Here is a 135,377-nt window from a genome sequence, read left to right on the forward strand (position 1 = left end):
GATGGATCCGTGATTGATCCCCGTGCCTGAAACCCAGGAGATGGGGCATCGAGTCCTCGTAAGCCGCGCAGAGCGAGACGTCCAGCGGCGCATCGAGCTCTCTGGGAAAGCATCACCCAAGAGAAGAGGCTGGAGAGCAGCCTGGCTCCTGCTGCGCCCCAACCCCGAGCCCTTCCCGGGGGACCCCCGAGCCCCCCACGCCGGTCCACACGCTCGGAGGAGCGCCCGGCATGCGCACGCTGCTCGTGCGATCCCAAGCGCTGCTCCTCATCGGAATACCAGACTGAAAACCGCCCCGAGCCCCCGTCTGAGCGAGCCCTGCCTTCCCCCAACTCTTCCACCCCGGTTCCCAGTTATCGGAATAAATTTGCCGCTATCACCAGGTTTTCTTAAGGGCAGAGACGCATCTCCAGGGAGCACGTGGCTTATCCCCAGGGATAACCGCGCCTGGAGGGACCTCCTCACCTCCGCCACGACCTCCCCAGTGGTGTGAGCCCCGGAGTTGATGCTTGGTGCCGCACACAAACACTTTCCTTTCTCCCATGGTTTTTCCAGCAAGTTCTCAGCCGGTCCGAGCGCCACACGCCGGGCTCTGCACCCGGCCAGCTGGCACTGCCAAAGTCAAAACTCCCTTCGGCACAATTTTAAAGGGCAAAATTGCCCCCCCTGAGCTGCCGGGGAGGGAGAGGGTGCCGGCTGGCAGAGCCAGACTCCGGCGACGCCGGGTTTTTAACCAGCCGTGGGTTCTTCAGCCACTCCAACTCACCACCGCCTCGACCAGCCAAGCGGCACCAGGGTCCCCTCCCGGCCAAGGTGACGCAGAGCCCAGCGATGCCGCGGGTGCCGCAGGACACCCCACCCCGGGGACAGCCGCGGTCCCCAACCGCTTGCCTTCAGGCAAGACGGGTTGTTCCCCCCAAGGCTGAAAGCTCGCTCGCACGCCGGCGGGAAGCCCGCAGGTACCAGCTCCGCGGGGGCATTTATCACGATATTTAGACAACGCACGACAGCTCAGACCCCACCTACGGTTACGCAAACACACAGCCCCTCTCCGCCTCCGAACCGCCGCAAGATCGGTAAAAAAACCACTCATTGCTTTGCAGCCGCCAGCTTTGCGGAAGGTCCTCTCCCGCGGATGCCACCACGGACCGGGAGCACCCACGCCTGGAGCCCGATCCTGGCCATTCCCCGCCGCAGCCCCTAATTGCGCTGGTTTATCTCCTGCGGGACAGGGCGGTCTCGGTGACTGCACTGGTGAAAAAAAAAAGTCTGGCCAGTCAAAATAACTTGTCTACATTTTTTTTTTCTTTTTTTTTCTTCCCTGTCAGTGGAAACTCCTGCTACGGCACCATGTCTCAAGGTTACTGCTTGGGGTGGGGGAGGATTTCAGGTTTTACAACCGAAAAATTCCAGACAGAAACGCAGAAACGTTGCCAGATTTTTTACTAAACAGAAGTCCTTCGTCCAATTTATTTAACTTTTTTTTTTTTTTAAGCTTGATGCAGCCGGTTTTAAGCAAACCCCGTTTTTTCCGCCCCCAAAATTTTAACCGCTTTGATAGAAAACCGTCGCTGACGCCGTGAACATTTTCCATCCTCCATTTCTTTTTTTGAGGAAAACCAAACAAAACAAATCTGACCCCACATATTTTCCCCACCTGCATGACATGGGATGTGTTCCTGGGTACTTGTTTCTGCGGCGCCTAGCAGTTTTTCCCTGAAGCCTTCCAATAATTGGAAAGGAAAAATTCTCTTTTAAAAAAATAAATAAATAAATAAAAATGTTTCATCTTCAAAATAAGAAAAAAAAAAAAAAAGATGCTTTCCAAAGGGATGGAGAAAAGTCACATTGTTCCAAAAGGCACTTTCATTTAAAAAGGAAGATGAAAACTTTCAACCAGGGCTATTTATAACCGCCGCTTATATCCATCAATAACACCTTCCCCCCCGCAAGCTCCGCTGCATCCTCCCGGGCAGGTAACACGCTCCCGACAGCCCCCAGCACCCTGCCGCGGGGTGCAGGATCCGGCCTCGCAGGCGACACAAGTAATCCCCCCCATATTGCAGGAGGAGGAGGAGGAGGAGGAATCCCTTTGCTACCTTCCCCGTGGAGCCTACAAGAGGTGACCCCTTTGCAGCCCCGGGGTGGGCTCGGGTCGGGGACGTGGCCCCGCGGGGGGGCTCTGCCTCCCAAATCTCTTCACTATTCTTTTTTGGGCTGGGGGGGAAAAAAAAAAAAAAAGAAAGAAAAATGAAAAAAATTTGGGAGCCGCAGCTTTGTCCTGCCTCCTTCCCAAAAAAAGGCCGATGCGGCAGCAGTGCTGCAGCGGGAGGTCGCCTTTCCCTGTGGCACCCGGTCCCCCACCCGCTCCCCGAGCATCCCGGCTGGGGGGCGATGGGAGGCACCTCCTCCTGGAAGCGGTTTTGGGTTTGCGCCGGACGCTTGCTGGAAGCTGTTTGAAGTTCTGGAAAGAAAAACGATTCCTCCTCCTCTTCCTCCCTGCCCAGAAATAGGTCATTTAATTACCACCTTTCCAACCCCAAAACAACACTGACTCAAGGCAGGAGGTGGGAGCGCTTCAACCCCGCGCCGGCTCATGCCCAGCAGCAGCCCCAAGACGCCGCGGCACGGCTTTGACCTTGAGACGTTCGCGCCGGCAGGACCCGGGCGTCGGGGCAACGTCGGCGTGGACGGCAAGGACTCGGCCGCTCAGCGAAAGCAAGGAGGGTCGGCGACGCGGGTGCTGCTGAGCCCCTCCACGCACAGCCACCGGCCACGGCCGCGCGCCGGCTCCGGGAAAACCAACGGCTTAATTGCATGTTGTGAAATAATACGTGTCCTGCTCGGCACGGAGCGAAACGTGCGGCCCCGGCGCGGTCCGGTCCGGCTGCTTCGGGACGGGACACCGCGGTGGCTCCTGGGTGGTGGCCGGAGCCTGACACATCCCAGCGCGGGCATCATCCTGCCCTACCAGCTCGCCCTCACCGCGCGCACCGAGGCACCCGCCCCGGCACCGCTCCTGCCGATTCGGGCTTCGCTTTCGGCAGGCCAGGGAGCAGCGGCACCACCTGCGCATTCCCGCAGGGACTTAAAAGCCCCATGGGGCACCGCGGCGGCACCCGGCATCGGGAATGGGCCCCGGTGCCGGCATCGTGAATGGGCCCCGGTGCCGGCATCCCAGCGCTCAACCGCAGCCGGGACATCTGACTGCGACCGGACCCCTCCAGGTGACAGGGACCCCGGCAGCGAGGAGCTCCGACACCACGGCACGCACCTCGTCTCATCCATACCTACCGCCCCGCTTTTATATAGGGGAAGAGGCTCACCTATAGCTCGGGAGAGAGCGGCCGGGGAATTGGGGAGCAGGCGCTGCACCCCGCCAGCCTCGGCGCGAACCATGCGGAAACACACCGAGCTTCCCCAAAAACCTCTCCCCGCGCAGCTCAGAGGCCCCACTCCCCCCATCCTTTTAGCCAGCGTTTAAGAGAAAGCCAACGCGCAGCACACCCCCCCCAAAATAAATCCCTCCGAATTGATTTCCCGCGTATTTAACCAAGTCCTCGCTCCACGCGGGCTCTTTTTTTTTATATATATATTATTTTTTTAAAGGATCAAGCCCTTGTCCGTTTTTCAAGCGGCGGGGAGCTACAGCGGGGAGACCCCAGGAGCGAGGGAAAAGGAAAAATTATAGAAAAGCCACAAGGAAACCAAACTGGAGCGCGAGATGAAAAGCGACAGATCTGTGGAGGTAGAGCTGCTGGCAGGCAGACGGCTAGATCCATCTTGAAAGCAAAAGCAAACTGCTGCTCAAACAAGGCAGAGGGAAAAACCTAGAGGTCTTCCGGCACTGCCGAAGCTCCCATCAAACAAAATGATTAACAAATTTCAGCTTTTTATTGAAAGCGGCTCTAATTAGAGGGGAAAAAAAGGAAAGAGAAATTAAAATTAAAAAAAACCAACCCTGAGAGGGGCATGGGATGGTAAAGTAATAAATACCGTCTCGGGGAGGTGAGAGGCGGATGCATCCCGTAGTCCTGCCGAGCGAGCGCGGCCGGGGGCACCCAGCTCCCACCCTGCGGCGCCCGGCACGGCCGTGGGTTCCCACACCTCCCCTCCCTCCCCAACCTTCCTCCTCCTCCTCCTCCCTGCTCTGACTCACTTGCTTTTTGCTCACCGCGTCTGGCTCCGCGGCAGAGCCGTACCTTCCCGGGGGCAGGAGTGTCATCTGCGATAGAGTCACCTCTGAACTCCGGACGGCTCAGCCTCTAGGAACTGCCAAAATAGCTCTAAAAATACGAAAGAGTCCCCGGCCCGAGGAGCTCGCCCTCCGAACAGATGGGACGGCTACGGGGCGAGGCAGAGGGGATATTTTTAGCTCTGGTTGCAGATGGGGAAGTCCGGCACGGTGTCTGCACGGCAGCCCCCGTCGCTGCCCGCGCTAACTCGCCACGGCCCCGCTCCGGCCACCTCCGCGTGCGCTCCCAGGCGTTAACGGGATTTAACGGGATGCTGCCTGCTCACTTCCCAAGCCTCCGGCACCGCCTGGCCGTGGCCCGCTCGCACCGTCGCGGCTCTGGATGGCATCTCCACCGGCACCAGGCTGCCAGGGGCAGCCGGCGGGGCGGCAGCGGTCCGGTGAAGCGGGGACGACGCCGGCGACGCACGTGCCTTTCCCCTCCGTTCCCAAACGAGCCAGCAAAACGGCCGCGGCCCTGCAATCCCTCGCGGCGGGGGGGACGCCATGCGGCATCCCATGGCGGGTCTCTCCCGGCACGCTCCGAGCGATGCCGGCCTGACCCTGGGAAGCGCCCTGGCTTGGAAAAAAAGAGGGAAAAGCGATTTCTGCCCCTTACCACTGATGCTTTTTTAGGTTTAAATGACTCGCCCGGGGTCACAGTGGCAGAGCCCGTAACTGAGCCCTCCCCTTCTGGTCAAAGCCCTCCGGCTCCTTCGGGATGAGCCGGGCGGCATCACCCCCCCACCCTGGCTTTCATCCTTCCTCCGGGAGCGCGAGCCGGGGCCTGCACCAGGATCGACACCTCCCTGCCAGGCAGCTGCCGGCGGCGGCTCCCGGCACACGCCAGCACCGCGGCAGCTGGGTCCCGCTCCCGTACTTTTCGTCCGACACTTTCGGCTTTGTTCTCCTTCGCACAAAGCCGCCGTTACGCTGCCCTGGCAGCACGGAGGGACCTCGAAGTGGATGTGGTTTATGACCATATTTAGGCTCCTTTACGTTGCCAGAGTCGCAGTAAAGGGCTGCGGCACTAAATGAGAATCAGACCCCACTTGTTTCACTTGGCAGCCTGGGAAAAATCCACCCCGGGCGACTCCGGCACCGTCCGTGCCTCCACCCTGCCCGCTCGGGGACAGGATAAAATAGCAACAGCCCTTTCCAGCTCCACGGTTGCACTTCCCAAGCGGAGCTGAGAGCCCCACACCAGCGAGGAGGGGGGGAATTAAACACATTAAACACCACCCCCCCTCCCAAGAGCAACACCGAAGCGTGGGGAAGCAAAGGGACTTGCCCAAGGTCACCCGCTGACAAAGCCGGCACTTCCCAAGGTCCCCGGAGCCCCCCAGCAGGACCGAGCACATGCGGCGACGCCACCGCCCGGCACGAGGAGCGGCGGGGGGGGTGGGTTGGGACAGGAGTGGAAGCGCCGAGCCACCAGACGCGGGAGCTAATGCCCCTTCGACAGCAGCACAGTTAAATCCCCGCCGTGGCGGAGGCGACGGCGCTTTTCCACCGCGCTGGCAGCACCGGCGAAACCCGAGCGGCGGCCCCCGTCGCTTCGGGGACATCGGCCACCTGCTCCGAGCCGAGCGCAAGTGCGGATGCCTCAGCCTGGCAAAGCCACGACAACTGCAGGGGCTGAAGGGCAAGGTGGGGGGGGAGGAAAGGAGAAGCCATGAGGCCCATCCGGAGGTCCGTGACCTTCAGGAGCCGCCGGGCAGCAATCCCGAGGGCAGGGCAGGCAGCTCACTTTGAGCTCCCAAGGGACACGGCCAGTCCCAGCGCTCCCCAAGCCGGGGCCGGCAGCACCGAATCGGCCCAGGGAAGGAAAGAAAATACCCAGAATAAACCTTACCTACACCCAAAACGGGCAACCCCTCGCCTGGATGAGGGGACGCGGCTGCCGCAGCGTCCCCGTCGCGCCGAGGCCGGCACAGCCCCGTCCCCTGTCCTGGGACAGCGATTTAAGAGCACCCACCTCGGCGGAGCGACACCAGCCCGAAAATCCACGTGGGGCCACGCACTACGGGAGAAGAGGCTTTGGAGGGGCAGGATCGGGCCTTCCCCGGCTTGGGGGGGCACAGGCAGGGGTGCCGTGCCGAAGCGCTGCCCCGGGAGGAGGGTGCCGGGGGGATTTGCACCGGCGGTGAACCGGCGTCTGCCTCGCTGCCTGCAGGTGGGGGGGGGCAGGTCGCCGGCCAAAAATGCGTGGCAGGTCCCGAGAGCTGGGGAGGACGGGGGGGATGACACCCCAGCTCGCGGCCGTGGGGAGCCGTGGGGTGCCAGGGGGCTGCCGGGGCGCGGAGGGAAGAGCCGCCTGCGTGCGCACACGCGTGTGTCTCGTTGGGTGTGCGCAAGGTGGGGGGGGGGGGGGGAGAAAATAAATAAAAAAATAAAATCCAATAACAAAGCCAAGGGGGAAGGAGATAAGCTGCTGGCGGACGGGCGTTACGGATGCTAAACAGCACCCAGATGCCAGGACGCCCTGTCCACCGCATCCCTCCCCCGGCATCGCAGGGCCCCTCGCCGCCAAGCCGAGGGAAAAATCGCCCAGTGTCCCGGGGAGGCCGCGGTGGCGATACCGGGTGGGGGGTGTGGGTTTTGCCCCCCCCCCCCCCACCACGGCACCTCGCTCCGGCCGCTGTCAAATGGCAGCCGCGGCGCTGTGTCCCCAGTGCCACTGCCACCGGGGCCGGAGGAACAAACAATCACAGCTGTCAGCTCCGGTGCCGGCACCCGGCCAAGTCGTCGAAGCTCCAGGACTCGATTTATCTCCGGCTCTCCAAAAAAGCTGCTCTTGCCAATCAAACCACAGCCCCGCCACCGGCACCCCGAACCTCGCTGGCGGCACCCTCCCCCGGGGGTGCCCCCCACAGCACCCTTAGCATCACCCCAAGCCCCAGTGGGACCCCCCCAAAAGCTGTTGGGCCCCACATCTCCCTCCCTCCTCCAAGGCCGCTCTGGGGTGGCCACGGCCGGGCTCGGGGACTGTCACCAAGGGGTCCCACGGGGATTCAACCCCCGCCCCGCAGTGGGGTGAGCACCCCCCCACCCCATCAGCAGCACCCACCCGTGGGTGGGTGTCCCCCCCCCCCACGCCGCCCCTCTCACCTCTCCCCCGCAGCGCTCAGGCCGAGGCGACGCTTCTTCCCCTTCCTCCCTCTCCCTCCTTCACCTCTGCACCATTTTGGTGACGGTTTGTTTTGAAGCGGTGGAGGGGGGGGGGGGGGGGGAAGGATGTGCTCTCCGCCCCCCCCCCGCGCTGCGCGCCCCGCGCTCCGCCGCCCATCCCCGCCGCCTCGGGGCGGCACCGCGCAGCGCGGGGGGGGGGGGGTACCACAGGGCCCCCCCCTGAAACACACACAGACAGAGCTCATGGCGCGGGGGGGGGGGGGGGGCGTTCTCGGAAGTAACGCCAGAACGGGGGGGGGGGGAGGAAAATAAATAAAAAATAAAAAATCAGCATTCAACCCAACGCCAAAGCAAAGGAGCCATGGGAGGGAGGAAGGCGCGGGAGAAGGACGCGGACCCACCTCTAGCGCGGCGCGGAGCACAGCCGCCTCCCGGGGCTGCGGCGGAGCCGGCGGGGAGCGACCATCGCCGGGGCCGGCCCAGCCCAGCGTCAGGACGCGGCGCGGCGCAGGGCGCGGGCGGCGGCGCGGGCAGCCAATGGCCGCGGCGGCGCGGAGGAAGCGGAGCGGGGCCGGGGGCAGAGCCGGGGCCGCGGGGCGGGGGGGGCAGAACGAGGGGGGGGGGGGGGGGGCGGGGGAGGTGCCGCGCCCCACTCGCGGCGGTGCGCCCCCGCGGCGGCAGAGACGTGGGGGGCCCCGTGTGCGGTGGGGTGATGGGGGGGGGGGTGTCCCGAGCTCCCGTGGGGGGGGGACACGGGGCGCAGGGCAGTGGGGTCGGTGGGGTTCGAGTGTCGCCGTCCCGGCCCCGAACCCCGGGGTCGGTGTTGGTGTGTCTCCCCAAAAGCCGCGCTGGGGCACGTTAGTCACCCTGAACCCCGGGGTCGGTCTTGGTGCATCTCCCCAAAAGCCACACCGGGGCACATTAGTCGCCCCGAACCCCGGGGTCGGTGTTGGTGTGTCTCCCCAAAAGCCGCGCTGGGGCACATTGGTCGCCCCAAACCCCAGGGTCAGTCTTGGTGCATCTCCCCAAAAGCCACACCGGGGCACATTAGTCACCCTGAACCCTGGGGTCGGTCTTGGTGCATCTCCCCAAAAGCCACACCGGGGCACGTTAGTTGCCCCAAACCCCGGGGTCAGTCTTGGCGCGTCTCCCCAAAAGCCGCGCCGGCGCACATTAGTCACCCCGAACCCCGGGGTCGGTCTTGGTGTGTCTCCCCAAAAGCCACACCGGGGCACGTTAGTCACCCTGAACCCCAGGGTCGGTCTTGGTGCGTCTCCCCATAAGCCGCGCCAGGGCACATTGGTCGCCCCAAACCCCAGGGTCGGTCTTGGTGTGTCTCCCCAAAAGCCGCGCCGGGGCACATTAGTTGCCCCAAACCCCAGGGTCGGTCTTGGTGCGTCTCCCCAAAAGCTGCGCCGGGGCACATTAGTCACCCCGAACCCTGGGGTCGGTCTCGGTGCGTCTCCCCAAAAGCCGCACCGGGGCACGTTAGTCGCCCCAAACCCTGGGGTCGGTCTTGCTGCATCTCCCCAAAAGCCACGCTGGGGCATGTTAGTCACCCCTCGCCCCGGTGAAAGGGCCGGGTCTGCAGTAGGGGTGCCGGATCTGGCCCTCAGAAGTGGCAAAGGGTCCCGGTTCAGCGTCCAGCACCAGCACAGATCCCTCATGGGCACAACGTGGCCCGGTGTGCCCCGGTACGAGCCGCCTCACGCCACGGGGCCGCTCTCGCCTCCTGCATCTCCAAGGCGTGGGGCTCCCGCGGGATATCGGGGCGAAGCCAGCCCTTCCCCAGCCCTTCCCCGCAGCACCAAGTCCTTCAGGCCGGGAACATGTGGCCGAGTGCACACGCACCACCGGCACCGACCGGCCGCGGCAAAGGGCTTCCTGCGCTCCTTGGCTGCGGGGCCGCAATGCTCAGGCCCAGCTCCAAGCCGGGGCCTTGTGTTCCCTCTCCTCCAGCTCCTCCGGTAGCTTCAACCCGGATAAATTGCTCTGTGGTCACCCTCAAATCCAACCTGTTGAACAATGACTCCCACTGCAACACTCGCCCCGCGCCAGGACTGTTTGGGGCCATGGATTGGGGCAGGACTTGGATTTTTAGGGAGTTGGGGACCTGCTGCCGGCCCTGTCTTACCGCCTTGGCTGGTGCCGCGCACCCGCAGCGTCGGGGCAGCGCTGGCGGCGGGTGCCGGCGGCCTCGGGGCTGGGGATGCGGATGGGGCCGGTGGCTGGAAGGACGCGGACCTCCCACCTGCACCCCTGGGTCTGCACCGATGGGCATGGCAGGCGCTGGTTCTCCCGGCGGATGGGCTCTCCTGCCGCCGAGCGCTGGCCGGAGAAGTGCCGTATGGCACGGCTGGGGCTCGGCGTGGGCTCAGCGTGGGGCACCTTTCCTCTCCCAGGGACACACGTGGCACGGCGGGCCTGGGCGGGCTCCCACGTGCCACAGAAAGCAGCAAAAATAAAAATCAAGCTGGCGGGGGACTGCGCCCGGCGGAAGCAAGCTCGTGCCAGGGGTCAGAGCCTCCACCGGAGATGTTTCACGGGTCCCCCCGACCGGCGGACATGCAGCCCACCTTCCCATAGAGGCGGTGTGGAGCCGGCACGAGTCCGGCGTGGAGCCGGCATGAGTCTGGCAGGAGCCTGGTGCCCCGGAAGACGGGGACGCCGAGTGACGACTGTGTCACGCACAAGGCCGCTGTCCCAGTACAAGGGGGCTGGGGACTGGTGACAAGGATGTCCCAGCCCCGTTGGGTCGCATCCAGCTGGAGCACTGAGACTACGGGTGCTCCCAGCATCCCTGGAGCACAAAAACAGCCGCGGGAGAGTTGTTGGCGATGGGGGAGCAGAGCCAACCATTGCATTTTTACCAAGACCATGCCTGTGACCGGTGACCGTCACCCGTCTCACAGCGGCACGCGGTCCCCCTGCGCCGGCCTCCTGGCTCCCGCGCGGCACAAGGTGCTGCACAAACCCAAAAAACCCCAATTACCTCCCCAAAAGGCCTGGGGTGATTTGGGATTCTGGAGCTGGGGGTGTGCTCCCGTTGGCGCCGTTCATCACGGCCGGCTCTTCCTCGAGCCCCATCCCGGACCGGGAGCGCAGGAAGAGGTTCCCCGATGCCGGTGACTCAGCCGAGGGGGACGTTTTGCAACACGCCGGGCGTGGGAGGAGGCTCCCGGTGCGTGGAAAGTAGGCGGCGAATTATCCGAGGTGTGTGGTGAGCGCGCGGCTCGGAGAGGTTCGCGGGCGGGGAGCAAACGCTGCAGGGAAAGCCGGGGGGACGAGCGGACCTACAGCCCGGAGCTGGGGAAGGGGGTCCCGCTCCGGGGCTCCCCGGGAGACAGCGGATGCTCGGGGCCGGCGTGGCGGCACGACCGCAGCCGGCCGCTCCGGGATGGGTTTTCTCGGGGTCTGGTGCCTGCACCCCGCGCCGGAGCGTGGCCCCTGCACCCTTCCCCGCATTAATCTGGGACAAACCAAGCAAAGACACAAATCTCTCCGTTAGGGCGAGAGATAAGACGCACTCGACGGAGAGGCCGGATCCGACCCCGAGCATCACCGGTGGCACGGGCACCTCCGCCGTCGTCACCCCTCTGACTCAGTGACACAGTTTCCCGCTGGCTCCTTCCCCCATCACGATAACGTGTTTCTAGTGGACTTTTCAGTGTGTTTGGCTTTTGGGGGCTGTTTGTTGTCAGTTAGTTATTTTATTATATTTATTGTTAGAAATAGGGCTATTTTTAGCACCCTGTTGGTTTAGATAGAGATGGGATTAGTCATCTCACCAAGAGCTCTTTCCAGTCTCTCCTCAAGGATTCTCTGGGGTTTGTTTTCCAATCAACTGAGCTCATGTATCCAAAGAAATAAAAAATAAAAATAGTCATAATAACACGCAGCAGCCGAGCTCCGGTGCCTCTCCGTGAGCTACGGGGTGGAAACAAGGGAAGGATCCAACCCAGGATATTTATGAGACGAAGACGAGAACATTACTATGAACCTCAAAGTATTTTGGAAAGTCAGTTTGAGCTGGGTTTTTTTGGGTTGGTTTTGTTTTTTTTTTTTCTCTTGGGAACCAAATGCTGAGTAACTCCCTTCCCACACCAGGCTGATGGCTCCGTACAGCTGGTACGCAGCCTCTTGACAGTGGAAATTGCTTTCCCTTGCCCTATGCCAGCGGGTAGGAGGCAGGACTCCTGGGTCTTCCAAGATATGCAGCCACCTACACCCTCAGGCTATTAAAAAAAAAAAACCAAAAAAACCCACCCAAAAACCTAAAGTGGCAAAAACATTTGCTCCTTTCCTGCACGGAGCGCAGGGACGGCGGGAGAGGAGCCGGTTGAGGGCTGGTTTCGAAGCCAAGGGGCCGAGAGCAGCATCCCGTGCCGCGGAGCGGCATCTCTACCCTCCTCGCCGCCACTTTCGGTCTCTCTCTGCCGCCGTTCCTCCCTCCCAGCCGAGCGGGAGCAGAGCTCCCACGCTGGTTTTGGGGAGCCCAGTTTGGCTCTTAAAATGGTCGGAGTCAGATGCGGCGAGGAATCAATGTCCGCGGCTCATCTCATCGCTCGCTGGCGTGGAAGTGCCGCCGCCGGCTCGTCCCCCGGCAATGCCGGCGCCCTTGGGATGCCGGAGAGCTTAAAGCGAGGGAAGGGGATGTGGGTCTCCTGCCAGCCCCACGTCAGCTGGACCCTGACCCAGGGGGTGGGTGGCAATGCCCTCGACGGGGGCACAGCCCACCTTTGGGGACGGGGGGGACAAACACCGAGCGGGGAGAGGAGCCGGAGCCACGCAGCGAGATGCGCTCACCGGGTCACTCCAGGCTCTCCAGCCCCGAGCCGAGGGACAGCCCCGGTGACCCCCCGGGGTCCCTGCCAGCCCCTGCTCCCTGTGGCACCCACGACCCTCCCGCCCGCGGGGCGACGCGCCCAGGGCACGCTGCGGCGCAGAGGCTGGCACACTCACCGCACACCCGACCCGCGGGGAGGACGAGGGTGGCACACGTGCGGTGACGAGGCGGGGGGGCCGGGGGGGGGGCCATGCGAGCGGGGAGGAAGCGTCGCCTTCACGTGGCCTACCCCGGCCCCCCCACGCCACCCACCCCGGCACGGGCGCGCTGGAGGCGGATTATTTGCCCTCGCAGCTGGCGGAGGCCCCAGTGTTTGCTGGGGGGGGGGACACACACACACACACACGCGTCGCTGGGAGCGAAGCCGCCGGCGATGCTCCCAGGGGACCCTGCAAGGCTGGGTGGCGGGTCCCTCCTGTCCCGGCCGTGTACCCCCGCCGGCCCCACGGCCCCCCGCTCCCTACAAACGGGCCCTTCCTCCCTGCCCCCCCTTCCTCTCCAAGTCTAAATTCTCCCACAGCGTCCATTGACGTCCTGCCTGCGTCACCGTCTCCAGCACAACCAGACAGCACGTGGGAGAGGCAGGTTTAAAGCGGCAGGGCCCTGCGAGGGCTCCAGCTGCGCGCCCCAGCAGCGGGAGGGGGGCACAGGAGCCCTGCGGGTGGGGGGGCTGCCCCCCCAGACCCCGCTCTAACCCCCCCCCCCAAATTGCACCGAGGCCCTGGTGCAGCCGGGAGGGGTTTCCCGTTGTCACCCCAGGGTGAAGCCGAGGCGGGGGGGAGCAGCGTAGGTTGGGGTGAGATGAGGCGTCTCTCCCGTAGCAAGGCTTGCGCGGGAGCGTGAAAACATTTCGCTTCCAGGTCCGTGCCCACATCCTCCCTTCCTCCCCGCCGTTCTCCAAACCCACCCCAAATGTGGACCAGAAGCGCTGGCGGCCAGGGAAGGCAGCTTGCGTTAGACGTGCAAGCTCACCGACCCGGCTCCAAAAGCCAGAGCCAGACTCCCGGTGTTTTTTTCCCGGCTGCCCGGTCCCGGGCCACTCCTTGTGCCTTGACATCTGGGCTTTGCCTGTGCCCAAAGTAAGGTCTGGGTCCTCAGGGCTGCGAACAGCGTTTGCACGCAGGGAAAGCGCAAGAACCTCTGCGAGGGTGTGGGGCGCAGCGAGTTTGGCAAGGGCTCAGGCGTGGGGTGCAGCGAGTTTTGCAAGGGCTCAGGTGCCTTTCCTGAAGCTCGCTCATCGTTTCTACTCCTGGATATTGTCTTACAGCTGCAGCGCTGCAGGACCTCAACTTACCCGTGACTCAGGGCTTCGGGGTGCGTTGGGAGAGCAACCCCCCCAGCCCCGAACCAGCCCGGCTTCCTCTCTGTGTCCACACTGCAACCCTGGGGGCTATTTTTGTCCCTTCCCTTCTATTTATTGTGCCAAAGCCGTGTGCGGTTGGAGAACGCTGTGGTGTTTGCTTTATGATTGCTTCCTTCCCGCCCATAACCTTTTGCCTTAAAATGGGATTCGCCCTGATCCTGCACCCAAGGCCGGGAAGCCTGGGCAGCGTGCCACCGGCGCTGGCACCACAAGGCTCTTGGGGGACAGAGATTCCTGGCTCTGACCCTGATTTTGATGCAAAGCTGAGTGCAAATGTGCTGCCCTTCAGCTCCCCAGGCACTTTTCCCAGGGCACAAACTCACAGCCCCAAACCTCCTCCCCTCAGCCCCAAACCTCCCCCCCTCAGCCCCTGCTCGGTGCCGCCGGCAGCGCCCGCACCGCCGCGCTCGCAGCCAGACGCGGCTCTGCTTTCGAAGGCAGACAGATGGGTGAGTGGGAACCATCGCGGCGAGCCCTCAAACAGAAGCCACCAGGAGAGAGGGAGAAAAAAATTAAAAAAAAAGAAAAAAAAGCAAGTTGCAGAAGGCAGCCACCACCCTCAGCGTCCTGCCCGAAGTCCCACAGACCGTCTGCGGCCGAGAGAGGAACTGAGTCAGGGCCACCCCTTCGCGGGGGCCAGGCAGCGGCAGCCCTGCGCCAGCGTCCCCGAGGCCAGCACCGGACCCGCCGCAGGGACGGCTCATTCTCATCCTCTCCGACACCGCGCTCGGGGCGCCGAGGCAAAGGGAGGGTGACCCCCTCCTGAGCCGGGCTACCGGGGCTGGCCGGAGGCTTGGACCAGCCTGGAGATCACCGGGCCACTGGCCTTGATAAATCGGGGCGGGTAGGACCACACGGTTGTCCCAAAGCATCGGCCGAGCCTTGGCCCGGCCACCGGTCAGGGCCGTTTGCCAGCACCCCCAGCATGCCGCTGCCTTCACCCCTCTGCGGTATGGCGCGGCGTGGGATCTGGACGCCACGGCTTCGGCTCCCGGGGGTGACCGCCGGGGCCAAGCCCTGGTGGGATATGTCCAAAAGCTTCTGCAGGCAGCAAACCCGGCTGGGGCTCAGCTCAGCCCGTGCTGGCGGCAACTTCGCCAGTCTGCATGGGAGGTTTCCAACTGGGACAGCAGCAGTACCTGGGGCAGAGCGGGCACAGCGAGAGCATCCCCCGGCTCCCGCTGCTGGGGCTTTTATCAGCAAGGGAGACGTCTTTTAGCACCCCCGAGGGTTAAGCCCAGCACGCAGCTTATCAGCTAACCGAGGCTGTGAAAACTGTCTATCTGGGAAGAAAACCACTGCGGAGCATCTTGCAATTTCAAATTAACTAGATCTCTCCTTTTTCTTCCAAAGCAGAAATCTGCAGCTCTGCTCTCCCTTTTCTGGTGCACGCGGTGGCTGCAGCAGCCGGCGGGGTAGAGCTTCAGCAGGTTCCCCAAGCCGGTGCGTATCCTTCGTGTGTAGGAGTAGCTGCTGATTGGGAGCAGCCCAATCTCAAGGAACTCCCAAAAGTTACAAGCCTTAACGTCTTGCTGAATCAGAGCGCGAGATCCAGAGCAGCTCCATGCTCTGCAGCCTGGAGAAAGCAAAGATCTGGGTTTCTGCAGCCAGGGTCTTTTTGCTCTACATGACAACCTCCATTCCCCTCCTGCAACCCTCCTTGAGACGCTATCTGCAATTCCTGCACGCACGCCTGCCCCTAATGAAAGGGCCCAGCACCTTCCCCATCGCCCAGCCAGTTAAACCTGCACAAACTGAGCCCAGCGCACACAAAAAAACCTCTCCTGGGTGAGGTCCTTATCACCCGTGAGTCAAAGCAGCCTCCCAGCCGTGGGTCCGACCCATCTCAGCGCTGCCGAGCTGCGATGTGGATGGGAGGTGCCGCGGGGCTCTGCACGGCGGCTTCGGCTGCGTGCGACCGCGAAAAAAGGCTGGAGCCCTCCCAGCCGTGGCCCTCGGGAGCGTGACACCCTGCAAGGCAGCGGCCAGGCTGCCCTCGCCGCTGCTCACTTGATCCCATCTCCTCCCCGCCTAATCCGCGCTCCCCTCCCGGTATCCTCTGCTCCACTTTAATGCCAAACGTTGGCCGGCAGCCACTCGGCTCCAGAGGACGCCTTTTTTCCCGGTTATGCAACGCGTGGCTGAGCTGTTTGCCTTTCGCTGCGAGGGAGTTTTGGGAGGCTGAGCCGGGAACCCCGTCTGGGGAGCGGGCAGGTCCTGGGGTGCCCCAAATGGGGACCGAGAGGCAGTAACGCCCTGCCCCTGGCCGGGGCTGCTACCCATTCCTAATCCCTTCCCTTTCTCCTCTTTCCAGGCATCCCGGCGCTCCCACGGGGTCCAGCCCTGCTCCCTTTCCCCGGGGGCTCCTCCACACTGCAAGAAGAGCTTGCTGCAAGCTCGCGGCGCGCCCGGCGCAGCACCTCGCCTAACCCTGCCGTCTCACAGCCGGAATAATTAACGACACTCTGAGTGGCGGTTGCAGCCCCGTTTGGCATCTCCGTGCCCTGGGACCACTGGCACCAAGTCCCATTTTGCTTCTCCCCATGGGACAGAGAGGCATAAGCCCCCCTCAAAGGGACAGCATGGCACGGGTCCCTGCACCCCAAGGGGCCGAGCCCCCCCAGCAGCCCTCTCCCGCGAGCAGGGGCTCCAGCAGCACCTTCACCTTCCAGGTGATGGGCTTATCTGCTCCACCGCAGACCTGCTTTCATGCTGGAGAGCTTTGAAGATAAGCGAGGGCTTGGGAGAGCGGGTATTTAAGGCTCAGGCTGCCGCGTCTGGGCACGCTATTCCTCGGCTGCCATACGCGGCGGCATCCGAACCACGGGCTGGGTGGTCGACTGTGCCACCGGCTTATTTTTGGGGTAGAGCTGGGGTGCCTGCTGCCGGGGAGCGGAGTGGAGGAGAAGCCTCCAAGCTATGCCGGGGTACCCAAATGGATCCCTTCCCCACTGCAGCCTGGGACCCCCAGCCGAGGCTGCCGTACCCTTCCGAAACCCACCACCACATAAAAAGCTGCCAGAGAGCCTCGTCGGGGGAAGAAAACTTCCCCAAGCCCGGCTCCTTTGGAGGACAACCCGGCCACGCGCCGCCGGACCCTTGCTCCCGCAACCCAGCACCTCCCCGCGCCCGGCCGGTGCCCACCGAGTCGTCGGGGGGAAGGTTGGGACACAGAGGACATTGTGTTCCCTGCTCTCCCCTTAAATTATCCTGCCACATATAGTAGATCTCGGTGCTATTTTTAGGTCTTGCTTGTTTAATTATTGAGAAAGATTTTGAAGGATCTCTTGAAGGCGAGGAGACGAGCACCCGCGGGTGCTCACCAGATTTCTCCTCCCGCCGCTGGCGACGGAGGCTGCTCAGCCCTGAAGCACCGGGCAGAGAGCGGGGCCGTAACCGCCAACATCCCCTTTTGCCGCACAAATCCTCCGACACCATCGTTCGCCTGCGGGGATGGCCGTGGGGATGGGGAGAGCGGGGCTGGGCTTTGAAACCGGTGGGTGAGCAACCCCTCAGCCGTAACCCCAGCAATAACCGCACGAGGAAAGCGGCGCAGGGGCTGAAACCAGGGACAAAGCCGGTCCCCAGAACGACACTTTGCCGGCGCAAGGGACCATGTGCACGAGCCGTCGGAGCCGGGAAACGCTGGCTCCCAGCTAGCAAGAACCGGCGCGATCCCAGCGCCGGCTTCCACCAGGAATGGATGTGGCCCAGAATTCACCATTTTTATTTTTAACTAAAATGGTCACTTTTCTTGCTGAAAAATGACCTGATTCTCAGCTTGCCGAGTGGAATCGCAACGGCAGGAGATTTATTTTTTTTTTCAAACTGGTTCCTTTCATGGTTCCACTTACAAAAAGCCAAAGAGAGGATGGCCTTTATTTGAGATGAAAGGGTTATGGTCAACATGAAGTCTGCTGAGATTTCAGCAAAATAATACATAATGAAGTAAGAGCCAGATACTCAACTGGCATCAACTGCCGGGGCTTTATTAGCTTCAGTTTTGCAACACCTATTCCTACCTGGCCCAGGGACTTCAAGGAAAAGACTGATTTACCCCAGCTGCTGGGCGGGCTCAGCCAGCCGGGATTAACTTCCACCAGCTGAGGATATGGGCTGTTCAGGGTATCTGCGATCTGTCCGTGTTTCCCAAAGAAACAAGATCTATAGATAGATATCTAGATAGTCGTGTATTTGTCTGTTCATCCTCTCCCTCTCAACCATATTGGGTACAAAGGTAAAGATACTAATTTTAATAGTGCAGATACTAAGGTGCTACATAACGATCCTCTACGAGAAACCCCACGGTCGCCCCGGGGAAGGACGGCGGGGTGACCCCGACTCAGCCACGCCGGAGGGTGGGTGCCCCAAGGCGGGAGGCACCTTCGGAGCCAACCCCACAAACCCTCCTCCTTCACCTGCACCCGGCCCCCGGTCGTGCACCCGCTCTGCCTCTCCCCAGGGAGGTCACCCAGTGATGCCACGCTGCCAGGATGCTCCAAAAACCAGCCCAAACTAACTGCTGTAACTAAGGGCGGTGTGACGAAGCCGGGCTGGAGCGCTTGGGGTGAGCATCCCCAGGCAGAGCCGCTCCCGGCGCTGGAGCCGGGCTGAGCTGCTCCGGCAAGCGCAGGCGGGGGGGCGAGTTGTCAGCCCCTGCTCCTTAACACCCTGACAAGCTTATAACTATTTCATTTGTTACACTGTGAACCTTTTTAAATTAATGAACATAAGGTTGTCACGGTTGCTGTGGCGACGACACGTTGCCGGGGTAACGGCAGCGATGCAGAGCCTGCGGAGTGTAATCAGGGGTCAGGCTAACGATGGAGCCAGGATGCATGTGGAGGCTGCGGGAAGGGGCAGCCAGCCCCGGTGCTCCCACCAGCCCGCTGCCCCCCGCGCTCCTCTCCGACCCCCAAAACCAGCACCGAGGGATGGGAAAAACCCCACTGCAGCCCTTCCCCGCCACTGCCGCCCTGACCCCCGGGAGCAAAACTGCCTTGACGCCCTCCATGCCGGCACAGCCCAAGGATGCACGTGCTCCGAGCGAGCCCCACCCCATTAACAGGGCAGACGGCCGACTCGCAGACCCCATCCCACGGTCACACCGCCTCCCCTTTCCATCCTTCCCGTCCCCCGGGGGTCTGTCCGGGTCTCCGGCTCCCCACCCCACAGCGCGGGTCCGCCCAGACCAAGGGTGACCAAACAGATGTGGCCGTGGGGCAAAACTGTACCTCCAGGTCCCCTCCCAAAGGGACACGAGGACAAGGGGGTGGTTTGCAGGCGGTTTGGGAGCAGCTCGCCCTGCCTCGCTCTTCTCCGGGCACGGGCTGGGACGCTCCGTCCCACCGCCACAGCCCTACCGCGGCATCTCCCCACCCTGGGCGTTCGAAGGCTGCGCCTGATCCAGAGCGGCGGCGATTTCGCAGCCACAAAACTCTTTAAAGGCATTTATTTCCCCCGCCCGAGCAAGGCACTGGCAAAGGGCGGGGAGGGAGGGGGCAACTGAACACCTCTGCAAAAAAACTCACTGAAATTCGGGGCAGGAAAACGCCTTTGCGGGCTTCCAAGTCCAAGCAAAAGGACCTCTCGCCCCTCTCGCTCCCCAGGGTGCAGCTCGGCGGCCCCACGCACGCGGTGCTGCAGAGGTGCCGCCGTGCACGTGGCACCCACGTCCAGGGAGCTCACGCAGCGCGGACCCAGCTGGGTGCCAAGCCCACTGGGACGGCGGTGGCTCAGGGTCCGGCCGGCCCCGGGGAAGGCAAAGCCCTGCCGGGGTGCGGAGGGAGTCTCTCGGCCCCCACGGAATTCGGCAAAGCGATGGGGTGAAGCCTGAGCGGCTGGGACCACGGGAGTGGGGTGCAGGATGGGAACCGTCCCCTCCCCAGCGCAGGGTGCGGTGGCCGCCCTCCGCTCGGGGCGAGGCGGCCAGCCCTTCTCTGCGGCTGACATCTCCCCGAGACCAAAACCGGAGGGTGTGAGCGGGAGAAAAATGGGGTGGGGAAGGCAAGTTTCGGGGCTGGGGATTTCTCTGCCTCCTGGGAAAGGAGGTCTGGACTCATCCCAGGGCCATCAGCACGGAGGAGGGTGGCTCTGTCCCCAGCAGCCCTCACCGACCCCCCCCAAGGACCCTGCAGCATCGCAGGGCTGCGGATGCGCTTTTCCCCCAGCCCTTCCAGGGTACCAACGGCCCAACCTCTGTTGGCACCCAGAGACCCCGCTGAGCCCTACGGACAGGAAAACGGGTGGCTGGTATGAACCGCAAACACCAACTCCCTCTCCAGCCCTGACATGCACAATGTAAAGCAAAATATGTATGAGAAATATATTTTTTATGTGTATATATATAACATTTGTAGGGGTTTTTTATATAGATATATTCCAAAAACCTCCCCAAAACCAGCTGAAACCCATTTTCTTATCTAGCTTTTGAAGGCAACTTTGTGCTGGGCTGCTGGAAGGAGGAATGACCCATCGCGGGTGAGCACCGACATTCCACCCTTTGGGGCTTGTGATGCAGCTCGGAGCACGGCTGCCGAGGACGCACGCGTCCCCGAGCCCGACTCTTTGTGCTGAGGTTTCATAAGCGCACACGTGCACGATGCCGTACCGCAGAAGAGCTTTCAGAACCCTTCCAGCTCTACCGCCTGTCAGGGAAATGTCTAAATATTTCTGTTTTCCCCAAATACATTTTTCATCAGAATTGGAAAGGGGGAAAAAAATAAAAAAAACAAAATTATGAAAACACTGAAATCCATATTAGGGTTTGAACAAAAACAGTGTCTCATGATTAGGAGGGGGATGCACCCTCAGGCCCCCCCAGGGATGGATCCGCACGCGCCTCTCGGGGCTTTGCTGGGGTGTAGCGCACCATAACGCCCTGTTTCCATCCTATTGATGGGAGGTGGAGCACGTGGAGTCCCAGGGGGACGATCTGCCGTGCTATCTCCTGAGGATATCCACCGCCAGCGAAGAAACAGTGACCCGAGCGGAGCCCGGCTCTACTTGTGTCCCAGATAACGCTGTCACCCCACAGAAACCAGGCTTGTCCCGGCAAGCTCCGCAGAGAGGCCAAAGGGTGAAGGAGATATGTCAGAGCCTCCCTCCCGCTGTTAAAAGCGGGACTGTGACGCCCGGGAGGGACGAGTGTCCAGGAGACCTTCCCCGGCTCTGCTCTCCATCACTCGCAATCAGCCGCCGGGAGCTGTGGCAAAACCTCACAAGTGCAAATCAGGAGGAGGGGGGAAAAAAAGAAGTAAATTAAAAATGAAAAAAATAAAATAAACTTAAAAATTTTAAAAATCTCCATGAGCTGCAAGGGTGCTTGGGTTAACTTGGGACTTGTTTTCCAGCACATCGCCTTCGAGGCTGGATGGTTTGCAGTGGGGAACGGCACGGAAGCCGGTTTCCCCGCAGCCCGGTGTGACCGGAGCGGCTGGGGCTGAGCCCCATCGCTGCGAGGCCGCGGCGCGGCAGCACCCAAGGGCTGAGCATCGCTCTGGGTCGCTGCTCGTGGGGTCCCTCGCTCCCACTCCAGCCGTCCCGTCACCCAACGTTGCCACCTCTCCCAGGGGTTGGGGGGGCTCCGCGAGTCCCCTGACTGAGCTTGGCAAGGCGACCGACGCTTATCTTTCCAAGAGGGTCATTTCCAGAGGCCAAAATATGACCCGGCAGCTAAACTGCAGCTTCCCCTTCCAGCAGCACCAGAGTCAGCATCATGTGCCTCGGGTGATGCTGTGCTCCCTCCCTCCGCTTTCCTTTTTTATGTGCAAGAATTTAAAAAAAAAAAAAAAGACAAGGAAGGAAAGAAAACCACGAGGCGCCTGGCCTCGCTGAGCCCTGCAAATTCAAGCCAGGGCCAGCTTCAGAGAGGAAAAGACCAGCAAAATCTGCTCCAGCAGCAGTCAAGGCTAATTAAATAGCAAATGCATCCGTTCCCAAAGGATTCGGCACTTTCTAGCTGCAGCTGCCGCTGACCTGCGGCGCGACCTTGGGCTGCAGCCAACCGTTGTTACCTCTCTCACGGTGGCTCAGCACCCCAAAACCCGGGGAAAAGCTTGCTGCTGCGGGTACGCCGCTTGGCACGACCCTCTGCGTGCTCCCCTCGGCTCTGCCGGGGACCGCTGGGTGCCACGGGGCGCGTCCCGGGGGCTGCTCGTCCCCTGCCAGGCTCCCTTCCTGCTGGTTCCCCTGCCCTAAAGTCAAAGTCACTCGTGCAGAAAGCACCTCCCGGCTCCGAACATCTCCGGGCACGAGGGACTAATCCCGTTTTACAGATTAAGGCAGCATCTCGCCACGTGACGGCTTGGAAATAGCGCCCAAGTCCCTTCCCCGCTCCGACCCACGGCCATCCCGACTGCTCCCTCGCCGGGGGCCAGCACCCCCGTTTTATTGCGTTAGCCCTAATCCCAGCATTTCCTTCCTCCCATTCCCCAGGCGCAGCGCTCGGCTTCTCCTGTTCAAGCCCAGGGACGACCTGCCACCTCCCTCCCCACTCCCTCTTTCCCAGCACCCGGCCTCTCCCTGCCAGCGCCGGGCACCCGCTGCGCACCCACCTCCGCTCCCTAATCCCCCCTGATCCTCATTTCTGCCTCCGCGTTCGAAAGCCCTTATCGAGCTCCCTTGTCTGACTCGGGAGCAGAGATAACTCGCTATCTCCCACCCCAATCTCTTCCATAGTCTATTTTCTTCCTGCCCAGAGTTGATTTCCCTCACCTAATTGCCCGGAAAGCTCTTTTCCCTTCCTCTAATCAGTCTGGAGCAGACTTTCTCTAGATAATTGTGCCGAGACCTGATCACCCTTCTCATCTCCATCTCTCCAACACTCCCATTTCTTCACTAAACTCATCTGCTGGAGCTGCGTTCCTTGGTCTAATTATTTCAAGGCTCCGTTGGGTTACTTAATTGCTTGCTCGTCTGGTGCCCGTATCTGAAAGCTCCCAGAGCATCTGGGACGGGACTCAGGTCGGAGTTAGCCTGGTATAAGTGCGTTTTCAGCGAATAAACCTGCTCCAGGTGTGCGACGGTGCGAGCCCAGAGCAAAACCTGCTTTAAAAAAATAAATTCTCCCAAAAGAAAAACCTCGCTGCTTCCCTTGGTCAGAGGAGCAGCAGCCTGGAGATGCTTCGCTGCATCCCACGCCGCGTTGCACGGGGCTCACGCCAGCCACAGCCGACGATAAACCCACCTTTAGGCCAGGCGGCGAATTTACCCGTGCTAACGTCAAGCTGAAATAACCCGTTAAACCCAGCCCGGTGCCCCAGGTCCCCACAGCCCTTGGAGGATCCAGCTGGGACCGTTCTCCTCCCGTCCCATCCCTGCAGCCCCACGGCAGGAGCCGTCGGGGCGGTTGGTTTTACCGGCTCCGCTCCCCTAGTCTCGTTATCGCCCAGCCTCCTCCTCTTTCCCAGGCTAATTGATCCACTGTTTTGTTTTCTTATCAAATTGCTCTCGGCCTCTGATGCTCCTTTAATCAATTCGCAGCCCTGTCTGTACCCAGGACCGCTGGGAGACCTTTCCTCGCGGCCACCGCTGCATCTAATCACTCGGGGACTTTACCTAATTGGTGTAAAACCCGATTTCTCTCTCTAATCGCTCCGAGGCCCTGATTCACTTATCTAATCGCTCCAAAGCCCAGGCCTTGCACACCTCTTCTGCAGCTCCGGCATATCGTCCTCCGGAGGTTTTTCCGCCCCCCCCGCAGGTGCCTGGGCTCTCTTGACTCCCTAATCCCTCGGCTGCTTCATCTCTTTAACTAATCCAGCCGAGATTTGGCACCCGTGCTCGGCTGCTCCCCTAACCCACTGCCGGGAGGAGCAAACCCACCGCGGAGCGATTTTCTCCATCTTCCGCCCCCCCCGCGGCAAAGCGCAAACCTGCCGCGCTTGGGTTTTTGCCCGCTCCTCCCCTCCGCCTTGGGAAGGGCGACGCACGTCCCCAGCACCCGGTCCCCTCGGGGTGCGATGGCCACCCCGGTGACGAAGGCGCAGGTGTGTCTCGCAGCCCCCCCTCCACCCCACCCAAGGGTCACCCCCCTGCCAGAGGAATCTCCCCTCTCTGCCGGGACGGGGTGCGCCGGCTCAACCAGTTCCCACTCTGCTGCACCCACTGGGCTGGGCACGGGGAGGGGACAGTGATGGGACGGAGGCGATCGGCACCCCGCGGTTTGCCTCCTCGCGGGAAAGGGGGTTTGCACCGCCGCTCCCGTGGCGTCCGGCTGCATCGGCCCTTGTACCGAAAGGGACCCGATGTCGCCTTCGCCGGCCGGAGCCCTTTCTTTCCTCCTGGTGAGTCACGTCCGCTGATTCAAGCAAAAGATGTTGATGGGGGAAAACATTCACGAGCGCCAGCCTGGAAGGATCCCAAGGCTGAGGACAGGGTGGCAGGAACGGAGCAGAGGGGAGACTGATTTTTTTTCCCTCCCCGGAGTTTCAATGGAGAGCGAGTCCTGTCCCAGGGTGCCACTCGCCGAGCCCCGGAGCACACAGCCTGGTGGGACGGGCGGAGGGGCCAGGAGTGCCCAAATCCTCCCTCCCTGCTCCAGCAAGCCCTCACGCTCTCCCCTCAGACCTTCCCTGACCTCCCACCTGTTGCTCCGGTCCCCTCCGACCGGCGGTTTGAGCCCCGGAGCTCATTCTTTCCCCTGGAGCATCCGTGCTGAGCCAAACCTTCCCTTTCCCGTGGCCGGTGGGGCCACGGCCCCTGGTCCACGCTGGCTCAGCGGCACAAGGTCGCTCCTGCCTCGCCCTCGGCAGGAGCCGTGCGGGGTGACTCACGGCTGGCTCCCGTTTCTGCTCAGCCCCACGCGGGGAGTTTTTTGGGGTGGAAAGCACTGCCCCCCCCCCGCCCCATCCTGGGAGTCGGAGGCGGCTTCAAGTCCCAGCTCCGTCCTCTTACAGCTTCAGTTTTCCTTGGTCCGGAGGCTTGGGCTGATGCTGCACCCAGAGATGCTGTGATGGGAACCGTACGCCGAGGAGGGGATGGGGCCACGCAGGGCTGGGAGCAAAGGCAATGGGATCTGGGTCTCACCTGGTAGCTCCAGCAAGGATGCAAGAGAGCTGGGGCCCGATCCTTGCTCTCTGTCTCCATTTGGAAGAGGGAACAGGGCAGTGAATCTCTGTGCTTTGGGATTTTTCAGACCCTCATCAGAGCAAAGTGGTGTTTTCCGCACCCCCACAGCCCCCGAGGTTTTTATTCCCGCCCCGAGACGGCTCCAGGTGCCACCGAAGTCCCCCCTGCTCCCAGGGTGGGAAGATGCAGCGGGAGGCAGGCGGATACCCAGCCCCTTCCCGGGTCCCTGCCCTCCGCGCGGGGCCGGGAGCACGTTCCCAGAACCGAGCAGTGGGAATTTGGTGTGTTTATTTGCAATCCAGCGCTGACCCCGGGACTGGAAGGAGAATGAGTCAGCTTCCAGTTCAGGGCAGGATTCCTCATCAGGCCTCTCCTTTCAGTTAAAACAAGCGCCATTTGGAGATGCGGCAATTAAATCATTTAATTAAATTGGCACTTCTGACCAGCGACAGGCTGCAGCCTTTCCACACTGACACGCCTCGTGCAAAACGGGATGGAAAGCAACAGAGCCCCCAAACCATTGGCTTGCAGGAATAACTTGCAAGCACTGGGGTCTGCAGGCTCCGGGAGGACCAGGTCTCCGAGGAGCTCGGTTCTCCAGCCCCAAAGAGTTAACCGGCATCTCCGGTGCTGCTTTGGCTGCACAGAGCGGTTCCTGGCCCCCAGGGGCAAAGCCTTCACCCACCCCCTGATTGCTCTGCCCTGGGGATGCTGCGGGGCACACAGCTCCTGTTCTGATGGATGTCAGCCCTCGCACAGCTCCCCGGAGCTGCGGGAGGGAGCGAGGGACTCTGGGAGCATCGCCATCCTCCCCGAGCCCGCTCTCGGCCCCTCTCCCCTCCTCTGCCCTGGTCACCCCAGCCCCAACCCACCCCCCGGGAGCCTGGCTCCATCCCTCGCTGCCTGCGCAGGCGGCAGCCACCTCCGCCCCGCGCTGGAGACAAAGCTACAGGAGGTAGAAAGCAATTTAACCCTGCCTGCGTTAGGCCACGGTTTGGTGCACTGATATAAGAGGAACGACGCCTGTCCCGGATGGATACGGCTGCACCCACCCACGGCATCACCCGACGCAGCCCCTCCTGCGAGCTGGGCAGGGGGCTGCACAGCAGCAGCCACCCCCCCAAGGTTCCTGCTGGTGTGCTCCCTTTCTTCGGGACAAGAAGGAAGGGGATGAGCCCAGACACTCCCCGGGGCACCCCAGGGAACAGCCGGGCCGGTGAGGGTAACCCATCAGACCTTTAAGCCCCGTTTCTTTGCTCATCTCAGATCCGGGTCCCTCCCGCCGTGGCCCAGGGGTGCGAAGTAAGCGCCCGCCCCAGGCTCACCCAGGAGGGCAGCGGCTGAGCTGGGCGCGAACGTCACCCCATCAATCCCCCCCGTCCCAAAGCTCCCCATCCCCACTGGGTGCTGCTACCGGGATGGCAGCTTCGCCCTGCCGAGCCGAGCCCCGGCTCCTCGCCACGGAGCGCTGGTACCCGCGATGCTACAGCCTGGCATCTCTTCCCGAGGTTGCCAAAGCAACCGCAGAAACACAACAAACAGCAACAACACGCAGCAGACAGTCGGCAAACATTCCCCTCTTATTTTCTCCCCAGTTCGGTTTGTGCTTTTTTTCCCCCTCTCCCACGAGGAAGCTGCTACCATCGGAAGGGAACAACAATATTATTCCTAAGCGCACGAAGCCTGCGCCATCCCAGCGGGAGCCGTGTTGCAAAGCTCCCGGCACTGCCGGGAAGGTGGCTGCTTCTGGGGAGGAGCCCGGCAAACCCGTGCTGAACCCCGAGTCCGACACGGGCAGGCTGGAGCCGCTCACCTACCTCCTCGGTGCTGCAGGCGAGGTCTTTGTGCGCTGAGTAATCGGTGCTGTGTCGAAGCCAGGTTGGCCAAGTAAGGTGAATCCTTCCTCCTGGGCAGCCGCGCTGCTTTCCCGGGATCTTGGGATGTCCTGACCCCAGCGCTGGGATGCACCCGCTATGGCCCAGCCCCGCCGACTTTTACATCAGCCTCTATCCAACAGTGTGTTTTGGGGGGGGTCCGGGACTCAGCACCCTTTTGCGCAGGGCAGGGAGCACATCAGCATCCTCAGGGCTGAAGCAGGAGCAGGCAGAGGATGCAGACACAGCCGGGTGCTCCCATGGAGGGGCCCCGGGTGCACGGACACCCTGGGGCTCGCCGAGGCAGCGCCGCAGCCCGAAACCCCGCAGCCGCGTTAGCGAGGGATTAGCGGGCGCAGCGTGGGGCGCGGGCTTTCAAAACGGGATTAGCATCGCTGCGGCACGTGACGCCGGGGGAGAGCAGCTCTCCGGGAGCGCTGCCTTCGAGCCAGCCTGCCCAGCACCCAAGCACCCCCAGCACCCGCTCCACCGGGCCAGGCAGCCCCCGAGCTGGCGGCATCAGGACTCTCGGCAGCAGCTTTCTGAGCCCAATTTAACAACTTCTCATCTTTTTTGGGTTTGGGGGTTCACTGCAAACTTATTGGAGTAGGTAGAGGATGCTCCCAGGACGGGGAGCTCCCAGCCATGAACCTTCTTGCACTTCTCCATCCCGTCTCACCTCTCCCTCCCAAAATCTGGGATATCCCACACCCAGCAGCCCCTTTCCCACCCGGGAGCAGGGCAGCAGCCCCAGGGTGGGTCTGGTGGCACCTTTCCCCACTGATTACACTTGGCAGCTGCCTCCAATCTCCTTAACGCCTGCAAATGCCGAGTGCCACGGGCTGGAGGGGTTATATCCGATGCCCTGAGAGCCAGCCCGATTAGATTTGAAATACTTAACGCATATCCCGTACCCGGTGCCATTTTTTTCTCCCTCTCGCACACACATATATACACATGCATACACTTATATGCATACTGCTGTCAACCCTCTCTCATGCCCTTTTTTCCTCTTCTTTTTTTTTAAAATCCACCCATCTGGCAGCTCATTTATGCTCCTGGAGGCAATTATGGCAATAAGTAACGAGGGAGAGGGAACAGGGCTGGAGGAAGCGGGGCCGGTGTAGCTAAGGGGCTGCATGGCAACCAGGGACGTGGCATCTTCACCAGCACCCTCCGGCGCAGCGTGGCACAGCCGACAGCTTCTCTGCAGAGCCGGGGACACCGGATCGCGGCCGGGTGGGAGAGTGCGGACCTGGGAGGTCAGCAAGGGGCCTCACCGCAAGCACGATGCATGCGGCCATGCAGGGAGCGTATGTGGCCCCAGGCGCTGGACGGTGCATGGGTGCAAGGCGCTGCACAGGACCCATTGGAACTGGAGTAGGTGAAATTGAGCCAGGGGAGGTTCAGGCTGGATATTAGGAAAAATTTCTTTACCGGGAGAGTGGTGAAGCACTGGCAGAGGCTGCCCAGGGAGGTGGTAGAGTCACCATCCCTGGAGGTGTTCAAGGAACGTGTGGACGTGGCACTGCGGGACATGGTTTAGTGGGCATGGTGGGGTTGGGTTGGTGGTTGGACTTGATCTTACAGGTCTTTTCCAACCGTAGTGATTCTGTGAAACACGAGCCTCAGGGGGAGCCCAAATCTCTCCCTGTCTCCTCATCCCCAAATAACACCTTTCAGGATGGTTTTAGCAACAGGTTGGGGCAGGACCTGACTTTCCTCCCTGTCCCCTTTCAAGTTGGCTGTCCCAGCCTGGACAAGCACCACGCAGCCCCCAGCAAGCCCAGTGCCCCGGGGAAAGCCCACAGGGCAGAGGAGAGGCCGAGGCGTGCGAGGACAAGTCCCCTCCACCCGCATGCCTCAGTCTCACTAACGACGTCCCAGATTTGGACTGCGCACCCTGGGAGCGGCGCAACCGATCCGTCCCTCCAGCCGGGACCACACCACGTGTGTTTGCAGCGCGGTCACATCCAGAACCCCGCCACGGGAGGCTGTTGGTACCCGCGGTGCTACAGGGTGCCCAGAGCACCCACAGTGCGCGGCACCGCACAGCACCCATAGCCGGTGCCTGGGATCCCACCGGCCACGGCCACGCCGCTTTCTCCCAGCTTGCAATGACATCTAGTGGAGCTGCCTTGGGAGATCGCTCAGCCTGGGCCTCCTTCGGCATTGCCAGGGCCGGATTTTCCCCTCCAATCTCCTCTCCAAAATGCATGGGCAGGAGGCAAGAGCCGGCACCCGATTTCCGAGTCGTGGCCGGCCACCGCACCGCTTTCCCGGAGCCAAAAAATTCACCTTTTCCACGGCAGCACCGAGCCTCCTCCAGCCTGTGCCGAGACTGATAGAAGGTGCGTGCTTGACGAAGAGCTGGGGATTATTATCATTATGCAGAGCCTTTTCCATCAGCCTCCCCCTCCATCCCCAAAACATCATGAATAAATGGTTTCAGGGTGCCAAAGGCTGTTCCTGCAAAGCCAACGGCTGCTGTAGGAGGTGGCTGGTGGCAAACAAACCACATCGAGCCACAGGCAGAGAAGCACCAGTTCTTCTTCCTCTGAAGGCAAGGAAGAAAAAAAAAAAAATAGGGTAACCAGAAGATTAAAAAAATGTGGGAAGGGGTAACATGCACCAGCACCTCCCAGGGAGCGTGTCCCTGCTGCTGGTGCAGCACCCAACAGGTTAACCACAGCCCAGTCCTATTTTAAAACTGGAGGAGCGCTGTAGCTTGATCCCAATTCATTCCTTAAGAGATATAATCATAGTCTTTATGAGATGTAATCATAGTATTTATTTAAGAATTAAGTGTGTCTGAAAGTGGCCTAAATTCCCCGTGCAAGAGCTGAGTCGATGCCTCAGCGTCTGACTCAGCGCTGCATCGAGGGAGCCGCTTCCCGGCTAACGTGGCAACAATTCCCATCGCCGTAAGCCGAGGGGGCACCTTGCTTAGGGGACAGGGTGCCGTAGGGAATGCCAGAAGCCTGGAAGCACCCAGTAAGCGAGAGGAGGGGCAGGTGAGAACCACAGGGCTGGGTGAAGGAGAAACAATCATCCAGAGCAGTTCTGTATTTTCTTATAAGTATTTATTTAGAGTAAATGAGCAAAGGCAGCGCAGCTGGGATGCAGCACACAGACAGTGGAGGGGTAAGCGCTATTTGCAGCTTTTACATGACAGAAGGGAAAGAAAAGACACATAAAAACCTCACGAACAAACATCGCTTTCCAAAGACAAGACAGACGCCCTAGATGCCAAAATATCAGGGTACCGTTGAGCCGCCTCAAGGTGCAGTTACCCAAGCAGCGATGGAGACTCCCATTCAGGTCCCCCAAAAAAAAGCTCCTTTGAGCTGCCCCAAGGTGCTAAGGCAGGTACCGAAGGAGCGATGGAGACCCCCATTCAGGTCCCCCCAAAAAAGCTCCTTTGCGGAGCTGCTCCTGTGCCTGAAGGAGAGAGGGCTGGGAAGAGGCTTGGGACCATTACCAGCTCCTTTCCCATGACATGCAAGGGGCTGGGGAAGGAGCTTACCTGGAAGAGAAAGTGCTTTAAAAGCAGCCACGGCCAAACTCAGTCATTATGCCACGCTTTAAAACTAATTAAGCCGCAGAACAAATCAACAGGGGACAGAGCAGCCACCACCCTGGCTGAGACAGGGGCTTGGGGTTGCTCGCACCAGCTGCCAGGCATCGACGTGGTCCCTGCTCCGGTCCCCCGAGGCATCCCTGGGACAGCAGTGGCCCTGGGCCACCCTTCTCTATTTCTGTCCCCAGCCTGGCTGGCGAGCAGGCAGCGAAATTCATTTTTAAAAACCAAAATTCTCCTAGTGCACCTTGATTGACTAGAGAACAGCCCACGGGCGTCTTCACGAGTAGTTATTGCCTCTATAATCTCCCTCTCTCCCTACCCCCATATAAAGTCTAACTCGACATTTCCCCATCTTTAGTGGGAGGAAGAAAAAAAATATATTAAAATACTTTATTTAATCACTAAAAACATGTGTAGTGTCCAGAAATCTATAGTGTCCTTGAGCAGCCGGCTGTTAGCAACACAGGAACTGAACAGCCAAAATACCCACAAAAACTAGGTTTTAAAAGCTATGCGTGCTGCAAAAGCTGGGGCAGCCGCATCCTTCCTGCGGCGAGGGTCGGGTACCGGCTCACGCCCGCGCAAGCCGCAGGAGCGGGGGGCTCGCAGCCGGCCTCCAGCCAACTCCGATTTCGGGGTGCCGCCCAGGGCTGGGGCTGAGCTCTGAGCGCTGTTTGGCTGCGGATGCTCAAGCACGCTGCATCCGGGCAGGAAAGCTTCATTGCAAGCAGCAGCTTTCCCCCCACACCCCCCCCCCACAGGGACATGCTGCCCCAGGACCACCGACCCCGAGGTTTCTCTTTGGTAGGTTTGCATCGCGCCCCCCCGTAGCCCTCCCCATCCACCCGCCCCTGTTACTTCTTGAAGAACTTCTTGTTGAGGAGGAAAATGAGCAGGTTGACATTGACCTTGGCCTTATCGAACATCTTCATGACGGCTACGCCCTCGTATTGCAGCTGCAGCAGGTCCTGCGGGAGAGGTGACGGTCACCACCGCCAGCCCCACGCGTCCAGCCAGGGGAGGGGGCTGCCCCACCCTGGTACCCAGCCGCAGCACCGAACTGGGTTCGCATCGGGACACGCAGCGGGGAGATGCACGGTAAAGCTGTTCCCAGCTCGGGGCAGGGCCCCCCCATGGGCGCCAAGCCCCCCCAAAACCAGCCAGGTGTGGGGACACCATCCACCCCCTGCACCCCCAGGCTGCCCTGGCCTCGCTGGGGCAGCGGCAGCCCCAGGGTGGGCTCCCCACCTGGTAGTGCAGCTGGAACCGTTCCATGTCGATCCCCATGAATTTGGCTTTCACCTGGAACTTGCCCGATTCCTCGCAGGGGATGATGTCGAAAATCACATTCCTGAACCTGAAGGGAAGGAGCCGCTCGCTACCAAAAGGGGCTTCACGGCTTTAACGCAACCAAAGAGCAGGACACCCGCCCAGCGCAACCCCCTCGGCACACATGAGGACAGACCCACAGCCCAAAAACCCCCCTCCAAATCCCAACTCTCCCATGTTCTCCTGATAATACCCAAAACAACTCACCCCATCCTCGGGGGGACGATGGTGGGCCCACGCGCACCCTCCTCCCGGGCTATTTTCCTCTACCTGCCCCAGCTTTGCGCTGCAATAGCTCATCCCACGGACCAGGGGCTACGTACTGGCTAGGCGGCAAGTCCTCGATCTCCAGCAGCACCCCCTTCTCGAAGAGCCGGGCCGCCGTGTAGCGCAGCGACTGCAGCTTCTTGTTCTTCCCATTGACCCTTGAAGAGAAGGGAACACGTGCTCGGAGCTGGTCTCCAGCCACAGGTGACCCCTGGGATCCCCAACATCTCCGGGACTCCCAACATCCAGATAGCAATGAAAAAAAATATGTATATAGGTGTTTTTTTAAATTACTTTTTTTTTTTGTAAGGAAACGTACTTGTTGCTGGCTGCCAGGTTGTCGAGGCAGGTCTTGATGTACTGGTTGTAATAATCGATTTGCTCCTCATAAAACAAGGTCTTGGCGTTGAGGCCCTGCAGGGTCTGTCTCAGCTTCAGGAGCTCTCCTTTGCGGTGCTGCCGGTAACGCCTCTGATTGCGGATGTCCTGGAGGAAACGAAGCCGTACAAGAAAGCCGATATAACTCGTTCTGAGCTTTATCGAAGCACCGGAGCGGGATCTCAGGTGGGTTTAGAGAGGTGACCTCCCGACTCCGTCTCCCCCAGCACACCTTGGCCAACTCGTTGATGAGCTCCTGGTACTGATGGGCAGAGTCCACGAGCCCCAGGCTCTCCAAGCGCCGCAGGTTGCGAATGATCTTGCGCTTCTTCTCCTCCATGGACAGCTGGCTGTTAGCAGCCAGGGAGCGGTTGCGTTTCAGCTTGGCAGGGGTCTGGGCGTCCCGCAGCGCTCGCCTGTGCATGAGATGGTCGTGGGAGGCTTCCTAGGGGCGAGAAGGGGGTGAGCCTGGTGCACGGCTGGAATGGGATGCGAGATAGAGCAATCAAACCCCCCCTCACACACACACACTTTGAGATGAGTCTCCCCAGGCTCAAAACAAGTGCTTTCTCTGAAATACAGAGCCCAGCCGCTGCTGGAGCATAAAAGCAGTGGTCAAGCCTTCGAGAGGAGCAGGGCAGCTTTTCACTGAGGGCTTGTTTGCCGTTTCCCCAAGAAGTTTTTTAGCTCATCCCCAACAGCAGCTTCGCACATCCCACCTCGTGCTCTGAGGCCGCTGTCCACAGGATCTCCGGGAGGGAATCTCCTGGCTGGGACTGGATCACATCCACCAGCATCTGCTTGGTGCTAGAGACCAGAGGGAGAGGTCAGGCATCCGCTCTGGACCATCACCTTCCTCCACCAGAGCCGCACATTATTTAGTTGCCTCCCAAGGCTTTCTTGGCCCCCCTCGAGCATCCCAGCTGGCATCCCGGCAAGCTCCCCTGAAGCCCAGCTAGCCAGAAGCCCGCAGAGCCCATCCTCACCTCAGCAGCAAGCTCCTCGCGTCGCTCTCCTCGCCGCTGGCTGCCGGCACCAGCTTGTTGGTGAGGGTGAGGGAGATCTCCATTTTGCTGAGCTGGGAGAGCGCCTGCTCGGCACTGCTGTCCGCCGGGCTGGGAACAGTCTCCCCTGTGAGGGCAGAGAGAGCCCTAGTAGCCACGTGGGGCTCAGGAGGGCTGGTTTCCCCATGCCCAAAGCAATCCAGCTAGAGCTTCATGCAAGAAAAGCATCCCGATCTCCATCCTCCTCCTGCCAGGGTGGGCGGTGGGCCCCAGAGCTCTACCTACCAACAAGGGACTGGACCGTAGGAAGCTCATCAAGATCTTCCAGAAGCTCATGCAAGGGGTCTCCGTGGTGCGGCGCGATGGAGTCCTGGTGCTCGAGCAGGAGCTGGATGGGGCAAGGGAGGAAAGTCAGTGGCAGAAGAAACAGGGAGCGAAGGCCAGTCGGGAACGATGCAACGCCCTTTGTACCCGAGAGGGGACTGCAAAGTTATGAGGTTCAGGGAAGGACAAGCAGCAGACAACCTGCAGGATCTGGTGGTGGGATACAGAGGAGCGTGATGAAACGCAGCAGAAAGCCCAGGAGGTGGGAGCAGAAGAAACGGAGCCCGCTTGTTTGCGGATGCCTTTTATGCCTTACCTTGTGCGTGTTGATGAGCTCCCCCACTGTGATGTAGATGACCGGTTTGGCCACCGCCACCATCTCCGAGTACTCGTCCACGTTAAACCTCTCTTCTGGCTCGGGAACGCAGCAGGCAGCAGAGATGAACCTCCTGCAGAGAAGGACCTCTTCGGTCAGCCCCGAAAACCCTGCCACCGGCTCGCAGCCACCCTCTCACCCCGATGCCATCCTGGTGCCCACCTGAACTTGTTGTGGGTGTCCTCCAAGTACTGGTTCACCCCACAAAGATGCGCATTCTCCCCATCGAAGGCCTTGCGGGCAGCTGCGTGCTGCAGCACTTTGGCGATGGAGCCCAAGCTGCGGCGGTGGTCGGGATGCAGGGTCACCCCGGCTGAGATGTCCACGATGTCGAAGCCGTCAGGGGCCACCACCGCCGGGTTCATGAAGCGGTAGTAGAGCAGGTTCCCCACAATCTAGGGCACAAGACAGGCTGGGTGTTGGGGAGCACGTGGGCTGGTGCCCAAGGAGGCGATAGCTCCGCAGGGAAGGCTGTTTCCTGCTCGGTGGGACCCTCCCAGAGGGGACAGCAGCGCAGAGAAGAGCCCACCGTTGGCATTTCCTTAATGGCTCAAGGAAAATGTTGACTTCAAGGTGTTTTTAAGTCAAGAGGACTTGAGCTTCTATGGGGGGATACTGACCCTTCACACGCACACACGGTTGAACCCCACCAAGCCAACGCAGACCCCCCAACCTCAGGGTACCTTGTCGATCTCCTCCTCCGAGGCGTTGGGGAATTTCTCAGCCAAGGATGTCCTCAGGATTTTGGCCACGTAGCGCATTCCGTAGCTGAAGAGAGGGCAGGGAGAGATCCGTCAGCATGCAGGGCGGCACCAGGCTCAGCCACCCTGCCCCATCCCTACTACCCGTCACCAAGAAGCCCCCAGCCTTGGCACGATGGAGGAACCCATAGGAGAGGCTGGGGGCTGCAGCATCCCTGAGCTCCCTCCCCTCCCCTGCTGCCAGCCCAGACATCCCTGGAGGAAGCCTTCATCCTCCGAGACTACCGCAAAGCTCAGCTTCTTCCTCGCAGACACCTCAACGCCAGTAGTAAAGCACTCGGAAACGGAGCGGCAAGAAGAGCCAGCCCACCGGGGCACTGCTGGAGGAGCAGAAGCAGCAGCACCCGCTAATATTTGGATTTCCCCTTGTTGACAGTGCAGTGACTCAGTCCTGCGGCAGTTAAGGGGCTGGGAAGCCCCCCCGTCACCCAACCTCCCTTTCTAAGGCCTTGCTGAAGCTATCTTCAAGCTGACAGCGCTGCAGGGATGCGCATACAAACCATCGAGATACATACGGGATCTTGTCTACAGAAGAGGTGATGGCAGAGACGAACTTGTCCGTCATCGCGAGAAGGTTGCGGATAGAAATATCCAACCGCCTTTGGACCTCGGGGTGGCTGAGAGCCTGCTCAGGGCTGACCTCGTACGGGAGCTTGCTGTGGATGGAAGACAAGGTCCCCATCACCATCCCAGTGCCCGGCACCCTGTGGTCGGACTAAGCCTCCTTGCCCAGGGCCTGACCTTTTCTGCCCGCTCTGCGACTCGGTCTGGTTGATCCATGCCTTGTAGATGTCCACGGGGTTGGTGCGGATGCTGAGGGTCTTGTCCTGCAGGACCTCCCGCACCGGGCCACCCAGGATCTGCCGCAGGGCGTTCTGCCCGCGCCCGTTGCGGTAGAAGCTGACCACCAGCCGGATCACCGTGGCGTTCCCCGTCAGGATGTCATGGATGTGGTCCACCTTGGACCTGGGGAGAGAGACGGCATGGATGGGATGAAGGGGATGGACCGGTGTGTTTGTTCTCCAATGCAGGAGGCAGCAGCCAGAGGAGATAACTGCATCCAAGCTGATGCCCCTGGTCCTGCCTTTTCCCAGACCTGTCCCCAGATCGGGGCACCCAAGACCACTGACCTGATCTCCTCCTGCAGCGCTGCTTTGAAGAGCTGGAGCAGCAGGTAAGCCTCCCGTGGGTTGGACGCATAATTGTAAAGTGTAAAGATCACCGACTCCATGAACTTGGTGGACTTGTTCTGGGGCATCTGGAAGATCAGCCTGGCCAAGTACACAGGCTGGGTCTGCAAGGACGAGGAACACCAAGCTAACCCCAAGCGTTGTGGGGTGGCAGGGGGCCAGGGTCACCGCACTGCTCCCCGAGCTGTGGTGGCCACAGCAGCGCCCCACCAGCCCCACCTGCAGCAGGTAGAAGAGATGCTGGTAGGCCTCCAGCTTCTGCCGCTTCTCCTTGCTGAGCGACTTGAGCCCCTTCTGCTTGTCTATGGACATCATCTCCGAGAGCTGCTCCTTGTTCTTCTTGGTCAGCTTCTTGCAGTGGGAGACCACCTCCTGGAGCCGCGTGGGCAAGGAGAGAGAAGCGTTGGTGACTGCCAGCAAGCTCTGGCATTCAGCCTGGCTTCTGGAAAAGGGAGTCAGAGGCACCTCAATGCTCCCCCCAGCCTCTTCAACCACTTTAAAAGCAAAGCGGAGAGAAGCTCAAGCCGTGATGCCGAGGAGGGAAGGACCAGCTCTGCGCTGGCTGAACAGACTTGGGCACTGCGGCAGAGCCCCACGAGGTGGCCGAGGTTCTCCCCCCACCACCACGCTCCCCACCTGCAGCGTGATCCTGTTCTTGACCAGCAGCCCGATCTTGATGTCCATGAGGTCCAGGTCACTCTCCAGCTGCCGACTGGCGCGGATCCTCTTCACCACCTCCTCCTGCAGCCGCAGCACCTCCGACTCCTCCCAGAAGTCATGCTGGCTCTGCTCCAGCAAGTGGATGAAGCGCCGGACGATGCTCAGCGGCGGACTCCTGGCATGGACTGCAGCAAGGCACGGCGTCTCCGTGAATGCTTGCGGGGAAGACTGAGCAGCCGCCCCCACCGTGGACCCTCGGACCCCCAGCGTCTCGCCGAGACACCCCATCCTCCTCCCCAAAAAAGCATCCTCTTGCAACACCAGGACACAGGGCAAGACAGTGCGGCGCTCTGCAACACCTCCCCGGGAAACCTTCGGGAGCAGAGGGGCAGCAAGAACAGCCCCAGCGCTGCTCCAGCTGATGTCGAGGGGCCACCGAGCCTCTGCCACCCTCATGCTTGCCATGGGGACACTGGTGGCCAGCCTGCCACTGCCTCCCCACTGTGCAGGGGCAAGGAGGGAGGAGGCAGAGTCCTCTTCCCAATTAATTATAGCCACTTCAGAGCAGAGACGAGCAGGCACTTACCCAGCATCCTGTAATCCCCACGGGCCTTGTTAGCTCGCACAAAAGCCTGGATTTTAATTACAGCTTTAATCTGCCAAGACAAACAAGGGGGTGGGGGATGTTTCCCCACAGCATCCCTGAAAACACGCAGGGAGCGGAGGAGAGCTGGACAGGCAGCCGTCTGCCTGCTCCCACCGTTGGGAATCTGCCGATGACCGGGATGAGGGTCTCCACGACCCAGGAGGGATTTCAGGATTTCACCCTCCTTAGCGGTTGTTTCCCCTCCGCTTGCTGCATTTCACATGCTGCAGCACCTCCAGAGGCGCAGCTTCGCTTCCCGCAGCTGACACACCCCTTTCCCCCAAAATTTCCTTCCCCTCTGATGGGCATCTTGAAGTCCTTGTTGGGTTTTGATGGAACTGGAGTGGTTTTTCCTCTCCTTGCGCTTTACAGAGCCCGATAGTTTGGCTTCCAGACCCACCAGGCGCCTTTTCCTTCCCATCTCTCCCCGTGCAAGGATGCACCAATTTCTCCCTCCAGCTGCGCCGCAAGCACGCGGGGGCAGAGGTCCTACCGCACGCTCAGGATCGTCCCCTTCCATCCCCACAGACCGTGACACACTCCCAGGAGCCGTTTTACTCCCCATCCCACCACTCACATTCTGCCTGAAGTAGCGCAGCCTCTCCCGGTACTTTCTCCGAGCCTGCCACATCCTCACGCCCGCCTGGATCTGGGAGAGATGTTCAAGCAGTTGGATACTGGAAGGACTCGCTTGGCCAAAGCGGGCGGGTGGAAAGGGGGAAAACCATGGGAATTTTTGCAAGACATTCACCCCCAGCCCGAGCTCCCCCCATCCCCTCGCATGCCGCCCAGCCGTGCCCTGGTCCAGCTGCCGTATTCCCCCCCCAGCCGCCTCTTTACTTGGCGGGGGGGAAAATGCCACGCTCATTGCCGAGCAAGCAGGCAGCCATGCCCAACGTGGGAGCAAAAGGGTGAAGGAAGAGTCTTCCAAACCTTTATCGCAGCATCTGCGTTGGCTTGCAGGTAGCGCAGCCTTTCCAGGTAAGCCCTGCGCTGCTTGTACCCTCTCCAACAAGCCTGGGCATGAGAAAAGACAACCAGCTACTGAGATCTGCACAAGGTTGCTGCGACGTCCGGTGGGTTTTTCAGAGAGCACGCGATAAGGGAGGATAACGCAGCATGCGGAAACAGAGGAAACCAGCACCCAAAGCAGCTGCTGTGAGAAAAAGAAGCCCCGTACCATCCTCTGCAGTGCCCTGGGTGAGTCCTGGCTATTAAACGTACAGAGCAGCAAGCATCGGTGCTCCCCGGACCCGCCAGAGGATGCTGCGAGTAGCCACCCATGCTTTACATCCCGCCGCAGAGACAAGAGACTGATTCTGGCTACGTCACCTGGATCCTGATGGCAGCCGGCCACTGCTCCCGCAGGACGTGCCGTCGTGCCGCGAACTCCCGGCGGACAAGGAAGCCCCGCAGCCGAGCCTGCAGCCTCACCACAAAGGCGACGTTGGATGCCCACAGGCGCTCCCGGTCGTGCGCCGCGGTCACTCGGGTGACGACCGACTGCAGGGACACGATCCACCAGCTCAGCCCCAGCGATGCCGCCAGCGCCCACCGAGCCCCATCCTCCCCGTACCTGGATCTCCTCCCAGCACCCACCGAGCCCCATCCTCCCCGTACCTGGATCTCCTCCCAGCACCCACCGAGCCCCATCCTCCCCGTACCTGGATCTCCTCCCAGCACCCACCGAGCCCCATCCTCCCCGTACCTGGATCTCCTCCCGGCTCAGGTGCGTGGTGTTGAGGCCACCGTCGCGTGGGCGCTGCCAGCTGCCCTCGAAGGTCTGCAGGCTCAGGTAGTACTCGGCACCGTCCGTCAGCCTGTGCTGGATCCAGCACGGCTTTGCGCTCCCTGCACACCGAGGCAGAGAGGTGCTGTTGGGGGGTGCTGCCCCCCCCCAAATGGCTCGGGCACGGGAGCACCCCAGGCTCCTGGGGGAAGGAATTTTTTGCAGCCCCCAAGCTTTTACCTGTTTGTCTCTTGGTGGCCATCAGAGACGCAAGCTGCTCCTGGTACGCCACGGCGCAGGCGCTCACCACGCCGCACAGGGCCACGTCAGGGTTGCACAGCACCCGCAGGGTCTGCGCCGCCTTCCCCTCCTTGATGGCCTGGTTGATGGCGGCGGTGCCCAGAGCCACTGCGGGAGCAAAGGGGGCTCACGTGAGCCCCTTCTCCCCTCGGCCCCACAGCAGCCCCCCGCCCAGCGGGCCCCGCACCCAGCACCCGTGCTGGGGAGAGCACTCACTCCGCCTGGCTGCCACCGTGTCCTGGTTGGCCCTGCAGACCCCTTCCTGGATCTCTTCCCACCAAAGCACAGCTCCATCGTCCTCCGTGGCCTGCGAGACAGGGGGAGACGGGGGGGTTATGGAGCCTAGCGAGCTCGGTACCCCCCTCCGAGAGCTTCAGCCACGCTGGTCTTGCGCTACATCACCCCTCGAGCACCTTCTGCTTTGCAGGGTGCCGCGCTGCCGAGGGGGGATGCCGCGCTGCTGAGGGGGGATGCCACCCCACCTGGGCTTTCAGCCTCCGCGCCCGGGCCAGGACATCGTGGTAGCGCCGAGCGGTCGGGAGGGCGATGTCGGGCAGGGCGGCCGCCGGCAGCAGCAATGCCGCCAGCGTCTTCTCAGGGTCCGCCTGCACCAGAGCCTCGTTGATCAGCCGGACAGCAAGGACTCCTGCACAGGAGGGAAGGGACATGCAGTTCAGCCCCCCCTGCTCCGATGCTCCGGGTGCCCAGTGGAGTTGCAGCCCAGGCTAGTGCGAGCTTCTCTAGTGTCTTGTTAGGGCTGGGCTCTCAGCACCACCTCCCTCCTGGAAAGTTTGCAGAACCCCCTGCTCGACCAAACCCCACGCAGGCAGGACTTACGGTCGTTTTCATCTTGCACTGATGAATTGGTGTTGTTCACGCTATCCTGAATGTCATTCCAGCTCAGGAACTCAGCTCCCGCTTCCCTAGATTGGCCTTTCAGCTGCAGTAAGTCCTCAAAATACCTGCGGGAGAGACATGGGGCAATGCCTCGGTGCATTTTAAGCAGGAATGGCACCTGCCAGAGCCAGCTGCCTTGCTTTTCAAAGGGGAAAAGGTAAGGCACAGGGCAGGGAGGCTGGTGAAACAAGCCCACACAAAGCCCAGGCCCCCGGACCATCCCCTCCCAAGGGATTGCTCCACACCACCAACCCCAAACACAGAGACCATCTCCTTACCGCTGCGTATTTGCATCCTCAATGCCTGAGAGGCCCAGGGCAGGGCTGACCAGGCTGCTCCAGAGCCCATCAGGGTCCCCGGCATCCAAGGCTCGGTTAACCATGGCCACGGCCGAAAGCATCTCCACAGCCACGAACAGCTCCTCCTGCGCCAGCTCACCCTGCACAGGGCAGGCAGAGATGCTCACCGCCCGTAAGCCCATCCTCCAGCCCCAGCAGCCACCCCAGGCGTGCGGGAAGCACCCCCCCATCCTAGCAGAGGCACCGATCCCCCCATCGCCGATGGGACCCGGAACGCATCCCTGGAAAAGAGCTCACCCGTGGGTGCTGGCGCTGCAGCAGGGCCAGCTGGCGCTGGTACAGGGGGGCGGCGAGCGGGTACACGTTGGGCAGCTGCGCCGCAGGGTCCATCAGAGCTTCCAACGTTTCGGCCGGCATCCCTTGACGGATGGCCGCGTTGATCCGGCTGACGGCCCGCAGCACTGAGGGAGAGGCCAGGGCGAGCCGGCATGGGTGGGCTGCAGGAGGTGGCTGTGCCCCATCGCCCCTGGAGCACGTGGCCGAGCAGCCGGCAGGGCCACCGGCTCCAGGGGATGCATCGGGCAGCAAAACCTGCTGCAAGCACCGAGTCGGCCACTCACTGGCTCGCTCCTCCTCGCCCTTCTCGTTCGCCATGAGGATCCCTGCCTCCACCTCCTCCTGCTCCAGCAGGTCCACGTAGCCCAGCTCCTGCAGCGGGCGGAAAGAGGGGCTTCTGCTCTCCCACCACGTCCGGCTCGTGCTGACGGAGCAGCCGCGCTCAGACCCCTTGCAGAAAGCTGCTGATCTGCAGAGCGACCTCCCGCCCAGGGGGGAACCCCCCCACACCTCCTGGGGACCACTGCAGCCCTGGGGTGCCACCCCAGCACAGGGACCCCGCGCCCGTAAGCTCCTGCCAGCCCCTACCAGCGCCTTCTGCTCCCGGTCCATGCTGAGCTGCTCCAAGTAGCGGTCGAGGTTGTCCCGCTGGAGGCAGCGCAGGGCCAGGACAGGGTCCTGCAGCGCACGGTACAGCGCCGGCGCATCCTGTCTCTCCAGGGCATCGTCCACCTCCTCCAGAACTCCGTGCACTAGGAGAGACACCAGTTTACGCCCGGAGAAGGCGAGCGAGTAAATTACCCCGCAGCTCCGGGGAGCAAAAGAGAGCTACAGTTGAAGCCTGCATGCCAATAATTTTAATTTCTCCTTGGAAATGCACGCCCAGCCCTGCTCCCCGCCGGGTCTGAGGCTGGCCTGAGCAGACAGCTCCTTTCTGCTATGCCCACCACCCCGGGCAGCTCTCCCCTGCGGCCTGGGGTCCCCACGGTCCCACCGATAAGCTCTGGAGACCCCCCCCCGCTAAGGAGAGAAGCCACAGCTTTGCTCACCATTCACTTTGTTGATGTTCCCTTGGATTTCAGCCTGCGTCAGACACCGGTCGTAGATGTCCTCTCCCTCGGGGATCACCTGCAGGTACTGGAGAGGGACTCCCCGCCCTGAGCTTTCCACCCAAGCGCACCCCAACGGCACGCGCCGGGGGTCCCCTGCAGATGCCCGGGCTCGCGTCCCAACCCCAAACCCTGGGTCTACCCACCCCCAAAGAGGAATCATTTCCCCACCACGTTCCCCCCCATCTTCCGATCAGCCCAAGGGCTCCCAGGCTGTGTTTCACCCACCGAGCATGGGGACGGTCTCTGACCAAGAGGGACCCCTCCAGCGGGAAGCACCCACCAGCACATCAGCGAAGGGGCTTGCTCCTCTCCCAGTCCCCCCCCAGGACCCCCCTGTGCCCTCCTCACCCTGTTCCTGGCATTGCTGCCCTTCTCCAGCTTCGCTCGGTGGAGCACCTCCTGGTAGGCGCCCGCCAGCACCTCGCGCAGGTCGAGAAGCATGGCGCTGGGGTTGCGGAGGGCCGCCATCGTCTGCGCCGCCACCCCCCGATCCACCGCTTCGTTGATCGCCAGCACCGCGGCGTGGACTGGAGGCGAAGCGGGAAGGAGGCGGGTGAAACGGGGGCACGGAGGGCTGCGAGGGACCAACCGCTATACCCCTGCGTGGGACAAGCCGCGCCACGCGCGATGGTGGGAACCCGCCCCATCCCAAAGAGCAAGCTGCAGTCCTCAGCACCCGGGAGGTCTCGGTGTCTCTACGGCAAGCCCAGCTGCCGGCTGGGAACGGGCTGCGCCAGCCCTTCGCAGCCACGCACGGCTCTGAAGGAGAGCATCTCTCAGTTTGCTGGCCCCAGATTTGATGTTCGGGGGGCCGAGCCGAGATCCTGCAAGGGGCTGAGGCACAACACCGCTCCCCACTGCGGGCACCCGTTTACCTGCTGCTTCGTCCACCGAGAGCTCGTTGGCCAAAATGCCCCCGATCTTGCTGAAGGCGGGCAGCTGCAAGCCGTACTTCTCCAGCTCCCGCTTCATGTTGTTGATTTCCTCCTCTGGAGCAGAGCACATCACCGCGGTCCAGCACCGGAGCGGGGGACAGCCAGCAGAGCCCCCCGCTCCCCTGCCAAACCGGAGCGGTGCAGAAAACACCCGTGCTGGGGTAAACACCGCCAAGACAAACAGCACCGGAAAAGCTCGCCCGAGGTCTTCAATTCCCACATCCCTCCCACCGCGGCGCTCCGAGAGCGTTGTCGGCAAACCGCTCCCCTCGCCAGCCCCCAGCCCAGGTTCCCCCGCGCGGGGCCGTACCCGTGAAGTCCACTTTGCCATACAAGTCCTGGATCTGAGGGGCCAGCCCCAGCTTGAAGAGGTACAAGCTGAAAGACAAAGCAGACACGCACCATGACCGTGGAGTCACTCGCTTCTCCCTCCCGACGCTTCCGCAACAACCGAAGCCGTCACCCCAGCCCTGGGGGCGATGCCACCAAAGGGCTCCCAAGCACGAACCATGACAAGAGTTTTGGCCCCGGGGCCGGACCAGGGACACCCACCTGAGCGCGTGGATGCAGTAGACCACCCGGGGCATGTTCTTCTTGTCGTAGATGTCGGTGGTCTCCGGGTGGAAGATCTGCCGACAGCAAGAGACGGCTCAGGTGGAGATGCCACCGAGATAGTCCACGGGGAGGACAATGTCCAAGGGTGGGGGGACAGAGACAAAGTCCCCCCTGCGCCGCCAGCGCTCCCCGCAATGAGCCGAGCCGGCGGCACGCGGCTCCGGCACTGCTACAAAGGCAAAGGCCAGTGCATCCCTTGGCCCGGGGAGAGCGGAGGGGGGGACACATTACCGAGGGAAGCCCCACGTGGCTCATGGCGTCGCGCCAGTAGTTGATGTTATCCGTATGCCGAAAGTGAAGCCCGGCTGCCTGGAAGAGAGGAAGATGGGGTCAGGCTGAACCCCACCTTCTCCCATCCCTGGGGTCCCCCTCTCCCCCAAACCCACCCAGCCGGGGGATGAGGTTGAAGGCAGAGGCAAAGCCTGCGACCCCCCCGGGGCGGCTCAGGGACCCCGTTTGCAGCCCTGCTCTATTAAATTATCCCTTAACGATTGCGATCGGTATGTCCCCCCCTCACTTTGCACTCGCCCAGCAAGGGAAAGGTCCCTGCAAATTCTGGGGTACGCCCTAAGGAACGCGCACCCCCGGTGCCGCCGTCTTACCTCGTACCGCGTCTGCTCACGGTCGTAGATCTTCTTCAGAGGGACCACGGCGGGGGCAAAGCAGTGGCCCAGCTTGGCCAGGACGACCCCGTTGCGTAGGCTCTCCTCCAGCTCCGTGGGGGGGGGCAGCTCCTCGCTCAGGCAGGCCTCCATCCAGCTGGGAGGGCAGAGACGGGGCGTGTCACGGACCCCCGGGTACCCCCCCCAGTCCCCTCCGGACAGGAAAAGCAGCACCCAAAGCAGACACACACCCCCATCCCCATAAATCCCCCCCCCCACGGCAGGGAGGGGTCGGCCCCATCCCTTTGCCGCAGGGTTTAGCAGACGGGTGTTTCTCAGTTTGGGTGCAACGGCACGGCTGAGCGCCCCCCCAAAAAACAACCAACCCCCTTGAAGAGCTGAGAAGCACCAGGCGCAGGCAGGATTTTGCCGCGTTACGCCTCCCCCCACCCAGACCCCCTGCGCCTTATCCCCTCCCCACCACCCTTGCGCTCCTTCCCCTGCGCCCCCCCCGAATTTGAGCTCGCGGCAGAGGGGCCCCCCAGGTCCAGCCCCACCGCTTGGCTTCCTCCAAGTGACACAGGTACTGGTAGGCGACGTTCTGCCTCCTCCGCTCGTCCATCTCGTCGGCGGTGAGGCGCTCACCTGGGCGGCGAGAGGGGCGCGCTGTCAGACCCCACTATTCGGGTTGGGGGGGGACAATGGGGACGGGACTTTTTTTAAGCACCCGTCCCCACCCAAATTAAGATTTCGCAAAGGAAAGGCAGGTTTTGGGCACAGCAGCCTGCCCGCGCCTCCCACGGCACCGGCGTGGGTGACACCGCGCTGGGACGGGACGGTGACACCGGCCAAACCCTTCTGGCAATCAGAGGAAAGTTTCCAATTTCCCTTTTTCCTAAAGATTTTCCCTTTTTCCCCAAAGAAACGGTCGTGGTCGGCGCCCGGAGCCAGCACCCGGGAGGGAGCACGGCTGCAGGTCTGGGGTCCTCTGGTAGTGCTGGTGGCACCCATGGGTGCTGGGGGGCACCCACAGGACCCCCAGCAGAGGCGTTCCTCAAAATGTGTCCCCTCCAGCTTGTCCCCAGGAGCCTGGGGCCCGACACCCCCCTGCACCCCCAGACCTGCTGTACCCCCACATCCACCTGCAGCCCACATCCCCCCACACACCCCTGCAGCCCACATCCCCCCACACCCCACACCACTGCCTGCCCCCCCACATGCCCCTGCACCCCCAGACCTGCCTGCCCCCCCACATCCACCTGCACCCCACATCCCCCTGCAACCTACACCACTGCCTGCCCCCCACATCCCCCTGTACCCCCAGACCTGCTGTACCCCCACAGCCCCCTACACCCCACACCACTGCTTACCCCCTCACATCCACCTGCACCCCAACACCCTGCACCCCACATCTCCCTGCAACCTACACCACTGCCTGCCCCCCCACATGCCCCTGCACCCCCAGACCTGCTGTACCCCCACAGCCCCCTGCACCCCAACACCCTGCACCCCACACCACTGCCTGTCCCCCCACACCCCCCTGCACCCCCAGACCTGCTGTACCCCCACAGCCCCCTACACCCCACATCCCCCTGCACCCCCAGACCTGCCTGCCCCCCCACATCCACCTGCACCCCAACACCCTGCACCCCACATCCCACTGCACCCCCAGACCTGCCTGGACCCCCACATCCCCCCTCACCCCACACCACTGCCTGCCCCTGCACCCCCAGACCTGCTGTACCCCCACAGCCCCCCGCACCCCCAGACCTGCCTGCCCCCCCACATCCCCCTGCCCCCCCACATCCCCCCGCACCCCCAGACCTGCCTGCCCCCCCACATCCCCCTGCACCCCCACACCCCCCCGCACCCCCAGACCTGCCTGTGGCCCCCCCCGTCCCCGGGCACTCACAGCGCACCGGCCCCGTTCCCTCCATCGCTGCGGCCGCGGCGGCTCCACCCGCGATTTGAATCTCCCGCCGCCCCACGTGACGCCGCGCGAGGGCCGCCGGGAGCTGTAGTCCGGTACCGCCGGCGGGTGCGCGCGGGGGGGGGGGCGCGGGGGGGGCGCGGGGGGGGCCCATGGGTGCGGGGGGGGGCCATGGGTGCAGGGGGGGGCACACATGGGGTGCGGGGGGTGCCCCTGGGTGCGGGGGGAGCCCATGGGTGCGGGGAGGGCACACATCGGGGTGCGGGGGGGGCCCATGGGTGCGGGGGGGGGCACACATCAGGGTGCAGGGGGAGCCCATGGGTGCGAGGGGGGGCACATGGATGCGGGGGGGGCACACATCGGGGTGCGGGGGGGGCCCATGGGTGCGGGGGGGGGCACACATGGGGTGCAGGGGGGGCCCATGGGTGCGGGGGGAGCCCATGGGTGCGGGGTGGGGCACACATCAGGGTGCAGGGGGAGCCCATGGGTGCGGGGGGGGGCACATGGATGCGGGGGGGGCACACATCGGGGTGCGGGGGGGGCCCATGGGTGCAGGGGGGGGCACATGGGTGCGGGGGGGCACACATCGGGGTGCGGGGGGGGGCCCATGGGTGCAGGGGGGGGCAGATGGGTGCGGGGGGGCACACATCGGGGTGCAGGGGGAGCCCATGGGTGTGGGGGGGGGCACACGCTGGGGTGCAGGGGGGAGCCCATGGGTGCAGGAGGTGGGCACGCACCGGGGTGCGGGGGGTGGCACACATGGGGGTGCAGGGGGGGGCACATGGGTGCGGGGTGGGCACACATCGGGGTGTGGGGGGGGCCCATGGGTGCGGGGGGTGGCACACACCAGGGTGCGGAGGGAGCCCATGGGTGCAGGGGGGGCACACATCGGGGTGCGGGGGGGCCCATGGGTGTGGGGGGGGCACACATCGGGGTGCGGGGGGAGCCCATGGGTGCAGGGGGAGCCCATGGGTGCAGGACGTGGGCACGCACCGGGGTGCAGGGGGTGGCACACACCAGGGTGCGGGGGGAGCCCATGGGTGCAGGAGGTGGGCACGCACTGGGGTGCAAGGTGAGCCCAGGGGTGCGGGGGACATCCTGGGGTGCAGGGGATGGGTGCACCCAGGCACCAGCACAGCCACGGGGCACACCCCCCCGCGGGCCAGAGGCTCAGCCGACACAGGGACCTGCAGCACCCACGGGCCACGCCGGGGTCTGCCCACCCGGGCCGGGGCTGCTGGGGGACCCCGGGATGTGCCGGCCGACCCGGGGTGCCCTTCACCCTCACCGCACCGTGCCCGTACGTCGATCCGCTCCAAACCATGACCGTGGCCCCCCGTTAAACAAGACCACAGCGCCTGCCACGAGCTCGCCGGGACAGCGAGGGGCTGGTTGTGCCATCCATCACCCGGTTCACACCGGCGCTGCTGAACCAAGTTGCCATGGAACTGTACACCGCGCCGGTGACGGAGACGAAACCGGAGCCAGCCGGGCCATTGCGGGAACGTGCCTTCCCCAGGAGGAGACGTGGCTTTGTCCCACTTTCGTGCGTGCCACGCACGACCCTGACGTTTTCTTGGCGCTCGGAAGCTGTCAGTGCTCCAGCACCAGCCCCCGGGCACCGGCGTCCATCACTGGGGGGGCTCCGACCCCCTCCGGCCGCCTTTCCAGGCAGCCCAGCCCTGCGGGACTCGGAGGCCCTTCGGACACCCTCCGTCCCCATCCGGAGAGCGGTGGTTTGCAGCAGCGACGCGGCTGCAGGCGGTGGTGATGTCCCATCCCTCCCCTCCACGCTTTCAGCACCATTTGCACCCAAAGAGCAAACAGTAAGTGTGTGCAACCGGTTATTCCGCCTCCCAAAAAAACACCCCAGGAATGCCCACCCCGTGCTGTGGCGTCCCCCCCTCCTTCCCCAGCTTTTTTAACATTTTTTTTTTAAATAATATAAAATAATGCCGCTCGTTTCAAGAAATCCCAGGACCGTGCCGGCTCGGGCTGCCTGCTGCGTCTCTCTCTTGCAGGCGGGTCGCTCACCCTGCCCATGGCTTCGGAGGAGGCTGCTAACCCCGGGGTGCAGCCCGCGGCCCCCACGGTCAGGATGAAGAGCCGGAAAAAAGGGAAGGAGAAGCCGGAGGCTGGGGAAGATGCCCAGGAGGGAAGGGACGAGGCGGGAGGATGGGCGGCCGAGATCGAGGGGCTCACGCGAGCCGGGCACCGGGCACTGGCGCTGGGCGATGCGCGGGAGGCGGTGGGGTGCTTCAGGAAGGCGCTTCTCCTCTCCGGGGGCACGGCGAGCCCCCGGCTCCGCAGGGCTTGTGCCTTCAACCTGGGGGCTGCCTACGTGGAGACGGGGAAGCCCAAAAAGGGCCTTGAGTTCCTCCTCCAGTCCCAGCCCTCGGAGGGGGAGAGCGGAGAGCGCTTGGGGGACCTTTATTTCAGCATCGGAGCAGCTCACGAAGGGCTCCGGGACTTTCCGAAGGCTCTGGAGTATTTCGGCAAAGCCGTCGGCCACGACCGCGCGGCGCAGGCTGGCAGCCGAGCAGGGACCCGCGTGCAGATGGGCTGCTGCTACCTGGGGATGCGGGAGCCGGCGCGAGCTGCGCGTTGCTTCCTGGACGCGGCGCGGACCTACGCGGCGGCCGCGAGCCCCGAGGCTGCCGCGGTGGCTCTGAGCAGGGCGAGCGGCTCCATGCTGCAGAGCCGAGGGTTCAGGGCGGCGGAGATCGTGGGGGTCCTCACCCAGTGCCGCTCACTCTGCGAGAGCATCCCCGACCCAGCCCTGTGAGGTAACGCCGCGCCGCACCCTTTCCTCTCGGTGCCCTGGGGAGCAGCACCCGCACCCAGCTTTTCCTCTCTGCCCTGCAGGGAAACTCTACACCGACATTGGCCTCAGCTACTCCCAGCTCCGCATCTTCTCCCTGGCTGCCGAGAGCTTCGAGCGGGCCCTTGCCCTCTGCGGCGCCGAGCCGGACCGGCGCAGGGAGGCTGCGCTGCTGCAGAACTTGGGTGCTGCCCACAACGCCCTGCGCAGCTTCGGCACGGCCCTGGGCTGGCACCGGCGCGCGGCGGCACTGCACAGTAGGTCGCACCGGTATCTCTTGCTTTCGCCTTTGCCAGATGTGCCGGCTTGGGATGGAGCCCCGTGTTCCCAATTCCAGGCGCTCTAGGGAACCGGAGGGCGCAGGGGCAGTGCTTCGGTAACCTGGCGTATGCCTGCAGTCGGCTCGGGAACCACGAGGCTGCCGCAGAGAACTACCTGCACGCCTTGCAAGCCTTCCGGGACTCGGGTAAGGGGAGGTGCAGGCAAATCACCCCTGCGCTGGGGGCTCCGCAGCATCCGGACACCGAGCGGAGTTGAGCCAGGCGTGCGCCGGATCCAAAGGGCATCAGCGATGGTCCATCCCCGGGACCTCGGCTGCGACGTGCTGGGCCAGTACCGATGCTGCCCTTCGCCTGCCAGGGGACGTGCAGGGGCAGTGGCAAGCGTGCGAGGGGCTGGGAGCAGCCTGCTTCCACCTGGGAGACCCCCAGAAAGCCATCGGGCACTACAAGGAGGCCCTGACTTTGCTTTCCCGCTGCCAGGTAAGGCGTGCCGGGGAAAACCCCCGAGGCCGGACCCTCCCGTGCGTGACGGGGCGACTGCCCCAGCCCTGGGGGCGACCCACTCGGCCCAGCCGGCGCGGGCTCTCTCCTCCGCAGGACGCTCCCCGCGCTGCCCGCGAGCGGGTGGTGCACAAGCTCACCGACGCCATCCGGCACCAGCTCTGCCTCCACCGCCGCCTCTCCCGCGAGGGTGGCTGGGCGCCCGCCCCAGCCCCGGTGAGCATCACGCCGGGGGCGTGGGGGAGAGTGGGGTGCTGGGGGCTGACACCCCAGATGGGCGTTGGTGGAGAGAGGCACCGGGGTTTGGCGGGCAGAGGGACACGTGTGTGTAAACCCCAGGCCGTCCCTCCATCCGAGCAGGTCCCCGGCCAGCCGCGGTTTTGCTCCACGCCGCCCCACGCCAGCGGCACACGGCTCGGGGGGAGCGAGGCGTGAGTAGGAACGCTGCCGTCCTGTCTCTCCTCCCTCCGTGGATGAGTTCCCAGCATCACCCATGAGATAAAACTTCCCTTTTTCCATCCCAGATCCTTCAGGGGGAAAGCCCAGCCTGGGGACGAGCTGTACACGCCTGTGCCGGGAGCACATCCCGGGCGTCCAGGTAGGAAGGTGCAAACTAAAACCCAGACAACTTTCTTGAGCCACACCACCGATTTCTGCCGGAGCCAAGGCTTCGGCACGGTCTGCTACCGGACTCCTGCCTATTTGCCCTTCCTCCCCGGAGGAAGAGGAGCGGCCCCGACTGATGGCCCTACACTGGAGCCCTGCGATCCACGCGGCTGCCTGGACATCTCTGGGAAGGATGAGGATGGTCCCAGCGCAGCTCCAGAGTGTCGCAGTCAGCCCCACGCTAACAGGTGGGTGGGCGAGGGGGGGGCACCCCAATACAGTTCCTGGCACCCCAATACCCTTGCAGCAAATGTAATGCAGCGAGTGGCATCGCCCCAGCGGCTTCTCTCATGGTTCGAGGTGAGAATCCAGATATTTTAGAAGATCCTGGGGAGCGCGTCTGGGGTAATTCAGGCTGGGATTTGGGGAGGGTTCGGTAACGATGCGATAGGGGAGAGTTGGTCACACAGATCCTCTCCATCACCTCCACATGAACCGTCTCTGCTTTGCCCCCAGTAGCCTTAACACCACCCACCCGTGCCCGGCCCCGCCGCGCCATGGTGGCCTCCGGACGAGTAAGTACCAAACGCAGCCGGAGCTTCGCTTCCCCAGTGAGCCGAGGGCTGGGGGTCTCACGAGCCAAGGGCTGCGGGTCTCATGAGCTGAGGGCTGCGGGTCTCGAGCCGAGGGGCTGGGGGTCTCACGAGCCGAGGGGCTGGGGGTCTCACAAGCCGAGGGGCTGGGGGTCTCGAGCTGAGGGGCTGGGGGGTCTCATGAGCCGAGGGGCTGGGGGTCTCGAGCTAAGGGGCTGGGGGTCTCACGAGCCAAGGGGCTGGGGGTCTCGAGCTGAGGGGCTGTGGGTCTCACGAGCCAAGGGCTGGGGGTGTCACAAGCCGAGGGCTGGGGGTCTTGAGCCGAGGGCTGGGGGTCTCACGAGCTGAGGGGCTGTGGGTCTCGAGCTGAGGGCTGTGGGTCTCACGAGCCGAGGGGCTGTGGGTCTCATGAGCCAAGGGCTGTGGGTCTCGAGCTGAGGGGCTGTGGGTCTCATGAGCCGAGGGCTGTGGGTCTCGAGCTAAGGGGCTGGGGGTCTCACAAGCCGAGGGGCTGGGGGTCTCGAGCTGAGGGGCTGGGGGTCTCGAGCTAAGGGGCTGGGGGTCTCGAGCTGAGGGGCTGGGGGGTCTCATGAGCCGAGGGGCTGGGGGTCTCGAGCCAAGGGGCTGGGGGTCTCACGAGCCAAGGGGCTGGGGGTCTCGAGCTGAGGGGCTGGGGGTCTCATGAGCCGAGGGGCTGGGGGTCTCGAGCTGAGGGGCTGGGGGTCTCATGAGCCGAGGGGCTGGGGGTCTCGAGCTGAGGGGCTGGGGGTCTCATGAGCCGAGGGGCTGGGGGTCTCGAGCTAAGGGGCTGGGGGTCTCGAGCTGAGGGCTGTGGGTCTCACGAGCCGAGGGGCTGTGGGTCTCACGAGCCGAGGGCTGGGGGTCTCGAGCCGAGGGCTGGGGGTCTCACGAGCCAAGGGCTGCGGGTCTCATGAGCTGAGGGCTGCGGGTCTCGAGCCGAGGGGCTGGGGGTCTCACGAGCCGAGGGGCTGGGGGTCTCACAAGCCGAGGGGCTGGGGGTCTCGAGCTGAGGGGCTGGGGGTCTCGAGCTGAGGGGCTGGGGGGTCTCATGAGCCGAGGGGCTGGGGGTCTCGAGCTAAGGGGCTGGGGGTCTCGAGCTGAGGGGCTGGGGGTCTCACGAGCCGAGGGGCTGGGGGTCTTGAGCTAAGGGGCTGGGGGTCTCACGAGCCAAGGGGCTGGGGGTCTCGAGCTGAGGGGCTGTGGGTCTCACGAGCCAAGGGCTGGGGGTGTCACAAGCCGAGGGCTGGGGGTCTTGAGCCGAGGGCTGGGGGTCTCACGAGCTGAGGGGCTGTGGGTCTCGAGCTGAGGGCTGTGGGTCTCACGAGCCGAGGGGCTGTGGGTCTCATGAGCCAAGGGCTGTGGGTCTCGAGCTGAGGGGCTGTGGGTCTCATGAGCCGAGGGCTGTGGGTCTCGAGCTAAGGGGCTGGGGGTCTCACAAGCCGAGGGGCTGGGGGTCTCGAGCTGAGGGGCTGGGGGTCTCGAGCTAAGGGGCTGGGGGTCTCGAGCTGAGGGGCTGGGGGGTCTCATGAGCCGAGGGGCTGGGGGTCTCGAGCTAAGGGGCTGGGGGTCTCACGAGCCAAGGGGCTGGGGGTCTCGAGCTGAGGGGCTGGGGGTCTCGAGCTGAGGGGCTGGGGGTCTCATGAGCCGAGGGGCTGGGGGTCTCGAGCTAAGGGGCTGGGGTTCTCGAGCTGAGGGGCTGTGGGTCTCACGAGCCGAGGGCTGGGGGTCTCGAGCCGAGGGCTGGGGGTCTCACGAGCCGAGGGGCTGGGGGTCTCGAGCTGAGGGGCTGGGGGTCTCACGAGCCAAGGGCTGTGGGTCTCGAGCTGAGGGGCTGTGGGTCTCACGAGCCGAGGGCTGGGGGTCTCGAGCTGAGGGGCTGTGGGTCTCGAGCCGAGGGGCTGTGGGTCTCACGAGCCGAGGAGGGGCTGGGGGTCTCACAAGCCGAGGGGCTGGGGGTCTCGAGCTGAGGGGCTGGGGGTCTCGAGCTAAGGGGCTGGGGGTCTCGAGCTGAGGGGCTGGGGGGTCTCATGAGCCGAGGGGCTGGGGGTCTCGAGCTAAGGGGCTGGGGGTCTCACGAGCCAAGGGGCTGGGGGTCTCGAGCTGAGGGGCTGGGGGTCTCGAGCTGAGGGGCTGGGGGTCTCATGAGCCGAGGGGCTGGGGGTCTCGAGCTAAGGGGCTGGGGGTCTCGAGCCGAGGGCTGGGGGTCTCACGAGCCGAGGGGCTGGGGGTCTCGAGCTGAGGGGCTGGGGGTCTCACGAGCCAAGGGCTGTGGGTCTCGAGCTGAGGGGCTGTGGGTCTCACGAGCCGAGGGCTGGGGGTCTCGAGCTGAGGGGCTGTGGGTCTCGAGCCGAGGGGCTGTGGGTCTCACGAGCCGAGGAGGGGCTGGGGGTCTCACAAGCCGAGGGGCTGGGGGTCTCGAGCTGAGGGGCTGGGGGTCTCACGAGCCAAGGGCTGTGGGTCTCGAGCTGAGGGGCTGTGGGTCTCACGAGCCGAGGGCTGGGGGTCTCGAGCTGAGGGGCTGTGGGTCTCGAGCCGAGGGGCTGTGGGTCTCACGAGCCGAGGAGGGGCTGGGGGTCTCGAGCTGAGGGGCTGTGGGTCTCGAGCCGAGGGGCTGTGGGTCTCACGAGCCGAGGAGGGGCTGGGGGTCTCGAGCTGAGGGGCTGTGGGTCTCACGAGCCGAGGAGGGGCTGGGGGTCTCACAAGCTGAGGGGCTGTGGGTCTCGAGCCGAGGGCTGGGGGTGTAACGCTGTGTTTCACAGGGCATCATGACCCCCAAACCCTCCGGCCGAGGTCCCGGGAGCGGTAGGTGATGCACCGGAGGAGCGGGCAGGGGAGCGGATGGGTGTTCTGGGCTCCGGGGCGGCCTCCAAGGTGGGGGGGGGGGGCTCAGGGGTGGAGACCCCCCGCAGGGCTTGGGGGGGCCCCTTGCAACGGCCGCGTCCCCACACCCAAAATGAGGGGGGTTGGGGATTTTGGCACCTTGCAGCCGACCCCAAAGCCCGACCCCACAGAGGGGGACAGCAGATCTGAGGGTGACCTCACGCGCCCCCGTATGAAATCCCCCCCCCACCCCCCGCACGGGACCCCCCCACCCCGTAACGCCCCGGTGGCCTCGCCGCCTCCCAGCCCCGCCGGCTGCCGGGAGCCCCGCAGGGGGAGCAGAGCGCCGTCCCTCATCTGCAGCCTCGTGTGACGGCGGAGGACACCGGGGAGACGGCCGCGTCCCGCGGGGACTGGGGGGGGGCAGCGGGACCGGGCAGCGGGATGCGGCCCGGCCCGCGCGTCCCCCGGGGCAGGGCCGAGCTGCCGCTGGGAGCCCGCGGAGGGTGCTTGAGCCAACACGGTTTTGAATCCGGTCCTTTGCCGTCCTCCGTTCCGTGCTGCGGGCGGGGGCGGGGGCGGGGGGGTCCCGGGGGCTCCCAGGCCTCGGGGGGGCGGCGGGCTCCGAGCCCGGCGAACCGCTCCGCCCCGGGGCCGCGCCTGCGCCGTGCCGAGCGCCGAGCCGAGAGGAGCCGAGCAGAGCCGAGGAGAGCCGAGCAGAGCCGAGCGCCGAGCCGAGCGCCGAGAAGAGCCGAACGCCGAGCCGAACGCTGAGCGGAGCGCCGAGCCGAGCCGAGCGCCGAGCCGAGCCGAGCCGAGTCGAGCCGAGCAGAGCCGAGCGCCGAGCCGAACGCTGAGCGGAGCGCCGAGCCGAGCCGGGCCGAGCGCCGAGCCGAGCCCCGAGCCGAGCCGAGCCGAGCCGGGCCCGCCGCATGCCGAGCCCGCGGGCGCTGCTGGGGCTGGGGCTGCTGGTGGCGGCGGGGGCGCGGGCGGGCGGGCGCTGCCCGAGCCGGGGCTGGGACCGGAGCTGGGACCGGGACCGGTGCCGCCCCCACCGCGCCATGCACGGGCCCAGCGCGGGGCCCGGCCCGCGGGGGCTCCGCTTCCTCGGGTATGGCTGCGGAGGGGGCGTGCGGGGATGCGCTGGGGGGTGTGTGTGTGTGTAAAAGGGGGGGCCCGAAAATTGCAGGGGCGTCCGGAGCGTGGTCGAGGGTGTTTGGGGGTCCGCAGGGTGCGAGGGGGGTTCACAGGGTGGAGAAGTGGGGGGGGGGCTGAGGAGGGCACGGGGGGGGCTGCAGAGGGGTCGGGCGGGACATATGGGGGTGCAGAGGTACACGGGGGGGGGCTCAGCGTGGGGAGCTGGACCCTGTCCCCCCCACCCCGACACTCGCAAAGTCGGGGGGCTCCCAGCTGCCCCCCGGGCCGGTGCGGCGGAGCCGGGGTGCGGCCGGGTTTGGAGGCCCCCGGGGTGCCATCCTCCCTCCCCAGGCAGGAGGAGGCCCAGGCCATCGACCAGGAGCTCTTCACCGAGTACAAATTCAGCGTGGACCAGCTGATGGAGCTGGCGGGGCTGAGCTGCGCCACCGCCATCGCCAAGGTGGGCGCAGGAGAGGCAGGCGGGGGTCCTGGGGGGGGGTCCCGGCCCCATTTCCCCAGCGTAACCCTCCGCCTCCTGCCCCACACCAGGCCTACCCACCCAGCTCCTTCACCACGAGCCAGCCCGCCGTGCTGGTCGTGTGCGGGCCGGGGAACAACGGCGGCGACGGCTTGGTCTGCGCCCGACACCTGAAAATGTTTGTGAGTCTCTCGTGCAGGCGGCTGCGTCCTCCCCCCGGGGAGGGTGCCGGTCCCTTGCACCCCCATAGCCGCAAGCTTTGGGGTTCCCACTCCTCCGGCTGCTGCCGGTGCCAGAGCGCTGTTCAGGTCCCTCCTGCTCTTGCAGGGCTACGAGCCAACCGTGTATTACCCCAAGCGCCCCAACAAGCCCCTGTTTGAAGGTTTGACCACCCAGTGCCAGAAGATGGACATCCCCTTCCTCCCCGAGTTCCCGGCTGAGGTGAGGAGCAGCCCCCGGCTAGGGAGCAGCCGCCCTCGGAGCCGTGCCCAGGGCTGTTTTTCACCCGTTGCCTTCTCCACTGCAGGCTGCGCTCATCGATGAGCTCTACGGCCTGGTGGTGGACGCCATTTTTGGGTTCAGCTTCAAGGGAGCAGTGCGGGAGCCCTTCGGCAGCATCCTCAGCACCCTTGAACGCATCACAGTGCCCATCGCGAGCATCGACATCCCCTCGGGTGAGTAACAGCTGGACCTGCCAGATGAAGGTGCCGGGCCGGCATCTTCCCGGTTCCAGCCTGGCCTCGGGGCTTGTTGCAGGCTGGGACGTGGAGAAGGGGAAGGCGGACGGTCTCCAACCCGACATGCTTATCTCGCTCACGGCACCCAAGAAGGCGGCAATGCATTTCGCAGGCCGCTACCACTTCCTCGGGGGTAGGTTTGTGCCCGCCGCGCTCCAGGAGAAATACGCTTTAAACCTGCCACCGTACCCCGAGACAGACTGCGTCCTGCAGCTGACCTAGGGCTGGGGCTCAGCAGGGGCTTGGGGTGCCGGGCTAAACTTCGGCACAGCAAATCGGGGCCTAATTCTGCCAAAGCAGCAGCTCTCTGCTAGGAGGATGCTCAGCACCTCACTGAGCTCCAGTCCTACCCAGGTCTGCCAGCGGGATCGAAGTTCACTGCAGAACAAAGCCCCCAAGAGCTTGGGACCGAGGGGGCAGCTGCCAGGCGGGCTCTGTTTGGGGTTGCTACCTAATTTGAGTGCTTCTAGGATCTTGGGGTCTGCCACATATCTTGCACTTCAGGATAGTTTACTGCAATAAAGATTTATTCATGCCCTTGAAAAAATATTTCAATACTCTGTGGGGTCTGTCCCCTCGTGTCCCTCTGCGACAGACCCACGGCAAAGGGGTCCCTGCCCCAGGGCCTGGTGGGAACTGGCGTCAGCCCTGATGGGAGGAAGGCTCAGAGAGTGAAATAAAGCTGGATCCAGCTCCAGACCAACCAGTCCCAGCCCAGCGAACACTTACGCAGCTGGGCCACAGCACTGGGCTCCACCAGGAAGAGCCCAGAGGACCCTTGGGCACCCACCAGCACCAGCTGACGGGATGGGGACCCTCACAGCCAGATGATACTAGCAGCTGTGCAGCACAGCAGCCTTGGCCCTTGCTTACTCTGGCTCCCTCTTCCTCTTCTTCCTCTTCTTCCTGGGGCTGTGCCCAGCCTGGTCTGGCCCATCTGTGTCTTCTAGAGGTACCTCTCTCTCAGCCAGCTCTTCTTTGTCTTTCTTCTTCTCTGTCTCAACTGGCTCTTCTTTGTCCTCCTCCTGCTGCTTCTTCTTCCTCCTCTTTGCAGTCTTCCCCTCCTCTCCTGCCACCTCCTCTTCCCCGCTTGGCTCCTGGTTCTTCCTCTTCTTCTTCTTCTTCCTCTTCACGACCTTCCCTTCCTCTCCTGCCACCTCCTCTTCTCCACTTGGCTCCTGGCTCTGCAGCACCTCGGGATCGGTTCCGTCCCTGGACTGTTTCCTTTTTTTCTTCTTCCTTTTTTCCTGCCTCCCTGCTGGGGGGCTGCTCTCTGAGGGCTCGTGCTGCCGCTCCTTCTGTCGGTACGTGGCCAGGAAAGCTCGCTCCTGCTCCTCCAGGCGCGCCAGCTTGGCACTCATGGTCAGGCCGTGACGGGCACCCCTGCAACGATGGTGGGCAGCCGGGGTCCGGCACCTCCCTGGCAGGGAACGTGCCCCCCAGCCTCCCCGGAAGCCCCTGCCAGGAGCGGGGAGCCCAACCGCGCAGCCCCCACCAACCACTTACTTGTGTGCCGTGCGGCCCCCGCATGCTCGCATCAGCTCCTCGTCTGTCAGCCTGCAGGACAGACAGGACGTGTCACCCCCAGCATCGGCATGGAGGGGGAGCGCGGTCCGGACCAGGGCTCCCCCTCGCAGCCCTCGTCCCTCCCCATGGCCGCACTGTGGGGATGGGGCATGCACCGCTGCCCCAGCCTCACCTCCTGGCCGAAGAAAGGTCCAGCTTCTCCTCCTCCTCCTCGCTGCTCTCTGAGCCGGTGTGCAGCTTTGTGGACTCCTCCCCACGTGCTGTGAGCGTGGCTGACTGCAGTAGGGAGAGGCAAAGGGGCCGTGAGAAAGGGGGACAAGGAAAAGGGGGCCCTGGGGGCCACAGCAGCGATGGGCTGAAGAGGCTGCGCCGCAAAGGCGGGGTGCAGAATTCACAGCAGCCTTCACAGAGACGCCAGCTGCTCCCCGAGCCATGTCCCCAGGGCCGGTTACCTTCACGAAGCGGCCGTACAGCATGCTGCCGGTGCCGCAGGCCTTGCGGGGCTTCTTATTGCTGATCTTGACTCCCTGCTCGGAAAGCGTCTTCATGGAGATGCCATCCTGGGGGGAGAGAGACGCAAAGGGCTCGGAAGCGTTTTGCCCAAGGGGCTTTGCCCCCTCCAGCAGCACACCTCTGCCACTGCATTCCCCGTGCAAGGAGCTGCGCGCTGTTAAGGGCTGCGGGGACGCACAGCGGCAGTGCAAAGGCCACCAAATGGGACCCCAAAGCCCTCCCCTGCTTTTAACCCCACCCCGGCCCGACTGGGGTGCCCCCCGCCGCCCCCCAGCCCTCCTACCTGCCCGGCCTCCACGGCGATGTTGGCAGCCGCCTTGTTGAAGACGTGGTCCCACCAGTGGAAGGAGAACGGCTCCGCCGCATCGTGTCCCACCTGCGGGGTGCAGAGAAGCCACCGAAATGGCTGCAAACCGGCGGTGGCGCCCGGGCCCGACCCCCCGCGGGGCAGGGGGGTGTACTCACCCCCGTCGTGTCACACTTCACCTTCACCCGGATGGCCTCGGCGATGCCGTCCTCCCGCTTCCCCAGACCCTGCCCTGGGGACAAGGGCACCCGTCACTCGCCGCAGCGGCTCCCCCCGAGCCCCCGGCGGAGGCCACCGGGGGCTGGGGCTGCTGCGAGAGCCCAAGTGTGGGGGGGTGAGGCCGCGAGGCCGAGCGCTGCTCCTCCGGGCGAGGGGCTGGGGACAACCGGGGACCGAGGGACGGGCCGCGAGACCCGGGAGGGCCGGGGACGAGGGGGATCGGGGGCCTGGGGACGGCCGGGGACACCCAGGGAGGGCCAAGGGTCGGCGGGACACGCCGGGGACCGCGGAATGGGGGGATCCAGGCCGGCCCCCACCTCGCCGCCAGCCGTGCCGCCGCAGCTGGCTCTCCGCGAAGCGCATCCCGCGGCCCGGCGGCTCCGGTGCGCTCATGGCGGCGGAGTCCCGGAGGGTCGCGGGAGGGTCCCCTCAGCCGCCGCCACCCGGCAGGAAGCGCCGACTGCGCATGCGCACGCGGGCAGGCGGGGCGGAGCTTATGGCCGAGGACGGGAGAGCTGCGCAGGCGCACTGGGACGGCGGCGGAGCGGCCGGGAAGGGGGCTCTGCGCATGCGCGCGCGGTGTGGCCGGGAACGCGCGCGGCGCGGGGGTGCGGTTTGCGGGAGTGCGCGCGCGCGAGCGGAGGGCCACGGACACGGGGACACACGGACACACGGACACACGGACACGGGGACACACGGACACGGGGGCACACGGACACGGGGGCACACGGACACGGACACGGGGACACACGGACACGGGGGCACACGGACACACGGACACACGGACACGGGGACACACGGACACACGGACACGGGGGCACACGGACACACGGACACGGGGGCACACGGACACGGGGGCACACGGACACGGACACGGGGACACACGGACACGGGGACACACGGACACGGGGGCACACGGACACACGGACACGGGGACACACGGACACACGGACACGGGGGCACACGGACACGGGGACACACGGACACGGGGGCACGGGGGCACACGGACACGGACACGGGGACACATGGACACACGGGCACGGGGGGACACGGGGACACACGGACACGGGGGCACACGGACACATGGACACGGGGGCACACGGACACGGGGACACACGGGCACGGGGGCACACGGACAGGGGGACACACGGACACGGGGGCACGGGGACACACGGGCACGGGGACACGGGGACACACGGACACGGGGCACACGGGCACGGGGACACACGGGCACGGGGACACGGGGGCACACGGACACACGGACACGGGGACACACGGACACGGGGACACACAGACACACGGACACGGGGACACACGGACACGGGGGCACACGGACACACGGGCACGGGGACACACGTGCACGCCCATACAAACATGCGCCCACATACGCTGCCCTGCACACGCACCCATATACATACACGCCCACCTCCACGTGTGGACGCGCACCCACAGACGTGCACCCACGGTCACCCGCACGCGCGCGTGCACGCACACATAGACGTGCACGCACACGCACATACAGGTGTGCATGTGCACAGACACGTGTGTGCACGCACAGACACGTGTGGGCACGCGCACAGACACATATGAGCATGCACACGCACAGACACGTGTGTACACGCACAGACACGTGTGTGCACACGCACCCACCCATCCCCGCCAGCTGAGCCTTGCACGCACACCCACCACCCCCCCGTCACCTGGGTGTGCCACCCAGCTAGCCGTGCATTGCACACACGTGCGCACACGCACACACGTGGCATTTTACACGCCGGTGCCTGCGCACCGCACGTACCCGCACCCTGCGCGTTGCGTGCACGCCCGTTGCTGCCTGTGCGGTCACGCGGCACGTGTGCGGGCTGCTCGCCGCCTGCTTTGCACGCGTGCCGGTGTTGCCACGCGTGGGCCGGGGGCAGAGGGGGCTCTGCAGCCTCGGAGGGTGCGTACGCACGTGCACGCGTGTGCACGCAGGCGCCTGTGCCCAGCCAGCGAGCGCAGTGCAAACCCCGGCGCAGCGCTTGGCCCCGCAGCCGCGGGCTCTTCGCTTTTCTCCGGGGCTGTGCAGTGGGCAGGGGCCAGATCCTGAGCCGGTGCCGTGGGGACCCCTCTGCCCCCCGTTACGCACAGCCCTGGGGCCCCCATTCCCTGTGCATCCTGCAGCTGGGCCAGGCCAAGCCACGCTGCGTCCTTGTCCCTCCCAGCTCCGTCCCTTCGCCAGCTGCCACTCAAAGCTGTCACCAAGGCCAGCCTTATTGCCAGGCCAGTCTCGCTCTGAGACTCCCAGACGCCGGCAGCTGCCGGCACCCTGTTCTTGGGGATGCCTGCAGAGCTGGGGGCACCCCGCTCTGGCACCCCTCTCTCCAGGGGGTCTGGCCCGGGTGATGCCGCAGGGATGGCGACACGCACCCCTGGATCTCCCTTGGCTCCAGCAAAGCTGTGCTTCCCAAAGCGGGAGGAGGACACCTCTGGATCTCCCTTGGCTCCAGCAAAGCTGCGCTTCCCAAAGCGGGAGGAGGACACCCCTGGATCTCCCTTGGCTCCAGCAAAGCTGCGCTTCCCAAAGCGGGAGGAGGACACCCCTGGATCTCCCTTGGCTCCAGCAAAGCTGCGCTTCCCAAAGCGGGAGGAGGACGTGGTCCAGCGGGAAGGCAGCGTGGAGAGGGGTGTCCCCGTGCAAACGCCTCGGCCTCCCTGCGCGGCTGCTCACGCCGTGCTCCGGCTGGGCAGGAGCAGCGGCAGAGCTGCCCCGAACTCCTGCACGTCACTGCTCCGCCGGCACCGGCTGGGAGAGTCGGCGGGGACGATAGGCAGCCGGCCCTCAGGTGAGCAGGGGTGCGATGAGGTGCGTGACGGGGTGTGTGGCGTGCAAGGGGTGCAATGGGGTCTACAGGGCACGCGTGGGGTTTGCTGTGCAATGGGGTGCGTGATGGGGTGCACATGGGGCGTGTGGCATGCAAGGCGCGCAGTGGGGCACGTGATGGGGTATGTGGCATGCAAGGCGCGCAATGGGGTGCGTGACGGGGTGTGCACGGGGCATGCACAGGGCGCGTGGCATGCAAGGTGCACAATGGGGTGCGTGACGGGGTGCGCACGGGCGCGTGGCATGCAAGGTGCGCAATGGGGTGCACGTGGCGCGCATGCTATGCGACGGGGCGTGCCCGCAGACAGCAAAGGCAGCAACTCTGTACTTTGCGCTGCTGCAACCATCGCATGCAGCGGCAGCGTTTCGCCGGCGTGACTGACGGGGTCAAGGGACATCCACTCCCCTGCTCCAGCCCCACAAGCATCACTCCTGCATTTCCTTGCACTTTGCTTTCCGCCCCAGCCCCAGCATCCCGGCACCTACTGCCTTCCCCTCCCATGCCCCTTGATAAGAGCGCTGGGGGCTTATCTCCAGGGTCATGCCGAGCCGGGAGACCGCAGCAACCCAGAGTCTGCGGGACAGCAGCCTTGACTGCTCCATATTTCACTGCTATCTGCTCTGTCTGCTAGGATTAAAAAAAACAGCAATAACCTTCATGGAGGAGTCGTCTCATGGCCGCACCCCAGATGTGTCTCATGGGGCAGGGAAACTGAGGCAGCAAGGATGGGGATATTCCCACCAGGACACCCAGGAAAACACCAGCAGGGCAGGACCGAACATCCCAGCACCGCAAAAGCTGCCAAAAGCAGACACCCTTCCCGGAGCGGCGTGGGAGGCTTCTCCTCCGTCCCTGGCAGACGGGGCTGGAGCAGTCCACTGGCAGCCCGGGCTCCCGCACAGATCGGGGCTGAGCTGGGGCTCAGACCCAGCGCTGGCACTGGGCGGGGGGGGATATTGGGCACAACCACTGCCCTTTATGTCACCACTGCCAGCAGCGGCCAAGGGCTGCGAAGCCCCTCTGGCACCCTGGTTCCTCTCCCGGTGCACATTAGAAACCCACGGGGTTTCGCGGGTGACACAGCCCCCCACGCACCCATGGGTGCAAGCACAGGGGCATCAGCCAGACCCAACCTAACCCCACACGGGGCCATATAGAGGCACACGCAGACCCAGAGGGAAGGGCAGGTGCCCAAACACCCCCCCTCTCCCTTTCTCTCTCCTCAGGGCAGCTCCAGCGAGGTTCTCCGACGACCCTTCGCCGCCCGCACGTCCTTCAGCCCTGGGGCAGGCTGGAAGACTTGCGATTTTGTTGTTTCCAATGTCAAGGGGAGCAAACAACAAATCCCAGTCTCCGTCCTGCCCTGGGCACAGGCTCCACACCGGTGGGCACTGCCGGCTCCAGCACAGCCCACCCTGCAAGCTGCACCCACGTGCAAACCCCGGCAAAACGTGGCCAGGACTGGGCAGACAGCTGCAGGGAACAAGGTATCAACTTGTTGGAGAAATTAAAAATAAACCAAGTCAGAGCAATGTGAATACGGACCCAAATGTGACATGGCCACGTCCTGCTGGCAGGCAGCCGAGCGAGCTGGCGATGTCCCAACCACTCTCTAAATCACGGTTTTCTGCCCTGAAATGCTGCAGAATTGAGCAGAGAGGCCAAGGAGCATCATCCAGCTGGCTCTACTGCTAACCCTTCCTTACGGCTCCCATGGCTGCACAAAGAAGATGCTGCAGCAGTTCAATATACATATATATGTGTGCGTGTGTATGTATATATACACACATATATTTTTTTTCCAAGCCATCCCACTCCCTGACCTCTTAATCCTGGGAGATTTCCCTGCTGACCCCCTCTTGCAGCACATTCAGAAGTTATTAACTTGAACAGAATCAAGTTTGAACTTGCACCCCCATTATCAGGGCTGTGGCCGCAGGAAACGGCCCGTGTTGCGGCCAGGGACCTTAGTAATAAAAACCAGTTTCTTGAAAGAAATGTAGATGTTCATTTCCTGCAATATTTCCCTCCTCCACATTTAAGAGGTTTGATCTCAAGGTTGAAAGTGTCACATTTGGTTATTGGGGGAAAAGGCTGCGGTTCTCCTCCAGGGAGAAGGGAATAAAGTGAAATAAGTCCTTGACAGCAGAAATCTCTCCAAATCAATCAGCCAGATTCGCCACTACCTGCTGAGGAAATTGCTCCTTCCATTATATTTTAAAGGAATTAATTCTATTTATCAGAGAAAAATGAGAGGAAACAGTCAGCAAGGAACACCTCTGGGCAATTCCTTGGGGAAGGGGAGATACAACAGCGAGAAAGTGCAATTGTTCCTTTGAAAGAGGGCTTTTGAACAGCACGTTACTGAGGATTAGGGAAAGCTCTCTGGAGGGGACTAAGGTTTCACTGAAAACCTCCCTTCTCACCAGCCTTCAAAGCCGCCTTTTCCTCCCAAGCCTGGGCCGACCAAAGGCGAGGGCGCACTGGGTTGCAGGCGAGCGCTGGCCGCAGAAGACCCGAATCCCTCTGTAGATACCCAGGGCTGGAGTGGCCGCATCCATCCATCGCACCTCCAGGCTCCTCCGAGCACAGCGTCCCACCGCGCAGCCCCTTCTTCCTGCCAGCGATGCTGGGGAAGCCACAAGCCCTTCCCTCCCAGCTTTTCTCCCCCATTTTGAGAAGGGGGGAACGCTGCTGCTCCCACTACCCTGCCAGAGCCGAGGCCAGAGACTCCCCGGGCAGGCGTAGGGCAGAGCTCCGAACTCAGCACTTGGTCCCTGTGCGTGGGCACAGGCGGATCACGATGCTTTGCTGCTCCCCGAGGAATAAGGAGGACCAGAGCATCGGTTGTAACAGCTGCAGGGAAGAGCCTGCAAAGGCCGATAAAGAGACAGTGCTCAGCACAACCTTGGGGGAAATACCAACCCCTCAGCCCTCTCGGGAGTTAAAAGCTGCACCAGCGGAGAGCATTTCCCTGAGCAGGGGAAAGTGACTGCTCCCCTCTGTGCTGCTTCAGCGCCAAAACCAGAGCCAGGAGTCCATCCGGCTGCTCCACACAAGGATGGCAAAGCCCCTCCGGAGCAGCAAGGAGGGTGGCGGCTTTGCCAAATTGCCTGGGGGAAGCTGGAGAGCTGGTAGATGAACATCAGATGCAAACAGAGGCTGCAAGCTGAGATAGCAGGCTGCCCTGTTATCTTTATTTTAGCACCTTGGCTGGTGGGCTGGCAGCAGGTGAGGAATGATCTCAAACTGACATAAGAGCGGATGCTGCGACATGGCGAGACAGGAGAAATATGTTTTCCTGCTTAAATGAGCAGAGAGATACTGAGGACTGAATGGCCTGCGAAGACTCAGCATTTCCCCCTCCTGCTTCTCCCCCAGATAGATGACGATCATTATCCTTCTACGGGACGCATCAGAGAATGGCTTCCACGCACTTCCACGGTCCAGAGCCCTCACTGGAAAAAGCAGGACCTCAGCTTAAGAAAAAAAAAAATAATCCTCGCAAGAACTTCTACAAGCAGCACATTAATTCTCCTCAATAATTCGCAGCAGTCTGCCTACGCTGCCAGCAGGATCCCTCCACCACGCAGGTATTTCCAGCCAGCTTTGCTCGCAGGCTCAGCCTCCGCGCGGCTCAGCTCCAGCCTCACCTCAGCAATGCTGAAGCATCACCGACTCTGCTCCACCTTGCCGGTCCAAGCCGAAACAGCGATGGCAGCCTCACAGGAGCCCTCCATCGCGTCGGGTTCACGGCTTTGGACCCCCCCACCGCCCCTCCAAGTCCCTCCTATGTCAGAAGCAGAGGGACAGGCCAGAAGGTTCTGTCCTGCCAGCAAGGAGCACACCAGCTCCCCTCGCACGCACGCAGATCCCTTGCGTTGGTGTGATTTACACCATGCCAGCACGCGAGGAGGGAGCTGGAAGGGCTGTGGCCGGCCAGAAACAACAGGGTTTGGGACTAGTTTTGCTTTTCAAAGAGGTTCAACGGCAGAGCACGACCTCATCGCAAAGATGGGGGTACGTCTCTGCTTCCCGCGGCCCAGCAGCACCACCTCTCCTTCCAGCTGCCTTCTCTGCTCCCTCTCGCTTACCCGGTTACCCCATCCTCCCACAAGCGCATTCTTTGCAAGAGCTGGCTTGCATGGGGACAGAGCCTTTGCAGAGATAAACAGACCTTAGCGCAGGCAAAGGACATCCGCCAAACCTAAGAGATCACCAAGGACCGTACAGGCCTTTTTATAAGCCGATTTTTAGCTTCAAAGGGGACAATTAGCAACATTAGGAAAGAGCTCCGACCCTGCCAGTGCGATCAGGAACTCCAGTACCCATCCTCACACAACTCTTTGCAAATTCTTTTTGCGTTTGAGGAGAGGCTGCAAAAAGAAATCCACATGTACGTGCACAGCCTCCAAGAGAAAAGATTAAAGCAAGGCTTTCCGAATCCTCATCTGAAAAAAAGCCCAGTCTCGTTGTGATGCACATACACAAAGGCAGGAGCATGCACTCCTCCATGCACTCCCATGTTTTCTCAGGCAACCACTGCTCCACCTACGCTCTCCACCACCACAGAGTATTGATAGATCCCATCTCAAACTCACAAGCAAGCTGGGTGCAGCAGGTTTTACAGGTATACAAGAAAGCAACTCTGGGGTTCCTCCTATTCCCTCTCGCTACCCAATCTCCCCTACCAAAAGAAACTTTAAAGAAAAAAAACCAACAAACCCAAACCAGAATACTAACGCCCAGCTAACAGCAAGCACTGTGCTTGCTACAGAAAAGCAGGGGTAAAATCCACTGGGCAGAGCGCAGCCCGGGTTCCCCTGGGCGCTGGCACCATCCAGCCGCGAGCAAACGCCTCTGGGGTCAGCGGAAGAACCCGCTGGCTTCTCACGTACTGCGGATCTGGTCATCAAATACAGCAAGCAGCCGTTAGCTCATCCTACACATAAACTTGAGAGTCCCTCGTTCAAAGGAAGCTTCCAAACGGGCATGTTGAGGGCCAGATTTGGGGCAGGCCTTCAGCAGCATTTCTTAAATGTCAAAAAGGGGTCCTGCCCCAAGAGGGAAGGGAGCGCGGGCTGGTGGGGAGGCTGCAGGCCACCCCACACTTACCTGCAAGAGGTAAGCATGGGGGACAAGACAGATTAATCGCAAGTAACTAGGGGAACTCAATCAGCTTAAATGTGGCAATCAAGGAAGATACATGGAGTGCAGGGAGACAGATGGTTGTGCGCATTTATTTTTCTTTGATAAAAATGGTATGCAAATTACACAGCCATGGAGGCTCTTGGGAAAATATCACCCTGCTGGTCCTCGGGGAGTTTCTTGGAGAGTCGTAACATTCAAACACACCAAAATGGAGGGGGGGCGGGAATGGAGGATGGATCTAAACTGGGAAGAACATGAACTTCAACATTTTCCAGTGAAGCGAAAGATCGTTAACTTACTCTTCCATTTCCTTTTTTTGTTTTTTACACTTTCAGGAATGAGCCTACTGAGCACAAGAGTCAACAAACCCCTGACACCGCTGCGCAAGAACTAAACTGCTTGGGCAGAAACACACCTTTCGAAGACGTTCTTCTGCACGGCACTTTCAACTCAAGTTCAAGAACAGCACGCCTGATCCCTGAAGGCATCCAGGCCCCTTTACACCATCCCAAGAGCGTAAAGAGGCCATACTTCAAATGTAGTTTTCATGCACATTAACCCTCTACCAGGAGATCAGAGGCACCTGTGTGCAAGGGACACAGGCTCAGTTCATCCAATGGAACATTAAGACAAACGACATCAGAAATTTCCAGGTCATTTCAATTTTTCTTTTGATCCGTTCCCAATTAGATGCTGGGAGAAATAACCAAAACCCAAACTTGGCTCAAGTTTTAAATATTTGCCTGAAAGGAGGGCTGGGGGAGGGAATCATGTACAGTTAAAATCAAGCTACTCAAAACACAATCATTCAGGTAAGTAACTAGAAGTATCGCCTCTACCATCTAGAGAGAGAGAGAAGAGTGTCTGAGACAGAGGGCATATTTAGGAAAAAATACACATCTGAAGTCTCTGTGGCCACGATGAGAACTGGAATCCACATACAAGCCAGTTAAAGAGCATTTCAACATGAAATCTTAACTTAGTAGGAAGGTCAGGGGTTAAGCTGTATCTTTTTGTTTTAAATACATGGACAGCTGTCAGATATGAAAATGATGGTGGGCTTTCCTGAAAGATCCCCCTGTGCATGTGTATGGATGCATGTGCTGACGTCTGTGGGGCAGCATGACAAGAGTTTAGGAAGGCTGGGAGCCCAGCAGTCTCTCAATAGCTGCATTGATGTCTCCACCAGTGGCAATAAGCGCCTGGAGGTTGGCCTCACGATTAATGAAGCCCATGGCGTTCAGCTGCTCCAGCTGCTGTTGGAATCGCACTTCAGGACTCTGCGCCTACGGAGGGAAAGGACAAAGACCTCAGGGTCAGACAGCAGAGATCAACATCCAATACGGGCAGGGCCAGCAACGTCGGCTGAGCAGGGACCCTGAGCTCGGCTTCAGGCGTACTGAAATACTCCAGGCTCGTGAAGCAATGGTACCCACCTCCCCACATCGCCACGGGCTTTGGCTCAGCAGCCACGCTGCACACAGTCCAAGTTCTGTACCTACAGTGAGAGCAGCGCTGGGAGGAGGATCCCTGGCACTCTTAGCTTCAAACCTGTGCAAAGGGTTACTACGCCCCAAAGAACTAGCCAGCCTGAGACACCAAACTTAGCATAAAGCACCACAGCCAAGAGAAACCTGTTGGGGACCACATCCCCAGAGCGAGGTGGGATCAGGACAACCTCTAGCTCACCCTGGAGGTGCCTCTCCCCAGAACCGTATCAGAATGCAGCTGGGCATTACATACTTGAGAGCTTCCTCCGGCCAGCAGCTGGATCATCTGCTGCATGAGCTGCTGTTGGGGGTTACCACCCCCAGCTGGAGAGGCACTGGCCGGCGTCGAAGCGGAGGGAACGGGGTTCTCCGGGATTGTGCTTCCTCCTGTGGAGGACGGGGGCATTCGAGGCATGCCGAAGGAGCCGAGGCTGCAGAGGAAGGGAGGGCGCGCTCAGAGGCAAGCTGGCACTTATGGGTGTCCCCCGAGAGCTGGGCAGCACAGTAACCAGCAGGCTCTGCCAGGCTGGCCCTCGCTGAGGCCCATGCTACAGGACAGCTTTGTAAATTAAACCGGCTGCGTTTGCATCCTGGTCACACGTGGTGCTGGCAGCAAGCAATCCTAACAGAGGCGAAGGCCTGAAAGGAACTGCAGAGACTGAACATGACCCACGCTGCCAGAGAGAAGGCCTGAGAGCTGCCGGCAGACCAGTCTGCCCCAACGTACCCATCCAACCCTGTGGCTGTGCATCTCATACTGTCCTCCAGAGATAAAATTCTTGAGTTCGGCTGATACCGAAGATATATTCTGTCTGATACTGCAGACAAAAGACAGGGGAGGGACCAAGTGGTTTCCAAACCTTTTGTCCAAAAGGAAAGGGTCAAGGACTTCCCGTGTGAAGTACACACAAGCAGAAAGTGCTAATTAGCTGGAGCTCAGAGAGGCCTGCAGGCACACACACACAAGTCTCCATGACAGAGTGCCCTAAGCAGATCTCCTCGGTGAATCAACAGCTAGTCTGCCTGCTGGTATCAAGCACGTCAGCTCTGCCTGCAGAAGCCCACTCTAAAGTGCTTTTTACCTTGGCACTAGTCCTGGGGCCTCCGTTTGCAGCGTCTGGAGTCCCTGCTGGATCTGGAGGAGGGCCTGCATGGCGCGGGGGTTGGTGAGAATGGAGAGGGAGTCTGGGTTCTGCATCTGGGGAAAAAAAGGCAAAAAGACACAGCGGTACCAAACAGCGAGAGCTTCGGCAGCCGGAGACCCACCAGCTTTAAATCTGAACAACAATCAGCACAGAGCTGTGCCTCTCGCCCTGCAGCCAGAGCGAACCTGCGAGTCTGGTTCCTCCTTCAAGTCTCCAGACTGCAGGGCTCATCTGCAGAGATACTCATAGAGTTGAGATCAAATTTCCTAAATGAACTAGGTGAATCAGATCAGAACTGGGGGCACATACCGTTGGAATTAAAGTGATTTTATTTGATTTACCTGAGTGAGCCAGCTGCTCTAGCACAATTAGCTGTTTTAATTTCTGTAAACTCATTACAGTGAGAGACCGTCCACACAGGGCTTTTGTGTAGCTTAACTAGTCTAATTTGAAGTCCACCTTTAGGTAATTTAGACGACTTAATGTAGATTGCCTTGTCTAAGCAAGCTCTTCCTTTCTCTCTCCCCTCTGCAAACCCCTTTCTTTCACAGCCCAAGCCACCCAAGCCCACATCCTTCCTAGTCCACTTGACTAAGCAGCCGAGATACTCCCTTTCCTACAGAGGATGGAGAAGCTCTGGAGCCCGGGGGCTGAGAGCAGCACAGGGCCAGACAGGGGCCTTTACCTGCTGCAGGAAGACAGGGAGCTGAAGGCGGAGCTGTTCTTGAAGCTGTGGATTCCCAGCAAAGAGGGGGACATTTACCATGATCTAGCAAGAGACAGCACACGTAGGTAGGGTCAGAGGGTTGCTGCCACTGGCTGTTAATCCCTACGTAACTAAGCCATGAAGAACAAGTCAGTCATGCCCCTGACTCCCTCCCTGGGCTTTCAACGTGTTCCCCTGATAACGGACAGATACTGAAACAGGACAGCTCAATTCCTGGCAGCAGTGTTGAACAGGGGCCACTCGGCCATGAGCAAAGAGAAGGGCCATTCCCATGTCCCTTTGAAAGCCACCTTTTTTGTCAGGGGCTCTGCTAAGACACAGGGTTCAGTACTGTGACTGCCTTCAAGCTATGGAGAAATACAACAAAACCGTCTATATTCACTCAGCTCTCCGGTTTCTGCAAGAGGAACCACTCCAACTACAGAAGCAGACTGGTCTCACAAGCACTGTGCTCACGGCCTGCCTGATAATAGAAGACAACTGCAACACTTTTACCTGTGCTGCAAAGTCCGGGTTCTGGGCAAGAGTTTGCATCATGCTCCGCATATAAGGGGCAGAGATCATGTTCTGCATCAGCTGAGGGTTTTCAGAAATCTGCTGCAGGAGTCCTTGCATCTCTGGGCTGTTAAACATGCCTGCAAGGGGAAAGGGAAGTGAAGACAAAGGAAAACCCCTTACAAGCCTGAGCACTGCTGCAATGCCTGAAATACAACATGACATACAACAGCAATGTCTTCACTTCACCCCCTGGCCAACAGTGAATATCGCTGCGGACAGCCATGGCAGTGCTTTGCTTGCCGCTCTCCCACGCTCTCGAGGGCTGCAGGGACATCAGAGTTCCCAAAGTAACCCTCTGACAGGCACACAAGAAATAACCCATTTGTGCTTGCAACTGGGCTAGAGTCATTCATCTGGAGAGCAGCCATGGACAGGCACTCAAATGCCAGAGGGAACCGCCCTCCAAGGAAGCCTGGGTGACCTGTTCAGTCAGTAGCACCCTCTGGCTCCAATCTCACTTACGTACCAGCCCCAATGCTAGCAGCATTCAGCCCAAAGGGGTTGGATACAGTCGGTGTGCTTTGGGTGGTTGCCGAGCCCGTGCTCCCTTCGCTGCTGGGCGCCTGGCTCTGGGAAGCAGGGGGCGTGGGGCTCCAGGGGTTCGGTAATGGCTCTCTGTTCTCCGTCCGCAAAGGCTGAGAGCTTGAGCTATCAGAATTCCCCGTCAAGGAAGAGAAAGGATTGTTGCCAAACTAGGAAAAAAGAAAAAAGAAACAGCCGTAATCAGTTAGCCCCAGCAGAGAATGTCGGACTAACCCCACCACTATGCAAGCTAGGGAACAGTCGATCATATTCATCCAGGTCCAGAATTTGCTAAACACATGCCATAATTTGCCTCCTGAGAAATCTGTAATCCACAACACACCTCGCTCAGAAAAAGACCAGGCTCAAGAAGTGGCCACAGCCCTAGATTTGGCTCCCAAATGCAGAGCTTCAAAACATCCATGTAAAATCAGCACCCGGACATACCAGTAGGTAATGCTAGACTGGAGTATGTCTGCACAGCCTTTTGCAGACAGACCTGCGCTCACTCCTCCTGTGCTTCAAGCCAGCTGGATCTCAGCCAGCTCCAATCCAAAGGCGTCAGGCTTGAGCTAATAAAGCAAGCCAGGCTGAAAGCAGAGGGCTGCGCTAACGAAGCTATGGGGCCTTCACATCGGCGATAGCTGGCATCCAGCCTGCCTGGAGACCAAAGGAGAGAGGGCAGGTCTCTGCTCAGATACACCAAACCATGTAATAAAAGCAGATGACAGGCACTGCACAACGTTCTCCTGCTAGTGGCTGCATTCTTCATCTAGAGCGGGAGGGGATGAACAGCCATGCTTTGGGAAGGTTGCCCCCTTAGCACGGGGGCCAGGGAAAGACCCCCGTCCCATGCTCAGCACACTATACCCCACTCACAGGAACACAGCCAATACCTGCTCCCTGGCTGCACTAAACATAGGCTCCTGGATGTCCGTGTACATCCGGCGCAGGGCGTTGTATCCTCCCGGAATGCTCTCGAGGTTACTCAAAGCACGGTCCTGGTTCCGCATCATCTCCTGCATCATGGCAGGGTTACGAGCCAATTCCATTGTCTGGGAGAAGGAGGAAAATGTGGAAAGCTCAGGCCCATGGCACCATGGAAGACCGGAGTGAATCAAGAGACTGGTTAGCAGCCCAGTGGTATTCTACTGATCTACCAGCCAAGCACTGAAAGAGTTAAATCTCAGCTCCCAGAAGACAGAGTATAATTAAACCCGTTTCACAGCCAGAGAGCAGAGAGATCATTTATCCAAGCAAAAAGAGCCGAGGGATCCTGGCTCCTCCCATCCTTGCTCAGCTCTCTTCCTTCTCAACCTCAATTCAGCTGGATGAGATTGTTTTGTTTCTAAGCAGTATCAGGACATCCAAACATTTAACACCCATATGTTCCTACTCAAAGTAGATGGACCACATTCAAAAACTGAGAAGGTGGAAGAGATTGGATCCTTCCCATTTCAAGAAAACCAAGAAATTCACCCTCTCCAGGCTTGTGATGGGTCTCCCCTGCACAAGGAACATCCAGATCTCATTTGAGGAGCTGCTTAAGTACGGATCATTCACAATGTAGTCCTGCAGCTCTGGAATTCCATGTATGGCCACCACAGTTGAAAGAAAGATAACCGAGAAGCAGAGAGAAACTAGGCTCACTCAGCAACAACCCAGAAAGACCTCCTGACAAGTCTTCCTGGAGGAACAGCAGAATCCTGTCAAGGGCTATTTAACACTCAGGCTCTCACTCATCCCCTACACTTCCCTTCCGATGAACCTTTGGTCTTCCATTTAGCCAGTCCTCCGGGACACGGATCCTCTCTGTTCTGGGACCGTACAGAAAATCAAGACCTCTAGGATCCCAGCCTACAACTAGTGCTCTCTGCTGATACAGGTAGTAAAATATTGACTGTACAGCTCTGTAGTCTATACTTAATCTATCAAGAGAAATAGAGAGAAACAAAAAGCTCTTGCAGTAGCGTCACTTCTCTATGACTGCTTTTACTCCCATTCCTGAATCAGAACACAGTAACCTTGTATGCAACACGCTAGGATGACCCCAGCATCCTTTTTTGCCCAACCCACGATAAATTCAATAGCTCTGAAAGGGAGATAAGAGTTGCAAGTGTGGGGGTTGAGTAACCAGTATTCACATAACTCAAGACCACCATCTGTTTGCAGGGAGCTTACAGCAGGAAGGAAGATATCTCTAAAATCACTGATCTGGCATTCACACACTCCCTTTGGAGAGCAGACGCTGAAGCTGGTCCACAAAGATGCTCTTGAACACGTGTTAAACAGGCCCTGGCGTGCTGACTCACCTGCCTCATGAGCTCTGGGTTATTCAGCATGTGGCTTATCTCTGGATTTCGCTCCATGAGCTGCTGCATCTGGGGATTGGCCATGATCATCTGTCTCATGAGGTCAGGGTTAGACATCATGTTCTGCACCAAGGGATTCTCCATGATCTGAGAAAGCATCTCTGGGTTGGACATCAGCTGCCGCTGCATCTGCTGCTGGAGCTCCATGAAGTTGGCAGAGCCCATCCCAAGGTTGCCCAGCCCAGTGATGCCGCCAAAGCCAGCTGGAGAGGGAACAACACATGGGGAGAGAGGCGTGAGTCAGTAACTGTCGGCAGCTGCAAAAAGAGGACAAGCACATCAGCTGAACTGCACCCACACTAATCTAGGGGTATCCTATATTCCTACGGCAGCCAGCTCTGAGGGAGGACACCCCCTACACATGCTTCACTAAGGGCTTTGGCATCATCCTGAGCAGGGAAACCGAGGTATGCCGGCGGAAGCAACTCATGCAAAGCCTACAGCAAGCAGAGACAACTACAGGCGTCAAGAACCCCAACTCCTTGGTCTAAGCCTAGGAAATTCTTCTTTCGCGTCACACCTTTTCACAGCCATCACTTACACAGGATGGACGTAGCGCTATTAGGGCCTCCATCCCCCGGACCTCCCATGGTCCCTGACCCGCTGCTCCGTCTGCTGCCGCTCCCTGTGTCAGAAACGGCACTGCTGGATGTGGAAGGCTGAGATGGGGCAGCAGGAGAAGAAGGGGTTGCAGCGGGGGCAGAAGCAGCATTGGGGGCAGAAGCAGCAGATGTTGAATCTTGGACCCTGCAAAGAAACAAAAGAAGGCATTAAACTCCTGAGATTCAGGAACGGCGAGCAGACTCTTCTGTGGGGGACACAGGACGGCGCACCCCAAACTGACTGAGCCTCCCTTCGCGCTTGTTGCCCCCACAGCAGCCAGCCCTGGCTGCTCGCATTCCCGCCTGCAAGGATGCACAGCTGTGCTCCCAGATGCCTTCCATCTGCTGGAATCTGCCTCCCATCCTGATGCATAACAGCCCCTGACATTTTATCCTGGCCCACATGAAGTGGTTTGACTGGTCTTACACCAAGTTGTATCTAGCTCTTCCTTGAATCACACTGAACTATTTACCTCAGCTATATCCTTGAGCAATGAGTTTGCTCCAAACAGGAAAATCCTCCTGCTGCTCCCACAGAAACCACAGGAGGTTACAGCAGGGCTAGTGCATGGGGTAAACAAGAATCTGCTTTTCTGCAAATCCTCCCGTGCACTGACTATTCCTATCGGTGCTCCTGAGGGAAAAAATAAGTATCAGCATTACGCTACAGATAGGGAAACTGAGGCACGAGGCAGCTAGCATCTGTCCCATGAAGCTACAGAACGTTTCTGGCCAGCTTGGCTATGAATTCACATCTCTGCCGCTGGCTGTATCTTGTGTGCAAGGCTTCTCCGTCCAGCACAAGCTGACTAGAGCCTCTTTTAATACACACATGCAGATACTGTGCCATAAGCTACAGCGTAGCAGATGCTGGACATCAGCTTTATTGAGTAAACCAACCCAAGCTAGTACCTTGTAATTACAGTTCCTACTCAGGATTTTTATAGGAATTTGAAAGAGAACATTTAAAGATTCTCTGAAGCATCTGCTGTCATGACAGTGAGCCCTGGACTAGTGCTGAAGAGCTTTCAGATGAAATTAGACCACAAAATTCACTTTACTCGCCTATTTACTGTGCTATTATGCCACAGACAAGTAAATAGGAACAACGATTTCTTCATATATTTTTTTCCAAACCAAGAATGATCCCTTTCTCTAACTCCCTTTCCTTTTTAACTCTTACTCTAGGACTTTAGAAATCAAACCTGAGGGACCCTAACCGCTTTCCAGACTCACCTGACTGCTGCTGAAAACCAGCGGCCACTGAGGCAGAGAGTGGGGAAACAAAGCAAATAGGAAGCTGAACAAAAAAGGAAGGAGGAAGCTGGAGAAAGGTCACTTGGTTTCTCTCAGCACAGGAAGAGGCTGTAATGTCTTCAGTAAGCACTTATCTAGGACTATTAGCGGGGAAAAAAATGAGCAACCCAGGACAGCTCTCTCGTTTATCCTTTGAAATGGTTCACAAGTACCACAGTTTGCTGTGGAGACAGTGGTAAACAGCAGCCTATCAGGCTACCTGGAGGTGCAGAATCCAGAGAGAGGCCTCCTGCAGAAGCTGACAATACACATGCTTGTCTTTGTAAAAAAGAGGGAAGGGAAAAAAAAAAGGCACTAATCTTGACTAAGCCAGTAAGGCAGCTCTCCCAGGGGACAGCAGAACTGCACAAGGAGATGCAACCCCATTAGTTCACCGGGAGCCTGATCAGACTGCAGCAGGGAGCCCACGAAATGGTTGCAAAGGGGGTTTCGAGATCGACAAGACGCAGCTGTGCCTGAAGTACAGCTACTGTTCCCAAGACCCTTCTGCGCCCACCACTCCACCGGGTAGCACTAGGAAAAGCCTAACCCCGCAGCACCTTGCGCTCAATCCTGCATCCCTTTCTCAGGCAGAGCTACATGGTACAGACGGACGCAAGCGAGCCATGTCCAAAGTGGGAGCTGCCATGGGGTGTGCCCACAGTACTGTACTTCAGCCAACAACCACACCGCTGCATGCGGAGAGTAAGTCCGAGCCCCTGCGCTTTCCCACTGAGGTGGAGCACCCACCCGTCCGCGCCTGCCCGTGCAGACATGCCTACAGGTACCACACAGAAACACTGTTCTGCCCTACAGATAGTGCTCTGCACGCGCGGCGTGCCTCCCATGGCACCTGAGAGAGCGCGAGCGCAGGCTTAGAACAGAGTATACGATAGGAAGTGAAAGAAAAGCGATGTATTAGTTTCAACTTCAAGGTGAATTCACGGCGAAAGTAATTTCTATTAACAGCAACTTATCTTTGTGAGAACTAGTATCAAGTTCCAATAGGTTCTTTCAATATTACTAAATTATAAAGGCTCAAAATACGCAAAGCCACATACATGAGTAGTGTCAAAGAAGAGTCAACCCCCTCAAGTACTTGCCACAAACTTACACAGCTGTGTAACCAAGGGAGAAGACAGGCCGAGTGATAAACCCCACAGCGGCATGGCAAAGCCGTGGCAGGGAGAGAGCCTGGGAGAGTTCTGACGGATCACCGCAGCCAGACTCGCACACCCCCCGAAGCCAGCTCAGGCCTCGCACAAGTGCTCCGCTTCAGACAGAGCAGAACTGCTCCACCATCGTTTATTCGCATCATCCATTTACCCTCAGCCCCCCGAGATGAAACAGTTTCTTACTTCTGCGGAGTCTTAATGACCAAGTGTACAGTCAGCCCATCTTTGATCCCATGTTGATTCAACGTGTCTCCATCCTTCAGGATCTTCCCAGCAAAGATCAGAACCAGCTGATCCTGTTTGGCTTTAAACCGCCTGGAAATCTCTTCTTTGAACTGAAAAACAAACACAGCATTTTTCAGGCAAAGGACCGAGACCAGAAATTTAAAGCTAATGCTCCAGATATCATATCCACTATGCATACAGCATAAGGAACTGACAGTCCTTCAGTACCTCACCCAAAAGGAGCCCATGCAGGTACCAATTCAGTCACCAGTTGCTGAGGATGTCTGAGGTGTTAAGAAAAAAAAATAAAAAACAAAGACAAGCTCTACACTTACAAAATGTGGAGTAAATTTCAGAAAGAATAGAGCAATTACCTCAAGATGAGCTGAAGGCTTCCAAAGCAAGATCAAGTGTGTCTCTTAGGTCTAATCCAAATACACCATTTATCCTCTGAATGACTGAACTTTTTTTGTCTCTGCTCATTTGATTTTTTTCCTAAGGAAAGCCCAACTCTGATTTAATACAGGACAGAGCTCTATGGAAAAGGGAACAATCCTTTATCAGCCAATGGAAATAAACTAGGTCTTCTCCAATTCCTATTTCTGCAGCTGAATTCCCTACGAGCATGCCACGCCACATAACACGGACACCTCTTCTTCACTGTGTGATGGGGTGGGATTAACACCTGCCAATAAGATTGTCATTGCTAGCCCAGCCGGGGCATTCCCAAGTTGATTTGCAAGGAAAAAAAGCCTTGCGTTTGGAAGCCACAAACTTCAGGAAATTCAGAGGGAAAGGCCAGGATGGAAAGAGAAGCACACACCTGTCCCAGAGGAGCTCACAGCCTTCACGCCAGAACCCTCAAAACCAAGGCCTGGGAGAGCGCAGCCCTGAGCCCCAGGTCACCCTGGCCGCAAAGCTTCATGCCCTCCTCTGCGCAAAGCCGTCACTGAACATCCCGCTTATACTGCCCGGCTTTCAGGAGCCGACCGGGAAGGAGCAGGAGGGCCACACGTTCTACAGCCCCTGCCTACCCTATGACTCTGCTCCCAAGAGATCTCCGCCACGTCCTTCACACTGCACCTTCATGCCCTACACCCCAGATTAAAGAAGCCACAAAGCCGAGAGCCGTGCCGACAACACCTTGCCCCAGTGGGGACAGCCGCTTTGACAGTGCTTGAGCCAGTCCTTGCAAATTCCAGCCCCCTCCCGCTCGCCCCATGCCACAGGGCCCTGTGAAGGTCCCTCGCAGGAGCAGACCCCCCCCAGCCCACGCAGTGGGCTGATGCTCCCTTTCCTCCGCCCCATCCAACCCTCGCTCCAAACACTTGCCCAGCCCCTCTCCTCTCGCCCGAGGGATCTGGCTCCCAGTGTCCAAACCCACCCCACAACACCCAGCTGCCTCCCCACAGGCAGCCCCATACACACTCATCCGGCTCTGCCCCCAAAGCCGCTTCTCCCCATACCAACCGCTCAAGGAACACCGTCCCTCCCGCTCCCCACAAAGCCACTCTCTAAGCCCCTCACACACACAGCCCCCACATCTCCAACACTACCCCCCTGCTTTTGACACCCACAAACCCTCCCACGGATTTACCCCCAAGACCACTGCCCCCCAGGCCGGGGCTGTCCCCATCCCGAGTGTCAGCTCCCCACTTAAAGGCCCCCCCCGGGGGGCACCGGCCCTCACCCAGGTCTCCCGGTTCCCTCAGAGCTTGGCTCCCGTAAGGCCCCAAAGGCCAGGGGTGCCCCCAAAACCTCCCCAGCTCCCCCCAACCCGGAACCAGATCTCCAAAAGTTCTCCAAGTCCCTCTACCCCTCACCTCCGACCCAAAGCCATGTTCCCCCACTTCTCAGGGCCCCCGGCTCCCTCACTCCCCCTCGGAAGTCCTTCCCCCTCCCCAAAGCCAAGTCTTTCCCCAAAAAGCCCGCGCACGCAGCTCCCCAGCCCGTCACCCCCTCAAAACTAGCCCCCCCCAGGTCACCTCAGCCCCTCACCCCCAAGCCAGGCCCCCCCCCAGCTTCCCTCAGCCCCTCACGCCCGAGCCAGGCCCCCTCAGCCCCTCACCCCCGAGCCAGGCCCCCCTCGCCCCTCACCCCCAAGCCAGGCCCCCTCAGCCCCTCACCCCCGAGCCAGGCCCCCCTCGCCCCTCCACACCCCCCAGGCCCGCCCCCGCCCCCACCTCGCGCACGGAGGCGCCATCCGCGATGACGATCTCCTCCTTGTCCTTGGGGGTCTTCACCGTGACGCGGATGAGAGCCCCGCCGGGGCCGCCCAGCCCCGCCTCGCCCTCCCCGCCGGGGCCGGGCCCGCCGCCGCTCGGCTCCGCCATCTTCGCTCGCCCGCCCCGCCAGCCCGGGCCGTCGCCAGAGAAAGGCGGCGCGCGCCGCCGACGCGAGAGCGGCGCCCCGGCCCCCCGCGCCGCCGCTACCGCCACCTGGCGGCCCGGCGGGCAGCTGCAGCGTGGCGGGGGCGGGGGGCTTAAAGGGGCGGGGAGGGGGCGGCGGCCTGTGGCGGGGCTGCACCCCCCGGGGCCCCGCGGGAGCCCGCGGGAGCGGGGCCCGTCCTGCACCCCCTCGTTAACGGACCCGTCCTGCACCCCCTCGTTAACTGGACCCACCCTGCACCCCCTTATTAACTGGACCCATCCTGCACCCCCTCGTTAACGGATCCGTCCTGCACCCCCTCGTTAACTGGACCCGTCCTGCACCCCCTTATTAACTGGATCCGTCCTGCACCCCCTTATTAACTGGACCCATCCTGCACCCCCTCGTTAACGGATCCGTCCTGCACCCCCTTATTAACTGGATCCGTCCTGCACCCCCTTATTAACTGGACCCATCCTGCACCCCCTCGTTAACGGATCCGTCCTGCACCCCCTTATTAACTGGATCCGTCCTGCACCCCCTTATTAACTGGATCCGTCCTGCACCCCCTCATTAATTGGACCCATCCTGCACCCCCTTATTAACTGGACCCACCCTGCACCCCCTTATTAACTGGACCCGTCCTGCACCCCCTTATTAACTGGATCCATCCTGCACCCCCTCATTAACTGGATCCGTCCTGCACCCCCTCATTAGCGGATCCGTCCTGCACCCCCTTATTAACTGGATCCATCCTGCACCCCCTCGTTAACTGGACCCATCCTGCACCCCCTTATTAACTGGATCCATCCTGCACCCCCTTATTAACGGGGTCCATCCTGCACCCCCTCGTTAACTGGATCCGTCCTGCACCCCCTCATTAACTGGATCCGTCCTGCACCCCCTTATTAACTGGATCCATCCTGCACCCCCTCATTAACTGGATCCGTCCTGCACCCCCTCATTAGCGGATCCGTCCTGCACCCCCTTATTAACTGGATCCATCCTGCACCCCCTCATTTGCCGGATCCATCCTGCACCCCCTTATTAACTGGATCCATCCTGCACCCCCTCGTTAACTGGACCCATCCTGCACCCCCTTATTAACTGGATCCATCCTGCACCCCCTTATTAACGGGGTCCATCCTGCACCCCCTCGTTAACTGGATCCGTCCTGCACCCCCTTATTAACTGGATCCATCCTGCACCCCCTCATTAACTGGATCCATCCTGCACCGCCTTATTAACTGGATCCATCCTGCACCCCCTTATTAACTGCACCCGTCCTGCACCCCCTTATTAACTGCACCCATCCTGCACCCCCTCATTAGCGGATCCATCCTGCACCCCCTCATTAGCTGGATCCGTCCTGCACCCCCTTATTAACTGGACCCTTCCTGCACCCCCTCATTAGCTGGACCCGTCCTGCACCCCCTTATTAACTGGATCTGTCCTGCACCCCCTTATTAACTGGACCCATCCTGCACCCCCTCATTAGCTGGACCCGTCCTGCACCCCCTCGTTAACTGGATCTGTCCTGCACCCCCCCATCAGCCGATCCATCCTGCACCCCCTTATTAACAGGCTCCACCCTGCACCCCCCATTAATGTGAGGGGAAACTGGGGACCCCCCCGCCCACTCCCCCCGCCCCCCCCCCTTTCCTAACTGGGTCCGTTTCTGCCGGGCCCCCCCGTGGGGCCGCCCCCCGCCCGGGGGTCCCCCCCCCCATCCCCGCCGGGGCTGAGTCAGGCCCTCCAGCACGGAGCCCGCCGCCGGCGGGGGGGGGGGGAGGGGCAGAGTTTGGGGGTGTCCGGCCCGTCCCCGCACCCCCCGCTTCGGGCTTCCCCCCGCCCCGGCCCCCTCCACGGCCGGAGCCCGCCGCACCCCGGGTGCTGGGCCCCGCCCGGCGGCGGCAGGCCGTCCCGGGGAGCGGGACTACGAGTCCCGGCGTGCTCCGGGCTGAGCGCGGCCCCGCCACGGGCGCCGCCCGCTCCGGCCCTCCCCGCCATCGCCGGGCGAGCAGCGGGGCGGCGGCGGCCATGCTGCGGCCCAAAGCCCTGACGCAGGTGCTGAGCCAGGCCAACACCGGCGGGGTCCAGAGCACCCTGTGAGTAGGGCCCCCCCGCTGCGGGGTGCAGTGCGGTGGGGAAGTGAAGGGTGTCCCCACCCCGGGGGGAGAGGGGCCCTGCAAGGGGCGTGCAGGGTGCTGGGCCGTGCGCCGTGCAGGGTGCTGGGTGCTGGGCTACGCGCGGTGCCGGGGCCCTGCACGGTGCACAGTGCATGGTGCTGGGGCTGTGCGCAGTGCACGATGCACGGTGCTGGGCTACATGCGGTGCTGGGGCTGTGCGCAGTGCATGATGCATGGTGCTGGGCTACACGCAGTGCTGGGGCCATGCACGGTGCACAGTACACAGTACACAGTGCACGGTGCTGGGCTACATGCGGTGCTGGGGCCCTGCACGGTGCACAGTACACGGTGCATGGTGCTGGGCTACATGCGGTGCTGGGGCCCTGCACGGTGCACAGTACATGGTGCCGGGGCTGTGTGCAGTGCACGATGCACGGTGCTGGGCTACATGCGGTGCCGGGGCCGTACACGGTGCACAGTACACGGTGCTGGGTGCTGGGCTACACGCAGTGCCGGGGCCATGCACGGTGCCGGGGCGTGCACGGTGCACAGTACACAGTACATGGTGCTGGGGCTGTGTGCAGTGCATGATGCACGGTGCTGGGCTACATGCGGAGTTGGGGCCCTGCACGGTGCACAGTACATGGTGCTGCGGCTGTGCGCAGTGCACGATGCATGGTGCTGGGCTACACGCAGTGCTGGGGCCATGCACGGTGCACAGTACACGGTGCATGGTGCTGGGCTACATGCGGTGCTGGGGCTGTGCACGGTGCACAGTGCATGGTGCTGGGGCTGTGCGCAGTGCACGATGCACGGTGCTGGCCTACATGCGGTGCTGGGGCTGTGCGCAGTGCATGATGCATGGTGCTGGGCTACACGCAGTGCTGGGGCCATGCACGGTGCACAGTACACAGTACATGGTGCACGGTGCTGGGCTACATGCGGTGCTGGGGCCCTGCACGGTGCACAGTACATGGTGCCGGGGCTGTGCGCAGTGCACGATGCACGGTGCTGGGCTACATGCAGTGCTGAGGCCGTGCATGGTGCACAGTACATGGTGCATGGTGCTGGGGCTGTGCGCAGTGCAGGGTGCTGGGCTACATGTGGTGCTGGGGCTGTGCATGGTGCACAGTACATGGTGCTGGGGCTGTGCGCAGTGCACGATGCACGGTGCTGGGCTACATGCGGTGCTGGGGCTGTGCACGGTGCACAGTGCATGGTGCTGGGGCTGTGCGCAGTGCATGATGCACGGTGCTGGCCTACATGCGGTGCTGGGGCTGTGCACGGTGCACAGTGCATGGTGCTGGGGCTGTGCGCAGTGCATGATGCACGGTGCTGGCCTACATGCGGTGCTGGGGCTGTGCACGGTGCACAGTACATGGTGCTGGGGCTGTGCGCAGTGCAGGGTCCACAGTGCTGGGCTACATGCGGTGCCGGGGCCGTGCACGGTGCACAGTACACGGTGCTGGGTGCTGGGCTACGCGCGGTGCCGGGGCCCTGCACGGTGCACAGTACATGGTGCTGGGGCTGTGCGCAGTGCACGATGCACGGTGCTGGCCTACATGCGGTGCTGGGGCCCTGCATGGTGCACAGTACATGGTGCTGGGCTACACGCAGTGCTGGGGCCGTGCACGGTGCACAGTACACGGTGCATGGTGCTGGGCTACATGCGGTGCTGGGGCTGTGCACAGTGCATGGTGCTGGGGCTGTGCGCAGTGCACGGTGCATGGTGCTGGCCTACATGCGGTGCCGGGGCCCTGCACGGCGCACAGTACATGGTGCTGGGGCTGTGCGCAGTGCACGATGCACGGTGCTGGGCTACATGCGGTGCTGGGGCTGTGCATGGTGCACAGTGCCAGGATCATGCACAGTGCCAGGGCCATGCACAGTGCACAGTACGTGGTGCATGGTGCCAGGGCCGTTCATGGTGCCGAGGCTGTGCACAGTGCCAGGGACATGCACGGTGCCGGGACATGCACGGTGCACAGTACGTGGTGCATGGTGCCGGGGCCGTGCACGGTGCTTGCCCGCCAGGCTCGTGCCCTGTCCGCAGCAGGTCCTGCTGCTGCAACAAGCCACCGCAGACCCACGCCGCCCTGGGCCACCCCAGAGCTTCCTGGCTTTGAAGCCCCCCACCCCCTGCCAAAATCCCCTGCAAACCTGGGGTGTCCTGGGCGGGGGGCGGTTTGCTCTGCCCCCGGGCACTGCGGAGGGGTCTGATGCCCCACCGGGTTTCGAGGCACCAATTCGCCCCCCCACACCTCATTTCCAGGCTCCTGAACAACGAGGGGTCCTTGCTCGCCTACTCGGGCTACGGGGACACTGATGCCAGGGTCACCGCAGCCATCGCCAGCAACATCTGGGTGGCCTATGACAAGAACGGGCACCAGGCGTTCAACGAGGACAACCTCAAATTCATCCTCATGGACTGCATGGTACGTGGGGCTGGGGGCTGCCCTCCCCTCCCTGGAGACCCAGGCACTGCCCTGGGGGTCCCCCGGGACCCTGCCGCGGTCCCTGCCAAGCCGGGGGTGCAACGGGTGCTGTTTCTCCCTGGGCAGGAGGGGCGAGTGGCCATCACGCGGGTGGCAAACCTGCTGCTCTGCATGTATGCCAAGGAGACAGTTGGATTTGGGATGCTGAAGGCCAAGGTAACGCTGGTGGGGAGGGGGCCGGGGGGCCGCAGGGCTGCGTCCCCGCTGTGGGGTGGGAAAGAGCTGTTGAGGAGGATGAGGGTGGGAGTGGTGGGGGAAGCTGCCGTGCCTGGGACGCCTCTTTCCTCCTTGCAGAGGCTCCTCTGTTCCCCGTGCCAGCCCAGGCGCCTCACCACACCTTTTTAAGGCTCTAAAATGAAATATAAATTAAAATTAGCGCGCAGGAGGTGCGCGCACAGGTTGCAAAATCCGCCTCGGCACCACTCACGCCGCTCTCCGCTCGCAGGCGCAGGCGCTGGTCCAGTACCTGGAGGAACCGCTCACGCAGGTGGCCGCATCCTGAGCACGGGAGCGCAGGGGCTCGGAGGTGCCGCCGTGCAAAGGCCGTTTGCTTCGACGTCGTCACTGGTGTGGGTGGGGGGGTCAGGGGCCCCATGGGCATCCCGGAGCTTGGTGCTGCTTCGGTGTGGCCCTTAAAAATTAGGTGGGGGGAGCAAAAAACGGGGGGTTGGAATAAAAGTGTGTCTGATGGTTGTGTCCTTTTCTGTCTCTTGGGAAGAAAAGAAGGAGCTGGGGGGGTGACGCACGCCCGGCCGGGCTGGGGGTGCCCCCGGCAGTGCTTTGGGGCTGCCGGTGGCTCCGCGATGGGCCGTCGCCCGGGGAAAAGACAGGACAGGGGCTGCGAGGGGCTCGTTACATGGGGAGCGGGTACAACAGAGCCGAGCCCCCCTGCACCCCTGCCCGGCTGCATTGGGGTAGCGGGGGGCGGCGGGGGCTCCTTCCCTTCCCCAGTTTCCCCGGCTTTCACACGATGGCAGCAGAGGCGAGGAAACGTGTTCACGCCTGGTTGGAGCCGGACTGAGCTGGGGGCTCCGCTTCTGCCCCGGCTGCCCCAGCCTGCCCCGCGCTGCAGCCTGCACTGGCCTCAGCAGCCAGGATCAGGCCCCGGCTCCTCCTCCAACCGCCCTGTGACGGTCCCAGGGGTGACACTACCTGCCCAACCTGCGCTGCGACACCCAGTCCCACCCCTTGAGTCAACCAGCTGCGCCGCACGGCCAACCCGGCTGGCCTTGCCGTCGCTCCCCTGGACCCCGCTCGCTTCCCCGGACCCCGCTCGCTCCCCCGGACCGTGCTCGCTCCCCGCCAGAGAGGAAACTTTGCCCCCTCCATCTCCTCCCTCGGCGCCTCTCGGAGCCCGGCGCGCCCTGCACCGTCTGCTCGAGGCTTTGCAGCGGGAAGGAGGAAACCAAAGCGGCGGCGGCCCCGGCGAGGGCGGGTGGCAGCTGGGGCGACATGGGCAGCGGCGAGGAGGATTATAACTTTGTCTTCAAGGGTGAGTCGTGGGCTGCGTGCCAACCCCCCTCGCCAAAAGGGATGGAGCGGGAGGCCAGGGGCTGCGGGGAGGGAATTGGGGTGCCTCCCCTCCAAGGCTGCCGTGTCCTGAACTGGGAAGTTCCTGACCATCCCTGCAGCTCTGACATGCGCCGGGAGCTGCGAAGGGTCAGGGGATCGGGGAGCAGGTACCGGCCTCTGCCGCGTCCCCGGCTGACGGCAGCGAGGTCAGGGCTGGCAAACGGCACCAGGGTCCGTGGAGGCACGGGGACACCCATGCCCACCCCAAAGCTGCATGTGTGGGACGCAGGGCGAATTGGTAGGGGCTGAGATGGCTGCGAAACATAAATACTGTGCAAACCCATTAACACCCGAGAGCGGCGGGCATTTAAAAGTCATTCTCTGCGGTGACCTGGGTGGTGGCACACGCAGAGGACGCAGGGGGCAAACCTGCGCTGGAGAAGCAGAGGCACAGCCTGATGCCCCCCGGCTTGAGCTCTGCAGGCACGGGACCCCGGCATCCTGCGTCGCTGCCGGGCGCTACCAGCCGGACCCCGCCAGACCTCAGTGCTCCCCTTGGGCAAGCGGAGATGGACAGGCTCCGGTGTACCGCCAGTCCTGGGTGCCCACCGCGGCGGGGTGACCCGGGGCTTGCCAGCGTCCTCGCCCTGCTCCTGCTGCCCAAAGCCTGGTAGCCGTGACCCCCCTGAACTGGGGCCACACCAGCAGACGGGGAGCGTGGCTGGGCTCAGCCGAGGTGGCTCGGCCGCGCTCGAGGGGCTGAGAGCTCATGACGCAGGGAGGGGACCCCGTTTGCTGAAGGAGTGACCGCGCCGGCGATTATACCCACGCGCCTGCCCAGCCTCCGTGCCCAGCTCTGGGGTCATCAGGCAGCGGCGGATGCCCGTGCACCCTGTGCCGGCAGCTGGGGCGGTCCGGCTGCCACAGTGCCAAGGCAACGAGCTGCTGGCTGGTCTGGCTCAGGTCGGAAAGGGTTATTTGAATTACTGTGAAGTGTCTTGGAGCAGCCCTCTCCCCTCCTCGACAGCTCCAGTGGGATTTCTCCCTTCCTTCCGCAGTCGTTCTGATCGGGGAGTCCGGGGTGGGCAAAACCAACCTGCTCTCCCGCTTCACCCGCAACGAGTTCAACCACGACAGCCGCACCACCATCGGTGTGGAGTTCTCCACCCGCACCATCCTGGTGGGAGACGCCGTGGTGAAGGCTCAGATCTGGGACACGGCCGGGCTGGAGCGGTACCGCGCCATCACCTCTGCGTAAGGATGGGATGCCCAAAATCGGGGCTCCCCCTGGTACCTGGGTGATGATGCCCTCGTAGTCGAGCCCCACGGGTGAGGATGCTGTGGGGGGTGTCCGGAGCATGGGGTGATGGTGCGGTTCTCCCGTAGGTATTACCGGGGGGCTGTGGGTGCCCTGGTTGTCTTTGACATCACCAAGCACCAGACGTACGATGTGGTGGACCGCTGGCTGAAGGAGCTGTATGACCACGCCGAGGCCAGCATCGTCGTCATGCTGGTGGGGAACAAGACTGACCTCGCGCAGGCTCGGGAGGTTCCCATGGAGGAGGCGAAAATGTTTGCAGGTACGGGCTGGCACCCTGCCATGGGGCTGGGGGCTTGGGAACAGCCCTGGTAGCACGGACCCGCACCAATGCGGGCACCCGAACATCTCTAAAGGGGCTCCAAAATGGAGCTGTGCCCTCGCTGGGGTCTGCATCGTCTCAGGGGACTCCTCTCATTGCAGACAACAACGGGCTGCTGTTTGTCGAGACCTCAGCGCTGGATTCCACCAACGTCGAGCAGGCGTTCGAGACCATCCTGAAGGGTACATGCACCGGCGCCGTGGTGCAGCAGGGTTCTGGGGACCGGGGCATCGCGGGGTCCTTACCGGGGACGCAGGGCTGGGCAGAAGATGTGCAGCGCGTCTCTCCTCTGCCCTGCTCCACGTGAGCTCTTCGGGGCTGGTTTCGGTGTTGTCTTTCTGGCTGGTTTGGTTTCCAGCCTTTTGTGCTGGGCGTTTCGCTCTCCGCACCCCATGGCTTTGTTCTCACGGCCCCCGGGCGTCCCCAAAGCCCCGGGGGCTCCTTCTCCCCCTGTAATCCCCAGTCCCCCTTCCTGTTGTCCTGGGCTCCTGACTCAATGTCTCCAGCACCCTGCTGAACCGGCCGTGGGGTGCTGAGGGGACGGGGATGGAGAGGGGTGATGCTCGGCCAGGAGCACCTCTCCAGGAACGGCAGCCAGCAGCATCGGGGCAGGAGCGCAGCGAGGTGTGCCATGCTGTGCCGTGCCGTGCCGTGCCAAGCCAGCCTGGCCCGGCGAGCTGCCAGCCCCGGCACGGGGTAAAGCACTAATCACAGGTTGGGCAAGAGGAAATTGCTTAAGCGCAGGGTGTTCCCCAGGCACCACAGGGATGCAACTTGGGGGAGCTGCTCCCTTGTCACCCCTCAACTCATCCCCTCCGCTGCATAAAGGGGAAGGAGAGCCACCGACGTGCCAAGCAGTGGGCCAGAGGGCCAGCAACGGGAGCTGCCGGCTCGAAGCTGTCCCTGCTTCCCCGGGGGGCCCTTGGCTGACACACAGACCCCCCCCCAGCACCTCTTGTTTTGCAGAGATCTTCCACAAAGTGCAGAAGCAGAAGCAGAGGAGCAGCCAAACCAACACGGTGTCGCTTGCCAGCGAGAGCCCGGAGAGCACGGCCCCGGCGCAGACGGAGAAGCGCCCATGCTGTGTCGCCCTCTGAGCCGGCCGGGCACCCCGGGAAGCCCCCCGGGGACCCCCACCGCCCCGGGACATGCCAGTGGTGTAGAGCTGGGTCTGCCTCTGCGCAGACTCGTCTGGCCACCGGCACAGGCTGGTGTCACCCAGCCTGCGGTGCCACCCCTGTCCTGGTGTGGTGGGGACCAGCAATCCGGACAGTGGCCAAATTCTGCCATAAACGGTGGGAAGCACCAGTGCCGGGAGCTCTGCTCTGTCTGCTTCATTTTTGCCGGGCCCTGATTAGCATCACCACCGTCACGCACAGACCTCCCAGCCCCTCCGGACCCGCGGTGCAGAGGACTGATACATCCCCGAGGCACCGCTGGGGAAGGAGCCAGATGGTTCTGGCCGGGATCGTGCCAGCGATGGGCGCCGTTCCGATTGCGTCCGGCCCCCGGGTTGCTCCCGTGGGGCCACCCTGTGCCACGCGCTGGGGATGTGGCTGTCCCCGCAGGTCTCCGTCCTCACCGGGGACTGCTCTGGGGTCATCCCAAGCCCTAAGGAGTCAAGTGGCAGTGCTCAGTCCTTGGCACACCTCTGTCCCCATCCCAGACATGGGACAAGTGTGACGGCAGGACCTAGCGAAGGTCCCTCCTGTCTGCGTGGCGGGACGGGGCTTGGTGCAGAGCCCGGTGCCAAGGGGCCCGGGAGCAGCTCCGTGTCCAGCAAAACGGTGACGCAATCATTAAAGGACTTGCGAAACGCAGGTTTGCTGAGCTGGAATTCCTGCATGTTTGTGGTCCCATCCCCTGCTCCCCACCTCCATGACATACCGGAGGTTGTGGCCACCCAAGCAGCCCAGCCCGATGCCATGGTCCTCCTGTGCCCCCTCCCAGACCAATGCCATAGTCCCCCTGCGCCTTGTCCCAGCCCGATGCCATGGTCCCTCTGCACCCCCTCCCAGCCTGATGCCATCGTGTCGTCCGTCCCCCCGCCCCAGCCCGATGATGCCACGGTCCCCTTGTGCCCCCTCCCAGACTAATGCCATGGTCCCCCCGTGCCCTGTCCCAACCCGATGCCATGGTCAACCCGTGTCCCCTCCCAGCCCGATGCCATGGTCACCCCGTGTCCCCTCCCAGCCCGATGCCATGATCCCCCTGCACCCCATCTCAGCCCAATGCCGTGGTCACCCTGTGCCCCCTCCCAGCCCGATGCCATGGTCCCCCTGTGCCCCCTCCCAGACCAATGCCATAGTCCCCCTGCGCCTTGTCCCAGCCCGATGCCATGGTCCCTCTGCGCCCCCTCCCAGCCTGATGCCATCGTCCCCCCACACCCCCCCCCAGCCCGATGATGCCACGGTCCCCCTGTGCCCCCTCCCAGCCCGATGCTATGGTCCCCCTGTGCCCCCTCCCAGACCAATGCCATAGTCCCCCTGCGCCTTGTCCCAGCCCGATGCCATGGTCCCTCTGCGCCCCCTCCCAGCCTGATGCCATCGTCCCCCCACACCCCCCCCCAGCCCGATGATGCCACGGTCCCCCTGTGCCCCGCCCCAGCCCGATGCCACGGTCCCCCTGTGCCCCGCCCCAGCCCAATGCCATGGTCCCCCTGCACCCCCTCCCAGCCCAATGCCATGGTCCCCCTGCGCCCCGTCCCTACACAGCCTTTCCCAGTCCACGTCCCCACACCCTTGATGGCTTATGGGGGATGGCTGGCAGTTTATCAGTCCAAACCGGGACTTGGCCTGTGCCAGTTACCCAAAACCCCTCGGAAATGGGAGAATTGCTGCTGGATTCTCCGCATCTTCCTCTAGCTCCAGGCATTCCCTTTCCCTTTGCGCCGTGCACGGCGTGTCAGCCCAGCGTGGCCCTTTGGTGTCCGTGGTTCTTGCGTGGAGAGCGTGGCCGTGACTCTCCCCATCGGTGGCACACGTGCACGCGGTGGTGGCCTTTCCCTGCCGCCGTGCAGCGCTTCGCATGAGGACACCCCGACGCGATGCGCCCCACAGCCCTCGGGAAAGCACGGCGGTGCTGAGCGGGGAGCGGAGCCCTCGCCCGTGGGAGCACCCACATACCTGCCCCCCCACACCCTTACCTGGCCCAGGTGAGCACACCTGGGCGGTGACGGGCAGCCCCGGCCGCCAATCTGTGCGGAGGAGGAAGGGCTGTGGCCACCAATGGGTGCGCAGGGGACAGCCCCTGCCAGGGCTGGATAAGGCCCGGAAATCCCAGTTAGCCCAGTGGAAGTGGGGCAGTGGTGCTGGGCAAGATGCGGGGCAAGGATGACGAGTACGACTACCTCTTCAAAGGTGGGTCTCCCACCCTGCCGGTGCTGCTCTGGCCATGCCTGCAATGAGCTGTGCTCGGTCTCAGCCTGCTGCAGGTGGTGCTATCTCCACGCAGCACCCTCGGGATGGAGCTGGAAGCCGGGACTTTGGCTTGTACTGGGATATAACATGCAGTTCCCAGTGCTGGGGACTGGTGGGGGGCTTATTGGGGTGCTCCCCTGTGCTGGATGGAGGGGTGGTGGGTATTGGTGGTGCTGGGGCCTCAGGGAGGAGGTTGAAACGCTGCCGTGGTCTGAGGGTTTGCAGAAAGCTGGTCTGTGGCTGTTTGTGGCCCTAGTGCTAATTAAAGCAGCTCGTTACTGCTGCAGGAGGAGTCTGGAGCCCTCACCTGGGTGCAGCACCCAGGGGAGGGGTGGCCGTGCCCGTGGCAGGGTGCTGGTCCCTGGGGGCAGCCCAAGGAGGCAGGGGCGATGGGGAAAGCTGGTCCTTGTGGCACTGCGGGTGCTGTGCCAGCCCCTGAGCCCCTCTGAGCGGGTTTGGGTGCTCTCCTCTGCGTGGCTGGGGTGGGAGGAGCAGTTCTGGGGGCTGAGTGAGCAATCCCGAGAGGAAAAGCCGTGCTGCTCCCGGCTGCAGTTGAGGGAAAGGAGCCAGGGCTCTGGGGTTGTCCTTCCCGGCACTGGTCATGGCGTGACCTCTCTGGTGTGCCGGGGGGACGGCGCTGGGCCCTTGGAGGCCCAACCTTGGTTTTCCTGGCTGCAGGAGCCCAGCACCCCTGCGGAGCATCCCCATCCCAGCCGCCATCCCCTCCGCATGCCGGGTATCCCTGCCCTTAGCAGCTCTCCCCTCACACCGGCCGCCGTGCCGTGGCTGGAGCGGGTGCTGGGGGAAGGCAGGGGACAGCTTGGCAACGTCACAACCTCCCGAGCAATAAAAGCCGGGAGTGAGATCACCCGGCGGCCGGCCGTGAGTCAGCCTCCCCGTGCAGCCCAGCCCGAAAGGCCCCGAGTAATTCCAGCCACCGACACGACGGTAGCCTCCGGCTCCTCGCACGCCTCCCCTGGCCCCTGCCCAGGAAAATCCTTCTCTCTGGAGTTATTCTGGGACCTGGCAAGGGGGAAACTCTGATGCAGCCGGAGCTGGGTCACACCTCGGAGCGAGGCGCCTGGGCAGGAGCTCCTCCGGCCGGTGTGTCCTTTGCTTCTCGCCCAGCGTTGTGCCAGCAGCGCGGCTCTGAGGTGGCCCCGGCGTGTCACCCTCCTGTGGTGCCTGTCCGTTCCCTGTGATCCTACAGGAGCCAGGGCTGAGAGCAGCTCGGCACTGGGCTCTGCATTCCCTTCCTCGGTCTCGTGGTGATCTCTGGAGTCCTTAAAAAAATAAGAAAACTCCGTTTTGAATGCAAGGTCTGCTCATCCCTCCTGAAGTAGGAGCAAAGTCCAAGGGAGACACAATGTTTAGGGGCACGGAGCTGGACCAGCGCTCTCCGGGGTTAGACGGCTCCATCGAGACCAGCTTCTCCCCCTGAGAAATGGGAGATGGTCACCGCTCGAAGCAGCGTTATCCTGATTTCCCCTGAGATGGGAGCATCAGCTGCCTTCTGCTGTTGCAAAGCACGATGCAAATTCCAGCTCTGCTCATGGGAAGGCCCTCGATGCTGCTGGAGGGACTCGGGATAGATGAGGAACGGCGCTGGGCATGGCTGCTCCTTGGACACTTCCTCAGGGCCCCTGCGCGGAGCTCCAGGTTGTTTCCATCCTCACCTCTGGGGTGGGACGTGATGCGTAGAGGATGTTTCACCGGTGCTCGCAGGATACGTGCTCTCTGCTTTAACCAGCTCATGCTGCGTGTTCGGAGGCAGCAAGGACTGAGTGTGTCAAATGCTTTTGTGCGCGGGGTGCAGGAGGCTGCTCGGGTCCCTCTCGCCCTTCAAGCTCAGGGGGATGGGGCTGAGCACGCACCCCCTCTGCATCGAGGCGCCCTGGAGACCGCTGCCCCATCCAACCCTCTCCCTGCACCCCTGGCACGGTGCAAAGCCCGCAGAAGCGCGAGGAGCGTGCCGTAGCCATGGGGGTCTGTGCAAGGTCAGCGTGTGCCCGGCACGGGCTGGCTCTGCTCCTTCCTCCCTCCCCCAGCCTGCTTTCCGAAGGCTTTCCCATACCAATACTTTTTTTTGCTGGCTGCAGGGGTGACGCAGCACGGCACGCTCGTGCCTCAGTTTCCCCTGGCTGTACGCGGTGCTGTCTCCTGGCAGTCAGGGCTCTGGCAGGCATCGGCTGCACTGCCCGCCTGTCCCCGGGGCCATGGGGGTGCTTGGGGCCGGAGGCAGCAGGAGCACGGCACCGCTGGGATAGGGGATGCGGCGGTTGAGCCAGGGGAAGTGGCAACTTCCCGTTGATTAAACACCAAGCCCAGATCAAAGCGGCGAGGCTCCGTAAGCGTTAACGAACCTGGCTCCTCACCGGCCTGAATTTTTCTACCGGTTTATCCAGGGTAGCCCAGACTGTCATCATCCTCCTGAGCCTCCACGTAGCGCGCAGTGGCTTTCAGCGCTGCATGGAGGAGCCACCCTTCCCTCCGTTGCCGGCTGCCCTGGCACGGTGACTGCCAGCGAGGCTCCGGTGCTTTCCAGCTGCCCTCGGAGATCACAGGGAGCTGCTCCACATGCTGTCGGGCTTCGCGGAGCAATGCTGTTTGCAAGCTGTCCTGCAACAAGGGTTTTGGTGAGGGGGTGGCTATGTCGTTGGAGGCTTTGCATCGCAGCCCATGCAAGGGAGCCGAGTCCCTGTGAGCTGGAGTTGATGGGGAAGGGATTATCCAGGACACGGAGCAACATCCTTGGAGGATGGTGGCTGCTGAGCCTTGAATGAGTGTAGGTGTGTCTTGCTGCAAAAGCCAGGCAAATCCTGCAGCGGCTTTGCAGCCCTGGTGATGGGTGCAGCGGTGTGGCATACCCCGTGGTCCCTTGCCGGTGTTGCTGCTCCGGCGTTCTCCCCAGCGTGGTCACCGGATGGTTGTGATCTCGTCCCTGCTGTTGTCTAATCCTGATGGGGAGAAGTCTCCTCTGAGCTTGGTCCCACATGGGTGGTCGGAGTGAAGCGGGATGTGTTTGAGTGCACCTGGAGAATGAACAGAATCGGCAGGGGGGGAATAAAAAAAAAAAAAAATAAAAATCAAAACCTGTTGAGTCATAAACTCAACAAACTTGATAGGGGAGCTGTATGATAAAGCCTCCCCGGAGCCTGTTGCACCGGGTTTTACAGGAACCGGCCAGATCTGGGACAGGCAGAAAATGCACTTAACTAACCCACACCCAGGGACTTCCCGGTTCACAGGCTCGACCAGCAGCAGCCGAGGAGGAGGATGATGATGATGCTTCCTTTCAGACCAGGTCTTTAAGTCCTCTTGTTTGCCCTCAGGGTTGGAGCTTGGGCTGGGAATAGGAGACCCGGTTCTGCTCGGCCTCTCTGGCGTGGCTGTCTCCGCACGGGTCCTGGCTCCGGTTTTCTGCCCATTTTGTGTACGTAGGTGCATACGGCACCTTCCCATTCCTGTTGCTGGGAAGGAAACCCCTGGCAACTTCCAGGCGATGGCAGGAATTTTCTTGAGGGGTATTTACAGGTAGCTGCGGTGCCACCGGGACGAGTCGGGGCTGCTGGTCCTGCTCCCCGAGTGCAGCTTCGCAGTCGCAGCCCCCTCAACCCATCGGCTTCTCCCTGGATGAAATGGAAGTGGGGTCTGGGGTGGGGGCAGACGGGGAGGACCCCCATCCCTGCCAGGCTGGGCTGTGGGGTTTGCTGGGATGGTCGGCATTGTGGGATGCATATGCCTTTGCTGGGTGTCCTGGGGGGGGGGGCTGACACTGTGCTTGTGCCCCCCCAGTTGTGCTCATCGGGGACTCTGGGGTGGGGAAGAGCAACCTGCTCTCGCGCTTCACCCGCAATGAGTTCAACCTGGAGAGCAAGAGCACCATCGGGGTGGAGTTTGCCACGAGGAGCATCCAGGTGGACAACAAGACTGTGAAGGCTCAGATCTGGGACACGGCCGGGCAGGAGCGGTACCGGGCCATCACCTCAGCGTGAGTTTCCTTGCTCCCCACCCGCGTCCCTCACCCGGGGCCCTGCTCTGACCTTGTCCCCTCGCTGTCTCCCAGGTATTACCGGGGAGCGGTGGGAGCTCTGCTCGTCTACGACATCGCCAAGTACCTGACGTACGAGAACGCTGAGCGCTGGCTGAAGGAGCTGCAGGACCACGCTGACGCCAACATCGTCATCATGCTGGTGGGCAACAAGAGCGACCTGCGGCACCTGCGGGCCGTGCCCACCGACGAGGCCAGGAGCTTCGCAGGTATCTCCCTCCTCCTGCCCTCTCCCGTCCCACCCCAGGGTGGCCGTAGGTCATGGCACCCGCCTGAGCTCGCCCTGTCCTTGCAGAGAAGAACGGGCTGTCCTTCCTCGAGACGTCTGCTCTGGACTCCACCAACGTGGAGACGGCTTTCCACAACATCCTCTCGGGTAAGGGGCAGCCAGGAAAGTGTGGGGGGGGGTTTGCTGAGTTGGTTTTGAACACAGCGTCCTCCCAGGACCCTACTGGGGACCCTGGCTGTCCGTTCTGGGGTGGGATCCTGCTCCCCTGGACAGGGAGATGTGGGCATTTGCACCCCTTGAGCAGTGTGTTTTGGGAGGGGGCAGGCCCCCCACTGAAATACATACTTAAAGAAATTATTTTTCCTTCTCTTTTCTCTCTGCTGGCAGAGATCTACCGCATCGTGTCGCAGAGGCAGATCACCGGGCAGCCGGAGTCGGAATTCGGCCCCACCACGACCATTGAGCCCATCCGGGTGCTGCCCACGCAGCAGGAGGGCAGGCAGGCACCCTGCTGCCAGAACATCTGAGCCCCCTGGGGTGCCCCCACCCTGACACCCCCCCACCACCACCACTCAGCACATGGTGGCATCGTGTTTCTCACCTCTGCTCGCTGCAGCCCCTCGGAACAGGGTGGGCCGGTGGCTGCTTCCACACGGCTGTTCTTGTGTGCACCATCATGCTGCCTGTGTGCTGCTCTCCCTGTGTTTATGTAGGACCTACACAAATGGGGGGGGAAAAAGCATCAGCGTCTCTCCCCATGGTTCGGGACATGCAATCCCCTCGTGTCCCTGCCTCTTCTAGCCCTGAAGGCACAGTCACCGGGTGACTCAGGGTGGCACTGAACAAGCCCGAACATTGTGACTCCCTTGCCACATTTCTGCGGCACCCCTGGGTGCAGCCCTTCGGGGTGGGGTGGGGAGGGGACCACGGGGTGCACCCTTCTCTCGCCTGGTGAAGCGAGCAGCGATGGAGCCGGTTGCACCCAGCCCTGCCCCGTCAATACCGAGGGCTGGGTGTGCCTCTGGGGCAGCTGTGGGACACCCAGTTGTGGGGTGCGGGAGGTGACTCCCTACTCAGGCTTGGAAGCACCCTCTTTTTCACGCTGTGAGCCCCTCGAGGTGTGCCTGCGGCACCCCCCCTGCAAAGGGAAAAGCTGCACCTCTTCCGCTGCTGCCCTACCCCGGGGGGACTGGAGCAGGGATGTGGGGGGCACGTCCTTTGGGGGAGCCCCGAGGAGGGGACGAGGGGGTCCCAGGGCTTTGGTGGGGTGAGGGCAGGGATGGGGTGCTGTGGGTGGGCACCTGCTCCCTCCACGCGCATCCCTGTGGGGTGGCCCGTGCGCCACCCCCCCCCCCCCCCTCTGGGCTGCGAGGAGCCTCCGGCGTGACGTGAACCCGCTCCACTCGAGGGTTTTGCCACCCGTGGGTGGGGGCTGGTGACAGCGTGGCCCAGTCTGGGGACATGGCTGCCACTAGATGGAGTGTCTGCTGCGCCTACGGGGTGACAGTGGCCCCGTTCCCCTGCCTGGGGGGGGACATGGCCCCAGGTGCTGGCACAGACCGGGCTGAGCCCAGTGCCACTGTCGGGGGTGATTGGCAGGTGTCAATCAAGAGGAGTGCAGGCACTGCGCTGGCCTTCCTGGGAGAGCCTGTCCCTTCCCATTAACCCCAGCGCTGGGAGCGTGCCCCCGTCGCAGCATGGGGTTTGGGGGGGTCTCTGTCTCTCCACGGCTGCCACCGGTCACCCCATCTCCCTTGGCTGTGCCGGCAGGATCCGTGCCAGGGCCTTGCCTTGGGGTGCGACTGAGCGATGAAACGGGAATTTGGGCAAAATCCTCAAATAAAATTACTGCCGGAGGCTCTTTCTCTCTCTGCCAGGGTCCGTCCTTGAGGCCAGGGGCTGTGCCAGCTCCGGCCCCCCGCCTCTGCCCGCTTGGGCGCTGGGCAGCATCCCCAGGCCACGAAGGGCGTGAGAGGTGAGGAGGAGGAAGGGCAGGGAGGAAGGTGTGACCGTAGCCTGGGCAAGGGGGTGTCTTGCTGGAGGGGAGAGCTTGAAATTCAGGCTCAGAGGTGCAGGTTGGATCCTGCTGCCATGGCACAGGGGGAGCATGGAGGTGCCGGAGCCGGGGCACAGAATTGGCTGCGCCGTGTGGGTGCCAGCCCCGTTTGGGTTGAGGTTGCCCCTTTTTTCCCCAAGTGACAGCGCAGCCATCCCAGCCGGGGCAGCATGGCTCGAGCCATCCCAGTGCAGCATGTCCCTGCACCACGGCACTGCTCTGTCCCAGAGGTAACCTCAGCCCTGAGCTGGCCAAACCCACCCTTGGCCGCATCCTGCTTGCGTCTGACCGTGCTGGAGGCTGTCCCCAGGTGAGCGATGGTTATTACCCCACCCGGCCGGACTCTGCCCCGTGCCCACGCCAGCTGGGAGAGTCACGGCTATATGCAGACCAGCCGGAGAGCTGCCAAGTGCCACCCCCTCCCGCACCACCATCTGCCCACACCGAAACGCCGTGCCAAGAGGTGATGTCAGCCCCGCCGGCGGGAAAGGTGGGTGCGCGGGGGAAGGATGCTGCCCCCGGCTCCGCAAAGGGACAGGGGTTGAGCCAAGCGTCCCTCGGGGCTCGCCGCCATCAGACGTGCCATCCAGCCAGGCACTGGCACGGACACACGGGATGATGAGCTCATTTAGGCTCACGGAGACACTTTCAGGCTCGGCAGCTCAGTTTTGTTGCAGTTTTTCCAGCTTTTATACGATTTCTGCTGGAACGAAGCAGCGGGAAGGATGGAACAAGGCATGGGTTCGCACACGGGGCTCACGGACGTGGGACCTTGCTGCCATCGCCTCTGGGAACAGCAGCCGGTGCAGGGGAGCCGACAGTCTTGCAAATGAAACTCCTTCGCTCTAACCAAGCCCGAGAAGCGTTGCTAACGGCGCGAGACTCGGTGGGAGACCCGTGAGGGGTGGCAGAAGGCGGTTACGGCCCCACCGCCCCTGGAGCTCAGCCCGGCCGGGGGCCTCGTTCCCAACCGCCACTCCTGGACCCCCCCCCAAAGCATGAACAGACAGAAACCAAGAGCAGACACCGAGTTTCTTAAGTAATAATACTTTAATAAAATTAAGTTCTTAATGTAATTTAGCACATTTAATACATTAACCCTTTCCCTTCTTTGTTTTCTACAAGTTGTGCAACATCATTATTTTAATTTTTTATTTTATTTTAATTTTTTTCCTTCTCCCCTTATACTATACGCCTCAAAACTCAGACAACGAGCCTAACTCTACTTCTATGTTCGGTTATATCTCTCTCTCAGGCCTTTATTTTTGCGTAACGCCGGAGAGATGAAAATACCTGGATGGAACATGTGATCGGTTTCCAATAGTAACAATCCCGACTACAGGTTTCCTATGACGTTAAAAGAAAAGAGAGAGAAAAAAAAAAAAAGCAAACACAACATAATAGGGAATGGACTTTAAATGGAAGGGCCACACAGTCAGGACGGCCAGGCGAACACCGGGCACCTCTGTGGCTGGCTGGCTCAGCGCGAGGTTGGTAGTACCGTGGAGTAGGACCGTGTGATAGCACCCGGATCCGGGGGGAAAGCGGATACACACAAACTTGTACAGCGTTTTTGAGCGAGGGTGAGAGAAAGCTAACGTGGTCCTGGTCAAGCAAAAGCCATGAAGGGCTGGCGGAGGGCTGCGCTCCCCTGGAAGCCACTGCTGCCGCGCGGGTACCGCCGGGATTCGGCTGCTGATGGTCCCCGGTGGCTTGGGTTTCGTTTTAGCTCACGTCTTACATGGGAAATCCCACCGGAGCTGCTTTGCCAGAGTCCCAACGGCAGCAAGCTGGAGCCTGGAGCTCTTTGATACTGGGACAGAGCCGGAGGAAATCCTCTGCAGCCCCAAAGGCTCCCGACCGTGCAGCTGGATGCCCGGGGGCTGCTCTGGGCATCCCTGGGGATTTCCCTGGCTTGCCTGGGACTGGGATTAGAGTCGGCTCCGCACGGCAGCGGGAACGCGGGAACGGGCTCTGCAGTGGCCGTGGCTCGAACAGACCAGCTAGTTTGGGATTCGTCAGCGCTCATGCCCGCTGCCATTCATGTTTGCTTAACACTGCTTTTAACCCAGGAGCAAATCCTCAATTGCAAAACAGGATCTGACCCCTGATTTTTTTTTTTCCCCTTTTTTTACGATTATCTTGAACAGAATTCATAAGGAAAAAGGAAAAAAAAAAGTGCTGATCGTTTCACAGATGAGCAAAGCAGCCTGCGACCGTGTCTCTCCATCCCACCTCCTGGGATGAAGACATCCGCGGCCATGAAGCACCGCTCTGTCTCGCCACTCCATTTCTCTGCAAGTTGTTTCAAAAGCATCATCGCAAGACCAGAAAACACATTCTGCCATCAGCTGCCTGGCAAACTGGTGCCACTGTCGGAGGGTGACTTCATTTTTTTTATTTCCTGCACAGACACCAGTGGACCAACTCCAGATTTTACATTAGTGTCACTTTACCGGGGGTGACTTTCAATTTGCTCCATTAGCAGCCCTGAAGCGATGCTGGAGTGGATCCAGCGGTAACGCCGCAGCCTGCCAGGGCTGAAGCGACTTCAGATTCCAGTCGAGTAACCCCATTGAAACGGGAGAGTTACACGGGAGTAAAGGCAGGAGCTGCCCGACCTCCACCGTCTCCAGCCGCCACGGCACCGGCAAAACCGAAGTCAGCCCAGCGCAATTACGGCTGAATTTTCCACCGGGTCAACTGACAGCAGAATGTGACTTCGAGTTTCTACAGTATGTGAAAACCCACAATAAAATACAGAGATGGCTCCCTAACATCCTAGAAAGGTTTTTGGAAGAACCAGCCCATCCTGGCTCCGCTCCTGCCGGTGCTGACACCGAGGAAACCTTGCTGCCGGCTCGGCAGAGGCAGGATGGGACCCCACTATCAGTATACAAGTTACTATAAAGTGCATCCACTCTCCAGTCCAGGGCATCACTGTACAATGTCAATCACTGACTCTTCTTCAAGTATCAAAACCAAAAAATGAGGTAAAACAAAAATGAAAGAGCAAACAGGCCGCCTCGCCGCCCCTGCAGGGAAGGACCAGGCGCTTGATTCCACCAAGCACGAACCCCTCCGAAAGCGCGGGAGACATCGTGCCCTGCTTTCCGAAACCACCCCGGCGTGCCGGGGAGGGTCCCGTGGAGTGATCGCTGATTCACAGTGCTATACGCAGAAACCGAATGAGAACTGTCTTCGCTTCCTGTCCTAACCTATTGCATGGCTTTGCTGAATGAATGCTGGTAAGCGGCTGCCTCGTCCCACCCCAGAAGCAGGCGCGCCATCCACGGGCAAGGGAGCGAGGGGCAGCCGCTGCGTTTCTCGAAGGCTTTGGGATCCTTGCGGATGCTCCTGAACTGCAGGACATCCCTGGGCTCGCTACGGCTGAGCCATGACACAGAGGATAGGAGCAAAAGCTAAACCCAGAGGTAACCACCTTTCAAGAGTGTTTTCTTTGCAACACTCTGCTTCTCTAATAATAACGGACTTGACGCTAGGTCATTTATTTTCGAGTTACATCGTGTAAACGGTGATTTTGGTGCAGCAAAAAGCAGTCACCAACGCTCCGGAGAAAAGTGCTGGCCTGGATCTGAAACGTAAGGACCGGGGTTTAACCAGCTGGCCGGGTGCGCGGGGCGCATCCTGCCCCACCGCCGGTGCCAGGGCTGCGCTCCCCTGCCCCGAACGGCCCCAAAGCGCATCTGCCATCAGCAGAAGAGCTCCCCTCCTCGCGAACGGACCCGCCGTCCAGCCTTTGCACCTGAACGCTGCTCCGCCAGCTCGGCGAGCCGTTCACTCCCGCTCTCGGCACTACAAGGACTCAGGGCGTCCGGCCACATGCAGAGCCCGATGCGCGGCACCGGCCGAGAACAGCCTCCAGCCTCGTCCCTCGCTTTCGCAGCCGAAAACCAGGCGCTCGCCACCAATGTCACCCTCCCGAGAGCAAGACGGCGTGGGGCTGGGGAGGCGAAGCTGCGGGCTCAGGGATGCCGGGGCCCGGCACGGCCGCGGGAAGGACCTCCCGGGTCAGCAGAGCCTTTTGCAAACAATTCACCCGCAGCTCCGGCGCTTGAACCCGATGATTTGAGGCTGAGCAACAGCTCCCTTAAGGGAGCATCCGGCAGAGAAAGAAAACCACCCAACAAGCCAAATCCGGCACCCTGAAAGATGCCAGTTGCTAAACAAGCGAGCTCATCCCAAGGCGCACATCGTCTCCCTGGTGCGAGGCTTCCTCACCGGGTCGAGAGAGAACCAAAAAAAAGAAAAAAAAAACCCAAAAAAAAAGGGAACAAAGCAACCCTAATGTCCTGTGTCTACTGCCCGGCTCCGAGGGCAGAAAGCCTAATTCACGGCCCCGCAGCGGACGTGCCAGAGGAGCCCCGTGCCTTGGCACCAGCACCTCGCTGCCTTCGAGCTCTGTCCGTCACGTTACAGAGGGGAGTTCATCCAATTTTCCTTTCCTTCGCCTTCCCACCCAGGAACGGTCCCACCCGCCCATCACGGGGACCTTCCGACACCTTCGGTGCTCGGAGACGTTCGAAAAGCAAGAACAGCACAAGAAAAGTAACGGCAACTTTTAACATTTCCTTTTCTGAAATTTCATGTTCCAAGCCCGAGGCTGGAGGTCAGAATAAGGCAAAAATAATGGCCTAAAACCTTCTTATTTTGTTCAGTGACTAGCCAAATCTTTATATTTTTATTAAAAAAGCAACATAAAAACCCAAACGTATCTTTTTAAAAAAATACATTATTATTAGATCCCTTTATTTTTTTTTTTTCCCCTCTATAAAAATAACTTCAGGACTTTGTTTGACAGAAGGTACCAGTCGGTGGTCTGTTATTCTGTTAGGCTTTCGTTCGTTTATTTGTTAGCTGCAGAAAAATAGTACCAAAAAAAGATGGAATTTCTGGGGAAGTTAAAAATGATAGCTGATCTTGTTTACAAGTTTATTTTACATTCTGCTCTGTCTGGGATCACTTGGATCTACTATAGATTAAACAATATGGATAGCATCTACTATTTGAACTAGTTAATTTTATTTTAATCTTTACTCTAGGATTATATGAAATAAATTTGAATGTTTATTATTATTAACTTTTTTTTAATACCCATCAACTCAAACCTCTTTTTTTTCTTCTCCTTTTTGGTTAAAAACAAACAAACAAACAAAAATCTTATTTTAAAATGCTTCTTTGAAAGGCAACAGAGCAGAAACGTCCCCCATCTTCCTGCTGCTTTGGGAAGGGGAGCGGGACAAGGGCCAGCTTCGTGCTGGAGGTGCGGGACCCCCCGCGCTCCCCGGCCCACGGGGAGGTCGAGGCTGCTCAGCCCGGGCACAAAGCAGCTCCTTGGGCCGGGATCCTGCGAAACGCTCAGGGCTGTGGCTGAAGCTAAGCGCATGCTTAAGTGCTTTCCTGGATTAAAGCACGGGCTCTGCAAGCTCAGAGCCTCACCGGCTAAAAAGGGGGCACGCCACTCGCTCCAGGCTGTCCTTACATCAGTCGTCTTGCACGAGACGTGCCCACGCTGGCTTGGGGGGGAGCAGAGAGCGTAACATTTACCTATCTAGGATGGATCAAAGCTCTGTACAAGCTGTCTCATCCCCTGGCTGCTCCGAGCACCGGGTACAAGCCCAAAGCCGCTGCAGCAGAGCACCGGTCCTGCACAAACCCGTAGGTCCAAAAGGACGAGGGTGGATGTTTGCGAGATCAGGCTTGGCCTGAACGCTGGGACAAAATACTCCTGTCCTCGCAGCCCGCTCAGCTGCAGAAAGAAATGGAGCCAAAGCCTAAAGGGAGGCAACGGGCGGCAACCACCGCCCTCGTTGGCAGAGCAGCCCTGCGAGCACGCTCCCGTCCCGGGGAGGTCCAAGCTGGCAGCGGCTGTCGGTCCCTCTCGGCACGGCTGCGGGAAAGACCGTAAATCCTCTCGCCTCCGACAAGAAATAGTTTTATACAGGGCTCTCTGAAACCCTGCTGCGAACCGAATCACTGGCAAAACTCTCCACCGGCTCCCTGGGACAGGGTAGGGCCCGTCGTAGTGCTGGTAGGAAAACGAGCAGGAGGAGGGTTGGCGAGGTGAGTAACGCAAGCTTCGCTTTCCGAGAGTGCCCGGCCTCCTGCCGAGCCCCTGCCCTTCCCAAAGAAACCCCAGCGAGAGCAAACCTCCATCACCCAGCGCCTGCCTGGGGCGGCGGGTCGGAGCCGGACCCCCGGCTCGGAGCCGGACCCGCGGGATGCGCTGAAGTGCTTTGCTGCAGCGGGACCGGGGCTCGCCGGGGGCCGGCGGTGGGGGCTGCTGCCGAAAGACCCCCCAGCCCCAGCCCGGAGGGCTTCGGCAGCCAGGCTCCGACCCCGCCAAGGCGCTTCAGCGCGCTCAGACCTCGACCCCTTGCAAAGGGATTTGCTAGACAGAGCAACCACAGGACGGGGGCTTCGAAACGACCGCACGGGCTTTGATTCATAGTGGTTTTTCTCTTCTACTTCTCTGGTTTTTAATCACCTTTTTTCTTTTTTTTTTTTTTTTAAATACATCCAACTGTGTTAATTTCTTATTTCTGGAAAGGGCTATCTGCACCATAACTATCACCTTTTACATACACACACGCACACACAAAAAAGGAAACATATATTAAAAACACTTTTTAAGCAATACTCTGGATACAAATGTATTTTTTAACCTACATATATTCTAAACCTTCTAAACTTTTAAGGATCACTTTATCATAAAATAAAATATCCTTTTTTCTTATAATAAATTACCTAATAAAAAGTATTTTTATTAGCCCAGTTCCTTGCTACATTTACATGTAATAAATGCATTTATTAAAATAGAATATTAAATTATAAAGAAATGTTCTAATTTTAAAATCTTAGTCTTTTTTTCCCTCCTCTCTCTCTCTTTAAAAAACACCAGTAAATGCATCAAAATAAACCCTTCAAATACCAAATAAACAGGTTGGAGCATTTTGATTTAAGAGGTTCACAATATTAACAGTCTGAGCCTTTGTATGTATGGAGATTATTTTTTTTTTAAGAAAGAAAGAAAAGAGAAAAAAATAATAGATATCCCTCCAGCTGAAAAATACTTTTGCAAATGGGAGCTAGGACAAGATATTTTTATAGTATCTCCTCATTAAATATAAATCCAATTTTGGTTCTTTTTTTTTCTTTTGTTATGTATTATAATACATACTATTCTCTATATAATTTATGTCGATGAGGATGACATCACAGCATGATATTACTTTATCCCTCCGTTTCCCTTTGTTATGTTTTGTCACCCTCTCCCCCGCATCGTCCCTTCTCCAGGAGTCCCCGTCCCCCCCCGCGGCAGCTTGCAAACACCGGCCGAAGACGCAGCAGGTTTTGGGGGACGTGGCAGAGCAGCGCAGGCATCACCCCGAAACTCCCCTGCTTAGCACCCCGCTGCCACCCGTCCGCTCCCTGGTCACATCTCCCCGGTCACATCTCCCCGCTGTGCCAGGACCGGGGAGCCCTGGCTCCCCCAGCCCTGATGCCGTCTCGGCTCTGCCCGGGAGGTCATGTCCACAAGGAAAGCTTGCAGGATGAGTCCCAAATTCAGCAAAGCACCGGAGCCCCCGCTCCTTGGTTTCAGCAAGCGCCGAGGTCGGCTGCGGTTTGGTAAAAGCACACGCGTAAATCCCAGTGGCGCGCTGAACCGGGGCGTCTGGCACCAAGTCAGTCCCATTTGCTAGGTCCGCTCCGTCCCCCCATGGGTCTGATCCTGCCTGGACCTGGAAGCCTCCTGCTACCAGCTCAGCACCTTCCAACACAGCTACGCTCCAAGCCCCCCGGGTTTTTGGGGACCTGCCCTCCATCCCACCACTGGCGCCTTCGGAGGCTGTGTTGCCTGCCTCGTGAAAGCGCCCCGACGCAGCTCAGCCCTGCAGCAGGATGAGTGCGCAGGGGAGACTGTCACCGGCATTCATCCGGGCACGGCAAATCACAGTCGGGTCCTCAGCCGGCTCCCTGCCCTGGCTCCTCCATCCCCACCGGCAGATAGAAACACTCGGGCACAACCCGCTCCCCAGCCTGGCCAGCAGCGCGGAGGGGAAACCGGCAGCGCCCATTTGCTTGGGGCCAACGCAAGGTCCCATCCTGCGAGCGTGGATGCTTTCCTTTACCGCTGCCAGGAGCCGGCCCGATTTTGGTGGGCCGCTCGCTAGCCGTAAAGTTAAGCCCCGGTGTGATCTGCAGGATTGGGGGTCTTGAGGACCAGGCTCCTCGCAAGGGTTTTGCTGCTCCTAAAGCAGAGGGAGAGCCAGGCGGCTTGGCGAGACCCGGCTTTGCGTGCCGGCTCCCGGCACCACGTGCCTCCCTTCTTCCCCTGGGTGCGGGTAGGGTGCCCCGTATCAATTTAGCTCCCCGAATGGGTTATCCCACCGAGTCCTGGGAGGGATGTTTAGGGCAGTTAAAGCTAGCGAGGTTTCGCCTAGCTGGTTTGCGCTGCTGCTCCTATTGCAAGGTCGGTCACCAAAGGCATCCCTGCAGGGCGGGAGGGAAGGGGGAAGCAGACCCGGCCCCGCTCGGACCTTGCTGCGGAGAAGGGCAGGGTGCGGGGAGGAGGGTTCTGTCTTTAGTTAACGTTATTGCTGGTGAATTAGACCAACAAGCCATTTTTTAGTCACCTATCAAGGAAGATACAAGTCAGAGCAAATAGTTAAGGTCATGGGCATTTTTCTTGTTTTTTGTTTTTATTTTTTTTTTTTAAGATTTTTATATATATACATATATTTAAAAAGAGAGAAAAAAAAAAAAAGTTACGCAAATTTGTTGTTTAAGCCCCGCAACCGGGCTCCCCTTGGATGCTAACAGGCAGGGCCCGGGACTGCCCCTCTCCGGGTGCCCCCGGCGGGACGGGGAGCGGCGGGGGCCGCAGCTCTCCCGCACTGCCCGAGCCCCCCGTGCAGCCCCACCTTGGGCCAGAGGTAGCTCTCGGTGCGTTTACAGCGCCTGTTTTTCTTTCTTCCAAAGTTGCTACATCAAAGTACGGAGTTGGTGAGGGTACGGGGGGAAAGCAGGGGAAAAGGAGAAATCAAAATAAAACAGGGGCCGAAATACTTCTATTCATTTTAAACTAGAACTGCTACATCAAGCTTTCTTTTAATATATATGTATATGTATATATATATGTATATATATATATATAAAGGTTATTGGAACTGAAGATTTTATTAAAGGCCAACTTGGAGACTTGAGGAGGAACCTCGTCTGCAGAGAGGGGCAGACGTGCCGCTGCCTGGACAGACGGACAGCCCCCCTCTGGTTCCGATCAGCAAGCATGGACGTTTGTTTGGGTCATTATTCCTTTTTTTTTTTTCCTTTTTTTTTTTAAAAAGAAAGGTTTTTTTTTTTTTCTCTAACATTTTTCAGCATGCAGGAGGCTTTTACATCGTTTTCGCTTGTTAAGGTAAGGGAGGAGATAAAAGGAGCAAAGGGCCCCCCTTACCTTCCCCCCTCCCCACTCCCTAGGGTCAGTGCTAGAATAGGTCCCCCCCACCCCAGGTCCCCAACACGGGTGTCGCCTTCCCCCCTCCCCGCTCCCACCCACCTCTTCACAACCTGGCATCAAATAAAGACATTGATCAAAAACTTGCTCACATTACCACGAACAGACTTCACTCAGCCAAGAACGACTAGTCAACTCAACTAACATATCGGCCCTGGGGGACTCGGCCAGGGAAGCATTTGCCGTTGCAGTTTCCAGCTAAATCCCCTCCATTCCCAACACGAACATTTCCGAACGCCCCTTCGAAGGGTGGTTGGATCCCCCCCCCCCGCCCCGCCCGCCCCCCAGCTCTTGCCCCAACCACTCTCTCGACATCAGCGGGAGAATTTTGCACAATGAACGGTTAAAATACAACCCTGGGGTGGGGGGACAGGACGGGACGGGACGGAGGAGGTGGTGCGCGTGGGGAGGGGAGAGGTTACTGCCGGAGAACAGAAATGTTCCCCCTCTCCCTTCCCCTTCTTTTACTGGGACCAAACCGAAGCCAGATTTTGAACGAGAACTGGGCCAGTTTTAGAAAGGACGTGGCCAGAGCTGGCCGGGGCTCTGAAGCCTTTGCCGAGGCCACGCTTCCATGGGGGGATGGCTTTCCCATCTGTGCCCTGGGACAGCACTGGGCCACAGAGGCTTTGGCAGATCGGCCGGAGCAGGGCTGGCCAGCACCCCCAGCCCTCCCTCGCCCCACGGCTCCCACCCAGCACCCACACCGGCGGGTCCAAAACGCGGCGCCTTCCCCCGGGAAGCGCTCACATCCCGACCCGGTCCCGGTGCAAACGGCTGTGCACACCACAGGGCCGGGAGAACCAAGCGGCCGGAGATTTCTTAAAGCTTTGGGGAGGAGGTGAGTACAAATTTGACCTGACAGTGTCCCTTTAGCACAGCATTTTTTTTTTTTTTCTTTTTCCAAAACATCTCAGCATCCACTACAGAGCCTAGGAATGACGTCCACCCCTCCATCTACCTCTTGTCCCTACGTAATATTTTACCGTTGATGCAAAATGGTGGAGGCACATCATTTCACGCCCCTCCACCCGATATCTGAGGATCGGAAGTGGATCTTTATCGACGCAGAGCACCGGAGCAGCCTGCCCCGAGAGTGGCAAGCTCAGCCTCTCCTCCGGTGACCGAGGATGGCTCGAGCAGACCATACCGGGCTGGAGGCAGCAACCGGGAGCAAGCAGCAGCAAACTGAGCAGAAGAGGGGATGTTCCCAGGAACATTATTACGATGAAAATAAAGTCTCCTGTAACTGAAGGGAAAAAAAAATCTCAGGCGATTTTTTTTTTTTTTTTTTTTCTGCTGTAGAACTGTCTCTGCCAAGTTGTGAAACTTGTTGGTTCAGTTCTAAATCAGGGTCCAGGATCTGTGAGCAGAAGTCGAGGGGTGGGAAACGGGGAAGCGGTGGTGGTGGGAGAAAAATTATATATATATAATTTTATATACACATATATATATATATAGGTGCTTGATGAGTTAAGTGCCCATATATATATATACACATATATTTATAGATAGGTATACCGGTACTTGATAGGTTAATCCAACACACATCTTTACCATCACAGCATTTTGGCATCCAGAGACTGGTTGAACAAACCCGACGATGTTAAGACGCTGGCTTGCATCTTGTGTGCATTGGCACAGAAGCCAGATTCGAAGCCCATCCTCTCCCACTTCCCAATGGTTTAAAAAGTATCTGATTTAACAAAACCAGGAGTCTTGAAATGATTAAAGGATGTTCAACAAGGCAATTTTTTTTTTGTTTTGCTTCGTTCTGAAAAAAATATAATATATAAAAGTGGCCAACCTCAGGAAGATCCAGGTAAAGGACAGCTGAAGAGGTTTTGGTCCATAAAGAAATACTTTTTCTTCTTTCTTTTCCCCCACTCGGTTTTGGGTAACAAAAGTTTTGGTCCAGTTTAAAAACGACGACAACAAAATTATATATATAAACTCGGGGTTTTTTTTTTTTTGCTTTCTGTTGGGATGCATGTTGGTTTCGTATGGGCTCATTGCCTGTATTGCATGATCGTCTTTCTTAGGTTTTGGTGCGATATATATATTTTTTAAGAAAAGAAAAGCACAATGTTATGTGTGTGCGTGTGTGTGCGCGTGCGCATGCGTGTTGTGTGTAGCTGCAGCTGGCATCACTTGGAAAAAAGGATGAAGAGTGAACTACGGAAACGCGGAAGTCGATACACTCCCCCCATGGATGGGAACTCGGGACTGCTTTTGAAATACCCTGTTAGTGACTCCTGATTCGTCTGATGAACAAATCCCTGCTCGGATAAGGAAAAAAGAACAAAGTTCCAGACTCCACGGTGGCTCAGAATAATAAAATAAATGCTAATCGCCCAGTGTGATTCCAATAGGTTCTTCCAAACCTTCTTCAGTTTCACCGGCGTCACTTTTATTTCTTCATCTTCTATTTTTGATTTTCTTTTTTTTTGTCGTTTTTTGTTTGGTTTTTTTTAGAAAAAAAGGAAAACAATAAAAGTTCTTTAGCTGCTGTGGTTTTTTTTTTTGTTTAAATCTTTGAGGTAATACAGTTGTGCCCTCGTTCTAACAGGTTCCCAGAGGTTGATGGTTTCTTTTTTGTTTTTCTAAATCCCCGTCATCCGTTTTCCTTTCTTTCTATTTGTTTCTTTCTGAGCTCCCAGTTGGGCTGACATCCCTGGGGGGGAGGAGAGTAGGGGCTTCAGACCAAGATGCAGATTGAACGTGGCTGGAGAGGAAAGGCTGGCAGGGCCCTCCCCACGTCCCTGCTCCCTTCCCCGTCCGATCGAGATGGCCTGGCTTGGTCAATGCAGAGAAGTCCCAATCTCACCACCAAAAAAAACTGAACTAAACCGCTTTGCTTGCGAGATCCGAGTGTGCGTTCAGAGTACTTGTTTTAAAAAAGACATTGCAGGCTGGAGCATCGTTCGCCCTTCAAAATTTCTGGCTTTGCTATTCATTTTAATTTTATTATTCACTTTTTTTTTTAAAAAATAACATACATTGCTTGTAAAATAATTTCTTTTTTTTCTTCTTCTTCTTCTTTAAATTAATTTATTCTTTCATTCATTCGTTTGTTCTTCAGATGTCATTATTATTATTATTATTATCATTATCATTATTATTATTATTATTATCATCATCATCATTTGTCTTTCCTGGACCCCCCCACGCTCCCTTCCTACCCCCACCCCCCCACCCCAATGCCCTGCTCTGTCTCTTTAGGAAAATATTCTAATGGCCTGAGTGGCTGCAGCGTGGCAAACCGGGCACTCTGGATCAGTCCTCTCACAGATCCTCACAGCACACTCCATGCAGAAGAGGTTGTGGCCGCACGGCACCAGAGCTGCCGTAACTTCGCTTTCGAAACACACCATGCACTCGCGGCTGCTGGAGACAGACGTCCGGGCAGCGGTAGTCGTCCCCAGCTTGGAAAACCCTTGGAGCGGTTCCCCCTGCGACCGCCTGGGGAGACCGGAGAGATTGGGCTCTTGGATGGAGGAGGACGGGGAGCGATGTGAATTTGGGTGGATGGCGCCGGTACTGCTGGACCGCTGCTGCTTCGAGAAGAGCACCGAGACGGGGTTGGTGTTCTCCTGCCCAGCCCACATCGGGGCACCCGACTCCGGCACCCCGTAATACAGATCTTGCTTGTTCACACCATAGTTGGGGAAGAGGTAACCGTAATTGAAGTCGTTTTGGTCATTCAGCCGCGGGGTCTCGTAGACGGGGTCGACGGAGCAGTCGCCGATGCACCCCAGGCTGTTCTGCCGGAAGGTGGAGAGGGGCTTGCAGCCCGGCGCCGGCGTATGGACCCGCCAGGCCTCCGAGTAGCGGTTCTCCATGCCGGAGTCAGGGCTGCTGGAGAGGAAGTCGTTCTCGTTGTTGTACTCCAGGATCTTGCCCGTCCTCACCGCGATGTGGGTCTCGATCTCCTCCCGGGCACGCTCGACATTGCCCGGCGCGCCGGTGATTTCAAAGACGGGGTCCCGGTCCCGGCTGGGCGTGATGATGTAGGTGTTGGTCTGCTGCTGGATCCGCTTGATGGTGGCTCCTTTGGGGCCCACCACCAAGCCCACCACGCGGTAGGGCACGCGCACCCGGATGGTGACTTGCCCCGGCAAGGTGGGAGCGCTGCCAAAAGTGGTGCCAGCCTTGTTGCGGGAGGCCCTGATCATGGAGAAGTGCTCGGCAGCGGAGATGATCTCCCGCCGGGCCATGGCCACGTCCTCCCGCCGTCCCGTCACCATGAAGACCGGCTCCTCGCCCCGCACCGGTGTCTTGATGTAGGTGTTGGTCTTTGCCCGCAGGGCTTTGATCTTGCAGCCTTGGGGAAGAGAGAGAAAACAAGGCAGGGAGGTTAGAGAGGCTGTCCCGCCGCCCTCCCCTCTCCTCAGGAAACCAGGCTGAGCTGCCATCTTTTCAGCAGGCCCTGCACCACGCAGCAGCCGCTGCCCGGGGACCTAAAACGAGGGAAAGGCCCTTTGCCCCCTAACCCTGACAGGAGAAATGCCAGAGGAAGGTTTCCCCCTCACTATCCCCAGAGAGCTCGTCCCTCAGGAGCTCCCCGCTCCCTCATCCTCAGGTGCCTGTCGCCATTTTGTGCGCTGCCCCTCACCACACCATCCCCCTCAGCCGCCTCCCCTCAGGAATCAGCCACTCCTCAGCAATCGCCCCTCAGAGATCTCCCTTTCGCGCACCCCCAAGCACCAGGGAGCCGGGGGGGCGGATTCAAGCCCTCCCCACGGGCCAGCGGTCCCTGTGAGGAAGCCTGTCCCCGCTCAGGCCCGGGCCCCGCCATGTTGCCCCTCAGAGAAGATGGCCGCCTTGGCTCCTCTCTCGGCACAGTGGCTCTCGGGACAGGAAGGATTCGGCTGACACACGGGGCCGCGAGAGAGGCTGCAGGTGACAGGAGAAAGCCGGGGGACACTGAGCCCACGGCCAGGCATGGCCGACGTAGAGCCTCTTCACCACCCCGCGCCAGCTCACAGGGAGCACGAAGAGTGAGACGTCTGCCATAACTCAAGAGGGCAGAGCCCTCCCCGGGGACTTCTGTCCTACTGTGGGGCTTTTGGGGTGAATCCGGGGTGACCGGGGTCACTTTTGGGGGGCCAAGTTCAGGAGAGGGTAGCAGAGATGCAGCAATTTGGGCTCCCCACCTCAGGTACGGTGGGACCCCAAACGTCGGCACCGCCAGAAGGCCGGGGGTAGCAGGATGCCAGTATTCGCTTTGGGGTCAAACCAGCAAGAAATGGGGCAGGGCTGCCCTCCGCGTCCACGTAGAGCCCCACCGCAGGCTATGCGCAGACCCCTGCTCCCGGCGCTCAGCCGGAGCCGCAGCGAGGGTACGGCGGTGGCTGCCCGGGGAGGGGAGGCCATCCAGCTGAGGGCTGTGTTTTGCCCTTGACTCTCCATCGGGTGTATCCAACACCGATGGCCGCAGGCCTCGCCACCACTGCGGTCCGGGCGCTCGGACCCTTTCCTGAGGTCACTTGCCATGCCAGTGTTTTTGTCTATCAGTATCCACCTCCTGGAGCCCACCAAGCCTATTCCCCCTGCTCCTTACAGCTCAGAAAACATCTTTCTGCTTTTCCAAAAAAGGCAAGAGACTTTCAGTGTGTTTTGGCTTCCAAATAGTTTTTGAGAGGGGTTTAGAGCCAGCTGTGTGACTCCAGGTTCCTCGACGACACTAGGATGCCATCAAGCAACTAAGGATTTTTACAGATGTGGCACAGTTTTCTAAACTACTTCTGGAAACCCTCCCTGCTGCTGTCCCTCTGACCCCTCTCTCCAAAAGCCTTACTCGGTGCCTGAAGGCATTTTCAAAGCCTGGCACCAAGTTCCCATGCAGACTGGGGCTTCCTCTGCGGGGAGGTTTGCTCTAAGCTCAGGTCTCCAAGAAAAATTAAAAAATGTGATTCTCCAGGGCACTGCATCTCCACTAGTGCAGATGAGTAAGGTGAGCATTGTGCCCCGGTTTCCCAAGGATTAAGGTGTCTGCCTCAGGGCTCATGGAACAAGGGGATCAGGATACGGCACTGAAACCTCTGTGAGATCCCCTACGTCCTCCGCACCCCATCTTCTCTCCCCAAAAGGAGCCCAACTCTTGTCCTCTCCTCTGACCATCTGACACCAGCAAGTTCTCCTCAACGTACTACAATGACATCATACTTTTACACAAGATGACCTGCAAGCGATGCTTCTGCAACCAAGAAATTAAGATTCCTCAGCTCGTGGGCTGGAACGTTATCATTTACACAGATCCTAATAAATACCAACATCTCTCCCAGCTGGGAGTTCAGGGCTGCCACTCACTTAGTGCTGCCACTTATCTGCAGCTCATCTCATGAGACACAGACTTGTGACATCGGGGTGTTTACAGGAACGTAACGACCCCACCACCACGTACCATCATTAGCAAGAATCGAACCCCGCACCTTTAGTGATAAAAACAGAGCCTCGTGCCACTACAGCTGACAAGAATAATTCCCCGCGCTCGCAGCGGTGGCAGGCGCCGCACACGGTACAACCAATAGTTACAGCTGCACAAAGCATGCTCAGCCTGACAGGTCACACTCGCATCTCGCAACATCGCATGGGCACCGGGGTGCAGCCTCGTCAAACTGCAGGAGACTGCGCGAACACGAAACCTCTCGGCATAGCTTTGAAACCCCACCGCCTGTCAGAGGGTCTTGGCATTGGTGTAGGACACGTGCCGGTAAATCCTGACTTTGCTGTCGACTCCCAATGTGACTTTTAACTCCTCAGAGCTACTTCGGCTCTCTGAGCCTCAGTCCCCCATTTGTGGAATGGGAAGAATAGCTGTCTCTTGCTCTGCGTTACTGCAAAACTTCCTGTAATACTTAGCATTGCGATGCTGCTGCATTAAACCCATCTCTAAGCCACTAATTTCACGTTCCTGGGGAATGGAAATGCTAGATCTGACCCAGAGAAGGAACTGGGCAAATCCCCAAAATCCAAACCAAATCCACCCCCTGCCAAGTCCGATGTAGCTCACATGTTACTCCCCACTGAGTTTGCACCCTGAAGTATATTTGCAATGCTTTGTTTAGCAAAGTTTCCGAACAGTTGATGTGAACCGACGGTCATCTACAGTGTTGTATTACTAGCACTTAGGAAACTCAAAGAACAGGACTTTACGGTGCTAGGCACGACACAACTGTAGAATAAAACCACGCAGACAAAATCACGGCATAAAGGTTCATCCCGAGGAGCCCGTGGAGAGCAGGATAAAACTGTAAGGGGTCACCTATGCCCTCCCGCAGCCCCAGGGCAGGCTCAGCTCTCCCTGACCCATCCCTGGCAGACATTTCCCTGCTCCGCTCCTATGCGGCTCGCTCCAAAGATGGAGATTCCATCTTAGGAAGATTAACCGAGATGCCACCATTTCCCCAGGGATATCACCGGAGCGTCGCATGGAAAGAAAGGGGGTGTTAGCGGCAAGCATCCGCGCTGAAAATGACTCCCGTGCATCACCCCAGACTGAAGTAGCGTTTGCTGAATTCCTCAGTGACCCACGTTCCGCCTCCCAGGAGCGCAAGGCTTGCTCTCGTTTGCCAAAGGACCTCAGGTAGGCGTCTGTCAGGGCTGGGCTTGGGTTCGGCGTTTTTCTAAGCCACGGGACAATGACTGCGTGTGGGGGGAGAGGGATCTGAGCCCAGCGTGACAGGAAACAATCAAGGAGGTGACACGGAGGGTCAGGCAAGCAGAGCAGTGACAAAGGACGGGGGCTCCATGCTGGGGACAGATGGAAGGAAACGGTGGCAAGGAATACACATGAATGAGGGCAAACGTAAGCGAGTTCCACGAGCTGGAGAGGGTGGGAGGGCGTTAGGGATGGAGGAAAGGTGATGGAAATTGAGGGAGAGGCACGCTGTGATCCCTCCGAGGGAGGAGGAGAATTAGGGGTGTGGAGGCAAAGGAGAGACACCCCAAAACGACAAAAGGGAGATGGGCAAGGAGAGAGCACGGCGAGAGGGGGAGGGAGGATCTAGAAACGGACAAAAGGACGCATGGTGCAGTCGATGGTGTGAGAAGCAGGGGGAGGAGGAGGGAGGGTCTCCGTGCAGGCCTGCAGACAGGAAAGCCAGCTTTGCAGAGACAAGACAGATGGGGGATCCTGTGCTTAAAAACTGGAGAAAATAACCCCACAGGAAATCAGACCAACTCCATCAAGACCAGCAGCCCAGCAGGTTCAGTGGCCCAGATCTCTCTAGCAGCTCTAAATTGGCACAGACAACAGGCGAAGCCACCAGCAGCATAAATCCAGATAACTCCACCAACTTCCAAGAGAGCTGCACTGATTTACATCAGCTAACATCAGGCTGGCCTTAAATCTGATTTGCCCCCTTAGTGCCAAGGCTCCCAGCCCATCTCGACCCCAACCCTGACCTTGCTTCCCACAACTAAATAGGGGCTGAGCCGCCTTTGACATCGCTCCGTTTCTGACAGAGCACAGCCAGATCAGGATGTGGCCCTTTATATCCTGGCCGGATGAGTAGCACGGTCCTATGTGCTTTTTTCAAATGAAATTTGTCCTGTAGGTTTGGTTTTGGGTTTTTTTTTTTAATGAAAGGCTTTCTTCGTGCTGAACTGGAATTTGAAAACAACATGCAACAAACCGCTTTACTCGGTGGATTATTAAAAGGGGAGAGAACTGCTTAGTAGGTGGTGTTAAAAACGTACAAGTAAGAGGAGGAAAGGACCTGTAGAAACTATAATAATATATAACTTTGCTGTAGTGTTCTACTCTTTAAGGCAGTGTGCAGACATCAGCTAATTGATCCCTGGCAGACTCCTGCCAGTTAGATTTTTATATCAGAGAGAGAATTAAGCCCTTTCTTGTTGTGTTTCCACTACCTAGCTTCTATTATTCTGGTTTTTGCCAATAACACAGATCCCAAAGCATTTTGCAAAGGAGGCTTGTATGATTATTTCCTCCCCCCACCCCTTTTTCTTTTTAACTTCAGTTAACTGATTGCCAACTGACTCAAAGTAAACGTGTTTGCAAATTACTCTAGCAAGCCACGAATGTTAACATACAGGAACAAACCCTTGAGGACTGTCCAGCCTCCGGCACCCAGACCAGCTATCTAACTGGAATGAATCCGCAGAGCAGCTAGCTCTGGCCAGAAACAAATAAATAAGTCGAGTCTAGACATTGCCAAACCGGGGAGGGGTGGGGAATCAGGGGGAGATGCGGATGCATGGCCACATTCTCCTCTCCGCTCACCCCTGCATCAGGGGTGAACAAATCCATCAAAACTAACAGAGAAGGCTTCAAGAGCTTGGTCCACCTGACCAGCCAACGCCGTTGCTCACGGGGGCACCAAGGCTGTAGGATGCATCCCATCTGACTGCCGTTTACTTTGCACGAACCCATCCCAAACCTTTTCTCACTCAGAGTGGCGTAAAACCAACGTACTTCCGTGGGACCTCACCGTGGTTTGCACCGAGGCTCCCCTGCATTGCTCCGGCAGCAGGAAAAGGCTGGAGCAGCGCACGGGACGGATGTGCGCTGGATGTGCCCACCGCACCGTGCACGGCGTAAATGCCAGCAGAAGGACAGCGCAATGGAAAATGCAGCCATGCCTATGGAGTAGTTCCATCGGATATTTTACTTCAGTGTAAATTCAGAGTTAAACCCACTGACGACCTTCTCCTTACCGCTGCTAGAAGGCCAGATCCTGCGCAGGTACATACTGCTACTGATGCTGTCTAGAGGGTCTTACCCGGCACAAACTGGCGCACCTCCAGCGTGTGCCAGGTTACGCCCAGAAGTGTGGGCTTCACCCGAAAGCATCAGAGGTGCTGTACCAGCTCACAGCAAACAACTAAGGATCCAGCCCCGAGGTGGGGTTTTTTGTTTGGCTGGGGGTTTTTTGTGTGGTTTTTTTTTTAAAAACACACCGCACAAGTCACTCCAGGTCCTTACATTTCTTGTTTTCATCAGATACAAAATTATCTCTACAGACAAAAGATTTTTCAGCCCTCTTCTCATTTATACTAAGGCACCTTTACACTGCACTGGTATAAATTACACCTGTAAATACCCCACTTAGGACATTTTGACATTGCCGGTGCGCTGTAAGAGAGCCTAAGGGCAAATTAGGACCTGGTCTTTTTTTCTGTTATAGTCATAAAATTAAAGAGGACCATAATATAAACAACCCTCAAATATCTCTGGTAAGGTGGGGCATTCTCTTCCCATTTAAGATGAAAGCCATGTTAAAAGACAAGCACACAAAGAACATCACAAATAAACCCTCCTGAATATCTGTGGGGTAAGATTTTGCTGCATTGAAAATCTGATGAAAGTGATGTCAAAAAACACAAATGCACACAAAAGGACCACAAACAAACAACTAAATCCCTTTGCATTGAGGTTTTATTGTACTGATGATGCAAGTTGTGTTTACAAGAAGGGAAAAAAAAACCCAAACCCCAACACACCACCACGCCACGAAAATAAGCAACCACCTCATTTCAGTGCAGCGATTTTAAGCCGTTTCACGTAGCGATGAAAGTTGTTTATAAAAAACAACAAAAAAAGGAGAAAAAAAAAAAAAAAAAAAGAAAAAGCAACGCGACCCAAAAGCAACAACCCAGATGCCACAGACAATCGCCGCCTTGTTGTGCGGCGGAGGAAAGTTGGGAACTCGGGCTGGAAGCCCCCGGCCTCGAGCAGCCACTCTCCGCCAGCAATGCATCACATCGGGGTGGGTGTGACCGCGGCCCCCTGCATGGCACAATCCTGCACACGCTCGGAGCCGGATGGCGCGCAGGGGGGAAAGCGGGGCAAGGCGAGCCGGCGGGGAGGGGGACGCAGGAGGAGGGGGCTGCCAGACAAAGGCAGGAACAGGGGGGCGGGGGCCCCCACCCAACGCCAGCACGCTTTCCCACTGCCCTAGATTCCGGCCGGCTGCGCTGCGGCGCGGTTCACTCGGTCAGCGCGGCATCCAGCAGCCGGATCCGATGCGCGGAGCGTGCGTGTCTCCCTAGAAAATTCCCTTTGTCTCTCTCCCAGACCCATTTTCTCCTCCCACCTCTAGTTCAAGCCGCACAAAGTCGATCCCGTTCTGCACTTTTCCCTGGTGTAAATTCAGATGGATTCTCATTAACACTTTATAACAATCTGACACCGACTGCAATTTCTCTCTCCCTTCAAGGCCCATCTCAAGCTGCCAGAGCGGCGTAAAGAGGTTGGTTTTCAGGCCCCACCAGACCGGGAGGCTTTAGCTCCAAGATTTAGGCGAAGCAAGCAGACAAGAGGATCTGACCCCCTCGCTGCTTCTTGGATGCTGTACATCCACCTCCACATGGTGGGTGGGGGAGCTGCAATCATCAGACTTCCTCAATGAAAAAGGCTTCCTTAGACTATTTTTAAATGCTGAAAGCGTTAGAGCATGTTTGGAGCTACACAAAGAGCCCAATCACCTGGGGTTAGTGGGGCCTCTTGTTATTTGACTTCCCCTTGCCAAGAAAGAGCAATTTATGTTAAGCTCCTCTCTCACATAATCTCATTCCTGTTGACAACAGGCTAGTTAGAGCAGGCTGGAGATGCTTCATCAAAGGGTGTCTCTGGGTACAGGTGACAATGGATGCTACTATTGATGATGAGAGCAAAAACACTCTTAGAGAGAAGGTACCTGCTGGGAGCGGGCGGCTTGCACTCTTCTGCTCCACGCAGCAGGAAGCCAAACTGACCCACCACCTTCTCCCCACGCCTGCACACACCGGGCACACAAAGAACCATGACCATGTCTCCCTAACTACATGATCCAGCCTTAAATGTGCCCCGCTTAGCATCCAGCAGCCTCTTCCCTGGCTCCACTGACAGCATCCCAGTCTGTCAGTGGGAGCACTGGCAGAAAAGGCAGATACGCGTCTTCGTCAGGCTGAGCTACGCCTGCGTCGGGCGACTTCTAGGGAAGAACGTGGACTTCTGGGTGGCTGAGGATTTCTGCCCCTTTCTAAGTTCACAGTCTGAACGGCCAAAGCACGACACCTTTAGACACTCTCCACTCTTCCCAGCATCTCTCCCACCTCAACCCACACCCTTGGGTTGCAACAACCTTCTCCATTGCAACTCCCTTGGTGCCCCACCATCTCCTCAAAAATCACCTGCGACCCACTTCAGTGCTTTGTCTTTACAGCCTGGCAAATTTATCTGCGTAGCCCTGAGAACACACGCAGTCCCGGAAAGGGTGTTGCAGGGAAGATGCCCACCACAAGAGTCGGCAGGTGAAATACGAGAGCCACCAAGCACCCCAATGCATCACGCAGGCCCAGACAGGCTCCAGAACCAGGGAGCACCGTGCATGCCACAGCACAGACCAGGAGGTTCGGCCACCCAAGCGCGGCACGGCTGGAGTTCACACTCTTGCCACGTGCCCAGGGAAGGGGGGAACGATCTGCAGGAGCCGTGACACAGGCAGAGACATCCCTGCTCCTCACCCTAGCAGCAACAGGAGGGCATGCATGGAGGTCATGGCTCCACTTCCAGCCAGGGAAGGAAAGTCATTGCCAACCATGGCCAGGGGCAGAGTGGAAGAGGTCATAAACGTCTGTCAAAGGGATTGTTGTGACTTTATCCCCTCATCCTTCCTTTTCCACTTTCCTCTCCTTCACTCCAATTTGCAAAGCAGTCCTTGGCACATCCCACCAGCCACCCAGCTCTCCACCGCGGACCCTGGGGCACCGCAACGGAGGAGCAGCTCTCAGCGCCTGTCCAGCCAGTTCCCGCAAAGTCCCCCTTTCAGCAGTCCACGATCTCATCCCAGTGAGTCTCCTGTCCCGCCCGGCTAGCGGTCGCGCCGCTGAAGAAGCGCTGCTCGAATTCAGCGCACAAACCGGCACCACCGCCAACTCGAGCGAGGTTTCCGGCACGCGATTGGCTCCGCGAGGGCACGTTAACAGTTCCCGGGGAAAGCAGGGAGCCGCCGAGCACGGGCTGAGCTCCTGCAGCATCTCTCGTTCCAAGTGGAGCCACCCCCTCCACCCCAATTAAACCTCTTCGCAAATCACGCTTACAAACATTCCCATAAAAATATACAGGGCTTGAGCCTTATTTATACTCAAGTGCCTTTACACTCTTCCGGCAGAGTAAAGGGCAGTCTTACGGCAGGTGGAAATCCCATTGCCAGACGCATGTGAAAGGGCCCCCGTGCCCGGATCCAGGCCTCCTACACACATACACGTCAGTAAGGTGCACTTTCAAAGATGGTAGGTATTATTTTAAAATAATACGAAGGAACAGTGTGGTTGGTCAGATCAGAAAATATTAATTTAAAGAAAAAGCTCAACCCTGTTACCAACTAAAGCCCTGAAATAATTTTTATTTCATTATTACTTTTTTCCCCTCCCCCTCTTCTCTAAGATGTTCAGCCCCCTATTCACAAGTACCCATAAAACACTCATTTTCTTAGAAAACCATCAGCCCCACGAGCAGAATTACCAAGGGGGTGACAATCTGCAGTTTCTGGGTTCCCCCCGGCATTCCCGGTCAGGCATCCGTGAGAGCGCAGGATTCGGCCCCCCAGGGTGCCCTGCACCCCGCTCCATCTGAGAGCAGACCCTCATAATCCGGTCTTCCACACAAAAACAAGACCCAGGAGACATTCCTATAGGCCTTTAAAAAGAAGTGCGGGCCACAATCTCTGCTTGGAGTAAAGAGCTGCGGCTGCGGGGACTCTGCTGAAGCAATCTTGGTTTCCAGCAGCACAGGATCCGGCCCATCCGCCTCTATAAAGGGGCACAGCTTACACCGTCTGACCCACTGACTGACGGAGCGCTGCCGAGCCCGCCTGGCCGGGGCTCTGGCCCACTGACATTTCCCGGTTTCCCAGATGTGGGAAAGCCCTCACACACACACACGCTAAAAATGGTGGAAAAAATCCAGGTCTCCGCGTTCCTCACCATCACTCCGGCCACAACGGGCACGCCGCCGCGTACCGAATGCATCGAAACACACCCCCTTCTCGGGAGTTTGGGGCAGCAGTGAGATGCAGGAAGAAAATAGCCCGGGCACCTCCCGCATCGTCTAACGTTTCCCCTCGATTCCGCCTGCCGAATCCTCTCTCTTTTCTAACTTTATTAAACAAAGGGGGCCTGATTCTCCACGGCCTTGCACCCGCCAGCGCAGAGTTGGTGCAAAGCCCCGCCGTTTCTGGCCGCGCTCGGCTCGCGGCGGTGTAAAAGCATCACGGGGAGGATCAGGCCCGGGGGGGGGATCTTCTTGGCCCTCCCTTCACCCCCCTCTTTCCCCAACTCCCCAGTGCAGGGGCCACGATCCCAGCGTGGCGGCGGGGGGGGCAGAGCCAGAGCGTGAGCCGTTCCCTCCACTGCAGACGCCTTGGGTTTGGGGGGAGGACAGCATCCCCCCGCCCTCCTGCCCGCTCTCCATCCCAGCGTGGGGACCGGCCTCTGGCTTCGCTGCTGGGGGAGAGCTGAGGCACCAGAGGCCCCATTGTTCCCGTAACACGCTCCAGCCGAAGGATGCCCGGCCATTAGCCATTCGTAGCCCTCTCCCCCCCGTCTCCCCTCGCCCACCCCAGCCTCCGCGCATCCCCTTCTGGGAGCACTGGCCCCGAGGAGCCACACACCCCCCCCCAAACTGCAACAACCCCCCCCTACTTGGGTTATTTCCATTCCCAACCCAAGAGGAAGCATCTGGATTTGGAGCCGCAGTCTCTGCCCGTCACACTTCCAGAGCGTCAAGTTACTTGCTTAGAGAAAGAAAAAAGAAAGGGGAAAAAAAAAAAAAAATCCCACTTAACCACACTATTATTATTTTTTTTTTTTTTTGCTCCCCTCTGTAAGCGACACAAAACTTCTCTCGCCGTGTTTTAACCCTCCCGCAGTGCCCACGGAGCTGCCCTCCCCGCAGCGCACCTCGCCCCCACACGCACACTCGGGAGCCCGGAGCGCTGGGGGTGGGCGAGGGGTGACTTAAGAGTGGGTGTGGTGTGTGTGTATATATATATATATATATATATAATTTTTTTTTTTTTTTAAAGCCCTCCTCCATTCCACCTCGCTCCGAACAGAGCCGTAAGGAGAACAAAAGCATCACTGTCGCGGAGCGTGGTCAGCGGCGGGGCCGGGCGGCGGCGGAGTGCGTGGGGCCCCACGCGGGACGGGTGGGTGCCCGCTCCACGGGTCCCCCGCCAGTCACATGCTTGCAGAAGGAGTTCAACTTCCATGAATCGGTGGTTTGGAGCCGGGCTAGGCCCGGCACCGAGCCCGCCCGGCCCCGGCGAGCCCCGGCACAGCCACACCCCCTCGCTCCACCGAACCCAACAAAGGGGATTTTTCTCCCCACGGCGCCCGGTGCGGGGGTCGGGCTCCGCCGGCCCGGCTCCCCCCCACCCCCCTCCCCGCTTTATTTTCTCCTCTTTTTTATTTTTTTTTTGTTTTTCAAAGGAGGAGGGCGGAGAGCGCGGTTCAGGAACAGCTCTTTCGCAGAACCGGAGGAGCCCCGGGCTCGGGGCTCCGGTGCAGCCAGCCGCACAAGCCCACGCAGGCATTCCTATAGACCCCCCCAACCCCTCCCAAAACACCCCCCCCCCCCCCACCAGAAGAGCAGCGACCCGTCCGCAGCCCCGGGAGCCCCGCTCCGCCCGGGGGGGAGGCGCGCTGCCCCCTCCGCTTTGTCCGCGGAGGGCTGAGCCGGTCGGGGCGCGGGTGCCCGCCCGGCCCCGGCCCCGAACAATGGGAGGGAGGGAGGGAGGGAGCGGCGAGGGGCGAGGCGCGGGGGAAGTTGGCGGGGCGGTCCCCAGCCCTCCCGGCCGCGGGGATGCCGCGGGGGAAGTTTCCCGGGGAAGGGGACCCGGCCGGGGGGACGGGGACACGGACGGGACAGCGGGCGGGGGACCCGCGCCCCGGCGCTCACCTTGCCGGCCCACGATCTCGGCCACGTGCTCGGAGCTGGGCACCGGGACGCACTCGGTGGTGTTGGAGCTGCTCTTGAGCCGCAGCTCGGCCTCCTTGTAGAGCGCGCACAACTTGGGCTCCGCCGCCCCGGCGCTGGGCGCCGAGGAGCCCTTCGGGGCCGGTGGCGGCGGCGGCGGCGGCGGCGGCGGCTGCTGCTGCGGCGGCGGCGGCGGCGGCGGGGGCTGCTGCGGCGGCGGCGGCGGCGGGTTATTGTTGTTGTTGTTGCTGTCCTCCACCAGCACCACGGCGGAGGAGGAGGAGGAGGAGGAAGGCTCGCCTAGCCCCAGCAGGCAGAGCTGGTCCAGGGCGAGCTGCAGCGCCCGGTCATCCTCCAGCAGCGCTCTGTCTTTGCCGCTCCCACCGAAACAGCCTAAATCGCCGAAACCCCCGTTCCTTTCCATTATCCCTGGTACTACCAGGCTAGGCATGGCTAACAAAGACTTGAGAGGGGGTTGGGTGGTGGTGGTTGGTTGGGGAGGGGGGGGTGTGAGAGCGAGAGGAGGGGAGTGGGGGGGGGGGGGGACACAAAGAGCTCGGGAGGGAGAAGGGAAAAAAAAAAAGGCAGAGGGAGAGAAACAGAGAGAGAAAAGGACCCTCCGCCCACCTCCCCTCCGCCTGGCCAAGCCCCTTTCTCTCTGTAACCCGAGCTCCTCGCCCAGGCACTTCCAGCCCGCCGGGGTCCCCCCGCCGCCGCCTCCGCCCCCGGCTCCCAGCCGCCGGCGGGGTGTGCGGAGGGCCGGCGGGGCGCGGGGCGGCGCGGAGCCCCGCGGGGGGAAAACTCTTTTGTTTGAAGGCGGCTGGGCGCAGCGGGAGGCTGCCCCGGCCCGCGGCCTGCTGGGGGATGTAGTCCCCGGCCGCCGCGCACACACCCCCGCCGGCAGCGGCCCGCGGGGAGCGGGGGGACCCGCCGCGGCACGGGCGGGGGGGGCGGAGGGGGCACCCGCTGGCCACGGGCGGAGGGGGCACCCACTGGCCAAGGGTGGAGGGGGCACCCACTGGCCATTGGCGGAGGGGGCACCCACTGGCCACGGGCGGAGGGGGCACCCGCTGGCCAAGGGTGGAGGGGGCACCCGCTGGCCATTGGCAGAGGGGGCACCCGCTGGCCACGGGCGGAGGGGGCACCCACTGGCCAAGGGTGGAGGGGGCACCCACTGGCCATTGGCGGAGGGGGCACCCACTGGCCACGGGCGGGGGGGGCACCCACTGGCCATGGGCGGAGGGGGCACCCGCTGGCCAAGGGTGGAGGGGGCACCCACTGGCCATTGGCGGAGGGGGCACCCACTGGCCACGGGCGGGGGGGGCACCCACTGGCCATGGGCGGAGGGGGCACCCGCTGGCCAAGGGTGGAGGGGGCACCCACTGGCCATTGGCAGAGGGGGCACCCACTGGCCACGGGTGGAGGGGGCACCCACTGGCCATTGGCAGAGGGGGCACCCACTGGCCACGGGTGGAGGGGGCACCCACTGGCCATTGGCAGAGGGGGCACCCACTGGCCACGGGTGGAGGGGGCACCCACTGGCCATTGGCAGAGGGGGCACCCACTGGCCATGGGCGGAGGGGGCACCCACTGGCCAAGGGTGGAGGGGGCACCCACTGGCCACGGGCGGAGGGGGCACCCACTGGCCATTGGCGGAGGGGGCACCCACTGGCCACGGGCGGAGGGGGCACCCACTGGCCAAGGGTGGAGGGGGCACCCACTGGCCATTGGCGGAGGGGGCACCCACTGGCCAAGGGTGGAGGGGGCACCCACTGGCCATTGGCGGAGGGGGCACCCACTGACCAAGGGTGGAGGGGGCACCCACTGGCCATTGGCAGAGGGGGCACCCACTGGCCACGGGCGGAGGGGGCACCCACTGGCCAAGGGTGGAGGGGGCACCCACTGGCCATTGGCGGAGGGGGCACCCACTGGCCACGGGCGGAGGGGGCACCCACTGGCCAAGGGTGGAGGGGGCACCCACTGGCCATTGGCGGAGGGGGCACCCGCTGGCCACGGGCGGAGGGGGCACCCACAGGCCAAGGGTGGAGGGGGCACCCGCTGGCCAAGGGTGGAGGGGGCGGAGGGGGCACCCACTGGCCATGGGTGGAGGGGGCGGAGGGGGTCCCACCGTGTCATGGGTGGAGGGGGCTGCGGGGGCACCCGCTGTGTCATGGGTGGAGGGGGCACCCACTGTGTCATGGGTGGAGGGGGCTGCGGGGGCACCCGCTGTGTCATGGGTGGAGGGGGCACCCACTGTGTCATGGGTGGAGGGGGCTGCGGGGGCACCCGCTGTCTCATGGGTGGAGGGGGCACCCACTGGCCAAGGGTGGAGGGGGCTGCGGGGGTCCCACCGTGTCATGGGTGGAGGGGGCTGCGGGGGGACCCACTGTGTCACGGGTGGAGGGGGCTGCGGGGGGACCCACCGTGTCACGGGTGGAGGGAGCTACGTGGGGTCCCACTGTGTCATGGGTGGAGGGGGCTGCAGGGGGACCCACCGTGTCACGGGTGGAGGGGGCAGAGGGGGCACCCACTGGCCAAGGGTGGAGGGGGCGGAGGGGGCACCCACTGGCCAAGGGTGGAGGGGGCAGAGGGTGTCCCACCGTGTCATGGGTGGAGGGGGATGCAGAGGGACCCACTGTGTCACGGGTGGAGGGGGCTGCGGAGGCACCCACAGGCCAAGGGTGGAGGGGGCAGAGGGGGTCCCACCATGTCATGAGTGGAGGAGGATGCAGAGGAACCCAACGTGTCATGGGTGGAGGGGGCTGCGGGGGCACCCGCTGTGTCATGGGCGGAGGGGGCTGCGGGGGCACCCGCCGTGTCATGGGTGGAGGGGGCGATGGGGGGGCTGTGTGGATACCCACGGTCCATAAGCCGGGCACGGAGGGGCTGCGAGCGGAGGAGGAGCGCATCTGCTCTGGCACAGAGGAGCCGTGGGTGGAAGGGGTCTGTGTGGGGACCCACCACGTGCACCTCGGCATGGAGGGGTCACAGGTGGAGGGGGCGCTGCATGGGGACCTGTCCAGCGCACCCCATCGAGGAGGGTCTGTGAGGGGACCTGCCGCTGCCCACCCGGGAGGGGTGCTGTCAAGGGTTGGGAGCCTGGTGATCCACTGGGATAGCGGGGACCCTTGGGAGAAGCGGTGGCTCGGCAGGGACACCTCAAGGTGCTTGGGCCATAGACCGGCAGCGGCACCAGAGTCGGTGGGGTGAACGGTGGGGCAGGTCCTGAAGGGATGAGCCCACTGCCCATGGACAGGTCGCTCACCGGCTTCACGCTCATGCGAAGGGGGACACGGCCTTCGAAGAGGTGCTGGGTCCCCCCCAAACATGGGGGCTTCACTCTTGTGATGGGAAGATCCCCCCCAACCAAGATCACAGGGATTTGAGGGCCGAACCCGTGTATCCAGCAGCATCGGGAGTCACGGAAAGAGAAGGGGGAACCCCTGGCACCCCAAGGCGTTGCGGTGGCTCCCGCTGCGGGAGCGGTGAGGCTCGGGGGGGCTGCTGGGGCTCAGCCTCCCCGCCCTTGGCTCCCTGCCCCAGCAAAGCCCCCTCTGCAAACTGGGGATGCTGGGGGAGAGCCATGGGACAGCCCTGCTCCCTCGGTTAGCTTTTCTCATTGAAATGAGGAGCGATTTAGCGCAGAGGCAAGCATTGAAAATAGCTTTCCAGCTCCCCGCCAGCGAGGCTGGGCTGTGTGTGTGTGAGTGCGTGTTTCTCCCCTCTTCCCCTTTCTTCCCTTTGAATCAAACCAGATGTCTCTCCCATGAAATGAGATTGCATGAGCTTACACTGGAGAGAGACAATGCAGAAAGATGCGAGGCTCCCATCGAGCCACATTGCGCTGCAGCTCTGGCAGAGGCGACGTCTGCGGCTCTGGCTGGGGACGGAGCGAGGGGGATGGTGGCACCGATGCCTTGTCACCGAGGCAGGAATTTTCTAACCCCCCTACTGTATTTTGTATGATTTCCTCTCTCTGGCTCTCAGATCCTTGCAGCAAGGTTTCTCTCTCTTCCACGCAGCCCCCCCCTTTTTCTGGGTCTACAAGCAGAAGATCTCAGCTTGCAGATGAACTAAGCAGATGGGGCACCCAGCACAAGGAAATGTCTCATCCACTGACTCAGACGGTAAGGTGTTGCTATAGCTTTCCCCGCAAGTTTGCCCAAGCACTTTGGGAATGGGAATTTTTGCTTTCGTTTTGTTTCGGCAGCCAGGTTGCCCGATCCGTAGCACAAAGTCAGGGAGATGCTGGGACACCGGCCGGCCGGGCTGGTGGTGGCAGGTTGGTTCTCTCTGCTGCAGGACCTGGAGCGGAGCTGCTGTGGGGTCGGAGGTTTGGTGTTTGTGTTGTGAGCGTTGAAAAAAAACAAAAAAAGTGTAGCTAAAAGAGAAGAACGCACCGCACGCTGTCGCGTTTCACGTGGCTCGTTTTGGTCGTGATCGTAGAACAGTGGCTTGAATTACTCCTATTTTATTTTAACCTTTGCATGGCGATGGGACTTGTGAAAGGCTGGCACTTCGGGATGTTTTCCTTCGTCTAAGAGGTTGCGTCTGTATTGTGATACGACGGATAGTGGCTCTATATGCACACACACACGCGTCGCACGGAGCGTTTGTTTAATACGGACACGCTCAGTCCCGCGTGCCACATGGAGGTTATACGGACAAAACCGTGTGCGTTTAATACACGCGGGTGTTCACATACACGCTGCCTGTCCCTCTGCCACGCGCCTGCTGAATACGGCTCACTCGCACGCTTAAAACCATGTCCAAAGATCGTATCCGTGTAAACATGTGTGTTACAGGCGTGTGGGTGCAAAACGCGAACCCGGAACGCGAGCGTGCAGGCGGTGAGCTTTGAAATACGGACGTAAGCTGTAAATGTATGTTTATATGAAGAGTTTTGCCTGCACGTATGTCTATATGCAGGTGCGTTCGTCGTGTGGGTGGGTATTCATGCGTGCACCCATGCGCATAAACACAGCTGTATACAGTATGTTGCGGTATTGTTGGGAACTGTGGTATTTTGTCCTGTAAATGATAGAGCGACATTTTCATCTGTCAAAGTTTCATCTCATCCACAAAGCCAATAAAGATGCCCGCTCTGTAGGTATCGGGGCGTTTTAGGGACGCAGTTTTGCTTCCAACCTCCATTTTAAGTTCCGTCCTGGAGCTTTCGGGAGAAGAAAGTGCCCCTCGAAATCATAAAGGGAAAGAAAAAAAAAAGACACACACACGCAAAAGGACAGAACTGCAGAGCTCCAGCTCCAGGCTTTCAAACAGCACAAGCCAGGCCCAGAAATCATAAAACTAACTAAAAAGTTTGCGTGACTCCACAAAAATAATGAATAAGGGTTTTTTTTTTTCATTTGCCTTCTCCCGGGGCTTTTGGATTTCACTCGAGTTACATCACCTCGCTTTTCTGCACAGCCGCAAGGTCTAGAAACTTACTTTAAAAACCGAAAATTCCTCCTCGCACAGATTCACATGACTCACGGAGCCGGGAATTTCAGGCAAACATGAATGCTCATAGAAAAATTGCAGGAATTGGCAACCCGGGCAATGACTAATCCTGATGGGTCCCTGATAGCAACGTTTCTCAGTTCATACAATATTTTGGGGGCGTAGCTGGGCTCCAACCAAGACTTTGATCCTCCTGACGGCGATAGCAACTGCTTAGGAATGATCTTACCTACCGTCTGGCATCGTTGCCCTCTGGGGAAGCTGGATTTCAATAGTAATTCAGGTTAAAGTTAGCGCTGCCAGGTGGCTTGAATTGACTTGATGAGCTGGAATAGATCACTGGGGCTCATATCCCGGGTTGGTCGGAGGCTTGAATGTTTGCAGCTCCCTGGACGTGGGAGGACAAGGTTATTTTTTCGTTCCAGGTAGTGGTGTTGGATTGCGAGCTGGGTAGTTTGCCGCGGGTGTAGACTGCGCGCAGCTACATCCGCTCTGCAAACGTCCCTACCAAGGTTTTGGCAGAAACGCAGCGTTTCTAGTTAAAAAGTTGGTATTTCCAAATGTTTTAAAATCCACATCCCTGAATTACTGTCAGGGGAAAAAAAAAAAAAAAGATTAATTAAAACCAGGGATGACGGAAGACTCCGCCAAGCAGAGAGGTTGGGATCGTATAGCAGCGTCACGTGCTCCTCACCCCTTTCCTAGGCAGTAGGTTGCAGAATGATCAAAGAAAAGGGAGAAACTGCAAACGACAACTGCTGCCGATGCCAGAGCCATCGGGGAGGGGAGTCCGGGCACCGCGGCTTGTAATAGAAAGCCCTGTCGAAGGCGAGAATAAAGCTGACATTGACTGAGGTGGTGCCAGCAGACTGTCCTTAGGCGAAACAGTAACTTACATTCATCATCAAGAGCAAAGACAGGAAAGAAACTTTCTAGGTTAATTTGTGTCATCAATGCAAAGCAAAGCTTGGCGCTTCCCAGTGCTGCATCCCTCTTCCCCCCGAAAATACCCGAGTCCAGGGGAAAGAGGTATTTGAAAAGACGGCAGCTGCTAGAAAAGCTTTAGCACTGGGTGAGCATCCCCATTCCCGCAAGCCGCTGTGAAAAGCCGAGGGTGGGATGGGCGTCAGGGAGGCCAAGATGCTGCTTGTGACCAGGACGCCTTTTTTAGGCTTTTCTTCATTTTCATTTCACGTCAGATTGGAGCTGGGGCAGCATCGCCGCAAGAGACCCTCACTCCAAGAAGGACATTGAGGTGCTGGAGCGTGTCCAGAGAAGGGCGACGGAGCTGGTGAGGGGTCTGGAGCACAAGTCTGATGAGGAGCGGCTGAGGGAGCTGGGGTTGTTCAGTCTGGAGAAGAGGAGGATGAGGGGAGATCTTATCACTCTCTCCAATGACCTGAAAGGGGGTTGTGGTGAGGTGGGTGTTGGTCTCTTCTCCCAAGTGACAGCAACAGGACAAGAGGAAATGGCCTCAAGTTGCGCCAGGGGAGGTTCAGGCTGGATATTAGGAAAAATGTCTTTACTGGGAGAGTGGTGAAGCACTGGAAGAGGCTGCCCAGGGAGGTGGTGGAGTCACCATCCCTGGAGGTGTTCAAGGAACGTGTGGACATGACACTATGGGACATGGTTTAATGGGCATGGTGGGGTTGGGGTGATGGTTGGACTTGACGATCTTACAGCTCTTTTCCAACCTTAGTGATTCTGTGATTCTGAGAGCTCCGAGACATCATCTCCCCATCCCCGGGCAGCTCATTTCATTAACTGCTCAGCCTCATGTGAAACAGGAGTATCCCAAACACTCGGAAGCTGGAAGGGTTCCCCACCCTGTGGGTACATGGAGCTTTGAGCCCACAGTCTCATCTGGCAGCCCCATGTGCTGGCCATTTCCTGCGGCACAAGGTTCGGAAATTCATCTGCCCTCCATGGCGACCGATCCACCCGAGGGTACGTCACTGCAGCCCCATCCGTGGCTGCAACCGCCCTTACAATTCACGTTCCGTGCATAGATTATAAACCTCTTCGCTTTGTAGACGGGACCGATAGCAAGAGGTATCTTGCTGTCCATGTAGGGATCCTAAAGTGCTTTGCAAACATCGGTTAATTAAGCTCTTCTATGAGATGATTAAATTACCGCAAAGCTTTGATCCAAAGCTCCTTGAAGTCCATTGCTTTTGGCGAGTCCAGGTCCATGGGATCAAGCCCAGGAGACCAGATTTAAAACCCTCTCAATTTTGTTAAGAGCTCAGCATATTGGCTGCAGATGGAGAGCTAAGCTACAGGGACAATCTGGCGGTGGGACTGCTGGTGCTGAGCGACTTGCGGACTTGATCGTGATTGTAAGTGTGGATGTTTTGGACTTGTGGTCATGAGTTCTTTTGGAAAAACTGCCCTAAGGTTGTTGAAGAAATTCCTTCAGCTTGAGATTTGGATGATTTTAGGTCTGGGATCGAAAGGGGGTTTCGGTTTCAGGGTCACACTCTCCCCTTATTCCTGCTGCTTATACACGTAGTTCGTTTTCTGAGGAATTCTTTTTCCTCCCATTGGAATCCCATCTTCTGCAAGCAGATAATTCCTGATTTCAATTTATAGAACGTCAGGATTACCACGTTTCCTTGGACATGTCCTCTTCTAACTCCTAGGAATTCCATCCAGGAGGATGTTAGGGTTTTGACCACTTGTCTGGTATTTTTGAATCGACATCAGCCTGGAAATCCTGGCGTAGCGGCGCTAGCACACGTGCAGATCAGCTCTTTGGGCATCGCACCGTCCTCAGCTGCGATGCCAGTGGGGCAGATTTCCTGCCTGTGCTCCCATCGGCTGCCTGGTGCAGCCGCAGTAAGTCAGATGCTTCCCGGACACGTCAAGCCCGAGGCCCATGTGCTGGCCAGATGGTCCGCGTGTGCCCAGCAAATCCAACGCCGTCCGGGATGTGTCGGATTCACTGCACGTTCGTTGTCAAGCTGTGCGGCGCATGTGCACATATTTCCATCCAGGAAATCTTGTACGGAAATACGGCAGCCCCATCCAAGGGACTTACCTGTCTCCCATTGCCCTAAGAAATGAGTGCTGTCTTTACGGGTCCGCTTGGGAGAGGGGGACGTGCCGTATTTCCAGTTTCGAGACGAGGATCTGAGTCGTGGAGTCGAACCAACTTGCATTAGGGTGCAACCAGAGGGGCAGATCTATTTTCCTGAGCTATAAGCAAGCTCTCTTGCATGGTAACACCTTCCTGCTTGAAGGCTCGTTGTATCCACAGGTTTAACGCTCTTTGCAATTATGGGTGATTTTAAATGAAAACAGGGAAGGTTTCACGTCCCAGATAAGGAACATGTGGACGTGGCACTGCGGGACATGGTTTAGTGGGCATGGTGGGGTTGGTTGATGGTTGGACTTGATGATCTTACAGGTCTTTTCCAACCTTAGTGATTCTGTGATTCTGTGATTTTAAACCTCTCTGCTTAGTAGACGGGACCGATAGCAAGAGGCATCTTGCTCTCCATGCAGGGATCCTAAAGTACTTTGCAAACATTGGTTAATTAAGCTCTTCTATGAGATGATTAAATTACCGCAAAGCTTTGATTCAAATCATCCAAATTTCAAGCTGAAGGAATTTCTTCAACAACCGTAGGGCAGTTTTTCCAAAAAAACTCATGACCACAAGTCCAAAACATCCACACTTACAATCACGATCAAGTCCGCAAGTCGCTCAGCACCAGCAGTCCCACCGCCAGATTGTCCCTGCTTTTAAACCTCGGCGAGAGGCGAGGTCTGGTGAAATCCCATTGCCCTTCAGGAACATGGAGGTGGGTGATGGGGCTGGCTGCAGTCATATTTTTGGCCAAACAAGGCCAACAAAGAGCTCAAAACTGTGGGTTTGGATATCCTTGCATGGAGTGAAAGATCAGTGCCTCATCCTCACTACAAGTCCCTCACTCCAAGAAGGACATTGAGGTGCTGGAGCGTGTCCAGAGAAGGGCGACGGAGCTGGTGAGGGGTCTGGAGCACAAGTCTGATGAGGAGCGGCTGAGGGAGCTGGGGTTGTTCAGTCTGGAGAAGAGGAGGATGAGGGGAGACCTCATTGCTCTCTACAATGACCTGAAAGGGGGTTGTGGGGAGGTGGGTGTTGACAGCGACAGGACAAGAGGAAATGGCCTCAAGTTGCGCCAGGGGAGGTTTAGGCTGGATATTAGGAAAAATGTCTTTACTGGGAGAGTGGTGAAGCACTGGAAGAGGCTGCCCAGGGAGGTGGTGGAGTCACCATCCCTGGAGGTGTTCAAGGAACGTGCGGACGTGGCACTGCGGGACATGGTTTAGTGGGCATGGTGGGGTTGGGTTGGTGGTTGGACTTGATCTTACAGGTCTTTTCCAACCTTAGTGATTCCGTGATTCTGTGATCCCCACCAACTGTGCTGGAAAACAGTGACACTGATTATTCACAAAGCGCTCTCAACACACAAAGTTAAATAGATGTAAAGCGATTTTTTTTTTCCCCTTTAATCTAGGTGTTTACTTGTAACCAAAGCAGTTTATAAATCTCAGGCAGCGGTAGCGTGTGTGATCCTTAAGTTTTTTGTGTCTTTATAAGCAATTTGACCAAAGTCATACAGTGTGTCCGTGGCACAGTCCAGCAGAGCCAAGGTCCCGGTTTTTCTCCTCTAGACAAGCACTATCACTCCAATTTTGTGTGGGAGCACCTTCCTCTTTCTCCCTTCCTTACCTTTCCCCATCGTATTCCGCAACGGTTGTTGCACGTTGTGCCAGAGATGAGGAAAGTCATTATGTTGCACGTGATGCCTCCTTTCCAGGGATGCTTTAATCATCCCATCGTACTCCAGAGCTCTTCCTGTTGCTACTAATTTTAGTCTGGTGGTGGAAGTTGCAGCACGGTGTTTCGGGGTGGGATGGAGGCTAAGCCATGCAGGTGTGTTGTGATCACTGCTCTTAATGCTGCTCCGGCATCCTGCATGGCACAGCAGCCTGAATATCCTAGATATTCCTGGGCCTGCTTAGGGAAAAGCCCAAAAAGCACATCTTGCAGCTTTTTTAGATGATTTGAAGTTGCTTGTGCAAGCCCAGGCATGGACGATGCCTCTCCAGAGGCTCAGCGCTGACAGTGGGGACCGGCTTTTCCAAACAGCTCAGCTCTCATGCAGGCACCTAAATCAGGGCCAGGTTTTCCCGGAGCGTTCGCCTCCTGGATCTGCCTGTCTAGGCAGACTCCTGCGGGAGCACTGAGCAATTTTGAGTGAGCTGGTCCTCGCTACTGCTGTGCAAAGAAGACCTTGTCAGCTGGCTGCAGTCAGCAAAGGGACTCTTGGCACAAACAAGCAGGTGACACTGTCAGGTCTTTGCATTTATTTGCTCTCTGCGATCCCAGATCCTTTTGGAAGCATCTCACAGCTTGAAGAGGGGGCATTTGGGAAAAATTTCTTTACTGGGAGAGTGGTGAAGCACTGGCAGAGGCTGCCCAGGGAGGTGGTGGAGTCACCGTCGCTGGAGGTGTTCAAGGAACGTGCGGACGTGGCACTGCGGGACATGGTTTAGTGGGCATGGTGGGGTTGGGTTGGTGGTTGGACTTGACGATCTTACAGGTCTTTTCCAACCTTAGTGATTCTGTGATTCCGTCATTTTAGCACGGCTTCCTAAGGGAGGCAAAGTCATGCCTGATCCCAGGGCTTGCGTGTTGGTCTGAACCTGCCCCAACCAAGTTTGGCAGAGGGATGGAGGCCTCAGAGGTGTTAAATTCCTCGAGCTTTGTGCAAAGCGATGTCTCTGTAGAGGAGAGAGCCCTGTAAGGCCAGGCGGCAGCATCCGCTCCACCAGATAGAGGATCCGCGCGGGATTCCTGCTCCACATCCAGCTCCAGCAGTAGCTCTGCTGCGGGTGCCGCTGATTCTTCGCTGCTGCAAAGTCCCTCCGGGCTCAGCCTCGCATCGCTCCTCCGCTCTGGATGCCGCTCTTGCTGATGGAGGTTCGGGAGCGGGATGTGAAGGGCTGGTGTGTGCGAGGCAGAGCAGAGTAACCCAGCTGGCGTGGCTGGGGGAGACCGCAGAGCCGCAGGGACCTGCGAGTCCTCGAGATTTGGCTTTGCGTTGGGACTAGGAGCAGACGCAGCAGGTGAGGGAGATGGGGAGGCTGGGGGAGAAGATGCTTTTTGTCATCTATTCCTTCTCCTCCCTGGGCATTGCTGTTTAAGGGTCACTTGAGTTAGCAAGAGCCGTCTTTCTGCCCAGTCACTGTGAAACGCAGGGTCGCTTTGTCCAGCTCGGTCCTGCGCGGTTCCGATCCGACGGCTCGGTCTGAAGTTGTCTCCCCTGCCGCAGGCTTTGCCTTCCTTGCAGGGGCAGGTCGTAGGATGGTGTTGCAGGTGGCTGTGCCCCCGTCTGTGGGGTTTGCTCCATGGAGAGCGGGGAGGCAGTGAGGGCAGAGCTAAGACAGAAAAATAAGAGCTCAGAAAAGCTAATTTGAGCACGTTGACGGTTTCCTGGAGTCCTCCTCGCCTCTGCCTCCCAGGGGTTAAGGATCCTGACAATGCCTCTGATTGCTAGGTTTAAGAAACGGGAAGAACGAGGGCTGTGTCCAGGCTGGCTGCGGACACACGGCCTCGACCCATCTTGGTTTTGCCTGCAAAGTTACTCCCAAGGGCGCTGGAGTGTGCCAAGCTGCGCGAACCGCACGATGAAGCAGAATCAGGCCCTGAGCCAATTGAACCCTTCTTCTTATCAGTCTAGACATCCTCATTATCCAGATAAATGTCTGATCCCTCACTGAATCCCGCTAAGCTCCTGCCTTTACGGCGCTGAACGCAGAGGGCACTCGCTCTAACCCGGGACTCCCCTTTGGGTGGGAGATCCTGCCCCCGGCCCCGGTTCCTGCGCTGGGAGCAGGTCGCGGAGCGAGCGTGTATTGAGTGCTTTACCAATTACAAGTCATTACTAATGCCTTTATTACTATTATTTAATAGATCGTGTTAATTATTATTATTCATTTGCTTTAAAAGAAGTGTTTCCATAGCAACGGGGAGATGTGTGCTGCTTTTCAGGCACATCAAATGGACCTGTTCCCGGCCTCCTACGAAATGGGCTGAGAGCCCACCGCAGGGCAGGGTGGCCTGGGAGGGAGCTGGGACTCCATCGTCGCTGCGCTGGGTTCCCCGTGCGGACTGGTACCAGCAGGGCCATCCCGAGAAGGTGACAGCACCATCTCTGTCGCTGAAAGGTCCCTTGTGCCGTTGAAAAGTTCCTGCTGGATGCGGACTTGGTGCCTAAATGTTGAGGCTCCTCTAAGAGAGCAGAGTTGGTGCGATAACGTTCGTACGTGTGTGTGTGACCCAGGAATGAAGGCGCCCGCTGTTAATTATTGCATTGCGGAGTGCCCCGGACTCCAGGGCTTCCTGAGAAAGTGCTTTGTCTCCTTTTATATTTTCCAGTCAGCTGCAGAAGGACCAGGACTTGGAAGTCGGGCAGAAATCCAGCAGATCTGGCATTACCCAGCTGTGGGACGCCGAATCCCCGGGCTGGTCCTGAAGAGGTCTGCGGTGAGAGACGGCAAGCTGCTGCCGGCACGCGGAGGAGGCTCTGAGCCTCTGCCTGGGCGGCGATGGTTCCTGGGGGTGTCCGTGCAGCGGCTGCTCAGATGCCACCTCCCTGGTCCCAGGTGGTGGACGGGCTCCGGTGCAGGTAAGCCTGCGGTGAAAGGGGAACATGGGAGATGGTGTAGGCTCTTTGAGCACGTATTCAAGGCGTCACACATTTGCCGAGGCTGGAAAGGGGACCCAGGCATGCTGCTTCCTCCTGGCTTTGCAGATGATGTTTAAACACTGAGTCCATGCTTAAAGTTAGTCTCTGACTTGTCCGGTACTGCTCACACCATACCCAACCAGCCTTCGCTCAAGGCTTTGCTGCGATCGTTCATCTCGTGTGAAGCGAGACCATCCCAGGAAGGATGCGCCTCACACCACAGCTTCTGGGGGGCCGAGGGGCTGGAGGTGTGAGCGGGCGAGGAGTGGGGTCAACCTGTAGTTCGTTGGGGACCGCGCACACCAGCGGTGGTGGAGATAACTGTGTGTCG

The 135,377-nt window shown here is 59.9% G+C and overlaps 9 protein-coding genes across 10 annotated transcripts; 5 read left to right on the top strand and 4 right to left on the bottom strand.

The window, feature by feature from the left end:
• Positions 1 to 30,956: 30,956 nt before the first annotated feature.
• On the bottom strand, positions 30,957 to 44,499 carry IQGAP3 (IQ motif containing GTPase activating protein 3). Its single transcript, XM_059832263.1, has 37 exons — positions 44,420 to 44,499; positions 43,863 to 44,019; positions 43,492 to 43,569; positions 43,198 to 43,274; positions 42,956 to 43,023; positions 42,586 to 42,699; positions 42,059 to 42,237; positions 41,648 to 41,726; positions 41,187 to 41,350; positions 40,883 to 40,970; positions 40,560 to 40,723; positions 40,242 to 40,402; positions 39,904 to 40,028; positions 39,549 to 39,712; positions 39,283 to 39,373; positions 39,007 to 39,174; positions 38,746 to 38,888; positions 38,370 to 38,540; positions 37,971 to 38,054; positions 37,608 to 37,686; positions 36,978 to 37,040; positions 36,368 to 36,576; positions 35,951 to 36,103; positions 35,672 to 35,835; positions 35,283 to 35,507; positions 35,057 to 35,197; positions 34,464 to 34,548; positions 33,943 to 34,175; positions 33,721 to 33,853; positions 33,362 to 33,468; positions 33,063 to 33,179; positions 32,796 to 32,883; positions 32,309 to 32,521; positions 32,018 to 32,184; positions 31,755 to 31,856; positions 31,351 to 31,459; positions 30,957 to 31,070 (listed from the first exon to the last, which is right to left on the bottom strand). The coding sequence occupies exons 1-37, from the start codon at positions 44,482 to 44,484 to the stop codon at positions 30,957 to 30,959; spliced, it is 4,842 nt and encodes a 1,613-aa protein (XP_059688246.1). The 5' UTR covers positions 44,485 to 44,499.
• Positions 44,500 to 47,833: 3,334 nt separating this feature from the next.
• Positions 47,834 to 49,830, top strand: TTC24 (tetratricopeptide repeat domain 24). The gene is given in 6 exon segments (XM_059832099.1): positions 47,834 to 48,578; positions 48,658 to 48,870; positions 48,951 to 49,079; positions 49,253 to 49,374; positions 49,492 to 49,611; positions 49,756 to 49,830. Coding segments are annotated over 6 exon segments (1,404 nt in total).
• A 4,537-nt stretch (positions 49,831 to 54,367) lies between these two features.
• Positions 54,368 to 56,248, top strand: NAXE (NAD(P)HX epimerase). The gene is made up of 6 exons (XM_059832275.1): positions 54,368 to 54,546; positions 54,924 to 55,032; positions 55,122 to 55,232; positions 55,378 to 55,491; positions 55,577 to 55,724; positions 55,807 to 56,248. Exons 1-6 carry the CDS (start codon positions 54,368 to 54,370, stop codon positions 56,007 to 56,009), a joined length of 864 nt encoding a protein of 287 aa, XP_059688258.1. The 3' UTR covers positions 56,010 to 56,248.
• Positions 56,249 to 56,293: 45 nt separating this feature from the next.
• Positions 56,294 to 58,746, bottom strand: LOC104257407 (G patch domain-containing protein 4). Its single transcript, XM_059832272.1, has 7 exons — positions 58,671 to 58,746; positions 58,293 to 58,366; positions 58,111 to 58,203; positions 57,767 to 57,874; positions 57,487 to 57,590; positions 57,294 to 57,344; positions 56,294 to 57,170 (listed from the first exon to the last, which is right to left on the bottom strand). The coding sequence occupies exons 1-7, from the start codon at positions 58,744 to 58,746 to the stop codon at positions 56,657 to 56,659; spliced, it is 1,020 nt and encodes a 339-aa protein (XP_059688255.1). The 3' UTR covers positions 56,294 to 56,656.
• A 7,688-nt stretch (positions 58,747 to 66,434) lies between these two features.
• Positions 66,435 to 78,810, bottom strand: UBQLN4 (ubiquilin 4). The gene is made up of 11 exons (XM_059832267.1): positions 78,661 to 78,810; positions 76,436 to 76,587; positions 73,721 to 73,926; positions 73,120 to 73,382; positions 71,704 to 71,862; positions 70,752 to 70,977; positions 70,223 to 70,362; positions 69,686 to 69,769; positions 68,938 to 69,053; positions 68,109 to 68,286; positions 66,435 to 67,651 (listed from the first exon to the last, which is right to left on the bottom strand). Exons 1-11 carry the CDS (start codon positions 78,808 to 78,810, stop codon positions 67,499 to 67,501), a joined length of 1,827 nt encoding a protein of 608 aa, XP_059688250.1. The 3' UTR covers positions 66,435 to 67,498.
• A 2,069-nt stretch (positions 78,811 to 80,879) lies between these two features.
• Positions 80,880 to 84,069, top strand: LAMTOR2 (late endosomal/lysosomal adaptor, MAPK and MTOR activator 2). Of its 2 annotated transcripts, XM_059832277.1 has the most exons (4): positions 80,880 to 80,952; positions 83,246 to 83,408; positions 83,535 to 83,624; positions 83,914 to 84,069. In XM_059832277.1, the coding sequence occupies exons 1-4, from the start codon at positions 80,885 to 80,887 to the stop codon at positions 83,968 to 83,970; spliced, it is 378 nt and encodes a 125-aa protein (XP_059688260.1). In that variant the 5' UTR covers positions 80,880 to 80,884; the 3' UTR covers positions 83,971 to 84,069. The 2 variants fall into 2 exon arrangements, with proteins under 2 accessions (XP_059688260.1, XP_059688261.1); XM_059832278.1 differs by lacking the exon at positions 83,535 to 83,624.
• Positions 84,070 to 84,920: 851 nt separating this feature from the next.
• Positions 84,921 to 87,717, top strand: RAB25 (RAB25, member RAS oncogene family). The gene is made up of 5 exons (XM_059832276.1): positions 84,921 to 84,960; positions 86,039 to 86,234; positions 86,367 to 86,560; positions 86,722 to 86,802; positions 87,587 to 87,717. The coding sequence occupies exons 1-5, from the start codon at positions 84,921 to 84,923 to the stop codon at positions 87,715 to 87,717; spliced, it is 642 nt and encodes a 213-aa protein (XP_059688259.1).
• A 2,222-nt stretch (positions 87,718 to 89,939) lies between these two features.
• LOC104254923 (ras-related protein Rab-11A-like) lies at positions 89,940 to 94,846 on the top strand. Its single transcript, XM_059832100.1, has 5 exons — positions 89,940 to 89,979; positions 93,835 to 94,030; positions 94,106 to 94,299; positions 94,386 to 94,466; positions 94,707 to 94,846. The coding sequence occupies exons 1-5, from the start codon at positions 89,940 to 89,942 to the stop codon at positions 94,844 to 94,846; spliced, it is 651 nt and encodes a 216-aa protein (XP_059688083.1).
• A 14,285-nt stretch (positions 94,847 to 109,131) lies between these two features.
• On the bottom strand, positions 109,132 to 122,292 carry MEX3A (mex-3 RNA binding family member A). Its single transcript, XM_059832268.1, has 2 exons — positions 121,824 to 122,292; positions 109,132 to 110,237 (listed from the first exon to the last, which is right to left on the bottom strand). Exons 1-2 carry the CDS (start codon positions 122,290 to 122,292, stop codon positions 109,132 to 109,134), a joined length of 1,575 nt encoding a protein of 524 aa, XP_059688251.1.
• Between the last annotated feature and the right edge of the window lie 13,085 nt (positions 122,293 to 135,377).

Source organism: Gavia stellata, chromosome 33, assembly GCF_030936135.1.
Source record: "Gavia stellata isolate bGavSte3 chromosome 33, bGavSte3.hap2, whole genome shotgun sequence".
Taxonomy (NCBI): Eukaryota; Metazoa; Chordata; class Aves; order Gaviiformes; family Gaviidae; genus Gavia; species Gavia stellata.

What these genes read in the sequence shown, in the direction of transcription:
- UBQLN4 (XM_059832267.1), bottom strand. Translation starts at nt 78,810, where the DNA reads ATGGCGGAGCCGAGCGGCGGCGGGCCCGGCCCCGGCGGGGAGGGCGAG. An exon ending in ACCCAGAGCTCATGAGGCAG is followed by an intron (nt 71,863 to 73,119) that starts GTGAGTCAGCAC and finishes TCCTTCTCCCAG; the next exon opens with ACAATGGAATTGGCTCGTAA. An exon ending in TGGCCGGAGGAAGCTCTCAA is followed by an intron (nt 67,652 to 68,108) that starts GTATGTAATGCC and finishes TTCCCTCCGTAG; the next exon opens with GCGCAGAGTCCTGAAGTGCG.
- NAXE (XM_059832275.1), top strand. Translation starts at nt 54,368, where the DNA reads ATGCCGAGCCCGCGGGCGCTGCTGGGGCTGGGGCTGCTGGTGGCGGCG. An exon ending in CGGGGGCTCCGCTTCCTCGG is followed by an intron (nt 54,547 to 54,923) that starts GTATGGCTGCGG and finishes CTCCCTCCCCAG; the next exon opens with GCAGGAGGAGGCCCAGGCCA. An exon ending in TCCCCGAGTTCCCGGCTGAG is followed by an intron (nt 55,492 to 55,576) that starts GTGAGGAGCAGC and finishes TCTCCACTGCAG; the next exon opens with GCTGCGCTCATCGATGAGCT.
- LOC104257407 (XM_059832272.1), bottom strand. Translation starts at nt 58,746, where the DNA reads ATGAGCGCACCGGAGCCGCCGGGCCGCGGGATGCGCTTCGCGGAGAGC. An exon ending in GCGGCACGGCTGGCGGCGAG is followed by an intron (nt 58,367 to 58,670) that starts GTGGGGGCCGGC and finishes CCTTGTCCCCAG; the next exon opens with GGCAGGGTCTGGGGAAGCGG. An exon ending in GACCTTTCTTCGGCCAGGAG is followed by an intron (nt 57,345 to 57,486) that starts GTGAGGCTGGGG and finishes TCTGTCCTGCAG; the next exon opens with GCTGACAGACGAGGAGCTGA.
- LOC104254923 (XM_059832100.1), top strand. Translation starts at nt 89,940, where the DNA reads ATGCGGGGCAAGGATGACGAGTACGACTACCTCTTCAAAG. An exon ending in TACCGGGCCATCACCTCAGC is followed by an intron (nt 94,031 to 94,105) that starts GTGAGTTTCCTT and finishes GCTGTCTCCCAG; the next exon opens with GTATTACCGGGGAGCGGTGG. An exon ending in TTTCCACAACATCCTCTCGG is followed by an intron (nt 94,467 to 94,706) that starts GTAAGGGGCAGC and finishes CTCTGCTGGCAG; the next exon opens with AGATCTACCGCATCGTGTCG.
- IQGAP3 (XM_059832263.1), bottom strand. Translation starts at nt 44,484, where the DNA reads ATGGACGAGCGGAGGAGGCAGAACGTCGCCTACCAGTACCTGTGTCAC. An exon ending in TGGCAAAGTGGACTTCACGG is followed by an intron (nt 42,700 to 42,955) that starts GTACGGCCCCGC and finishes GCTCTGCTCCAG; the next exon opens with AGGAGGAAATCAACAACATG. An exon ending in CGGAGGAGGAGATCGACAAG is followed by an intron (nt 34,176 to 34,463) that starts GTACCCTGAGGT and finishes CTTGTGCCCTAG; the next exon opens with ATTGTGGGGAACCTGCTCTA.
- LAMTOR2 (XM_059832277.1), top strand. Translation starts at nt 80,885, where the DNA reads ATGCTGCGGCCCAAAGCCCTGACGCAGGTGCTGAGCCAGGCCAACACC. An exon ending in GGCGGGGTCCAGAGCACCCT is followed by an intron (nt 80,953 to 83,245) that starts GTGAGTAGGGCC and finishes CCTCATTTCCAG; the next exon opens with GCTCCTGAACAACGAGGGGT. An exon ending in TTGGGATGCTGAAGGCCAAG is followed by an intron (nt 83,625 to 83,913) that starts GTAACGCTGGTG and finishes CTCCGCTCGCAG; the next exon opens with GCGCAGGCGCTGGTCCAGTA.
- RAB25 (XM_059832276.1), top strand. Translation starts at nt 84,921, where the DNA reads ATGGGCAGCGGCGAGGAGGATTATAACTTTGTCTTCAAGG. An exon ending in GGAGGCGAAAATGTTTGCAG is followed by an intron (nt 86,561 to 86,721) that starts GTACGGGCTGGC and finishes CTCTCATTGCAG; the next exon opens with ACAACAACGGGCTGCTGTTT. An exon ending in GTTCGAGACCATCCTGAAGG is followed by an intron (nt 86,803 to 87,586) that starts GTACATGCACCG and finishes CTTGTTTTGCAG; the next exon opens with AGATCTTCCACAAAGTGCAG.
- MEX3A (XM_059832268.1), bottom strand. Translation starts at nt 122,292, where the DNA reads ATGCCTAGCCTGGTAGTACCAGGGATAATGGAAAGGAACGGGGGTTTC. An exon ending in CGAGATCGTGGGCCGGCAAG is followed by an intron (nt 110,238 to 121,823) that starts GTGAGCGCCGGG and finishes CTCTTCCCCAAG; the next exon opens with GCTGCAAGATCAAAGCCCTG.